Below are 123,903 nucleotides of genomic sequence, written 5' to 3' on the forward strand. Positions count from 1 at the left end.
CAGAACGAGGGGAAAAAACCATCTGTTTGTCTAGATGCTCAGCTGCCACGGTGATGACTGACCTTCTAAAGACCTATGTACATACATTCTGTGGCCTTTATCATTGCAATATCTGGTTGCCTTCTATTTGTCCCTCTCCCTGTTAGCTAAGGGCCAGGTCCTGCAAAGTGTTTCACATGGGCAGCATCTTGCACCTCACGCAGAGCCCTCTTTAAATCAGTGGGGCTCCAGGCAAGCCCCTGCAGCTCCATCTGCAGGATCAGGCTCTAAGAGGCCCGTCCTGTTTGCTCTGTGTGGCAATCAAAGTAAGGGGGGAACTCACAAAATCAATCAATTTTTCTTCATTTGTTTTGCTTGGTTTTTTTTTTCCTCCTTAGGAAATTAACACTGTGCTTTCAAAGGGAAAAAAAAACCACCATCACACCACCCTGGGAATGCCCCTGAGTGATGATATAAATGTGAATTCTGCAGCTTCTCTGCTGCCGATGACAATAACACTTGTATGTATGTGGATGTCTATCTATTTATCTAGTGCATGTATTTTTTCCAAGGGAGTCTATGTCTCTGGCCCTTGAGCGACAAGTGCCTAATATTTCCAGGCTGAATCTTGACTATCTTCAAACTTAACTATTTTGACACCAGAGAACTCTGGTTGTTTCCCCTCAGAAGGTAGAGCTGCGTTATTGCCAGAAGTACATCTCACCCACATGACTGGCCTTCAATGCTAATCCCAGTTGATGGTAGGGAGGGGCTGTCCTGGGAGGCAGCCATGTGGTTAACATTGTGCACAGTGTATTTTTTTCTCCTCTTCTCTCCTTTTCTTTTCAGACATGCAAAATTGTTCCATACAGCCATAGATGTCTCTCCCTGCTGCACTGCCTCTGTCTTTTCTCTTCCAGAAACTCAAGGGCCTGAATTAGCAGGCAGAGAGATCTAAAATCTGCTATCAAATCTGGATGGAAACTGGAAAGGGGATGAATAGCAGAAAGCAAGAAAGAGCAAAGTTGGTTATTTTTCTGGCACATGGATGCAATTACGCTGAGTGCATTCCAGAGGCGTTCCTTTGAATTCTGTGCAGGTCTGCCTACCATTCCTGGGAGAAAGGAAGAAAAAGGGAGGAAAAGTCTCTCTCTCTCCTGGAGACGGAATGTCTGCACTTTCCATCCTCTTTTTGGGTGAGTGGGGCTTTTTTTATGGAAATTAAACTTGCATATGCTTTCTCTGAGCAACAGAAAATGCCACAGGGACTAGCAAAGGAGAAGCTCTTGCAAAGAAAAAAACTTGTAGCAAAGTCTGTTGAGTTCAAAGACTTACTGGTTTAATTTTGTTGTTGGAGTTTTTGTTGTTCTTGTTTTAATTATTACCAGGTTGGGAAATGGGAGAATTTTTAAACCTGCTTTTGCTTTCGTATGTATCGATCGAACCTAGTCATTATAGTGTGAGTTATTTTTGTTTTTAAAAGGTGCAGCGGTTTTAAGCCGTGAACTACTTAGGGGTTTGGCTCTTCTTGACAAAATAAAGGTGAAGAAAGTGTCTTTGTTCCAGGGATGGTGTCAAATTTGTTTAACTTTATTTTGTTTCATCCAGGAATTTTAATTTCAGGTTAAAAAAATAAAAAGAGCTTATTGTTTCCAGTAGAGGCTGCAGACAGATTAGAAACAGATGTGTTAAAGTGCAAGTGGAAGGGAGGTGGGGGAGAGAGATGGGAAAGGGAGGAGAAAAAGAAGGTAGAGAAAGGGAGAGAGAAGGCGACAGAGGAGAGAGAAGAGGGGGAGTGAGACAAAGTAATAGGGGATGGAGAAAGAAGAGAGGGAGAAGAGAAAGGGGGTGACTGAAGGGTGGAAAGGGATGAGGGGTAAAAGAGAAACTGGGGAGAGAGGAGTGGATAAGAGGAATTAAAGTATGATAAGGAGTGAAAAGAAAGAGGGAGGCAGAAGACAGGAAGGGAAGATGAGAGAAAGAATGAATGGAGGAGGAAGGGGTAAGAAAAGGCAGACTGGAAGGAGGGATGTTTATTAAGGAGGAGACCTCTGGAGGAAGGGATTTGCAGCCCTGTAGTATTTGAGGGACCTCGCCTGAGTGACAGGCTCCGAAGCAGCTCCTGGTCTCCAGAGGCTCCACAGTGCAATGAGGTGAGTCTCTGCCTCCATTCCCCTGCCAGATTGCACTGACAGGCAGACAGCTCCACAAGAAATCTTGTGTCAGGGCCGGACGTGGGCTGTGGTGGCTGGATCCCTGCCAGCAGACTGAGGTTGGGTGTGAGGGCAAGGTCTCCTCCTCTCTGGGGAGCGCGAGGTGCCACAGACTCTGAGGGGCAGGTCAGAGAGCCACCACAGTGGCTTAAGACGGGAAGATGGAGATGCTGGAATGGAAGGTCTTGTCTGCTGAGGCTCATAGGTCTGAAAAACAGAGTCTAGTCAGCATTCTAAATAGGGCTCCAAGAGACACAGAACCATCAGTAGAGCTGGCTGAGTAATAATCACGACTCGTGTTCCATTCATTTTTCCCCGCTCCATCAGTTGTTACATACATTAATTATGAACAAAGGTTTTCGTCACTCGAGTGTATGGTTTTCTCTGCAGGGAGGTGGGCTGGAGTGCTAGAGACTGCTGGAGGCAGCTCAGAGACGCTGCAAAGTCTGCAGCAGAAGCACGAGTAGGAGCATGTCCCCTCTGCGCGTTAGCCTCTTCCCTTCTGTCTCCACCCGCTGAGGGTGTTTGAGAGACTCTGAAAGCACATGGCCTTCCAAAGGGACTGGGGTAAAGACCAACAGCTAGTCTCCTCTTAAAAGGGTCAGACCTGGGTCTGCCACACAACCACCACTATATTGGCACTACCTAGCCTAGTTTTATTAGTGGTTAAAGTTAATTCAGGTAGCAGGGGAGGTCAGTGCAGTAGATGAGAAGAAGGGGGAAGTGTGGAGAGCACTCCTTGCCCCAGCCAATGAGAGTAGTTTTTCCCCCACTTTAACCACTGAATCTTATTAAGATGGCTACATATGTGGGACAGACAGGAAGACAGAATTAAGCCTTAGCTGCATTTATACTTTGCATTGCTGTAGCAACCCTTATCCAAGAGTCCCAAATAACTGATGATTATTTGCGTTCTAATAGCCTCTAGACGCTCCCTGGTGCTAAGTGCTGTATGTATCCATAGTTAGAGCCCTGCATGGATACATTTGCATCTGCATCCAATCCGCGAACACTGGCCGTGAATATCCGCAGATTTGCAGGGCTCTACCTACAGTGAAAGATGGTCCCTGCCCTAAGAACTTATAGTTTATTTCAGGGGTCCCCAATGCAGTGCCCGCGGGTGCTATGGCGCCTGCCAGGGGTACTGGCCGGCGGACGAGCATCCGCTGAAATGCCGACGAAATTCGGCGGCATTTCAGCGGCGATGCCTCTGGATGATGCCATTTGTCAGCGGTATTTCAGCGGATGCCTGTCCGCCACCACAGTCCTCCGTGGCCCGTCATCTGGCGCCCGCCAGACAAAAAAGGTTGAGGACCACTGCTTTAAATAATCATGAATGAGTTAAGCCTTACCATCCCTTTGTGAATCTTAGAAGTATTGTTACCCTCATTCTGGCAGAGGGGTAAGTTAAGAGACTTCCCCATGATCATAGCAGAGATGGGACTAGAACCCAGTTCTCCTAGTCCTCTCATCTGAGCCGCAAAATTGTCCTGCACCTCCTTTGTCTCTTCTGCCCCCACTGTACCTGCTCTGTAGATAAATAGAGGAATTCAGTCTTCAGGAACTGTAAGTCCAGCACCATTCACTAATAATATGCTTCAGAGAAAAATAAGAAGGGACCACGGCTCCTCTTCTTGGGATCCGGACATCAGAGTCAGATATAGGAAGGCTTGGAGAGTCTCATTCAGCAGCCAAAAACAATCGACTTGCAACTGTGTTTTTGAAGCTCCAACAGCCCACTTCTCTTCTCACTGTTAAAACAAAGGGAATAGCCTTGGGATAGCATTTGAAAGACACAAGCAAGGGCTGGGAGGAGGGTAGTCGAGGGGAAGCGAAGCACAGCTTGGTTTTCATTGTTATTAAACATGTCTATGGCACTGCTAAGACATGCTGTGCTTTACGGACAGGATGAGGGATGGTCCCTGCCCCAAAACAGTCTAATGGAGATAAACCAGCAGTTCAGGTAAGGATGGGAGGGGAGTCAATGGTGAGAAACAGGAGCAAATGACTCTTGGAAGAAGGGAGGTAAGAAGGGAGGTTGTGCTCTTAAAAGATAAAGTAAGAGACTTTTCCAAGTATGGGGCAGAGCATGAGCAAAAGGCATGAATCAGAGAGTGGGTGGAGGGAACAGAAAAAAGAGAAGTAGAAGGAAAATGTGAAGTGTTTCTAGCTCTGGAGGCTTTGAATTCCAATCCCAATCACACTAGAGCTGGTAGAAAGTTTGCTTTCAAATTGTAGTAAAAACAAAAATGGCTTCTGGGTCGTCAAAATGCAAATATTTGTGGGAAATGTCCATTTTTTATGACTTTTCTTAAAAACCTAAATACTCATTTTTTTCACCTTTTTGGCAACTAAAAGCTGAAAACAATCATCCAGCTGAGCAAATATTTTCAATAAAACCAAAATGTTTTGCTTAAACGACTGCATTGTTTAGTGCCAAAAGTGAAAAAATCAGTTTTGAGATTTTGGTTTTTTTCCTGTGAAAAGCCTCCTCCCCCCAACTGTAGAAAATTTGAGGAAGATGAAAAATGTTTTTTTGCTAATTTTTCAGATTAAAAAAAATCATACCAGTTTCACATTGGTATAATTAGGCTGACTTCAGAAGACTTTGGATTTACAATAGTGTGAATAAAAACAGAATGAGACCCTTCAATGTACCCATCTGAAGGGAACCTGGTAGAAACATTTCACTAGAGCTGAATGGAAAAATTCTGCCAAAATGAAATTTCAGTGAAAAAGAGGGGAAGGGGGAAGGCTTTTTGCAAAAATTGTCTTCCATTTTCCAACCAGTTCCAGAACTGTCATCCCATTGAAAAATATCTCCATTAAAAAAAATTGCTTGTAAAAATATGCATCAGCACATGCAATTTTTAGACACTTTGGGTTAAATTCAGGACTGCTGTAAGTGGCTGCAACTACCTTAACTTACACTAGGGCTAAATTTGACCCCTTTATCTTGGGAAAGGTTTTGTGAATCACAAAGCTAAAAAATATTCCCAGGTTCTCCATACTAGATACATAACAGATGCTGGCAACCACACTGGCTGTGTCTAGCTTCAGAGATACTGCAGATGGGTTCTAGACCCAAAAGAACATAAGATTTGCCTGACCAGATCAGATAATTCATCCATCTAGTCTAGCATCCTGCCTTTTGCCGTGACTGAGACATGATGCTTCTGTAACCCACCCTAATATCCTAAGTGCTGCTGCAACGTTGTATGGTTTGGCAAGAGTACTTACAAATCAGTAGATAAACTGCCTCATAGATCTGCATAGTGGAGATAACCTCCCTCTCAGAACTACAGCAATTTATTACATGGAAAATTAATCTGAGGGAAGTATTCATAGCTTCTTTTAATGTGACTGACCAGCTGGAGGCAAAGAAGAGCCAGCACCATGTGACCAGTCTGCTCTCTCCTTGGGTCACAGCCTGAGAACAACTGCTGTATGTATCTTTTGGGGGTACATTGGGGGTGAGAGAGACAGGATTAGGTTGTAATGAATATAAAGAGAATTCTTTATTTGGCTGCTGGACACCAACAGATCCTGTGGTTCTCTCTAGCTCCGTGATCAACTGATACAGTTAGTGTTGCCTGAAGTTGCCACACAGGTTCTTCCCAAGGCCTGGCCTGAATCTTGACTCTGACTTCCAAATACTCACTATCCTTTAGCATCTTCAAAGCTTTTTATGAGTGCTAATTAATCCCCACAACATTCTCAGTAAGTATTGTTATCCCTATTGTACAGTTAGGGAAGCAGCCAGGAGGTAAGTAACTCAACCAAGGTTATGCAGGGAATCCTTTACAAAGACAAGTTAAAAATAAAGCTGGTCAAGAATTCCCCGCCCTCCCCCACCTGGCCCCCTCTCATGAAAAATATCAATGAAAATAAAGAGTTTTGTGAAAAAAATCTTAGTTTTTGTGTGTTTTTGTTGAAAACCCCCAAACTGTGCATGGGTGTTTGGTTTGTTTTCTGCAATCAGTCCCCCAAATATCTCCATTTAAAATCAGTTTCTGATGAAAACTTGAAAAAAAAATGGACAAAATCCCCTGGAAATATTTTGGGGAAGAAAAGGATCTAGTTAATACTCAGGAACTCCTGGCAGGAGCACAAGGCTGGGACATATTAGATCGCACTTCAGTTTCTAGAGGCAATGTATGCCACAAACTGACTGTGTGTAATAAAGAGAAGGTTTTCTGGTGTCTGGTCTAATTTTCATAGCACTATGTTGAGCTCTGTCCACTGAATCTCTGATATCAAGGAAGTATTTCAGTGTTGTCCCAAGGGTCCACGGTTAGTGAATCAAACTCCAAGACTACTATAGTCTCACTGTATGGGAAAAGGTTATGGTGAAAATCCCTCTAGTGCCAGTTGGCATGAGCACAGCTGTCCCAGAATGGAGTGATCAAGTCTGACAGAGGATGTGCAGTGTCTTATACACTCACCAGAGTGCCAGGATGCATCTTCTGGCATAAAGTGGAGGCTTTTCTGATGCATTTAGGAACTGCAAGCCTAATAATACTAAAGCAGATCAGGGGTCTGCCATAAAGGCTATTAATCCCGCTCCTAGTGGGGGAAGTTGTTACTAGTTTTAATGGACACAGGAAAGAGTGGTACATTAATTAAGAGAGAGGGAAGGGGACTTGGTATTAAGTAACCCCCAAACTCTGCGCTGGCTCTGTCATCTCTTTTTCTCAGCTACATACTGTGCCAGATGCTCAGCTAGTGTAAATTAGCATAGCCCCTATGATTTCAGCAAAACTATGCTAGCATACAGCAGCTTTGGATTTGGCTCATTACTTCGAAACTAAACTTAATCAGGATGGGGAATAGTTTTGGTCTGTGTTTTAGATCTGTTTGGTCTGTGCTTTAGATCTCTTCATCCCACACATTGCTAATGCTCCCATCATTGTAATATATGTGCGCTACATGGCAGGGTCATCGGTTCTTCTTAAAAAAAACAACTCCCTAGTTTATCTTATTTGCTGACATATTTTTCTTTCTTTAGAATCAAACCCAGTGATCTTTGCATGTTTGATAAATTAGGATTTGTTCGATATCCAACAGCACAGGCCTGAACCTACATCACGCTAGGTTGTGAGTTAGAAGATCTCATAAACTAGACTAGGTCAAAATTTGGATGGGATATCATCAAAGGAAAGCCTAGTCCAGGGATCAGCAACCTTTGGCCAGCGGCCCACCAGGGTAAGCACCCTGGTGGGCCAGGCCAGTTTGTTTACCTGCTGCGTCTGCAGGTTCGATCGATCGCGGCTCCCGCTGGCTGCAGTTCGCCACTCCAGGCTAATGGGGATTGCGGGAAGCAGTGTCCAGCACATCCCTTAGCCCGTGCAGCTTCCCGCAGCTCCCATTTGCCTGGAGCGGTGAACCACAGCCAGTGGGAACCGCAGTTGGCCGAACCTGAAACATACCGGCCCGGCCCAAAGGTTGCCGATCCCTGGCCTAGTGCTAGAGAAAGTGGTGTCGGAGATAGTACTGAACCAGCAGGGTGACCTGGCATGCTGAGGTCCTGGGGACAACATCTTTCAGAGAGAATATCAAATGACAGTTGTCATTATGTATTGTTAAAGATGCCACAGAACTTCTCACAAGGCTATAGTGTTGTTATTGTCAAATTCCAGCTGAGTACTTCCATTTTTCCTACCTACAATTTTCCCCAGAAGTTCCAATAGGATAAAATATTCTCTATGTCTCTTATATTGTTATGCTGATGTGTTTCACTCCAGCATGCTACTGCATTATGTGGTGGGGAAGTTATGCATCTTATATTTGTATATGTATTGTAAAATGCTTTGGGATCCTTCTGGATGAAAAGTGCTATAGAAATGTAAGATCAGTAGAGAAAATCATGTGATCTTAAATAGATCTGACTGCTGGGCCCTCATTAAAAAGTTCTTTTTTGTTTGTTATACTGTTCATCTCCTAGTTCATTAGTTAACTGACTAAAATATTTGGGTAACGTCGTGGTGCCACGAATATTCTATTTATTGAGTTCCTTTGAAAAGTTATAATTGGTAAGCATTAGTATTATTGACTCACTCTTTCCTCGTGCATCCACATCTGTCTGTCTTTATCTACCTGTTCTCTCTTGTCTTTTGCTTAGATGGTAATCTCTTTGAGGCAGGGGGAATCTTTTTATTCTGTGTTTATTCAATGCCTAGTGCAATGGGATGCTGGTCCATGACGGGAGCTGCTAAGCACTAGCACAATAATAAGAAGAATGAATCTGAAGTAGCCACAGATATATATTTATGTTACAGGAAAGAACCTGAAGGAAACAAGAAAACATTTACCAACTCATAGAATTGTTCCATGCACCAATGATGTGCGTTTACATTTAGAGTGAGGCCTGGAAGCTATGTAACAGTACACAGCAGTGCATGTGAACATGAGAAAAGTAAGTGAAGAAAAGCAACCTATCTATTTGAAACTGCTGGGGCAATTCAAAGTGGCTGATGTAATTAAAAACAACGAGGAGTCCTTGTGGCACCTTAGAGACTAACAAATTGATTTAGGCATAAGCTTTTGTGGGCTAGAACCCACTTCATCAGATGCATGGAGAGGAAAATACAGTAGTAGGTATAAAACACAGCAGACAAAAGGAGTTGCCTTATCAAGTGGGAGGTCAGTCTTACGAGACAATTCAATTAACAGTAGGATACCAAGGGAGGAAAAATCACTTTTGTAATGGTAATGAGAGTGGCCCATTTCCAGCGACGGCTCCAGGCACCAGCACTCCAAGTGTGTGCCTGGGGCAGCAAGCCGCAGGGGGCGCCCTGCTGGTCCCTGCAAAGGCAGCAGTCAGGCAGCCTTCGGCGTCTTGCCTGCAGGAGGTCTGCCAGTCCCGCGGGTTCGGTAGCAATTCAGCGGCAGGTACGCCGAAACCATGGGACCAGCAGACTTCCTGCAGGCAAGCCGCTGAATCCACGGGACCAGGGACCTCCTGCGGGCAAGTCGCCGAAGGCTGCCTGACTGCTGTGCTTAGGGCGGCAGAAAAGCTAGAGCCACCACTGCCCATTTCCAACAGATGATAAGAAGGTGTGAGTAACAATAGGGGGAAATTAGTATGGGGAAAATTAGGTTTAGGTTTTGTAATGACCAGCCACTCCCAGTCTTTATTGAGGCCTAATCTGATGGTGTCCAGTTTGCAAATCAGTTCCAGTTCTGCAGTTTCACATTGGAGTCTGTTTCTGAAGTTTTTTTTGTTGAAGAATTGCCACTTTTAGGTCTGGTTGAAATCTGGTTAGACATCAGTGTTAACACTCCTTGTGAAAGGCACCACAACTTTTTATAACTGGTCAGAAATCGAGTAGAACTGGTCCAAAAGTCTCCATTTATATATGTTTTACAGAAAATGTCCTTTGTGTTCTAAATGAAAATTTTTGTTTCATATGAAATTTTTCAGATTTTCAACAAAAAGAAATATTTAAAAAAATTGTCTTTTACCCTTTCTTTCTCTTTTATTTATTTATTTTCATTTTGCCACTGGAAAAGGAGGAAAAACTAAAATGCCAAATTATTTTTACTAGAAGTAAAAAAAAATCACAGGAAACTAAAAGGAAAAGAAAATAAAACTTTTCTAAATTGTCCATGGAAAAACAACTGGCATTTTCCCATCTCCCCCCCACCCTGCCCCCACAGGCCCTTGCTTGTATGTCTCCTTTGTGTAATCTGTCATCTGTTTGTGGGGTGTTGGCTCTGTTTGGAAAGAAGCCTTGTGAAATTGCAGTGCTGCTTCCCAGAAATGTCCCTCCTTGCACAACTGGCTCCTAAGGAAGGAGAGCTCTTTCTGTTTATCCTCATGATCGCAACAAATACCTCTGCTTCCCTCATGGCAAATACAGGGGTTTTACAAGGAGGACAGATAGCCTGGGAATTTGGGGATTGTTTGAATCTTTAGAAATTCCCTGGGGAAGAGAGAATGTAAACAAGCACCCGGATAAAGCTTTCAGTGTGTGTGGGAGGGACAAGATGTTAAAATTAACTGGAATTATGCATGAGTAAGGACTGCAGGATTGGCCCCAATCAGGGGTGGCTCCAGGCACTAGCGCAGCAAGCGTGTGCCTGGGGCGGCAAGCCGTGGGAGGCAGCCTGCTGGTTGCTCTGAGGGCGGCAGTCAGGCAGCCTTCGGCGACATTTTTGTGGGAGGGGTCCGCTGGTCCTGCGGTTTCAGCGGCAATTTGGCAGCAAGTACACCAAAGGCGCAGGACCGGCTGATCACCCGCAGAACCACCACCAAATCCTCCGCATGACTGGCGGACCCGCAGAAATGCCGCTGAAGGCTGCTGTGCTTGGGGCAGCAAAACACATAGAGCCGCTCCTGGGGTGGGTGGGTGGGTGGGTGTGTGTGTGTGTTCACGCGCGCTCATGTTCAGATTCTGCCTCTGTGCTTGATCCCCAGAGGAAAAGTGTCTGTTATAGCACTGGCAGTGGCCTTGTAGTTCAAGCTGCAGCAGTTAATGCTTTTAGTTGTGGAGGTCTCTGATTCAGTCCACAGTGTGTCAGCCAAGATGGTGGCCATTGCTATATCCTGTGCATGCAAGCAGGAATGACTGGTGTGTGTTTGAACTTATGCATAAGTGTCTGCGTATGTATTATGTGTGCGACTCCCTGTGTGTTTTGAGCGTGCTGGCACGTGTGTTATGAAGCAGCGGCATTCTGGCTGCAGTGTAAACTTGGCGCCCGTCCTGTCTCAAAGATGAATGGGTCTTTTTCAGACGGGTTCTTCGTCTATTTTTAGAAAATTGCTAGTTTCCAAGTGGCTCAGTGAAGAGGCTTGGGTGAAATCAGGTCACTAAGGGTACGTCTGCACTGCAATTAAATACCCGTGGCTGGCCCGTGCCAGCTGACTCGGGCTTGCGGAACTCGGGCTGCAAAACTCCAGTTTAGTTGTTCAGGCTCAGACAGGCTTATGGGTCTAGGGCTCTGGGACCCTCCCCGCACATGGTTATGAATAGATATTCGGAAGACTCAAAGGGAGGGGGATCAGGAAACGTAACATCATGAATAATGGCAAAGGTATAAATTGAAAGTGTCCCCTAAGGGCTTCTTGCCAGCAATGGGAATGGGAATTAGCAGAAAAAAGGAGAACACAGTGTATTATTTCTCTCATTTACCCTGGCTATCATCTCCTCCCTTTTATACCTATGGGCCCTAACAGTACTGGCTGGCATAGTAGCTGTGACAGAGCAGAGCTCTGGTGATAAGAGCACAAGACCCCAAGATAGGCATTTTAATGCTGGTTTGGATGCTTACTCTTCCTGGGAAAGTCACTTATTATTTGTATTATTGTAACACCTAAGAGCCCCAGTCATGGACCAGGATCCCATTATGCCAGGTGCTGTACAAACACTGAACAAAAAAAACGGTTCCTACCCCAACCAGCTTACAATTTAAGTATAAAACAAGAAATAACAGATGGATTCAGACAGATGGATGGGGGGAAGACAAGTAAACAATGAGACAGTATTGGTCAGCATAACAGGAAGTGGTCTCAGAATGCTAGCAGCCTAACCCTTCTCAGGTTTTTTGTAGGCTCTTAGCCTCACTGTGTCTCGGTTTCCCAATATGTAAAGAGAGGTCAGTTCTCCCTTACAGATGGGTTAATGTTTGGAAAGTATATTGCAGATGGTAATATGATGACTGGACAGCGGTATGAAACAAGTTCTCTTCTGAAAGCCTAATCTGCACCTTCCTCCTTTCCAGGAAAAGGCCGGGTTGTTTCTGGAACGCATATGTTCTTCTAGCTCATTATCTGTCCTAAACCGCAAAGGCTTCACTTGTGTATACCAGAATCCCTCTCCTGCAAGGATCATTGCACATTAACGGGTGCATTTCCAGCCTGGCTTCCTTTCTCTCAGATGTAGATTGTCCCCCCTTTTTTTGTGTGCCTACAAAATGAATTTGGGGCACAAATCAGAGTGTGTTTGGTTGCAGATGATTTGTCCCAACAATTGATTAGGGAGAGAGGTAGGAACTCAGGTCTGTGCCTGCAGTTTAATTGTCTGTGGAAAAAGGTCACTGCAAATTTTGTGGGCAGGCAAGCTGCATCTGCAGAGGGAGCCTGCCCTTCTCAGAATGAAAGGTGTGCATAGCTAAAAGAGAATAATGAGGAGGAGGAAAGGACGGGTTTTGTTCTAACAGCAGTGCCACACAACTGCTACTTTCCACTCCTATAGATCTTTCATAATAAGGAACTAATAGGACTTTTACAAGTGTACAAGCTAATTAATGTTGCCTCACAATTCTCTGTGGGGTGAAGAAGTGTTATTAGCCCTATTTTAGAGACGGCTAAGGTGAGGCACAAACCGTTGCCCAAGACCACACAGTGACTGAGCAGCACAGCTGAGAATGTAGAACCCAAGAGTCCTGACTCCCAAATCTTCTACTTCAACCACTGCTGTGTCCTGTTCTAATACCTCCTGAAATACACCCAGCTGCAGATAGCTGAATCAGTAAAGGCCAACAAATAAATGCACGGGGATCATTACAATAGGCAGAAAAGCTTTTCATACTGATGTGAATTAACTCTTATCTGGAGGGATGACTTCAAAGGGGAAGAGAAGTCTGATTTGGCCTTGCTTCCTGCTAAAATTGCTCAACAATTAATATAAAAAATGATGGTGGGGTTTATAACATGGACACATTGCCACTAGATACTGTTCTGACTACATGAATGACACAATAAAGTTTTATTAAGAGAATCCCCACAAGAAAATTAATTTGGGGCTCCATATGTTTGTTCCCTTTATTGTTTTGCTCCACATTTGGGCAGGGACTGTCTAAACACTCCATGTAGAGTACTTATAATGCTCCCTTTACTGTCGTATCTGAGCACCTCAAGTCTTCCTGTATTTATCCTCACAAACCCCCTGTGAGGTAGGGGAGTGCTATTATTCCCATGTTACAGATGAGGCACTGAGGCACAGAGAGATTGTGGCTACACTATGAGCCAGGGCTGTGATTCCCATATGTTGATATATATTTGCTGATCTGGTGTGCTAAAAATAGTAGTGTAACTGTAGCACTGTACTAACTACCTCAAGTACAAACCCACCTGAATCCTGTGGGTATATACTGGGAGCTGTTAGCCTGCATCACTACAGCGACAATACTATTTTATCATGTTAGCCTGATGACAGCTAGCACAAGTATGTCCACAGGACCTGGGAATCACACCTGTGGGTATGTTTCTGTAGCTGCTGGGAAGGTGTTCCCCAGCACAGATAGATAGACACACTAGTGGACTATAGGAAGACTGTGGTCAAACAGGGACTTGAAATGGGTGTTTTAACCACTGAAACATCCTTCTTCTTTGGATCAACCTGTAGTAAGGGGAAAGAGTGAGGCCTTTAATTAAAAAAAAAATGTACATCAGGAGAGATGGGTTCAGTTCCCAGCTCTCCTGCAGACCTTGGCCAACTCATATAGTGTCTCTTTTCCTCATCTGCTTGTGCACTGTACTCTTTTCTTGACTATTAAGGCTGTGCCTTTTTTGGGGCCGGGACTCTCTTTTTTACAATGTGTTTGTACAACATGCAGTACAATGGGGCCCCAATCTTGGTTGGGTCCTTCAGGCGCTACTTAATATAAATCAACATCATGATAAGAACCATTCAGTTCCCTTCCCCATTTGCTCTTTAGTAAAAATATCAGCAGGGGGTGGTTTTCCTGTACTCAGAATATTTATGAGATATGTGCTAGCTGGGTCTCACAGCTCAGCCTGTTGAGAAGAAACACACACAGAGACACACACACATATACATATATATATATAGAGAGAGAGACTAAATAAAATTTCAGCAGCTATGGAAATGTTTAATATAGAAATGAACTCTATCTGTTAGCACAGGAATGCAGAGCGCTAGGAAACCACGGAAGGCAGGAGGGATCTTCCATATACCAGACAGAGCTTGGCATATCAAACTAAAACACAGTCAGGCTTTTTTTTTTTTCCATTTCAGAAAAAAAAAATCATAGGGTTTTCAACCTTGAAGGCAAATCACTTTGTGACTTCATTGTTTAAATTTAGGTTTTGTTTTGCGGGGGGGATCATTAGACTTCAAGCAAAAGCCTCATAGCCCAGGGACTGTCACTTCTGATTACTTCCAGTGACACTTCCAATTATTTCCAATCACAATTCCAGGGACAAGAGGGAAACAAAGCCAGATTTTCCAACATCAAGCTTTCTGAACAAAGGACCATTTATTTATCAGACCACTGCAGAAAGGGAAGTACCAGGGTAGATTCTGAGTTCAGTTACATCAGAGTAAATCCAATAGAATTGGAGTCAAAGCCATTGCATCTTTGAATAACAGAAGAACACTGGGAATCAAGAGTTCTGTTCCTGATTCTGGCTCTGATATACTTAGTAACACAAGGCAAGTCGTTTTCCCTGTCTGTGCCTCAGTTTCCCCAGATGTAAAAGGGGGAAAGAATGCACTTCAGAGAGGCTGCACAAAGCTTATATGAAAGGGGCTGTGGAAATGCATAACTATTATCGTTTAGAAAGAGAGTGAAATGAGGGAGAATGTGCTGGAAACAGGAGACCAATGTCTCTGCTGGGGAAACGCCATTGACCTTAATGGAAATATGCCAGCAGAGAATTTGGCCCAACTGTAATTCAGGAGACACTTGCTATTGTATCATTTAATAGGCCTCCCCAATAACGGACGGAGAGAGAAAGAAAGAGGAATGACTGATGCATGTGTAACTGATTATAATTCCTCAGGGCTTGCGCCTCGCAGCCTTGAAACAGAAGGCAGCTGCTGCTCTCACCAGTGGCAGTGGCAGGCAACAATGCCTCCCAAATGTGTCCCAGTTCAACTCATTAAATTGTGGCTAGCACAAGTAACGGGTTCAGTGGCCAGGGATCATGTGGTCAGAGTGGAAGGAGCCACTACTGATCGGGGCCTGCCCAGGGGAAAATGAGATGGATGTTTTACTTCAGCCTGGTAATGCAACCGTCTCATCATTTTCTGACCTGTAATATCAGATGATGACAATGCAGCATTGGGTCAATGATGCGTTTAGGCACCTCTGGATTTAAAGGGCCAGATTCTCCACTTCCCTCCTCTGATTCCATTGCTATTCTTAATATACACCAGTTCAAGTAAGAGCAGAATCAAGGTCCAAGTGATAAAACCCCTTCTTCAGCTTTGGTGCACTAGATCTTTGCATAACATAAAACTGTTTTCACTTTTCTGACTTGACAGACATATTAATTAATTGTGACTTCAGAGTACCACAGGCCAATTCCCAGCAGAACTACGTCTCCGAGTTGGGGGATCAACAATGAAGCAGACTGTATTCCTGCTGCCTAGGTGTTTGGATCAGCTCTGTGGCAAGATGAGACCTGCCACTAGAGCTGGTAAAAAAGTTCCTTTTTGTTTTAGAATGTTTGTTAGTAATAGCACAGTGCCTCGGCCAAAGTCCAGTTCTGCTTATTACTTGCTAGTAACCTAAATGCCTACCAGAGATGGATGTGGCACCCCTCACTTTGTTTTCGGTCCTAGACTGCTGTGCGCTGTGAAGCAGCCATTTTTTCTACCTCAGAGGAAGGTGAAGTGATTTCAGTATCTGTGTCTATCTGATCAAATCTATTCTTCTGTAAAGTACCGTGGAATGGAAGTAGCTATATATAAATGCAAGATATTATTATTTGGCACACTGAGCACAAGCAGTGGAGTGCATAGATATTTTTGTCATCAAAGTTCAGAAATTCACTTTCAGATCAGTGGCTTTGCCATTATTATTCGTCCAAGGCCTTCAAAATCTAGCCAGACATCAGCACTGAAGCCTATGCTTTTTTTTTTTGCTTTTTTTTTTTTCCTCCTCGGCTTTCTCAGCTTCTATGCCTGCTGGAACAAGTCTAGTTTTCATTATAGGTGCACATCACTGGTGTTGCATTGAGGCGCTGCTCTCCTGAGAGCCCAGCATTAATAGCCTATGACTTTCAGCATTTCATATGAAGAATTAACAGCTTTATTGAACACTTCCTTTCTGGCTGGATATCTATACAGAACTGATTAGTCCTGTTCCAGTATGGACTGACCCTTGTGGAAAACCCATCCCTACTTTGGTTGTTCGAAACTCTTGTTTGGCAATACAAGGTGGATTTTCACAAGACATTGTGATGATCAATATCACATAATTCTGCATTCGGTGCAGCCCACTATTTTCCATATTTCTTTCCCAAAGTGGAATTTTAGGGAAGTGGGTGGATTTTCTGTTGGTTAAAGCAATAGGCTGGGAGTTGGGATATCTGGATTCTGGTTCTGGTTCTGCTACTTACTGTGTGACAAGAAATGTAGGCCTCAATTTTTAAAAGTACCCACTAATTTTGAGTGCCTCTATTTTCAGGTGGCCATCGTGAGTCATCTAGGGCCAGCACCTCTGAAAATGAAGCCCGAGGAGCAGATCCAAAGCCAATTGGAGAGACTCCCACTGACTTCAGTGGGCTTTAGATCAGGCCCTAGCTGTGTCAGCTAGTGGACACTATTGAAAGTGTAGGCTTCAGCCTCGGTATGCCTCAGCCTCCCACCTGTGAAATGAGAATAATATGCATTTGTCTGGGTGAAGCTTAAATCATGGTTTTAAAAATGCTTTGCAATCACCGTAGAAAAGGTGCTGCAGAAATGCAGGGTATTCTTATGTCAAAGTAAATGAACTGAAAGCCATAGAAGAAGTGATAATACTGCAGCTGTTAGTTATTTCAGATTCACAATGACCTCGTGCGAGAAAGGTTGAGGACTCTGAGGTCACTTGCTTTGGAACTAATGATCCTGTAATGCACAGTAGTACTTCCTCTAATTACTTACTTTTTCCCTATTTAGTAACGCCTTGGGCATGTTGCTTCCATTGCAGGGCTGTGGTGAATGCACACCCATTAGTAAGCAAAGCCACCTAAAGGGAGTGGTGGCTTCTCTTTCTTTCTCTATTGACTTCAAGTTCTTCTCAGCATCATTGTTGGATTTCCCTGCTCCCCATTTTGTGAGTGATGAGGGAGGGGGAAAGCAGCAAGCAAAATCTAAATAGAAGAAACTGGTGGATTGTGACACCAGATGGAAATACATGGAAGTATAATTTACACTGCAAACCCTTTCAGACAGGGGCCATCTTTTGTTCTGTGTTTGGACAACACCTGGAACAATGGTATCCTGCTCCATTACTGGGCTCCTAGGTGCTACAGTAACACAAATAATAATAATACTGTAATAATAATTAATATCAAGTACGGGGTATGGGGGTGCATGCATTGTGCACTTATAAGTTAGGAACAGGAGAAGATCTCAAGCCTAGCCTTGTGAGTACTCACCTCTCATCACCTTGACAGATAAAATGGGAACCAAGATGTACGGAGCCCACATATGATGGTGTTAATGGCACAAGGACATGTTCAGGTACCCTGCTGATGGTCATTGTAACAGGGTGGCTTACTCAGGGGCTGGAGAGCCTGGAGTTAATCCAGACCTGATTACAGGATGAGCCATGAATTGAATCAGAGGATTCCAAGATAAAAAGAGCAGGAAGCTGCAGGGATGGGGGAAGCCTAGGAGACTGTGGGTATATTTGCAGAGGCTCTCGGGAGCAAGATGGCTCTTGCAGGGTCAACAGGGGGAAAGCTCTTCAGGCAGCACGGCATGGCAGAGATCTCTGCCCAAACAGGGGAGGGGCTGTAAAGGCTTATTGGGATGAGGAATATGTGATGTTTATTTTGGGTTAATTAAACCAGAGTCACTGAATTGGGCTTGGGGTCTAGATGGTCTCTATGCACAGGAGCTCTCAATATATTGGAACCCAAGAGGGGACTGTCTGAACTATTTTTGACCTGAGTGAGTTCTTAAAAGGGCCCTCAAGGGGGGAAGGAACAGAGGCAAAGTACTGCTGAGGCACCGTTGGACACAAGGGAGTGCTTGAGGGACAGTCAGTCGCCACACTGCTACAGTCACCATTGTAAATGACTTGACAGACCGACTGTAAGGGCCTTATAGGAAAACCTGTAAAGCCTTAAGGCTATAGGTCAATGTTCTGATTTTTGAAGGTGCTGAGGAGGACGCTCAGCCCCCATTAACATCAATGAAAGAGGTTTGTTCTGATTGGAACAAAAAAGATATCCCTAATGCTAAACTAATTTTTAAGTGTACTTTTTTGCCAAAGCTCCCAGTTTCTGGCCAGTTCCAGACCCTGCAAAGAGCTCTTTCACACTGCTGGCTCTCAGCATCTCAAGAAACCTAACTGTAACTCACTTTGATCTGCATCCATCTCTGCGGACACCCCCCCTCCCCGGTACTTCCTGGGTACCCACAGTCATAGGAGTTCCGAAACTGGCTTGCAGCCAGAGTTCAGCAGGTCTCCATGGGGTAGCACGTAGACGTGGAGGGAACAGATCACTGGATCTGATAGCCTGTATATCGGAGGCCATAGAATTTCACTCAGCTACCCCTATATTGAACCCAATAATGGTGTCAGATTAAAGCATATATTCCAGAAAGACACCCAGTCTTCATTTGAAGATATCAAGACACAGAAAATCCACCATTCAGTAGTTTAGTCTTAGTGATTGATCATTCTCACTGTTTAAAAAAAAAAAAAAAAAGTGCCTTATTTCTAATTTGAGTTTGTCTGGGTTCCACTTCCAGCCGATTGGTTCTTCTTCTCACTTTCTCTGCTAGGCTGAAGAGCGCTTGAGTACCTGGAATATTCTTCCTGTGAAGGTACTTATACACCCTAATCAAGTTACCTCTCAGTCTTTCTGATGATAAACTACTCAGATTGAGCTGTTGAAGCTTTTCCCCTTCCTTCGTTTGCAGCGGTGGTTTTGCTAAAGCAGAGGGATTGCTGGAGCATGGAGCTCTGCTGAATTTTTGCTGCCAAGCCTCATACAATAAGGTGAACTTCACAATTGGCCAAGATTTTCAGAAGCAGCTAGTGATACAGGGATACAATTTGATATAATTTAAATGTGCTTGATTTCCAGAAGGCTGGTGCTCAGTGCTTTTGGAAAATCAGGCCCTTTAACATGTCTTAAGTTGAGGCCCTGAAGATCGAGCCCCCGCCCCCAAAATGCTTGTCACATTTTTGAAAACGTTTTTCAAATGCATGCTTACTCTGATCTCCACAACCCCACAGAGCAAGAACAGTACAGCTTTTTAAATTGAATTCAAGTAAATTTCAGCTGGATTCATATTCTTCTCTCTCTGCTTGGATATACTTCTCTCTCTAAGGCTCCAGTAGGAGAGAAACATGAGTGGGGAGAGGAGCTGATAACATTCATGCATGTGGAAGGATTTATTTAACTGGCCTGTTAAATAAATTACTCGAGATGCCAATATCATCTGTCTCCCCTATTAGAGCTCCTTCCTAGAGCAACTAAAGGCAATGGACTGTTCTAAGCCCTTTTTGACTTTTCCATAGCTGAAGCAACCACAGAACAGTGGTCCTGAGATGGACCCTCTGTAAGGGTATGGCTGTGCTGCAGTGAGTCAGGACATGCATTGCAGCATGTATAAGCATACCCAAGTTACACTGTGATCAAACTAGCTGACTAGCTATAGGAGCATTGGCAGGATGTCAGCACGGGCTAGCCACCCCAGAACAATCCCACCTGGGACCCTTGGTATGTAGCCGGGTGGCTAGCTCATGCCACTATGACTATCCTGCTATTTTTAGCAAGCTAGCTTGATCCAAGCTAGCTCAAGTTTGCCTACCCATGTTGTCCTGATTTCTGTCTCTGGAAACAAGTTTAATGGTAGGTTTCAGAGTAGCAGCCGTGTTAGTCTGTATACGCAAAAAGAACAGGAGTACTACTTGTGGCACCTTACAGACTAACAAACTTATTTGAGCATAAGCTTTCGTGGGCTACAGCCCACTTCTTTGGATGCATAGATTCAATGAAAAAAATCCACACACACACCTTATCACAAAGTACCTAGTAAGGTGTACGGTGAAGACTATTAAGCGAGCAGCAGAAACTAGTGGGTCATCACAGTGGGTTGTACTGGACACCCAAAAGGAAGCTTTAACGTCGACCCTTAGGAGCAGGGAATGCCGATGTGGGGTAGTTTTTATTTTTTAGTGACAGTCTCGCTGCATTTCCCAGGCAGTGGGATCCTTTGAATTCGAACTTGGTTAGCAGTGTCCAATGGAAGTCATCTGTGTGAGCTACCTACCTGTTTCTGACAAAGAAAAGCTCCTAGTGGGCTACGTTTTCCCTTCGGTTAAGCTACTGCTGCAACTCCACTGAAGTAAACCGGGTTTTGCTGACATAACAGAGAGGTGACCTGCTGTCTGTGTGGAAGATGAAAATGGGTGCTTATGAAAGGCCTGAGAATCACTGCACTTCTGCCTCCAGCCCTTCCTTGGCTGCACAGTGTGATGAGGTTCATCACCGTCATGGCATGGTGCATGATGTGCCCCCTCTAATAGCCTGCTGCTGCTTAAAAAAAGGTTGGGGCTTGTAGTCTTGGGAACAGATGTTCAAAGGTATTTGGGTGCCTACAGGTGCAGAGAGATGCCTAGTGGGGATTTCAAAGGCTCTTAAGCAGGCTAGATGCTTAACTCCTGTTGATTTGCTTCTAGTCATTTGTGTTTAAGGCCCTGTGACTAATCCCTGCTCTTGCTTGTGCATATTGCCTTGCTTGAGTCTTCAGTGGAAGACTGGAGAGCCGAGACCAGAAAACTCATTCAGCTAGTGTGAGATTCCCATTGGGTTTCCCCACATCGAGTGCTGGAGAAAACAGAACACTGTCTGCTCCTCTCTTCCTAAGAGCCCATGTCTAATGCCTAGGGCTGGCCTATTGGGTGGGGATGATATGGGTCCCCCTGTGAACACTGATAGATGAAACTTTGCACCGAACACAAGATTGTAAAAGTTACATTTACTTTAAACCCTGTTTCCATGAAGAGGCCCCACTTGCTAAGCGTAGCCTCTTTGGGGTAAGGATTGTTCTTTTGTTTGGTGTCTGTACAGAGCCTAATGGGGGTCCTGGTCCTTGACTAGGGCTCCTAAGTGCTGCCATGACAAATAATAATAATAACCTCCATCATCTTTTCAGCCAAACACCTTATGCATTACAAAACCTTTGCCTGCCCACTCCCTCTCCCACCCAGCCCAATCAGTCCTCTCAGTCACTTCCGATTCTCCAGCCATATGTACCGTAAAACTTGGTCTACATGGACAAGCAGTGGCTTATTCAGTAGCTGCTGGCTTCCTTCATTGTGATGAGACATGCTTCGGGCATGCCGAGGCTCTTTTCACTCAGCATACATGTCTCCTCTTGCGGTTTTGGCTGCATTAGGCCTCCTGGTTGAGTCCAGAATATTCCCTGCAGATGTTTGCCTCTCTGGACTCCAGCAGTATCATGTCAGTGGGATGGAAAATCTCTCCCCAACTGAAAGCACCTGGTGTGTTGAGGCTCTGGAGTATTAACATCCAGCTTTTGGGAACATAAAGAATTAGTGAACTTCTTTTGCTGAGAGTGGAGTTTGGCTGTTGTAAAAGAGCTTGCCACCAGTTTCCCTTGCTAGTTGCTGGCGTACAGACATCTTTTGGTTTAATTTTAATTGATGATCTGGCAGAGAGGAAGAACCTCTGTCAGGGACAGAACCATAACAAGGAATTTTTGCGTGTGAGGCAAGGGCCAGCTCCAGGCTCTTCGGCGGCAATTCGGCGGCGGGTCCCTGAGTCCCTGTCGGAGAGAAGGACCCACCGCCGAAGAATGAATGAAGCGGCGGTGGCAATTTGGCGGCAGGCCCTTCCCTCCAACAGGGACTCAGGGACCCGCCACTAAATTGCCGCCGAAGAAATGGCAGCGATAGAGCTTCCACCGAAGTGCCGCCAATTGCAGTAGAGCTGCGCCCCTCTGCTTTGCGCGCCCGAGGCAAGGGCTTCCCTTGCCTCGCCCTTGTTATGGCACTGGTCAGGGATCTTTATAAAATGGCAAATACGTCCTTTCAGGGTCTCTGCATGGGACAGATATGGAATTGAACCCACCCCAGATCAGTTCCTGAGTGGGGGGGTTGGGCATGAGGTGTAGACAGAAAATTATGCCCCACTGCAGTTCCCTGAATGGAGAGTTTTTGTTGTCATTACATGCAACACAGGTATGTTCCTGTCTGTGTTCTCTGAAAGGCATGACTTCAGGGTCACTTCTGGTCACCCCTTGGTGCTACTGTAATGTAAACATGAATTAAATCATAAGCATCCTTGCTTTCCCAGTGTCCGAGAGAGACAAGGACGTGGAATCTAACTTGCTTAGGCTCAGCCAGGATAAGGTAGAAAGTGGTTAATTGTTTTGGTTTATTGTAAAGATTTATTTTACATGTTGCTTGTTGAGCAGTAGCTTTGTGCTCAGTGCTGTACAGATAATGGACAAAGTCCTTGTGTGCCACAAGGGGCTCACAATCTAAGTTAGACAGATTTTTATAGTCCAGACAATCTCCTACATGAATCAAATGCATTGGAACACTGAGAACAACTGACACAGACTCATAGACTTTAAGGTCAGAAGGGACCATTATGATCTTCTAGTTTGACTTCCTGCACAATGCAGGCCACAGAATCTCACCCACCCACTCCTGTAACAAACCCCTGACCTATGTCTGAGCCATTGAAGTCCTCAACTTGAGGTTTAAAGACTTCAAGGTGCAGAGAATCCTCCAGCAAGTGATCCGTGCCCCACACAGCAGAGGAAGGCGAAAACCCCCAGGGGCCTTTGCCAATTTGCCCTGGAGGAAAATTCCTTCCCGACCCCAAATATGGCGATCAGCTAAACCCTGAGCATGTGCGCAAGACTCACCAGCCAGACACCCAGGAAAGAATTCTCTGTAGTAACTCAGATCCCACCCATCTAATATTCCATCACAGGCCATTGGGCATATTTACCCCTAATCGTCAAAGATTAATTAATTGCCAAAATTAGGCTATCCCATCATATCATCCCTTCCATAAACTTATCGAGCTTAGTCTTAAAGCCAGATATGTCTTTTGCCTCCACTGCTCCCCTTAGAAGGCTATTCCAGAACTTCACTCTCTAGAAGTGATGCTAAGAAAGGAGGTTAACATCTCAAAGAATGGTACAGGCCTGCAACTGTAACTTCTCTTGGAGCTGTATGTGAGTGTTTTACCCATATGGTTTACACTCTGCCGGTCATGTTAGATCCATTACTGCTCCTGATTTTTCAGAGATGCTGAGTGCTGGCAGCTTCCATTGACTTCAACTGGAGTGGCTGGTGCTGAGTACTTCTGAAAACCAGGCCCCTTGGTTCTTAGGAGATTTTGGTGGCATGCACAGACTCATTTCACCTGCCACTGGCCCTGAGGCTCTGCTTGTTCCTCTTTCATGTGAACCTCTTCACAATGATCTGTGCTTTTGCAACCTCCCAACAATGCGCTCTACTTCAAAAGCACTGAACTAGTACAGTAGGCAATGACTCACCTCTTGACAATAGTGTTCCACATTCTACGCTGGCTTCCAGTTTGCTTCCGAGAGACGCTGAAGATGTAGATTATTATGATGTAATATTTATATTGCATTAATAATAATAATGCCTAGCTTTTATATAGAGCTTTAGATCTCAAAGGGGATGTCTACGCTGCAACAAAACACCTGCAGCATAGCTATAGAACTGCATTATCACCATCCAGGTTCGGGGACCCTATGAGGAGGGAGGGGCCCAAAGTCCAGGCTCAAATCTGAGCCCAGACATCAACGCTGCAATTTTATAGCCCTGTAGCTCAGCTGACCAAGGTCAGCTACAGATGTTTTTATTGCAGTGTAGACATACCCAAAGTGCTTTACGAAAGAGTTCACTATCATTATGTCCATTTTACAAATGTGGAAACTGAGGCACAGGGTGAGAAGTGATTTGCCCTAGGTCACCCAACATGCCGGTAGCAGGAATTGAGCCAGGGTTTCCTGCAGTCTGGTCTGCTCCTCCATCCACTAGGCCACACTGCATTTAATATAGCCCCTCCCTAAGGAAGGCAGAATAACCTAGTGGGTAGCACCTGGACTGAGGGGCAGGAGGCTTGGGTTGCATTCCCAGCTGTATTCTCACGGACCTTGGTCAAGACACTTCACCTCTCTGTGCCCCAGCCCCATTTGTAAAATGTTCATGATGATCCTGAATCTCCTTTGGAAAGCATTTTGAGCTCCAAGAGGAAGACATGCTACATAAGATCCAATTGCTGCTGTTATTATTTATGGCTATAACAAGTTTTTAGATAAATAATTTAAAAGTGCAGACTCAATAAATGAAACAGTCAATCGGAGCATGAATTACTCCCACTTGCTGGAAGCCCCTGCGAGGGCAGGCCCAGAACGGATCAGTGCCATAAGAGGAAAGGAATCTATTAGCTGCACATTCCTGAACTTGAGGGACGAGCCCTCCTCATTGCTTTAAATCACTCTGGGTTTTATTCTTCTGTGTCAGCACTGTCAGTGCCTATAATCCTCAAGCAAAAGAGGCCATCTTAACCGAACAAGAGGGGGCTTAAAGTGAGGAATCCCTTTCAGCAAGGATGTGACAAGCAGACTGATAGCATAAAGGAAAAGAGAAAATACCCTGAGCTGAGATGCATAATATTGGGTCCTAATCCTGGGGGCAATGCTATGAGGTCTCAGCTCCGAATGAAGACAGCGCCTCTCCGGATTGGGCCTTAATTTCTCTCCCTGTCTAAACTACCTTCACTATTATAATTAGAAACTAGAAACAAACCCATGCATGATTCCTCTGCTGCAGGAGCCTCATGTGGTCCTGAAATGGGCCATGCTTACTGACCAGCCATGTGTTATAACCACTGTAATTGAGCAGGTAATTATTATACATGCCTTGTAAACACACACCATTGGTAATGTTCATGTTGTGCACACAGGAAGAATCCATGCAGCAGATAAATGTTACTTCTGCATTCATTATAAATAGCTGCCATGGTTCATGTTCCTCACTATGTGCATTATAAATCGACAAAGCAGGTAAAATGTAGTATGCAAGCAAAGTTTGTTAGGTACAGATTAGAAATTGAGGCATTTGAGAAACAGTGCAGGTCTCAGAACTCCATGCTGTTTGCAGTCACAATACACACCCAAAGGTGTTAATTGCCCGCTTCATTATAAGTGGCTTCTTGCAATCTGTGTTAACCCCTTATGCTTAACAGTCTGTCCCACCTTGTTTTTAGTTGTGTCTGTGTCACTAGCTACCTTTTCCAGCTCTGAAGAACAGCTCTGTGTAGCTCGAAAGCTTGTCTTTTCTACCAAGATAAGTTGGTCCAATAAAAGTTATTACGCTACCCTTCACCCACCTTGTCTCTCTAGGATGCATGGTGGCAGGGAGTGTGGCTTAGAGGATTGGGCACTGCCCTGGGATTTAGGAGACTTGTATTCAAGTCCTGACTCTGCCACTGGTTTGTTGGATGAACCTGGGCAAGTCACTTTCTCTCTACCTCAGTTTCCCATGCTGTAAAACAGGGATAATGATACTTTCCTCCTTTCTAAAGCACTGGTAGCTCCATGGATGAAAAGAGCTAGATATTGTCATTATAATATATTAGAGAAGGCAGAATTGTCTAGCTATTAGAACGAGAGGTGGAGTGTGTGTCAGAAACCAAGGGCTCCACTCTTAGCTCCTTTTGTGATTACGTGACCTTGGGCAAGTCATTCATTCTCTCTATGCCTCAATTTCTCCATCTGTCAAAGGGGAATAATTTACTCAACTTTGTTAAGTACTTTGAGGCCCTCAGATGAAAAGTGCTGTATAAATGCAAAGCACTGTATGCGTTGCTACTGTTTAATGTCCTTTGCAAAGAACTTGCAGTTCTTGCCTATCATTCTAATGTATAATACACCCATCAGCCTAGTAACTAGGCACATAATGTGTTCTGTTGATGGAGCCTGAGTATTGCTTCATTATTTAATAGGAAAAAAATTGAATTCTACAGAAGCTGCAAAGCTGTTTACTTCACCCTTCTGCACATTTTGCAAGAAATGTACTCTCAGCTGTCCTTCATAAAGGGAAAAAAAAACCTCTAGATCCCAGAATCTTGACTCCTTGGTGCAGAATAAACAGAATCCAGATGTTTTATTCTGGAAGGAAAACGTTGTTTTGAATTTAACAACCCTGAAAAAAACACATCAACAACCCACCCACCAACCCACACAAAAGCTGGCAGTTTCTAGCTTAGAGAAAAATAGAAGTGTCCTGGTGTCATGTCAGGTTAAGAGAACGGATGGGAAAAGTGGAATTGGTTTCATCACTAACTAAACAGGGCATCTCAAGCAAGATTTATAATCATGCCAACTCCTATAATTGTCCCAAGTGAGTCTTATGAAACAATCAGGATCCTGAAAGTGGGATATAAGTGGCAAATAGAGACACCAATTGTCTGGCCCAGATAATCACACTTTGGTATTGTTTTTAGATGCTAAAGAGGACCATACTTGGATATGAGTGCGGTCTGGTGCCAATGAGCCATTGCTGTCTCTGCCTCATAGAGATTTCTCCCCCATCCCACCATTTTTTAAAAAAGAATAATAGTGCCTAGCTTTTATAGAGTGCTTTTCTCTGGATGGCGTTTTAATTTACAGGCAAAGGGAACATAATTTTTGCAGCATGAATGAAGCCATTGTGATTTTTCTACTGCTCAGCTTGCTGGTCTGGAGACACAAGGAAGGTATAAACTGGGAGGGTAAATATGGAGTTGAAAATAAGGTGAGTAGGAGCAGAAGTCATGTCACCAGTATATACTGCCAGCAGGCACTACAGCCACAGAATAAGGCTCCAGCCTCACAAAGAGAAACTCACAGTGGGACTCTTGTATCCACATAAGCTATGTCTACACTGCACACTAAGACTGGGGTCTGACTTGAGTTTTGGCTCCCCCCCCAACTTCCATACATACACAAATCAGTCTCATTTGGATCAGCAAAGACTCAGCACTGAGGTCCTAGGACCCTGCTGGAGGATGAGTCAGAGCCTGAGTCTCACTGCAACTCAGGCCCAAGGCCTGTCATTTGGCAGTGTGGACACAGCTCAAGCAGCAGACGTGAGTCAGAAGGGCTGCGTAGCGCAGTATGGAGGCGTTAGCACGGCTGTGAGACCCGGGTCCAGCAACTGTAAAACCAGGTTTACAATACAATGCAGACACGCAAGTGCAGGCTTAGAAACATTAAATCCATAAGCTCAAGTCCCACAGACCCTGGTTCACAGTGCAGTGTCGAGATACCCAGAGAGTCGCATTGACTCCAATAAAAGCAGCAAAGAATCCTGTGGCACCTTATAGACTAACAGACGTTTTGGAGCATGAGCTTTTGTGGGTGAATACCACATCTGCTCTAACCCCTCAGACAGAGACCAACACCTACAAAATCTCCACCAAGCATTCTCAAAATTACAATACCCGCACGAGGAAATAAGGAAACAGATCAACAGAGCCAGACGTGTACCCAGAAGCCTCCTACTGCAAGACAAACCCAAGAAAGAAACCAACAGGACTCCACTGGCCATCACATACAGCCCCCAGCTAAAACCCCTCCAACGCATCATCAAGGATTTACAACCCATCCTGGACAATGATCCCACACTTTCACAGGCCTTGGGTGGCAGGCCAGTCCTCGCCCACAGACAACCTGCCAACCTGAAACATATTCTCACCAGTAACTGCACACCGCCCCATAGGAACTCTAGCTCAGGAACCAATCCATGCAACAAACCTCGATGCCAACTCTGCCCACATATCTACACCAGTGACACCATCACAGGACCTAACCAGATCAGCCACACCATCACCGGTTCATTCACCTGCACGCCCACCAATGTAATATACGCCATCATATGCCAGCAATGCCCCTCTGCTATGTACATCGGCCAAACTGGACAGTCGCTACGGAAAAGGATAAACGGACACAAATCAGATATTAGGAATGGCAATATACAAAAACCTGTAGGAGAACACTTCAACCTCTCTGGCCACTCAATAGCAGACCTTAAGGTGGCCATCCTGCAGCAAAAAAACTTCAGGACCAGACTTCAAAGAGAAACTGCTGAACTTCAGTTCATCTGCAAATTTGACACCATCAGCTCAGGATTAAACAAAGACTGTGAATGGCTTGCCAATTACAAAACCAGTTTCTCCTCCCTTGGTTTTCACACCTCAACTGCTAGAACAGGGCCTCATCCTCGATGATTGAACCACCTCATTATCTCTAGCTTGCCTGCATATATATACCTGCCCCTGGAAATTTCCACTACATGCAACTGACGAAGTGGGTATTCACCCACGAAAGCTCATGCTCCAAAACGTCTGTTAGTCTATAAGGTGCCACAGGATTCTTTGCTGCTTTTACAGATCCAGACTAACACAGCTACCCCTCTGATAATTGACTCCAATGAGCCTCTGGGATCTGCCTGTGCACATCTCATTGCAGGATCGGATGGATCCTAAGTGGATACATAAACCTTTCTGAACCTCTTCCTGTACAGAGACAGACAGTGAATGGGGCCAGTCTGAAAACTGCACACACGCTGTCCTGTTGATTGCCTTCTTCCTGCCTCTCTCCCTGTAACACACACACTCTGGACCTCTAACCTAGTCGAAGAGGAAGGATGCTCTTGTGTCTAAGGCACTGGACTGGGACTTGGGAGATCTGTGTCCAGTTGCTGCTTCTGCCATAGATTTCCAGGGTGACCTTGGGCAAGTCACGTCTGTGTCTTAGTTCACTATCTGTAATATAGGGACAGTCATACTCCTTTTCTCCCACCCTTTGTCTGTTTTATTTCTTTAGGCCTTGATCCTGGCTGAGCAGTACATGGGTGGATTGCTATACCTGCCCAGAACCCTAAAGTCGTCCATGGCTTATGCTCACATGCCACACAATGCAGGATTGGGACCTTAGACTGCAAGCTGTTCTGGGCAAGGACTGTCTCTTCCTTTGTGTACACCATTTAGCACAAAGGGGCCTCTAGACACTCCTGGACTCCATATAGCAACTTATATCCTGCCTGATGTTGTAACTAGCAGCCACACAGAGCCCAGGTGATTTCAGTGGAATTATACCCAGCTAAGTGAGGGTGCAGTTTGGCTCATTCTCATCACTGCCAGAGCTGCTGCACAGTTACTCAGCAAGCTCTAGCCGTGTGCCGTTAAAGGGCCTAATATCTGACCTAAAGCTCTCAGGAGTCGGGGGGATACTTTCCATTGACTGCAGTGGGCTTTGGATGAGGCCTGATGAAGAGCAAAAACACTGCCGTGAGAAACGCAGAGACACGCGCTGTTCCACAATTGTGCCCTGTATGTGGAGTTTCACAATCCATCGTATATTTGGTACAGAAAATGACAAATATGCCTTTTTAGCCTCCCTGCCTTTCTGGCACATACCACCCACATTCACCCATCCTCTAGACTCATCTCTACAGTGCTGTCAACGATTGCCTCGTGCCCTGTCTGACCAATGGCTTGGAATGCCAAGAGTAGCCCATAATTAAAAAGCATTTCACCCCCTCTCCTAGAATAAATTTAGTCAGTAAGTCAGTCTGCTTGCAGTCCTAAAACAAGTGTTTGTTTCATGGAAATAGGAAGTTAGGAATTGCCAGACCAGATTGGACTGATAGTCCACTATTCTGCCTCTGACAGTAGCCAGTACCAGATGAAGACGTGATAAACCCCATCAGAAGAAAGAATGGGGAACCCCATCATGACTTTTCATTGGGAATATCTCCTCCCAGCTCCATGGGGTCACTGGTTGCATTATGACCTGAAGCAAGAGTCTTGTGCCTTCTTCTTTTAAAAAAAATTCTATCCGGTGTAATTTTGGAATTTGAGCTCTATAAATGTGTAATCCCTCTCTGAAGCCTGCTAAACTCAAAATCTTTGATCTGCCATCCTGGAGCCAAACAGTCCATTTCCTTTGCATGTTCCTGAGCTAGTGGGGGTCTTTTGTCTTGCCTTGCCCATGCTGCTAAAATTCCAGTGGCCTACCATCACCAATCCTCTTCCCATGAGTGAAGAGCTGTTAACGCAGTGCCTATTACAGACACAGAACTCTCTCTGCATCTGGTTAGGAATCAGTCTTGCAAAAGGGATTGTTGTGAGTTCCTCAGCTCAAAGAATTATGGACCTATTTCTAAGGGTACCTCCACACTGAGATTAACAAACCCGGAGCCAGGGTCAGCTGATGCAGGCTTGAGGTGTGGAGCTACAAAATTGCAGTGTAGGCTTTTGGGCTTGGGCTGGAGCCTGGGCTCTGCGACTCTGTGTGACAGGAGGATCTCAGAGCCCAGGCTGAGTCTGAGCCTGAACGTCAGCACTACAATACCCATGAGCCCGAGTCAGCTGACCTAGGCCAGCCCTAGCCACGCTGTGGGTCTTTTATCACAGTGTAGCCATAATCTAAGGGATCTCTTTCAGGTGTACAGTGGAAGAGCTTTGTGTGGAGAGATGTCACAGAGTGGGGGACTCAATACCCCAGTGGTCACTAGAGAGGTGATTTCAAACTCTCCATGGAAGGGACAAATGTGGCACATAACAGGGTCAACGTATGAGTCTGTATAACAATACGTAACGTGCCAATTTTAATGATTTCAATGAAAGACAAGTTTTGAAACCAGCACCTGAATACTTTGTGATGGGCACACAAGAAAGGTGTCACTAGATGGCTGGGTATGTAAGTCAGTTGAACCTAGGCAAGCCTTCCAGATTTTTGGATGGATGGATATATGTGCTAGAGAAGACGGATGCAGGAGTTAGGCAGAAAGGCTGATGAACCTGTGGAGGAACTTAGTCTGGGTTTCAACTTTGTGTTGAGTTTCACGTAGCCTCAGGTTTCACTGGGATGGTTTGGTCTCCTGAATCCCCCTGAAGCCTAGTGATCATCTTGTTTTGCCTGACTCATGATGGCAAAACATACATAAACAAGCCCAGTGTGGTAAATGGTGTTTTGTTTTGGAGTTTGTGCCTGAAGAGAGTCTGGGTCAGAGTAAAGGTCCCTCCATTAAACCACTGGCGTGGCTACTTTTCGGCTTGTTTAAACAATGCAGCTGAGTGGAATTTAGCTTGAGGAAGGAATGCAAACTGTTTGGGATTGGGAGGCGACTCTGGGCTATACTAGCTGTCAGATGTATATAAAAGCTTCATCAGAATGTGCTGTCTCACGTCTCTTGGCAGCTCGCTATAGTTTACCTGATTGCCATTTATAGTAAATGTTTTTTAATAAGCACGGATGCGTCCAGGCCTGCACAGATGCAAGGAAGACATGACAGAGATTTCCCCAGATTGCAAGGTGCTGTGCAATGACTTGATTTATTAAAAGGAGGCTGAGAATTAAAAACAGCTCACCCAGTTATATAAACTCCCCCTAGTTTTGAATGAGTCTCAGATCTTGATATCAACTGACAGCTAGGCCAAGTCCATGACAAAGCTCTCCCCTTGCGAAAGAAGGGCAAGTTCAGGACAATCCCTGCCACCAGTGTAGGACGCAACAGGTGTTTAGCAGGGTATAATGTGCAAAGACATGAACCAATTGTCCTTGGTTTGTGTCATTGTGAGAAAAATAGGTTCAAATACTACAGTAAAAGTTTTTAAATCATCTGGGGTAATTAGATGTCTGGTGTCAGAGTCTCTAAGGTGCCACGAGTACTCCTGTTCCTTTTGATGTCAGAGAGTCTTTAATCAGCAGACAAAGTCACAATAACATCCCCTGGCTAGAAGGTCAACATTGACAAATTCAAACTGGAAATCAAGTTTTAAAATTTAACAGGGAGGGTAATTAACCATTGAAACATTTCATCAGAGGTGGTGGTGGATTCTCCATCACTTGAAATCCCTACATCAAAAATGAATGAATTATTAAAAGTGACACTTTCATTCAACCACGAGTTATTGGACTTGCTGCAAGAATCACTGGGTGATATTCTATGGCCTGTGTGATGCGGTGATCAGACTATGATCAAAATGGTCCATTCCTGCCTTAAAATCTATGAATTTTATTACCTTTCATTTGTTGTCCTTATTTTATTGATTGGGGCCCAGATTCAGCAAGACACTTATGCACATATGTAATAGTAAGTGTGAGTACTCACACTGATGTTGGTACTATTCACAGGCTTAACTGATTTTAAGCTCATTACTGAATCAGAAACATAGTTCTATGGAGGTACATAGTGCTTTACAGTAACTAATTAATGCTCAAATGGAGATAGATGTTCTTTACAAACCTAAGCTAGATAGATAAATTCACATAGAAAAATATAGATTGTTATTCAGTGTTTTAACTCAACTCATCTCTAATGGCTTCTTTGAGTGGGTGTTTGTGTGTGGAGTCCAGACTCACCCTTTTTCTGGGGTTTGGATATATTTAAAAAAGAAAAGAAACAAAGTTCCTCCCTCAAGACTACTCAGCCCACAGACTAGATCTTCTCTCTATAGTCCCACTCCCATCTCCATTATATCCAGGTGGGGTAATGTACTACAGGCCTCAATGGGTCAGCAGAACCTAATTAACCCTTTCCCAGCAGGATCAGAACCTGCAAACGAGTGTTCTAGGAAAACACTGCCAGCATATTACAGTCTCTTTTGTGCTTTCCTCATTCCCCTTAAGACCTTAACAGTTTGATTTTTAAAAAGAGACAAAGAGTCCCGTGGCACCTTATAGACTAACAGACGTACTGGAGCACAAGCTTTCGTGGGTGGCTTTTTACAGATCCAGACTAACATGGCTACCCCTCTGATGTTTGATTTTTGTTACTGTGTAGCTTTACTTTTGTATAGTAAAATCTGCAAATATTTCATATGCCTTTTCCTGTGTGCATCCTTGTTTTCTGTGAGCCATATCCAAAGTCCTTACTCAGGACCATATGCTGAAAGGTGCTGAACTCTCTTAAATCCCACTGACCTCCACTAGAGATGCAGATGCTCAGCACTTCCTAAGGATTTGGTCTAAATTTAGCTGCCCATGCTTCATGATGGCTCCTCCAATAAATAAATATTCAATAACAAAACAGCACGAGTCCATTTGAAATGTAAAAGAGGCAGGAATACCGAATTAGCGTTGCCAGGAAGAGAACTGAATTTCACATAGGACAATCGTTTCTCTTATCACCATCAAACAAAGCAAAGCAAGCAGCAAAGAAAATATAATGCAACAAAAGCCACAGTCTCTCTATAATTTGCAGTCAGCAAACTGCTCTGTTTATTTACATAGTGATGTATCCTTTGTGACTTTTCTACCACTAAACTAATCTTGCCCTTCCAGACTGTGGATTCATCAGGTCTGGTGCCCTGCAACCGGCAGTGGCTAATTCCTGATGCCTCTCTCTCTTCTTCTTTCTCTCTCTCTCTGTTTTTTCTCATTTTCTGTCTGGTTTTTTTTTCCTTTTTTTCTTTCTCTCAAATTTTTCTTTCTTTCTTTCTTTCTTTCTTTCTTTCTTTCTTTCTTTCTTTCTTTCTTTCTTTCTACCACACTGCACCTAGTCATCTAAGCAATGTTCTGCATTGGTGCAGAGGGAGTAAATGGTTCCCTCCTAATCCCTGTAGTGAGCTGCTTAAGCCTTAGCCTGAATAATTATGAATGTTGCTCATAAAATTATCCAGGCCTTTTAAAATTCCATCTACGCTGGCCCTGACCAACTCTGGCAGTCTATTCCATAGGCCACAGCCACACTGTGCAAGCTAAGTAGTTCCCTTTGTTTGTTCTGAATTTAAGGGCCATTTAATTTTCAGTGTCTCCTTGTTCTCCTGTTTTGATCCATTATGTCCCTGTCATATTCCTGTCAATTTCTTGCTTTCTTTTCCACATGATAGTTGATAGTGCAACACAGTTAGAGTTCAGGGCACTATAGTTCAGAGGAAATAAGAAAGGACATAACTTGTGTCAAACCTTTTTATGAGGGTTGGAAAAATTTGAATGATTATTTTTTATTCTTTTTTTTTAGGGATCTCGTAGGGTTTGAGGTTTTGTGAGCCTCTCGCACTATTTTTAAAATTTGCAAAATATGCTGGAGTAGGGTGATCAGATGTCCCGATTTTATAGGGACAGTCCTGATATTTGGGGCTTTGTCTTATATGGGCACCTATTAGCCCCCACCCCCGTCCCGATTTTTCACACTTGCAGTCTGGTCACCCTAGGCTGGAGTTCCTGAATTGCTTTTTCCTAACCTTTAAACCCATTACTTTGATTTTTCTAGGCTGAATCAATTGCTTTAAAATAATCATGATTTTCTGGCTGTAGAGTGGCCAGTCTAAAGCTATAGGGATAGAAGAGCCTGATTTTCCCCCACTCCCAATTTAGACTGGCATAAGCAAGTGCCATAAACACCTACATATAATAGGCTCTAACAAACATGTGGCTGCCTAAAAGTTCACGGTTGTTGCTGTGCTGCACATCAGTGCAACTAGAAACCTCATTGCAATAGCAGAGTTAAAAGTCAAGTCCTCCTGCTCCAAAGGCCACAGGCCTCTACTTGAGCTAAAGGACACTCAATTAACAATTATCCCTACAGGGCCTGAGACAGACAGGAGAGCACAGTCTGTTCTGTACAGGGAAGTGATGCACATACACACTAATTAGTCCATTAAAATACTGCATTTATATTTTCATTGGATTTTTTTCTCCTCTCTCTCCATCTCTGGTCTTTTCCCTCCCTCTCTGTGTATCTGTTTTGCAGTCTACCCATTCTTTGCTCCAATTCTCACTTCTTATTTTATTGTCTTTTTCAGTCTGCTCCTTTTCAGTCTCCGCCAAGTGGGATGAAAACCCCATAACATTTGAGCTCAAATCTAGTTTGCAAACCCACAATATTCAGGTGCAGTCAAAATTATGTGAAATGATTTTGCACCTCCCTGATTTCTTTATATTTTTACAATAACCTTTCACTGGTCAGCTCCTTCACTGCCCCCTCTACCATGTGCCTCACTTGTTTTTCCTACTGTATTTGTCTCCTAATACTCCAATATCCAGTGGACACTAAATCACATGCCCAGTACCTGATAATTCCCCCAATTTGAGAATCATCTCACCACTACTAGTTAGTATTGCTCACCCAGGTACTAAAGCCAACTGATTCTGCTTCACTGCCAGCACTGAAGCTTCCAATTGGGTGACACCTTCTTAACTGTATTGATCAACAGTTATTTAATATTTTGCCTTGTTGTCTAGCCATATTTATTTCAAATTTCTAATAAAAAGAATGAGAGTGATGAAGAAGCCATTGGGACTTAAGCATTTGCTTAAAGTTAGGCATAATCTCTAATGCTCTGCTAAGGAACTTGATTTTTAGTGACGTGTCAATTTTGTGTCCAGTATTGGGAATGCAAAATATTGTGCACAACTGCATTCATTGAAAAGTCTAACTCCCCACTCTGTGGGTATAGTTACATAGAGTTCTCTAACGGTACATCTCCACTACAAAAAAAATTCAGGGCACTGAGTCTTAAAACCTGGCTCAACTGACTTTGGTTCGGACTGCAGGGCTAAAAATAGCAATGTAGACATTCCCACTTGGGCTAGGTTTCTGAGCCCATGCTCCAGCCTGAGCTGGAATGTCTAAACTAGTATTTTTGGCCCTGCAGCCCTAGCCCCGCAAGCCCCATCCAATTGACCCGGGCTCTAAGACTTGGCACCACGGATTTATTGCACCGTGCAGTTGCAAGTGCTGTACAGCTCTGATCCTGTTCTAATTTAAACAGGGCCGCCGGGGGGGAGGGGGGGGAGAAGGGTAGGAATTTGCCCCAGGCCCCGCAGGGGCCCCCACGAGAGTTTTTTGGGGCCCCTGGAGCAGGATCCTTCACTTGCTCCAGAGGCCCTGGAAAACTCTCACGGGGCCCGGGCCCCCGGAGCTTCTTCCACTCTGGATCTTCGGCAGCAATTCGGCGGCAGGGGGGTCCTCCCGCCCCGGGACCCACCACCCAAGGGCCCGACGAAGACCCCAGGGCCCCTGAATCCTCTGGGCAGCCCTGAATTTAAAAGAGTGCCAAAACTCACTTTGACTTCAGTGGCACAGGATCTGATCCTAATTGTGCCATTTGGAAGCAGTTTTTGAAAATGAAGAAAAACAAATCTTGCCAAACTCTTCCTTGTGCTCTCCTGTCTGTCTCCACCTATTGTCTCTTGGCTTAGATTTAGATTGTAAGCTCCTTGGGGCATGGACAATCTTTTTTGTTCTGTTTGTACAGCACCTAGCACAATGAAGTCCTGGTCCATGGCTGGATCTCCTGGGCAATACCACAATATATAGAATAATTACTAGTACTGAGACACAGCTCTGTATTTAGCAGATAAACCATGTTCCAGCAGACAAATTAGTCCCATAGTCAGTAACAAGACATGGAAACATAGTTCACTAAGGAGTGATCTGACCCTAAACGCAATATCCTCAGATACAGTGCTTTAATCCTCCACAGCAACGCTCTTTGAAACACAGCCAGATTCACCATGTCAGGAGCCTTAGGACAGCAGAGAGGCATCAGGCCATTGTTTATGTATCTCTTTTATTTTTTTCTTTTAACCTAAAAATTCTGTGAGGGGAATTTATTACCAGCTACGAAACGTGGCTGCATCAGTGAATGAGAAGCAGTGACATTAAAAGTAATTGACATTAAAATGTTGTGACATTAAAATTAATCATATTTGATGGATGTTAGAGACTGAATCCACAAGGCTCCAGGGTTCAAATTTTAGCAAGTTCTAATATTCATTCCTACCCTCTTCTGCCTCTGTTATGTAACTTCTCTCCCACCCCACTGTCTCTAAGACCATCTGTAGGGAGGGGCTGGTGAAGAGTGAGGGCTATTTCAGGATGTAAGATGCCTTTCTATTTGGAATTGCAGCCAGGGCTTGGGCTAGACTGCTGGGTTACCTCTGCTGAGTGCATTTACGCTTTGTCTACACTGGCCAGTGAAATACAAAACTTTTGTCCTTCAGAGGTGCTAAAAAACACCCCCTGAAAGACAAATGTTTTGTCGCTGACAAGCGCTGGTGTGAGCGCTCTCCTGCTGACAACGCAAACGCTGTTCGCTGGGGGTGGTCATTTTTTGTTGGCAGGAGAGCACTTTCCTGCCAACAAACAGTGGCTACACTGCGCACCTTCTAGCGGCACAGCATAGCCTTAGCCTGAGACATGTTGGGGGAATCTGCTCACTGCTTCAAAGGGACTGTCATAGGCTCTTCTCATAATGCCTTTGACTGGGACGACCCATTGCTTCTGTGGGGAAAAACGGGTACAAGACACATGTCCCATGAGTCAGAAGGGTTAAAATAATCAGTTTGCTCTCCCCTCCTACTCATGAGCTGCCAGGGACGAACCTTTTCATTTTCAAAGAGTTACATAGGATTTATAAAAGCAGCAGAGAGTCATGTGGCACCTTATAGACTAACAGACGTATTGAAGCATGAGCTTTCGTGGGTGAATACCCACTTTGTTGGATGCATTCACCCACGAAAGCTCATGCTCCAAAACGTCTGTTAGTCTATAAGGTGCCACAGGACTCTTTGCTGCTTTTACAGATCCAGACTAACATGGCTACCCCTCTGATACTTGACATAGGATTTAGCCACTCCTATTGATTTACATGGAGGATTGCTTTCAGAAGGTTCAGACAAAGGAAATGGGAGTCAGGATTCCTGAGTTTTATTCCTGGCTCTGTCGCTGATTGACTATGTAACCTTGAGCATGTCACTTAACTTCTCAAGTTTTCCTATCTGTAAATAAGGATACTAGCTCACTCAGAGGCTGAGGACAAGTATATTATTAATGTACTTGTAAAATATCATCACCATTGCAGTTTTGAGATTTAATTAACTGGTGCCTGTAAAGAGCCTTGAAATCCTCAGCTAAACTATGTGTAACACAGGTGCCAAATAATGTGAACTTCTTTATTGCTGCCTGGTTTGCCAGGGTTTTGGGAAACAAACGCACTTCCCGCACTGCTTTATGTGAGTGAAACGCCCTTACTGAAGCACCTGACTCTTGAAAACATGCTGCCAAGCTGTGCCTGTGATACGCTAATTAAGGCTCCATAAACTCTAATCGCTTTCACTGACTTTAATGGGAAGCATGGAGCTAAATCGGGAGCAACGCTGAAAGTTTTCGGAGGTTCTGTTGAAACTGGATGTTTTAGTATAGGAGACCTACCCTCAGGTAGCCATTCTGCTCCAGACCAAGAGGGAGATGTTCAGTGAGCGTCGATTAACATAGCTTGGTCAATGGAGCTACACTGATTTATACCCACTAATAACCTGGCCTCATGTCATTAATGATGAAAGCTGGTTCCTATCTAACAGCTCTTTGGCGTTGTTGAAATGGGTGTGCTGATCTCAGTCCAGTTCCAGGTGGAGTGGCATCTGCATTGCAAAACCGTCATTTCAGGTGGGACTAATTGATCCCATAGGCCGTGGTCTCAGCAAGAAGATTATGGATTAAATGGATCATAGAGACACCTAGAGAGAGGTCTTGCAGGACAGGGCTGATGGGAGACAGCGTAGGTGAGTTTGCCATGCCACTACCTGTGCTCTGCCTGTTGTGTGCAGAAGCAGCTGTGCAACATTCTTCTCTTTCTGTGGAAGTAGCTTTCTTCCCTATTTTGACATGCTAGGAAAAATATGAGTGTGGTGTTGTCCTCATCATCCTGGTAAGGTCAGCCGTAAGCAGAGTGTATATCCGGGCTGCTTAGCTTTCGTAACAGTTGTGCAAGGTTAAGCCAGGGACATCACATCCTGGGCTGTTAATACAGCAAGAGCACAGAGTGCAAAAGAAACTGGCACCGTTTCTACCAAAGGGCCTGGATCTTCTCTAACAGCTGGAGGGGACAGAGCACAATGTGACACCTGCACTTCAGAGCCAAGTCATTTAATAGCAGCTAGGAGTACAGGGAATGTCAGGAGCGGCTTTTGGCAGGCCACCATGCACACTGTTTCCTTTGCAGAACGAGAGCCAGGTGGGAATGACGGCAGCTGGCTCCTCCTAGATTGGAGCCAGCCTTGAGGAAATGCTGCCTCTGAAAGGGGAGGAGAAGAGAGAGGCAGCATCTTCTGCTTTTGCATGTAACATTTCCCCACTTCCTTTTTTAGCAATATGAGGTTCCGTGCGGCCTCAGAAAAAACGAAATGATGCATTGGGCAAGAAGCCAGCCACCTTCTCACAGCCTCTGCTCCAGGCTGGCTTCACTTCCTGGCCTGTTTGCAAACCACATGAAGAAACACCATGCTGAGCTGTGCTGTTTCTCTTACTGTGGGTAGCATGGGCTGTGTGGGGTGCATCTCTTGTTTATTGGAAGAGCCGGCACAATGGGCACATAGCCTTTCACAGTGGCCTGTTCCCCAGCACTGGACAACTATTTGCTTTAGACGTTCCCTCGGCCTCTCTGGAAGCCATGCTAATGTAACTGCATTTTCACAGCTAAGCCCAGAGACCACCCTGCATGGTTATTTCAGTGGGTTAGAGGAAGCCTTGTCTAGCGGTTATAGCACAGGGATGACCACTCTCTTCTGCTTTTGCAGGTGACCAGGAACTCCCGCTGAAATCAGTGTATTTTGCAGAAAGAGAACTACACCCCAGGACTTTTGTGTTCTATTCCCAGCTCTAATATTGACTCACTGTGACTGTGGGCAAGTCCCACCATGTCTCTGGGCCTTGTTCATCCTGAGTTTAAGGGCACACAGGAGTTAAACTATGGATGCATTTGGCCCCACCCTCTGCAAGCTGGAAATAATGATACTTAACCAGCTTCATCGGGAGGTTGTGAAGCTCATTTAACTAATGGCTGTAAAAAGCACATTGAGACCCAGAATGGAAGGATCTAGGGAAGTGCCACGTTTTTCTCTTTTGAATTGTGCAACATGTACAAGTTTTACAGCAGAGGCACTGTATGGGGGAGGGTAATTTTAAGACAGCTTGAGCTGAGCAAGCCAGTTGAGTGGTTGTTCCTTTTCCTTATGCAACATGAGACTCTTGTTGGTTGGATGCCACTGCACAGATGTTGCTTCCTTAAATCTCTAGGCTAGGCCAATGATGAGAAGAATAAATAGGGCAGAAAAACTTTATTTTCTATTAAAGTTTTCAAAATGAAGCTCAATACAAATAAACTTTCTCCTGGTTTACACTTCTCTGGTGCTGCTTATTCAGAGATCTCAAAGCACCTCCCAACAGCCATGGAATAGATAATTTCTGATTATCCACATTTTGTGGGTGGATAAACTGAGGCACGGAGCAGTTAAAGTCCAGAGTTTGGCTCCTTAATTTGAAACACCTAGGTCCTGGTGTCCAGCAGTGCTGAGTACCCACAACTCAGGGCTGGTCTATACTGGCAATGCAAAAGCACTGCCGCGGTAGTGCTTTAACATGGCTTGTGTAGTCACGGCAGAGTGCGGGGGAGAGCTCTCCCAGTGCTCTAAAAAAACACCTCCACAAGGGCGTGCTCCCAGCACTGGTGCACTGTTTACACTGGCGCTTTACAGCGCTGAAACTTGCTGTGCTCAGGGGGTTGTTTTTTCACAGCCCTGAGCGAGAAAGTTGCAGCGCTGTAAAGTGCCAGTGTAGACAAGCCCTCAGACTGTAATCAATGGAGAAGATGTGAGTGCATAGGATCTCTGGGGGAAAAAAGCCCAAGGTGTTTCAATTTAGACAGTCAAAATTAGTGCGTGCTAGGGCTGTTTGGAAAAATTTCTATCCAACCTTGTTTTGACTGAAAATTATTTTTTCAGCTAAACAAAAACCTTTGCAGAAAAAATATCTGCTTCCTTTGAAAATATTCAATTTTTCATTGGAAAACAAAACTGAAAAAACAAATTTATTTTGGTTTTCAGACAAAAATGTTTTAGGTTTTGGCAATTTTGGACCAAAACATTTTTCGGTTTCCACAGGAAGTCATTGTTTTCCACTGAAAATTTCAACAATAATGAAAAATGTCCTTGTTTTCATTTTTTTTAAAATTGACCAACTCTAGTGGCCACTTCTTTAAACATATGGGCCTAAATGACTGCAACATCACATAGTGTATGTGGCAGAGCAAAAAATCTAACCAAAGAGTTCCAACACCTAAACCTATGCTCCATCTTCCTAGAGAGATGTTGAATAAGACAAAAATGTTCTGCAAATAATTTGTTTTATTTTAAATGAAATTTGCTGTGAGTGGGCTACTGCCCCGTTTGCGTCACTTCCTATGAACATTCCAGACACTGAGGTTTTATTCTGGCACCTTGAAAGTGAATTTCAATGTTACCTACGTTAATATGGGTGGCAAATTAATTTTAAATGCACATGCACGTTTGCTTGCTAGCTCATCCAATCAGGAAACAACACCAGATGATTCATCTGACCAGTCGAAACTAAGCACTATTTTTGGGTTTTTCATAATGACACACAGTAAAAAATTCAAAAAACTGTTTAGAAGAATGAATGAATTGGAGGAAATGGTGACCTGCTCACAGATATTCAGTCAGCAGCAAAAGAGGTTAAATTCATCAGATAAATTATTTGCTCAGCTCTTCACTAGACCACACATGCTGGAATAGCTGGGGTTTACTTTAGTGTAAATGTATCTGACAGATGGCTGCCAGACATTACAATGGACCCAATCACTTAAAAGAGTCTCCCTGTCTGGAAGCTGAGTGTGCATTTTTCATGTCACTGCAGCTGAGCCTCGAGAATCAAGCTGTGGGACCCTGGTAGTCTCAAGGAAAGTAACTGTACCAGGTGAGGGAACATCTCAGTGATAGGAGAGACACAGAAGCTCTTGCCAGATGTTACTGCAGTGAAGAAAGATGAGAGACGTGCTGCGGGGTTAAAGGGAGTGGAAATCAAGAAGTTGGCTCTGCTCTGTCCCTGATTCTAGTCTCTGCTCTGTCCCTGACTCACTGTATGACCTACCGCAGGGCATTGTTTTGCAATGAGAAAGAGCCATCGATGGAGACAAAATGACACTACGGGACCAATTCTGGACCTCATCACTTATATGCTCCTCTGTTGGGGCTGGCAAGGAGCCACAGAGGGTTGGAGGAGAATTCTCTTGATTCAGGAGCAGCATAGGGTCAATGTAAGCAGTCGCAGCAAAGGGGGCATGCCCGGGCAGGGAACAAATCATAGATCGGAGATAGCATGCTCATCCTGCTGAGTGCTGCTGGTATTCTGGGCTGTAGCAAAGCCCAGAGGCAGCCCTGGGGAGCCTGCAGTAAGTGAGAGCAGCCCCCAGTAGCTACAGTAACATGCAAGAGCCTGTTTTGACCTCCACAGCAGCCCAGGCCTCTCCTCCTGTTGGGTCGCACCTTCTGTGCTGTGTCTCTGAGAGGGTGCAGTATAGAATCTGCCCCTTGCTCTACTCGTGGTATTTCAGTTCCTTTGTGCTTGACATATTGCAGGGAGACATGAACGTGAACTTGGCCCAGAATAACTCCCCTGGGAGCCCTGGTTCCTTGAAGCAAAACCACACCAAGAAATAGACAAATACAGAGGCCCTGGAGTTTTCCTGCATCCAAAAGCCACTTGGATTTATTTGCATTCACCCAGGGCCAGAACACATAGCCCTTGTGTTCACTTACCCTCCAGGTCATACCCTGGCAGGAGAGTTTCAGCTATTCCCTGCAGGCCCATGTTTCTCTCCCCATGTGATAAGAGCTGAGCTTAAACTGTGCTCCTTGGGGATTTCAGGAATGCATTTTCGAACAGAGCTTTTCATTGCTCTGTAATCCCAGTGCAGCCCAGGTCAGTGTCACAGTGACAGATGAGGGAGATATTGAGTGACAGGGGTTCACCGCCTGCAAAGAGACTAATGCCTGGGGGAGAGGGGGGGTGTCTGGTGGTTGTCTCTGCATTTTGAGGGGTGTTGTTCAGTGGAATATCTGAAAACTTGTATCCTCTGGAAAATGATCTCTTCTTGGTTTGGAGCTGTGCAGGGTTGCAAAGAGCTCCTTCTGTGAAGAGATAGGTATCTATCTCTTACATTACTGAACCGAGGGAAAGGGCTCAGATGCAAGTTGCTTAAGAAAAGATGTTTTTCTGTGTGGTTAATAACACTTTTCACTCAAAGGTCTCCGAGCTCTTGCCAACTGTTCATTATTTAAGCCTTACGCCCTCACCCCTTAACACAGGTAAGTATTATCATCTGCTTTACAGCTGGGGAAAGTGTGGCACAGACTTGCCAAAAATCCATCCTTTGGGCCAGGTCCAGAAGTCTTTCATTCATAGTAGGGGTCTCAAACTCAATTTACCTTCGGGCCAGTGCCAGTCCTTAAATCCTCCCAGTGAGCCAACAATGTCACTGAAGATGGTATTTAGAAAAGAAAATGTTTATATTGTATTTTTTATTTCGAATTTCTTAGAAATAATAAAACTGTCATACAACTTTATACAATTCTTCGCCTGCCAGAGAGTTTTTAGTGTTTGCCAGAAACCTGGCAACACTTCAGTTCTGTCAGTTTGTTGTTGTTTGGCCTCAGTGACTGAGGAGTTGAAACCTTCAAGATTGCAGCAAGGTGTGCATCAGATAGTTGTGTTCGGTACTTTGACTTGTTTATATTCATTGTGGAAAAAAGTGACGCTGCCACCATGGCTGACCCGGCCCGACACCTAATAATGCAGCCTCCATGGCTGACTCTGCCCAGCAAATAGTGATGGTATCTCTGTCCCTCTCCCCCAGCCAATGGGAGCTGTGTGGGGCGGTTCCTGCAGCAGTCATTGCTGGCAGCGTGGCTGCATGCATCTCTCCTCCGTGGGCCTCAGTGGGGAGGTTCTCGGGCCACAGATGGCCTGCGGGCTGGGACTTTGAGACCCTTGATTCATAGATTAGAAGGCCAGAAGGGGCCACTGGGAGCATCTTGTTTGACCTCTTACATAATGCATGCAAGTCTTATAGCTAAGAGAATGCAAACCATTCCAACAGTAGATTAGACAGGAGTTGAACTTGCTGCTACAAACCGTTCCTCTTTTCACTGATCCATGAAGCTCTTCTTTAGGGCCAGACCCCTCCCTGCAAGCAGGGGCTAATCAGGAGAACACTCTGAGGCTCCCTCTCACAAAGTGTCACTCTGACTACTCTGCAGGGTTGGTCCCTCCCCCTCTGAACAGGTTACAGATCTGCCTCCAAACCACATGAATGATGAATCCATAGGGATCTGAATCTGCATGGAGGCACTTGCTCTGTTATCTCCTTGCTCAGGACATTCCCTGGGAGTTCCAGTGAATGTGAGCTACTAGGGTGCTAAAAGTGTTGCCAGTGAGCTGCCCCAAGAGCCGAGGAACAACGTAAAGGTAAAGTATGCAGACACTTCTCCCCAACTTCTTAGGTCCTGCACCAAGTACTGTTCTGCTGGACCCAATGACCAGTGTACTTAGAGCAACCAGTAGTGGGTTTAGGATATGTCAGAGAAAGTGCAGATTAAATACGAGTTCAATGTTCAATTTTAAATCCAGCAGATGCAAAAAGCAGGATAATAAATACAAATGTGTACAATAATTCATCACACAGAGCCTAATTAATAATGATCATCATTCTTCTCTTCCTTGCACAGTCACATCATTTTCTCATACCTCTCACTTGTGCCAGTAGCTGAAGCCACTCTTGATGCAAACAACTTGTGATGTGAGGGAGTTGGTTGGTCATGTTGCCGTAGGGGCTTCCCAGGGTCTGGATGAGGATAAGGGAAAAGTTCAATGACACTTTTATTTAAGCTGAAGCCTATATTGTGGTCAGCCCCCTTCAATACGATGAGGGGAAGGTGAGAATTCAGAGTCTCTGTGGCAGAGGTTAGCTGGACATGAACGAGAGTTACCCATTCCTCTTAGGCTTAGCTGTATAGACTCCACCTGACCTTTACAGTATGTTCCTTGATAACATGCCTGACCTTTTCAGATCCAATTAGCAAATACGCTCAATTGTTGCCCAAATGCCATATTTGTGTTTTTCCTCCTCTGTTCCGCATGTTGGAAACTCTGCTTGCTCACCAGAGCTCAATGATGTACCGTAGCTCTCAGTCAGAATTTCCTTACTCTCAGGACACTGATACCCACATGCACAGGGCTTTGCCTCTTTCTTCAGCCATACCTACAGTAGCCCTGACTGTGAAACATGCCTAACAGTGCTGCATTCCTCTTTTACGCAAAGGTCACAGGCATATTTGGCAGGCATGGCACTCGTATGTTCCCTCAGCAATGGCCTTAGGCTCATGAAGCTTTTGCTGTTGGACAGTGCCCTGTGGACTTCAGAACATGCCAAATAAGCAAACGCTTCAAAGGATGGCTTCAGAATCCTGCAGCATAGGCAGACGTGGCATAATCTGTCCCCCACATAGGTCTCTAATAGTCAGAAGAGGCTTAAGCCCTGAATCGCAAGGTTTAATATTCCTTCCAAAATGTGCTGCCATTTTGATAATTCTGGATATCCCTGGTATCCATACAAATATCCAGTTTTAGTTAGGTTCCCCTCACCGTCATCCTCACAACACCCATTAGACAGAGAAGTGCTGTTACCCCTCACTACACAGATGAAGAGCTGGGCCCAAGGTCACATAGTCTGTGCAACCCTGGGATGCTGAATCCCAGGTAAGCATGCCAATTACTGCACCGTTCCTCCTTTCAACGATGATGGCATAAGGACTGTGAATGAACCATTGTGTCTTGGACCTGGGCATTTAGACCTCACAAAAGGCCACAATGAGCTACTCAGGATGGAGAAGAAGATGCAGTTTCTGCCCTGAGGAGCTTACAATGGAAAGAGGCAGCAACAGAAAGCAAGATGGGAGCCAGAGAGCAAGGTTCTATTTACTGTTATTGTTTTATCAGTTGTGTGTGTGACCGGGTGGACGTGTTAATTGTGGGAGATGAATCGGAGGGTGGTTTTTTGTTGTTTTTTTTTTTTTTTTTTGCTGAGGCGGTTTAACCTTTGTGAGCTTCACAGAAAAAGTCTGTTTTAGTCTCCAAGAAAACAAACTCCAAACCAAGAAGCAGTCTCCTTCCGTTTTGGTTGAACAGGTGGGTGGGTTAACTAAGTGCTACACCATGTGCTTGAAATGATATCTTGACCCTCCTTCCCTGTCGCAATGGGATGGGGGAAGTTTTTGTTACAGAATATTCAGTTAATACTGTGCACAGTAAATAGAGGAAAAGGTAGGGTAATGAATTACATAGTTTCTATCTGTGGCACTATTGTCCTCTGCTGGATACAATCAGAACTGCTTTACTATATGACAGTTCCCCATACTGCTAGTAGATAATGCAGATTCTTTTTTCACTCAAGTGGTGCTTTTGGAGAAAGAGATTGAGTTTTTAACCTCTCCACCATCAGGATGTTCAAAACAGAGCTGCTTTGAAAATGGGGGAAAGATTTGGTGAAAAATTCAAAATTTCAAAGATGTTTCTATTCCACAGGGTTTGAAATGGATCCATTTTCATTTTTAAAAAAAATTTCAAGATATTTTAAACTAATTTTTTATTGAAATTGTTTTCAAACCATTTTCTTTACCAAAAACCCCCAGTTTTGAGTAAGAAAACATGTTATTTGGTAAATAACAAAAGCAATTAAAAATGATTTGATAAACATAGTTAAAAAGGTCATGGAATATTTCACTAAAACAGAAAATTTCAATGATGTCAACAGTTTTTTGTGAAAAGTTTTGTTTTTGAAGAAAGGCCATTTTTCAATGAAAAAATGTTTAGTGCAAAAAATTGTTAACATTATTTAGTTCCAACTAAGTGTGGTGTGCAGCACTGGGGTAACAAGTCCTAAGTGGTCATAGATTTGTTATAGTATTCATCTTGCATATTCAAGGAAACAATGTAGCAGTTTATATTCAGTGCAGGTGCACAGTCTATTCAATACCTTTAGTCCATTAGCATAGGGAGGAAGATGAGGATGTTTAAAAATAGAGATTAGAATAGGGTGACCAGATATCCCGATTTTATAAAGCCAATCCTGACATTTGGGGCTTTTTCTTATATAGCTGTCGATTATCGCCCACCCCATGTCCCATTTTTCACACTTGCTATCTGGTTACCCTAGATTAGAATTACCTTGTTCAAGTTCTAAAACAGTAGCTGATAACACATATTGCAGAAAACTTTCCTTGGCCCAAATATGATCACATCTCCTGGCACACTTACTGTCAGATCCTCAGCTGGCATAAACTGGCATAGTTCCACTGAAGTCAAGGCAGCCACATTCGTTTGTATTAGCCGAGGATTTGACCCTCAAATCATAAATTTCAATCTTGTTGGGGATAGAATCCTTTCCAGACCATTGCTGTGTGTGTGCTTGCGCGTGTGTGTGTGTAATATGTACTGTAGCTGTTCTTTCATGGCAGTTATTTCAAACTAAGAATATATCTAATCAGTAGCAAGCCAGTATGAAAAAAATTTGGCCAAGTCTGGCATTATTATATTTTTCATTTAGCACTTAGCAATACATTCTTCTTGTATTCTCTGATCCTGAATTTTCAGTCCCTTTATGAACTTCAAAGGCACTGGTAGCTATTGTGCCATGTTGCTACATGTCAGTTAAAACAGCTACTGTGTTCTGCCTCAGAGGTGGCTTCCCTTCCATGGTGGGAAAAGTCCTTCCAAACAGTGTATGCCTTTCTCCTATGAGTAGCTCTTTTGAAGTCAGTGGGATTGCTTGAATGAGCAAAGTGTGTAGGATTTGACCTTCAGTGTTTAAATCTGATTGTAAAGAGCCTTGGGATTCTTCTGGACACAGTGCCTTTTACAGAAATATGAGCTGAGTGTTTTTTCAGTGTAACACAAACTAGCATTCAGTACCTCAATGAGCCCGGGGGGACAGCAAAGATGCCCGCTTTCCAATATCCACATGCCTCCTGATCTTTCAATATATATATTCCAATACACTCCATGCTTTGCTTGGGCGGGTGATGTGACTCATGGAGTGTGATGCATGGAACTCTGCCTCTTGTCTTTTGAGAGACAGCGCTATGCATATAGAATTGTTTAAGTCCTCATGGTAGTGGAAAAAACATGGGAAAGGATGAAGAGAGCAGATAGTAGTCTCATTTCCAACCCAAATTCCTAAGGGATTGCTTGCAGCTGGCATTGTGCTAGGCCAAACCCTGGGAGGAATGCAGAGAATGGCATAAGACAATACTAATAAGTTTACTCACGGCTTGTTCCTCCTCTTACTTATAGTCTTGTAAATCAGGAGAAACTCCACTGAAGACAGTGGAATGACATTACTGAAAAACAAGAAGAGAATCAGACCCTTAGCATTTACATTCCATCTTCCAAAAGCTTTGCAAGCATAAACTAATTAATTAATTCTCACACTTTCCCTGTGTAGTGAGAGAGTATTATTAGACCCATTTTAAAGGTGAGGAAACTGAGACAGAGTAGGTTAGGTGATTGATACAAGGCTACAGAGGGAATCTAGTCCAATCTCAGATTAGACTTTAGTAGTTCCTGGTACCCAGTCCTGTACTTAGCCACAACCCCACACCTCTCATTCAAAAAATGATCCCTTGGAGCCACACAGAATTTAATGTATCTTTTTCACAAAACTAACAGGGAGGTTCTGCTGTTTGTTTTCTGCCCTAGAGTAAACTGTGGCTGCATGTTTGAGAGTGGGTGGGAATATGAAAAGTGACAGAGTGCTAATGTATTAGGTATTCATTTTGCATCATATTAGCAAAGCTTGTACTGGATAAGTGAAATGTCATACCCTGTTAACACACAATTATGGGAATATAACTGAGCATTTCACTAAGGTAACATGAAAGTATGAAGCTTGTACCTTGGAAGTGCATTAGTCTTCACTGTGGTTTATTGCTTCTGCAATAAAGAGATGCAATAAAGCACTTAGTTTACTTTGGAATAGCTTTTCTTTGTCTTTAAAAAATGAAATCCACCATCCTTTGAAGACAAACAGCAGAGGAAATGGAGCCATAGGCCAGCTCTTTTTGGAGAACTTTTGTCTTGCTTTGGAGCCTAAAACAACAACAAAAAATTGGCTTGATAGTGCTTTGTTCAGAAGCAACTCTTTTATTACCCTCCCAAATGTAACTTTCCAATCTTCCTTTGCCCTGAATTTTCAGAACTGAACATCTCAGTTGAGCCTCCACATTCCATCTTTGGACCCTCCAGTTGACGAAAGCACAGTCTTTGGCCACTCCACTGCCCTTTGAGCATGAGGTGGGCATGCAGTGGAGGTCTCTACATTTTGAAATAAGATTCCCTGTAAAGACTCCAGTCTGAGGTTTGCACAGCTACTCAGCTGCATCTCCACTGAAGTCAATAGACTTGTATTGGTGTAAACGAGTGGAGAATATGTACCCTGAGCCAGATCCTCAGCTGGTGTAAATCCACATAGTTCCATTGACTTGACATAGATTTACTCCTGTTAAAGATCCCTGAGACCCACCCTTTGTCTGTCTTCTCTGTTTGGACTGTACATTTTTTAAGGCAGTGGCTGTCTGATTATGGGTGAAAGGCTGATTCTATTGAATGGAAAAGCTTCCAATGACTTCAGTAGGGCCAGGATTTCACTCTATGTGTTTAGCACAATGGAACCCTATTGTCAGATGGCAGCCTCCAGGTGCTCCTGTAATACAAACAATATGTAATCGCAATAAATAATAATGAGAGGCAATATGTTCTCTAATGCTTAGCACAGGCTGCTGAGAGTCAGGTCACTTGGCATGAAATCCAGGCTCCACTGAAGCCAATGACAGTTTTGTCACTGACTTCAGTGGAGTCAGACTTTCACCCTTGGTTTCTATTCCTGCATCTGACACTGATTCACTCCATGGCTTTGGGCAAGTCACTTCACCTCTCTGTGACTCTGTTTTCCCATCTGTTAAATAAGTATAATAATATCTGCCTCACTGGCACGATGCTAAAGCTTAATACATTCATGCTTGTACAATTCTTTGTCTTCTTCAAATGGAAGAGCCTATAGAAATACAAAGTATCTTATCTCCTTCCTCATCCTCATCTTTCCTCTCATATTCTCAACCTTGCTTTAAATCGGGGGTATCTGATGAAGAAAAGCCAGCAAAATGTCTCATATTTTCATGGAGATCTGTCCCATTCTCTCTCTTCCTCAATGCACAGCTTTGTAGGGCACCCAGAGTGGCTGTGTGAATGTCTAGGGGACAGCCGTGGGTGTTTCAGCGCCCTAATGTATCTGGGATACGTAGTAACAGATTCTCTGCAAAAATCTGAAACTCACAGCCTGAAATAACCAGCTGAATTACTCAGCGGCTTAGCTGAACTATGTTACTGTAAAGGAGCAGACACCTTGACTCTTTTACCAATAAAACACCAGGACTTTTAGCTAGCAGGCTAAAGGACTTCATATCTTTCATTGTGTAAACATTCTAAAATGGGAAGATGAAGCTCTAGCATCTTGCTTCTGTTTGTTTTGGTCTCGAAGGCTATAAACCTGACACCTTTTACTAGCACTAAACATTAATTTGAAAGTTAAAACCAAAAAACGATCCTAGTGCCTAGACACTGTTTGCCTCCACAGAACCCGTACCCAAATCAGAGTCCAATTTCTTTCTTGTTTTCCACTATCCTGCCTCAAGAATCTAGATGAAATCCTGACTCTACTGAAGTCAATGGCAAAGCTTCATTAGGGCCAGGATTTCACCCTTTGTTTTCAGAAATTTGAATGTAAGATCTTTGGGACAGAGACTGTTTTCCGTGTTATGTTTGTAGACCCCCCAGCACAATGGGGTTCCAGTTCTGGTTGAGCTTCTGAGTACTACTGTTCTAGAAAGCACCATAATACTATGTTCCTTCGAGCCTTTGTAGAATATTGCATCATTCCTTGGACTACTATTTTTTTTTTTAATAAATTACTAGAACTATTTAGTATGGAAAAAAGAGTAACAGAGGATCTGATAGTGGTATATATGGTCAAAAGAAGTATAGAGAGTGTTTACCCACTCCATATTGTAGGAACAAGAGGCACCTGATGGAATTAAAAGTAAATGTAGAATTGTTAGCCCATGGAAGTTGCTGCAGCAGGATCTCATTGAAGTAAATACATCAGTACTAATAATAGTAATATAACAAAAGGATTAGACCCTTATGGAAATAAAGATAGCATCTGCAGTAATTTTAACCAGGAAAATATTAAAAGAGCTATCAACCCTTATGCTTTCAGGGCATAATTGGATCACTAATCAGGAAATGTCATCCATAACTCCCATTCATAGCATAGCATATTGATTGGTGCATTTTAAATGTGGAGGAGATTCTATATGATTCTATTCTAAATAGGTTCTGATATTTCCCTCATCACCATAGCATCTAAGCACCTTCCAGTTGGGCCTCAAGCAATGATACTAATATCTGTTGCGTGTGCTTCATTTTCTCCCTCATCCTCTCCCAGGGGGAGAACTGTGTGTGCCATGAAGTGTTTGGTTTTGGCACTTTGTTTGTTTTAATGAATTTACAGTTAGGAAGAGGCTACTAGACTAGATGGACCGTTGATCTGTTCTGGTTATGGCAGCTCCTATGTCCCCCACCTTTAGAAGAAACATTAGATGCTATACACTGTTCATATCAGATTACCTGCCTTTTTCTCATGCATTGCCCTCCATGACTTCCACTTGGCAGGACTGTCTATTCATTTCTAGCCAATCCACCCTGTCAGAGTCCTGTGTTTAGAAGGACTAAAACAGCAAAAAGAGCTACATGCAAAACCCACATGTTCTCTTCCCCATTGAAAAGTAGTAATAAAACCCAGAATCAAAGCAGATATATTCAACTAAAATAATAATAGTTTTGGTGATATTGGTACATAAAGAAAAGCAAAATGCCATCACCTTCTTATCCCCTAATGGTATTATGTATGTTTCTGAAATGGCTTCTGAATGATCCAGTAAAGATAGCCATTGGTGCAGTGATAATGCCCTGGACTTCACAATCCCATTGAATTCAGCAAGGGGCTAAGAGGCCCATGGTGTGGGAACCTTTTGCAAGGTAAAGACCTGAGTATGCATCTGCATTCCGACTTAGACAAGTACCCTGCACAATTGCACAGTCTAGCCCTACAAGAGACAAGAGAAGCTGAGCAGGAGCAGCACAAAGAGGCTGTAGTACCGCTGGACACATTTGCGTATGCATATGTGGACCAGGCCCTCCGTTGACATCTTCATCCCTCCCATCGTATAATGCCCCTCCCTGGCTCTTGTCACAGAGCGCCTGAGGAGTGGTTCCTCTGAAACATATTTGGAGGAGCTAGAACAAGGGAGGCCAACTCCCTCCGCACCAATTCCCACAGCTGGTGGTGTTTCTTTTGGTAGGAATCTGCATAGCACCAGCCAGATTTTAGCCCACCTGCCCTCCCTCTCAGTCCCTGTTAGCTTTTAAAAATGAATGTTTTCCTTCATTAAACTGTATTTTTCTGTTCTGCTGGGGCCTGATTAACTCCTCGGCAGCTTTGCTTCCAAAAGCCTCACATCATCACTTGGAAACACCGCAACACGCATGTTCCTTCAGTTTTATTTCATTGCTGTGCACGAATCCTGTTCTCAAGCCTCAGTCCCAAGCACATGTGATTTCAATCAGAGAGAGGACCTCTGCAGCGCTGCGTTTGTATGGGTGGGATCTGCTGACCTCTGTGTTTTGACATAGCTCAGCTGTCCCTGCGGGAGCTGACTGCAAGCTCACATTTTTTATTCGGGACGCTTTCGCCTCGCAACCAAATTCTTGAAATCAGAGAGAGGCCGAGTGGGGCAGGCGGCAGGCAGCATGCACTGACGGCTGGATCTTGCTCACTCGGCGCGTTCAAGCTCTTGGGAGAAGGTGACCCCTGACTCATATCCCGCTGCTGGCCAAGGAATACAAAAAGCAGTTGTCCCACAACATAATCTTGGCTAGGCTAATTTCCCTTAGGAGACTTCCATCCACCCCCAGCTCCTCCTCCACTTGTGGAAAAGAATGTCAAATAGCCATCTTTGTGTAAAAGGACACCACTTTACATTTCTTCGGACTTCAAATGCTGTGGAGGGTAGCGAAGTGTTAAGATTGGAATCATGAATGGCAATGGGAAACAACATAAAAGCAGGGGATAGGGTCTAATGGTTGATGTCAGGGCTACACAGAGGTTGTTAGGGGCCCTGGGCAAAATCTGAAACTGAGGGCCCCTCACCCTTCCAAAAAATTGTCTTTGCTGGAGAGCAAGCCCCCACCACACTCACCTCTGGGTGTTGCAACCTGGCTGTGGGGTTGCAGTGCCAATCAGGTTTGGCTTGTCCACCTCCTGCCTGAAGGATGGGCTGCTGAGTCAAATTTCAGTAAGTGGCACTGCAACTTCGCCTACTAGATAGCAACTTTACTCCATTTGGGAGCCTTCTCAAATGGGGGTGCAGGGCAAACTGGCCCTTTGGCCTCCCTATTTCTTTCCCCCACTCCCCTGGGCAGCCTTGGTTAGCACACAGGACTGGGAATCAAGAGTCCTGGCTTCTACTCATTGCTCTGGAACCAGTCATTTTAACTCCCAGTGCCTCATTTTACCCAAATGTAAAATTAAGGTGATGATATCTGTCCCACGCGGGTGTTGACACAATGTACATTTGTAAAGTGCTAACCTATTATTTTTAATTGCACAATATTTGTACTTAGAAATGACTGGGCTTGCAGCATAGATATTAATTGCAATGCCCAGTGGGTGGAATAATGGGATCATAGCTCTATAACGAAACAGTTCTCCTCGGCCTTTGCATCCTCATTGTATCATCCATGAAGTCACAGACAGTCCCCTTGGTAATCTGATCTATTTTGTCACCTAGGCAAGCTTGCTTTGGCAATAGAGAGTCACTTGCACCAAAAATCAAAACTTACTCCCAGTCTCAAAGGACCAGTCACTTACAACGGGTCTGTTACGCCTTAGATCTTACACGAAAGACAATAATTGTAGCCAATCCTCTAATAAACTATCTAAGGATGTATTAACTACGAAAGGGAAATGAGAATTATTCACAAGGTTAAAGCAGGTAACATACACACACAAATGAGTTACAGCCGTAAGTTTCAAAAGGCAATAGAAGCTTCTATAATAAGCAAGCTCTTTATGTCCCTTGGGGCTAACCCAGGCTACACACTGGGAATCTCTTGCTTATGGTTAGAAAATCTTGCCTTGTCCAGCATAAAGAAGCAGTTCTTCCTTGTTAAGGCATTTTTATTCCTTTTCCCGTTCTGCTTCCCGTTAAACTTAGCTGATGAGAGGAATTCACTTGCATGCCTCCTCTTCAAAGGGAGCGAGGGGGTGAGCAATCAACAAATTTGTTTTGTCATCTGGTGTTGATGGGCCTTCTCTGCTGGGCAGAGCCTAACACCTTTCATTGGAAGCCAGCATCTCACACTAGTTGTTGTCCCTTTGTCTTGTGATTTACATAGTTACAGAGTCTTAAAAAGCAAACCCTTAAATACTACCTTCCTGGGATACAGATCTTATATGTGAGATTAATGCATGCAGCAATTTACAAACATTCAGTAAAGACTAAACACTAAGCACATTTTTATAATTCTAATACCTATTTTAACAACACTAACACACACAAGACAGATTAATTCCAGCTACCTGTTTGTCAGTATCCAAGTGAGGCATGGGGACCTTGTGCCAGCATCACAGATGGATTTAAGCATGTGCTTAAGTGCCTTGTTGCTCTCCCAAATCATCCAACCAAGTTGATATCTGCCTGATACTAGCACAAGCTGCCTTTGTTTAGCTTCAGTCACTGGGAAATTGCAGGTTACCTGTCTACTTCACAGACTAACGTCAACCTTCTGGAAGAGACTTAGCAACCTATCCCACAGATTAAGCCACAATAAGGCTACATCCAGACTACCCGCCGTATCGACGGGTTAAAATCGATTGCTCGGGGATCGCTATATTGCGTCTCATCTAGACGTGATATATCGATCCCCGAGCGCGCTTATATCGATTCCGGAACTCCATCAACCCCAACGGAGTTGCGGAATCGACAGGGAGAGCCGCGAACATCGATCCCGCGCGGTGAGGACGGGTGAGTAATCCGATCTTAGATATTCGACTTCAGCTACGTTATTCACATAGCTGAAGTTGCGTATCTAAGATCGATTTCCCCCCCCCGTAGTGTGGACCAGCCCTAAGTGATAACAAGTGTAGTTGAAGAACATGCTTGTAAATTAAACAAAAAGGCCTCAAAATGACTTCAAGTTTTCAAAACCAATTTTAAGAATTCATTTTTCAAATGATCATGGATGGGATATTTTGGACCAGATTCTCAGTGTGTCACTAAGTGTTTCACATATCCAGAAGGCACTAAAATTTCTCTGGGCCATTCATTTTCTCTCCAGTAGTCCATAAATGATTGAAGCAAAACTTATTTTTTTAAATGTGTAATTTATATTTAATATTAGTCCCTGGTTCAACCTCTCCTCTGAAGCTAATAAAAGATTTAGGTCCAGAAGCGCTTTAGCTTTTAGTATTAGAATTTTCCTATAAATAGAAATGTTGACAAAATATGTTAGTTTCTAATCCCATTTTTTGTGTATGTATGCTGTGAGTGTGTTCATGCGTGATTATCTGATGATGTGTTCCTGCATGTGTGTTGAATGTGTGCATGCATTTATATATGTGTGCACCTGTTTCAGATGTATAAGTAAATGTGGTTTTGCATGTGTAACTTGTACATCTGTATGAAAGAATGCATGGAAATGTATGCTGGCTCATGTACATGGTATGTGCGTTTAAATACATCCATGTATGTATGTGTATATATATCTTTGGTGAAGGAGTTAAGGGCTTTCTCACACTGAGTAGTACCTTACTTCTTAAGGGCTTGTCTACATCACAAAGTTGCAGCGCTGGTGAGGGGGTTACAGCGCTGCAACTTAGGAGGTGTACACATCTGCAGGACATCACCAGCGCTGCAACTCCCTGTTTGCAGCGCTGGCCATACTCCCGTTTTGTCTCAGGTGTAGAGGATCCAGCGCTGGTGATCCAGCGCTGGTAATCAAATGTAGACACTTACCAGCGCTTTTCTTGACCTCCGTGGAATAAGCAGGTATCCCAGCATACCTGAGGAAGCGTCTGGTAATCAAGCAGGTCTCCTTCCCTGGTTTGCTCTCGCGTTCCCCGAACCCCGAGCAAGCAGGTCTCCTTCCCTGCGGTTTGCAGAGGGGTTCGGGGAACGCGAGAGCAAACCGCGGCAAAGCTGGTCTCCTTCCCCGGTTTGCTCTCGCGTTCCCCGAACCTCCGTGCAAGCAGGTCTCCTTCCCTGCGGTTTGCAGGGGGGTTCGGGGAACGCGAGAGCAAACCGCGGCGAAGCTGGTCTCCTTCCCCGGTTTGCTCTCGCGTTCCCCGAACCCCGAGCAAGCAGGTCTCCTTCCCTGCGGTTTGCAGGGGGGTTCGGGGAACGCGAGAGCAAACCGCGGCGAAGCTGGTCTCCTTCCCCGGTTTGCTTTCGTGTTCCCCGAACCCCCCTTGAAGCCGCCCAACAGCGCTGCAGTATGGCCACATCTAACACCACTTGCAGCGCTGGTTGCTGTAAGTGTGGCCACTCTGCAGCGCTGGCCCTATACAGCTGTACTAATACAGCTGTAACAACCAGCGCTGCAAAATTTTAGATGTAGACATACCCTAAGTAATCCCACTGATTTCAGTGCACATTGCAGTGGGGAGGGAATGGTACTCTGAGACACCTGACTTTCTGAAAATCATCCCCCTTTAAAGTGCCTCAAGCTGAGTACCAAAAATTGAGGCACTCAAAATCACTAGTCATTTTGAAATTAGAATCGAAGGGACTGCTTCAGGAGTGAGCATGATTTAGGGTTGCAGAATCTGGCCCCATATATTTTTAAAAAACATGTTGCTAAAGAGAACTGAAACTTCATTTTACACTGTCCACCATATACCATTTAGGTGTGCGAGCTTTTGCATTGCTTAAAACATTTCTGTAGTTTTAATACAAATATTAGACTGGGATTAAAAAGCAAAAGTCTCTTTTGTCTGCAGGGCCTGTGAGGTTGACCAAGTCCATTGTCTTTTAGCACGAAGATAAATGTTTAAATATTAAAACTGTTTCCCCAGAGTGTTCTGTTATATGATGTGCTGAGTGACACCTCAGCTAGCCTGAGGGCTAAGGAGGATGCTCATTTTTAAGGACTATGTGCCCAGAGTGAGCCAAAGCTTATGCAACCTAGGAATTGCTGTACAGGATCAGAATCATGGGCCTTGCGCAGAATAAAGCTCCCATTGTTGTCTGTGGGAGTTTGCTTGAGTAAGGAGTGAGTAAAGACTTGAACAATCTGAACACTATCGTAATTTTGAAATATATCACATGACGCTAAGGATCTATGGAGGACTGTGAGTCAGTGAGGGTGTTGCTGGGGTGAGGAGTCCAGGATGAGACTTAACGTAGCCATTCCATTATTAGTAGATGAAACTTAAGGAACTGACCTTTGGGGAAAATCATCTGTTGTGTACCTCCAGTAGAGGTCATAATGTCTTATTTGGGTGGATTCTGCCCTCTTGTGGCTGGAAGGTTTCCTAGAGATGAGTGGAAAGGTGCTCTAGTCCCGTGGTCTCCAAAGTGGAGTGTGTGCACCCCCGGAGGTGTGCAAGAGGATCCTTCAAGGTGCATGGCAGGAGGAGTGCCGCCGGAGCAGCACCACTGCTCTAGCCCATTGTGCACACATATTATGGCTCTATGATGCACAGAACCAGCTCTAGGGTACTCTATCTGTTGCTTCTGCAAACCAGCAAATGTCTATATCCCTACCAGCCCACAGATAACCACACAAACAATTATGGATGGTTTTGCTTCCTTAGGCAATTGCCCATAAGCAGAGCCAGCTGATTTTTATATCCATTAAGTGTTTTGTTTTGTTTTTTAATTCCTCTATTTAAAAAATTAGGAGCAACTCTGAGTTTTCTGGAGTGTTTCTTGATGTTTGCTCTTTCCCATGCCCTCTCTCCCAGCCCCAAACCAGAGAGGATAGAATATTGTTGCATTTTGGACAATGTGGTATCCCAGTGATCTCACCTAGATATTCCTGGCCAGGGCTTTGAGACACCCAAAGAAGATGCAGCCTCCCTAGGAAATCCAATCCAGGTTATGCATGAAGCCCAGTTTGATGGCAAAGAAAGGACTTGGGAAGTTTAGTCACTGCTGTGTGTGAACACTCCCTGCAGTGGCAGATTAATTAAGCTCATTGATTAATCACCTAGAACAGTGGCTCTCAACCTTTCCAGACTACTGTGCCCCTTTCAGGAGTCTGATTTGTCTTGCGTACCCCAAGCTTCACCTCACTTAAAAACTACTTGCTTGCAAAATTAAAAAAAAAATACAAAATACAAAAGTGTCAGAGCACACTGTTACTGAAAAATTGCTGACTTTCTCATTATTACTATATAATTATAAAATAAATCAACCGGAATATAAATATTGTACTTACATTTTAGTGTATAGTATATAGAGCAATATAAACAAGTCATTATATGAAATTTTAGTTAATACTGACTTTGCTAGTGCTTTTTATGTAGCCTGTTGTAAAAAGGCAGATAGCTAGATGAGTTGGGGTACCCCCTGGAAAACCCTCTGTGTACCACCAGGAGTACACGTACCCCTGGTTGAGAACCACTGACCTAGTCAGTGTCAGTGGCTTAATTTACGGAGGATTCAGCGATTTAGGCCATAATAGAAAACAAGCATTTATCTTTAGAAAGAATAACTAATTGCACTTGGTATATGAAAAAACTGATCTCAGTTGTGGTCACTAGAAGCTCTGGCATCAGTGAATCCAGCCAGAAATTAAATTAGCTTTCCCTTTAGAGAAACCAGCCAACGTGGCTGAGTGGGGCCTCATCCCAGGCCTGTTGATTCCTGTAGAGAGCAGGGTGGGGGAGATTAATTTATAGCAGGAATCCACCCATCTTAAACTCTGTGGCAGTAAAGGCTGAAGGAGTGCCAGGGTATAAAGGAGGGCGGAGTAGGCTCTGGCTGGGTGCCACCTTCAGTGTGGCTGTGAATGACTGATGTAATAATTTGTCATGGATGCTTTTGGCCATGTAAGAAAATTTTATTTGTAAGGAAAACAAGGTGGGGAACTGCAAAATGCAAATAAGGTGTGTGTGCGTGCAACTGGGCATACAAATCCTGATTCTTACCCAGGGAGCAGAGATTTTGTAGGCTATGCATGCTGTTAATTCAGAACACACATTAAACCATTCAGCCCCTTTCTTCCCATGTCATTATTGTATCACTATTACATTGTACAGATATCCTGAGCTGTGCCTTTTAATCGAAGCATGTGACAAATATCAGTTAAGCAACACAGACAGATAAACTGAGGCACAGGGAGTGAAGGTCAAACAGCAATTCAGGAGCAGAGCTAGGAACAGGACCCAGGTATGCTGGCTCCAGCATGCATGTTTCTGAGGGTAAAGTTTGTCCCAAAGGGAGGGAGAGAGCAAGCAAGAGAAGTCGAGGGAAGTGTCATTCTTGTTGTGTCTCTCTTGTCCTTACACAAATGTAAAGGAGAGGTTAAAGGTGGAGAAAACCTTTCAGCCTTTCTGAATGTAAATTCTGAGGCAGAGTCATTAGCGTGGAGAATACAGGTCCCGCAGCTTGCCAACTCTCGCGATTTTCTTCACAGTCTCACAACATTTGTTTTTTTAACTTAAAGCCCCAGCTCATGGAATCAAGAAATGACAGGAGCTTTCCTCTAATAATAATAAAAATAATTAATAAAAAACCTACCAGTCCTCATGTTTGCAGATGGAAGTTTGAAAATATGATCTGACTGCACTGTAAAGTCTCCATACCCAAAAAGAAGCCCACATATATTTTATTTGTTACAAATTTAATTATTTTAAGGCAATCTCACAATTTTAGGGTAGGGTGACCAGATGTCCTGATGTTATACAGACAGTCCTGATATTGTGGAGCTTTGTCTTATATAGGTGCCTATTATCCCCACCACCCCCATCCCCACCACCCTCCACCTCGTGTCCTGATTTTTCACACTTGTGATCTGGTCACCCTGTTTTAGGAACCTATCATTTTTGAATGTTTAGTTTGGCAATACTGTGTTCATGTCTGTCCACTTAAAGTGCCTTTAAACATGTGGCTACTTCGCAGCAACAATGACGGCTGTCCCTTGGGAACAAGGTGAAAGACTAAGACACCATGAAACTTGAATGTTTGCCTTCAGGTACGTGGCGATCCCACACATAACAGCACATCTTTTGCCATGCCTGAATTTTACTTTGAAAAACATGTTCAAACGAATCTCAAAACTCCTGTGAAAATTCAATCAAAACTGCCATTTTCCACTTGATTTCATGCCTGAACCAGAGATGACCCTGAGGCAAATGCTCAGAACTTTCCCAGTATCCCAGAACTTTGGAGCTGTTTGGATCAAGATCCAAATTAGCATTTCAGGGCTAATTTCTAATTAAAGCTGTGAGATGGGCATGGTTCAGTGCATAGCCTACTGTAGCCCAGATCTGTTTGGAACAGAGCCTGATTTAGTAACAGTTCCATGAAACTGGGCTTAATTTTGAGTTTGTAAGGAACCCTCAAAACAGGTGAATTTCGCAATGACTCACAGAGCCCTAATATTAACACAGTCCATGTAAATATAATGCTTTGCCTGGCATCACTCAGTCTTCCTTTTTCTTGATGTCAGATGCATGTAAGGATCTGATTCCCTCTAGTGGTCCAAATTAGGATTTTTTTTTGTAATGGTAAACTGTTCAGGCCACTCAGGGCCCAGGGCCAGTTCACTAACCTAATTATGCCATGCCTGCTTTACGGAATATCAGACTTTTATTTCCCGAACTTGACCTCTTACTTTCAGTGCTGCAATCACACTGAACTCATCCACTGGGGTTAGGGAGAGTCTCCCATTACATCAGTCATCAAGGACGAGTCTGGCTGCCAGAAGTGGCATTAATGTAAAGGCTGGAAGGCTACACACTGAAATGCAAGCTACTGGGTCATGGAAGTGTAAAAGAAGAAGGAAGTAAAGAAGGAGGCACTCTCAAGCCCGAGAGGGTGCACAGAGGACTGTGGTGGGCTCCAGAGGATGGAGCTTGGCTGTCCTCTGTGGTGGCAGATGACAGAACAAGAAGCAATGGTCTCAAGTTGCAGTGGGGGAGGTCTAGGTTGGATATTAGGAAACACTGTTTCACTAGGACGGTGGTGAAGCACTGGAGTGGGTTACCTAGGGAGGTGGTGGAATCTCCATCCTTAGAGGTTTGACAAAGCTCTGGCTGGGATGATTTAGTTGGTGTTGGTCCAGCTTTGAGCAGGGGGTTGGACTAGATGACCTCCTGAGGTCTCTTTCAACCCTGATATTCTATGATTCTACGTGGGGAACAAGCTTCATGTGAATTTAGCATGGACAGCTCAGTGGAGACCAAAGTAATCTGTTCTTTGTGCTCAGATACTGGGGTGAATCTAACCTGATGTCAATTTACGTGTCACTTTTAATCAGATACAAAGTGTCCAGTAAGCAGAAGTATTGCATTGTCTTTGCTACTATGAAGCAATCAGTTCCCAAAATCAGCCCCAGCTGAACCTGTCAGTTCACAGATATTTCCTTCCTCTTGGTCACCGACCACCGGTTTCTGTCTTTCAGCTTCCTGTTCAGTTTGGATGTCTGGGGCTCAAACAGAGTATAAGAGGGTGGCTGAGGAAAACGTCACTCTGCCCTGTCACCACCGTCTGGGCCTCCTGGAGCCAAGAAGCCTGGATATTGAGTGGCTGCTGCATGATTCCAAAGCCGACCAAAAAGTGGTAGGTCTCTGTTCAGCCACAATTAGCGTCCACCAAGAAGAAGCCATGTTTCCTTGTTGTATTGAGGGGGAGAACTTATTCATGTGGGTTGATATCAACACCAGCCTCTGAACTGGCAATCCTCCTAGTGGAAATGGGCACAGAGGAGGAAATGAGGAATGAATCTCTCATCTGCCAGTAGCTGCTTTGGCTACTTGTAACCTCTAACTGGAAAAAGAAAAAAACAGTCCAACACAGAGAAATAGTTAAAAAACATACGGGAAGCTGTGCTTATGGAAAAATTAACACACCAATTAGGTACCCACCAAAATGGATAGAGAACAGATAGAGACATAGAAAAGTGGTTATCTTTTATTCAGTACTCAGATAAAGTACATTCACCTGCCAGTAAAGCTAGCTGACCTTTCCAATTGTTTTAAACACTAACATAGACATGCTTGGTCAGGTAAATGTGTATATTGAGATTTCACTCAGCTTAATAAAATCACTAGAAATAACATAGGTGTTGTAATGATGATCACTCTGGAATAGGGTAAATCATGTTAAACTGAAAGATCTGATGACTCTATTCCTGAATAATGTTTCTGTAAACAAAAGCTAACTCTTACGATTGTCTTGTTTCTGATATTGACATGGCAAGGATTTGTAAAGGTATTAAAATTTCCCAAATAAAAAATAGTTTAAAAATACATTAAAATGGGGATGGTAACATTTCCCTATTTCACAGAGGATAAATATGTTAAAACTGTAATACTCCTGTAATTGGGGGGGGGAAGGGAGCGTATAAGTACCTACAGTAAATGGATGGAAGTGCAGTGCTGTTTGCACCAGTGAAAAGGGTAAGCAGCACCAATGTAAATCACACTACACCAGTATAAACTATGTCTACACTTGGGGTTTATACCAGTGCAACTAGACTGGTAATTGAAATCCCAGCATAGACAAGGGTTTTCTAAACTGAACCATGACAGAGTTTTTAGAGGGATTAAACTCTGGGTACAGGAAAAAATCTCAGTGCAACCATAACTGAATAACTACCAACATCTCCATAATTACTAATAACCAAAGTAATTGCTAGATAGAAATTCTATTTCGCAAGCTGACCTGGTTTCAAGTCTGAGTGTCCTGTGATTCGTTTGTTTGGTTGAGCTGTACAGTACAGTGATGGGTCCGATTGACTGATTGGTGGCTAACTCTGCCTTTTAGGTTATCACCTACTCTGGAGGCAATGTGTATAATGACCTGAATGAGGGGCAAAAAGGTCGTGTTTCCTTCACCTCCAATTTCCTAGCTGGAGACGCCTCCTTACACATTGTATCTCTGCAGCCAAGTGATGCGGGGCAGTACACGTGTAAAGTTAAAAATGCCGGGCAGTATGAGTGGTATCGCATTACCCTGATTGTTCTAGGTAAGGTCGTTTTGTTGTTTTTCAAAAGAAAACCCACTCAGTTCCTTGAGGCAGATTTTGCTTCAGCACAGTACCAATGCACCTGAATTGCTCCCAGTATTTCACGATCAGGTTTCACATTCAAGCTTCACAGTTGCCTTTGCATTTTCCAGTGAAGGACAGAGACTGGAAGAGGCCTAAAGTGCTGTTTGGAAGTTACTGCAGCCAACTGAAGGATAGCATAAAACATTCTTTCTGAATTGTATCTCTGATTTGATCACAAAAGCTAGCGTGCCATTGTGGCTGAGTTGGTGATAACCCCATACAGGGTTTGAGCAGAGAACTCTGGGTTCAGATCCCAGTACCAGGAACTGGCCAGATGTCTGATGGGAACAAGATGCTGGCATTGTTTCCTCCCTGACTGAAGACTTTCAGTTTGGGTTTTTGCTTAGTATACAGTTAATAAAATAAATAATAGGGATGCAGGGCCTCCAGCAGACAGTAGGGAAACGAAGGACAGACAGACAGAAGGAAGGAATCAGTGAAGGAGAAGAGGGTGGAACACAGGGCATTCAGGGAATGAAGAGCACTTAATGTGGAATGTGATACAGAGGTTTGCAATGTACTGAGCTGCTCCATGATGAAATTATGGGGAGTAAGCCAAGGCACCTTACCTTCTTTACTCTGCCAGGAGTGCCAGACATTCATATGGGTGGCAGACAGTATCTGATTCCCAAAGGGGACAAGGATGGTGCTTTGGCCTCCTTTACCCTAGTGCAAATCCCAAGGCGGGAACTGGCACTGATGGCATGTCATGTTACTTCTGGGCCCATAGGGGACACATTCAGTCCCTGTCCTCAGGCTGTGGTGAGAGTCATTGCTGTAAAAGGGTCAGAAGTGACACCAAGAAACAAGCAGCAGCAATATTCTGTGACACCCCCCAGAATGGCTAATTTGGAAAGGCAGCTTTCAGAAGCTGCTAGAAACAGTGTCCTCTTGCCCTCTGGCTATGAACAGCCATAGAAAGTGTTGCCACTTGATATCCAGCTGGCAGGTTCTGCCCTATTTCCCTGGGGAATGCTCAGCTCTTATTAAACGCAGTGGTTATTGTTGTTGGAGGTGAGGTTTCTAGCTTGCTTCCAAGGATGAAATCCTGGACCCACTGAAGTCTGTGGCAAAGCTCCCATTGACTTCAAAAAGGCCAGGATTTCACACCAGATTTTTAGTTAACTATTGATCCAAACCCCCAACCTGTTTCTTCCAGAGAAACCTTCCAAGCCCAAATGCTGGGTGGAAGGCGAGCTTTTTGAAGGAAAGGAACTCTCCTTACAGTGCAATTCTGCCTCCGGCACAGCACCCATCTCGTACCAGTGGCAGCGCATAAGTGACAAGGAAGGAAAACTCGGACACTTGCCACCCACGGCACGAGTCAGTAAGTCATCCCAGGCCCTGTCCTAGTTCTCATGGTGTTTCAACAAACGGAAGAGCCATCCCTAAGGAAAAAAAGGTCGCCCACCCTCTATTCCTCCCTACTCCCAGCTCTGTCACTGGATAATGATGATGTAATATTGGGCAAATCACTGAATTGCTCTCAGCATATTTCCCTGTCATTACAATAGAGGCTATTGAGTAGAAGTGGTGCAGTATTGACTAAGCGCGCCAGTCATGAGTCAGGGCCTCACTGTGGTAGGCCCTATAGGTATCCATAACAAAAGGACAGTCCCTGCCCCAAGGAGTTTACAATCTAAGTATTATTTACTTATTTATTTAAAGTATTATTTAGTATTATTTAAAGTATTACTTTATTATTTGTTGAATGTCAACAATATGATCAATGATAACAATACTTCTCAGGGGTGTTCTGAGGCCTAATTCGTTGCTTTTAATGTGGGTTGAGATCTTTGTATGATAGGTACCATTGAAATGCAAATTATTTATTGTTGGCATTATTTATTTGTATTAACGTAATACATAGAAACCCCACCCCAAGATTGGAGCCGTATTGTACAAACATAGTGAGAAACAGTCTCTGCCCCAACGAGCCCACAACTTAAATAGGTACAACAAACAAAGTGTTGGAGGGAAAAAGAGAGAGACACAGACGTCAAGCAACTTGCCCAAGCTTACCCAGAAAGTCAGTGGCAGGGCTGGAAATAGAATACAGCTCTTCTCTGTCCAAGTTCAGTGCTCTATCCACTGGATAACATTTCCTCTAATTTTTATGACTTATTTATTTGTTTTGCTTGTTTTTTGTTTCCATTTCAGACATTTCTAACCCTGGGCAAGTTATAATGAAGAATCTCACACAGATGGTTACAGGGTTATACCAATGCACTGCCTCCAATGAGGCTGGACAAGAGAACTGTGTTGTGCAGGTGACAGTGCAGTGTGAGTATCAGAGGGTGGCGAGTATCCAGGGTGCTTTAACAATGGCAATACCTCCAAGGGGTCTCCTGTGCTGATAAAAGCTCTGTTTCTGTGCAGGAGAAATGCCACACCTTTGGTTTAACCTGAATACTTGCATAATCTGAAGTAGCTCTTCCTTACTCATTATTGACTTTATGGGTTTGCATAACATTTACTGGTATAACCTAGGGTTGTAGAAAAATACTTCAGGTGCAGTCACCTGGTTTCCTTTGCCTCTGAGAAGGAAAGACTGGAAGAGCACTGGGAATAATACTGAATTACTGCGCTTCCAGAGCATTCAGGTGTACAGAAGTACATGTACTTACAGATTTACTGGCCGTATAATAGAGGACTATTAACTATACCATTCCAATCCAGAATTAAGCATCTGTCCAAATTAAGAGAGGAAGCTCTCTAAACACAGCCTGAAAAGACCTTCTGTGAAACAGAATAACATGCTGATTAAAAATGACATTTGCCGCATTTCATTTCTAATCCATGTTTGACAATTTCTGCATAAAGATCAGAGATTAGGATGTCAGAACTGGTTAACCACCTCAGCTGGAGTTGTGTGTGCACCTGGAACAGGGATGGGATACCAGGCTATGGCTAGCACACTGCATTGTGTGTCCCAAGATCTATGTTTAGAAATCAATCAATCCATAGAACACATTTTTCCTGGGTTTTCAAAACTCGGTGGGTCCAGTTCACAGGTGAGATCAGCAGCGAGGTTGGAGCTGGAACACCACTGGAATATACAAAAGTGGCCTGGTCTGAGCGTTTCCTGTGTTTTGCAATTTATCCCCATCCCAGTCTGAAATTGCCTGAATCTGATGATGCAAAGATCATCTTTTTCCCTGCACATTTGAAAATACAGGCGAGTCTCATCTTACGCGATTTAACATGCACAAATTCAGCTTTGTGTGATCGGCAAAAACAAAACCAAAAAAAGAGAAAAATAACAATTGAAATACTGTACCTGTAGTGCGGGCGATTCCGCCCGCCATTACACTCAATGTAATTTTGACTCTACGCGATTGTCACTTTACGTGCTGACAGCGGAACGTAACCCCAGTGTAAGATAAGGCTCACCTGTAGTGTGTGTGTGTGGGGGGGGGGAGCGCCGTGGGAAAAAGAGGCGATTTGTAAGGTGATGATTGTTCAAAGGAGAGAAGGGTTTGAGTTTTCAAGCTGTTTGGCTTACTGGTTATCATAAATTGTAATACTGCACCTAGGGTGTTTTTTAAGACAAATCAAGAATGCCCAGGGCATAGGGATAGGTGACATTTTTAGCATTTCTATAAATATAAGGGCTTTTTTATACAAGAAATTTTCAATGGCTTAATTTAAGGTGTGATTTTTTTAAACAAATCTAGTTATATCAGTAAACCCCCCTGTGTGGACATGCTGCAGTTTAAGAGTGGTGTATTTCGGTGTAGCTTAAACCTATACCTAATCAGTTTAAAATAATCCAAATTTAAACCTGGTTTAACTGAAAAAAGTGTGTCCACACAGCCTTTTGCGTCAATTTAATTAAACTGGTTTAAAATCTCACTTTAAGGCTATGTCTACACTATGAAAGTAGGTTGAATTTACAGAAGTATTTTTTTAGCAATCGTTTTTATACAGTCGATTGTGTGTCGTCGTCCCCCACAAAATGCTCTAAGTGCATTAAGTCAGCGGACTGCGTCCACAATACCAAGGCTAGCATCGACTTCCAGAGCGTTGCATGTGGGTAGCTGTGGGTAGCTATCCCACAGTTCCTGCAGTCTCCGCCACCCATTGGAATTCTGGGTTGAGATCCCAATGCCTGATGGGGCAAAAACAGTGTCGCGGGTGATTTGGGGTACATGTTGTCATCTGCCTCCTCCATAAAAGCAACGGCAATTGTTTGGCGCCTTTTTTCCTGGCTTACCTGTGCAGATGCCATACCACAGCATCACCTCACTGTCTCTGTATATCTCCTGGGTGCTGGCAGACATCGGACTGCATTGCTACACAGCAGCAGCTCACTGCCTTTTGGCAGCAGATAGTGCATTACAACTGGTAGCCATCATCGTCATACTCCTGGGTGCTCTTTTAGCTGACCTCGGTAAGGTCAGTCAGGAGTGCCTGGGCAGACATGGGAGTGACTCAGCCAGGTCACTCCCATCTTCTGCCAAGCACCCAGGAGATACAATGGCTAGCAGTCCTACTGCACCGTCTTCTGGCAAGCAGCCAGGAGATGATGATGGCTAGCAGTCAAACTGCACCATCTATTGCCAGCCTAAAGATGTAAAAGATGGAGTGGGTCAAAACAAGAAATAGACCCGATTTGTTTTGTATTCATTTGTTTCCTCCCTGGCCAGTGCATCTGAGTTGAGAGCGCGGTCCAGAGTGGTCACAATGGAGCACTCTGGGATAGCTCCTGGAGGCCAATACCGTCAAATTGCATCCACACTACCCCAAGTTCGACCCCGCAAGGCCAATTTCAGCGCTAATCCCCTCATCGGAGGTGGAGTAAAGAAATCGATTTAAAGAGCCCTTTAAGTCGTGTGGACGGGTTCAGGCTTAAATCGAGGCAACGCTACTAAATTCGACCTAAAATCATAGTATAGACCAGACCTAAGTTAAACCAGCAAACTCTGTGTGTAGGCAAGAGTAAAGGAACAGGTTTAAGCTCAACTAAAAATAAGAATGACCACTCAGGGGTTTGCACTGACTCAACTGAATTGGTTTAAAAACCACTGTAAATTAACTTGGTGCAACTCCTGCATGCAGGCAAGGCCTAAATAATTGGATTAATTAAATAAATTCTGTCCTGACTCACATCCCATAATGCTTACACATTGATTGTTCGATTTAATTAGATATTAGGAAAAACTTTCTAACTAGGATAGTTAAGTACTGGAACAGGCTTTCAAGGAGGTTGTGCAAGTCCCATCACTGGAGGATTTTAAGAACAGGTTGGACAATCACCTGCCAGAGATGGTCTAGGTTTACTTGGTCCTGCCTCAGCATAAGGGGGCTGGACTAGATGACCTCTCGAGACCCTTTCCAGCCCTACATTTCTATTTCTGTGATTCCGTGAAACCCGAGTGAAGTAAGAGAATAGGATGTGGGGTGGATTCTGGCTTTGTGACTCTGTGGAGAATCTATTAACACGCACATTTGCTTTCTGGGATAACAGATGCACGAAGTGTTGGCATGGTTGCCGGAGCAGTGTGTGGGGTGGTGGCGGGAATCTCCCTGGTCCTCCTGAGCGTGTGGCTGACAATAAGGAGGAAAGAAAAGAAGAGGTATGAAGAAGAGGAGGCCCCAAATGAAATCAGGTAACTCTCCTCTGCCTACACCCTCTTTAGGCTCACACATACCCAGCATGATCTAAGTTAACAGACAGTTTCATTGTCTGTTAAGTAACAAGCTAAAATCTCTATGAACCTTCTGTTAAGCAGCTTGACTTTACACCTACCAGCATGTAAATAGTCATTAAGAAGCTTCTAGACCACTTTGTGGAGATCTTGCAGTGAAAATAAAATACAGAGATATAAAAGGCTGTGTTCCAAGGGCAGATCTAAGATAAAGTACAACCCACTCACTCTCTGACTCATTCGCTCACACACAGTTTCCACCCCTCCCTAAACCTTTATTTATCCCTTTCCTAAACTGAATTCAGATGAAACTTCCTGTAAATTCTTATCTGTTCAAATGGTTTGTTTTCAACCCCAGTTCCTGTCTGTAGGACTGGGATGTTCTTGCAGTCTCTCTGGCTGTGATGAACAGCCTTTCTTGCTTCTGGCTTTACCACCGAGTGAAAGAATTCTCCCAGCATGAAAGTGGAGACTGAAGTTCTACCCAGTGCTGATGTAAAACCACTGCTGATACAGGTTTGATGTACTCATTCTGAGTGTAGGCCAGCAGAGGTTAGTACCTACTAGAACTTGCCCAAAGTTCTCAGTAGAGAAATTCCTGGAAAAGGAAATCTCCGGAAATGCATTTCAGCAAGCTGTGCCCTTGGAGAACACCTTACTTGCTTTGACCCTTAATTCTATTCATTAAGGAGTGCTTGCCCTCACTTGACATCCATTTAACAGTAGGCAGGGGTCTTTACAATCCATTCAGCAGTGGAGCTCTCTGCCCTTTGAGAGGTCAGGACAGCTAATAAAATGTCTGTATGATGGAAGTAAGCTGCTTATTTTGCTAAGCCACAGCCTAAAGACTGATTCCTGGCCTGTTTTCTCTGCGTCAGCCCCTCGCTTTCCATTTCCCTTCCACCTTTTGTTTCAGTCCCAGCTTCTAGCTCTTGCTAAATCATCTTTTTACCCATCTCTCTTCACTCTGCTTCATCTTCTTCCTTTTTTACATGTCTGACTGTGCACCCCTTACACCAGTAGCATCTACTAGCACTGCATGACTGGCCCCACTGGGTCCTGCTCACATCAGTAAGTACTTATTCATGTTGAGTGGGGATTGCAGAATCAGGCCATCGGTATCTGAACTCTTTGCACATAACCTCTGCACTAAGTCCAGAGATCTCAAAGCCCTTTACAGATAAAATTAAGTGATAAAACCTTGTGAAGTATGAGTTGTTAAATGCATTTTACAGATAGGTCAACTGATAAACAGAGAGTTTACGGTACCTGCCACGGTGTCATACAAGAAGTCAGATGTCAAATGGAATTGAATTCAGGAGTCCCTGCACCCTGCTCAAACCACTAGGCTATTTATCTCTTTTACAAATGATACAGACTCTTAAGAAGTCTCTCCTGATCTTAGTGACAACTCAATCTGGTATAATCTGTGGGCATGACTAGTCCTGTTCTCATGGTATTTTAATTCTGCCATCTCTCATGTTTGGTTGCAGAGAAGATGCAGAGGCTCCAAAAGCCCATCTAGTCAAACCGGGCTCCTCTTCCTCTGGCTCCAGAAGCTCACGTTCAGGCTCCTCCTCAACTAGATCGACAGCCAACAGTGCCTCTCGCAGCCAACGGACTTTGTCCACGGAAGCCACCCCTCATATAACTCCTCCGCAGTACAGCCGGGTGGAGACAGAGGGAAGGGAAATTGATCCAAAGAAAGTTAACCATGCCACCCTGGTGAAAATGGGAGCCACCCCAGTCATGCTGCCTGCTCAGAGCCGGGCTTTCCAAACCGTTTGACTGCTCACCTGCAGTTCTGAGACTCCAGCCATCCAGAACTACTGTACACGCCACCAGCCATATAAGAAGAATTAGATTAGCTTATCTTCCTGGGTAGTTTTTTTTTTTAACCATTTCTGATTATTCACTCCACAAGAAGCCCTTAACTTCATCTCTTTCTGCATATTCCTACACTGTGGGTCAGACACTGATTTTTTTTTTTAAAAGAGTTCTGAAGTTGGAGAAAAAAGGGCGCTTTATTTTGTAGTTAATATTAAAAAAGGGAATGTTGGGTACTCTGAAAATATAGCTGAAAATCTGGACAGCTGAGCACTGTGAAAATTAAGTGTCATGTTCTGGGGCCTGGAAACAAATCTCAGGATTTTTAAAAAAGGGATCATCAGAGGCACAAGACGTAAAATATTCCGGTGGGGTTTTGAAACAATCTTTCGTACAGGTTTTTGAGGAATTGATAAATGAGCCATTCTCTTGTCCTCCGAGGCAGTATCTTAGGTGCAGATAGTCCTCTGATCACCTTCAAAGGGAATTGTCAGCTGCTTCATATTTTTGCATTACACCTTTTAGCAAAATAACTGTAGGAGGCAAAAACTGAAACCAAATGGTAAATGATAACTCAAATCAGTATTGAGAAGCAGCAGTAATGTAACAGACAGAAGTAACCTTTGTGCTGAAGAAAGGACTTTCATTGTTAGGGGATGCAGGTACAGTAATTGCAAGAGGAAACTGAAGACTGAGTGAATATCGACATGGTCCCACTGTAAAGGAATCTGATCCTGCTCTTATTAACACCAGTATAAATCAGCAAAAGGTACTACAAAAAGGTAAAATCAGTCTATATGAGATCATAATCAGGCCCTGAATCCCAAATAAAGGAAGTCCCTTGTGAGGTGAGGGCTAGTGATTGAATAGCATAAGAAGCCCTGGAGGATGAACTTGGAGTGTGTCCTTCTTGGTATCAGAGATGATGATGCAGAAGTCTGGGATGAGCAGTATTGCAGAAGCCTTGTGAACTGTCCCACAGCTGAATGAATAATGTGGTGGAATTGTCTCGCATATTCCAAGTAAGGTCTGAGGTGCATTGGTGGAACATGCTGTGAGGCCACACAGGGAATAGACAAGCAAATTAAAACTAATTTGAAATCAAATACTTTTGTTATGCAATACTTAATTCACCTGTGGAACTCAATTTTCTTACCTCAATTACTGAGGTAAGAAAATAGCATGACTCCAAAAAGTATTAGACATTTACAAGAAACATACAAATTATATTAGATAGGATAAATATTTATAGGGGATATAAACTCTCATTCTTCAACTTGCAAACTTTAGGGATAAACTTCCCCTCCGGGTAGATTATTCCATAATTGCCCAGCATGATATTTATTGCATCTTCTTCGGAAGCACTTAGTACTGGCCACTGTCAGGCACAGGACACTGGACCAGATGGACCATTGGTCTGATCCAGCAAATCCTATGTTCCTGTATTCCTAAAATCAGGATTTAATAATTATGGTAACTGAGTTTTACTCTTACCAATGGGAGAGGGTTTTCTCCATCCCATGGAAGAAGTCCATTGGAAACATACTGGTACTGTACAGAGAACTGAGCAAGTATGAATCTGTAATTCTTTAATTTGAGGGATTAAAGTTAACCTCCTTTTCTGACAGAGGCAAAGTATTTTAGACTCATTGATAGAGACTTCAGAAAATAATGGCTTGTGATGTCCCCCAGAGGCACCAAAACCAGATCAAACACAAACCTCTGAATGTTTCTTCTATCAAGAGATAGAGTTTCATAGCCATTTGGGGGAATCCATGAGGACTTTTAGATGGCCTGTATTCTGGAGAACTTCACTTTCTAATAACAGCAACCAACCGCCTAATCTTCACATGCAAAAATATTCACTTCCCTCCCTTACCCAAACTACAATATTACCACTCTCAGAGGTTCAACGTATCAGCATTGTTGTGCAAGGGGAATAGTCTGGAGTCACACAGTCTAATCTTGAAAGCTCATTGCAAAAGCCTCAAATTATATCATCTTTTGGTTAGATCTTCTGCTTTCATGCTGCAGTGCATGGTGTTGGCCATGATATTGTTTTACTTATGATCTTTTCAATACTAGCCAAAATGCAAAGATGTTTCTCATTGACCTACCCCTTCATAACAGGTGGTTGAAATTAGGGGTTTGTCTACAAGTGAGGTTGCACCCATTTAACTAAGCACATGCTTTAAAATCAATGCAGTTAAACCAGTGCAAAAGACATAAATCAACATTACATCTAGTTTGTATTGATTTAGCTGAAGTTGATTAGGAGCAGGTAGAAGCTAAACTGAAATAAGCCAGTCTTAAACCAAAATGAGTGTTTATCCAGGGGTTTGCACCAGTTTAATTAACACTTAAATTCTTCCATCGACCTAGTGCAGTCTACACGGAGATTTAGGTCGGCTTAATTACTCCGCACACGGATAAAGATTTTTCACACCCCTGAGCGACATAGTTATGCCGATCTAATTGTCTCATGTAGACCAGGCCGAAGTTGGTAAAAAAAAATGATGTAAGTTAAACCAGTATGTAATGGGATAAGCAGGACTTTTTAAGTAGTGCATAGCTTTTGTGTTGGCCCTCTGCAGAGATGAATCTCACCAGTTGTTGTTTAAATGATGACAGAAGGCTAAAATTTTACCCAGCATACCCTAAGTAAATTCTAAGTCATTGCTGGGAACATGTATTTCATAAAAGTAATTATTGTACTAACTTCCTAATTACAGACATCTATAACTGAGCACCCAGAGGCTTATTACCAGGGCATGTAGGTTAAGGATTTGAAAAGTTGAGTTGGCTGAGCTGATCTAGATACAAGATACTGTATATTCTTTTTGAGCCTTTACTTGATACTCTAGATTCCCAGCCAAACTTGCCATTCTTTTATTGAAACTAGGAAAGTACAAGCCATGAAACTGCTGTTCAGACCAGATACCAATGATCTTACAGGTTTAAATGAAGTCAGCACTGAACTTCATTGCTAAATATGAAACCAAAAAGAAAAAAGCTAACTAAACAAAGGGAATGTGAGGAAGTGATTATTTCAAAGAATGATAAACATTTCATTTTCAAAGGGACATTTTCTGAGTTCATCATGGTACAATCAGGAGTTTTCGAAGGGAAACAATTCAGTTAACCCATAAGCCAAACTTTTTGTAAAATATTGTATTTAAAGCATTTACTGTTATGATGTATACCAATTATTGCTATAATGTGATTGCTTACATTCTTATGTAGTTTTATTTTGTTTCTCAGTGGCTAAACTGAGTTTACTTCTCTCTTCTAGTACCTGCTATAATTGGTGTACTGGTCCTGTGTCTGAGCAACACAGAGAAAAACAAATATTTATTATAGATTCCTTTGAATCAGCAATTTAATAAAACTGTTTGGGGTTTTTTGGTTTTGTTTTGTTTTTTAACAAAGATGCTGCACTGAAAAAGTCTGCGGCTGAATTAAACTAATAAAAATGCTCTAGTTTCTGAGCTTTATTATACTATACACAATCAAGCAAGACACCAAGCAAAAGCCTTGCATTGGTAAAAGAGTGACTTGAAACTCATAATTATTCTGTACTTACAGTGTTTGATACTTTAGAAATTCTGAGGAAATCACAGTTCCTGCCCCTGACCTTACAGTCTGAATTAAACACAGTACATAAATAGGGAATGAAATCCTGGCCCCATTGAAATCAATATGAATTTTGCGATTGATTTCAATGGAGGTAGGATTTCACTGATGATATTTAGGTTGAGGGTGTAAATTTCAAACTAATAAGGTAGGGTAGATATTGTGAGTAGGGACAGAGGACAAATACTGCTCACAATAAAGACAATCTCAGAAATTCACCCTTACACCTGAACATCACATTTCAGTGATATCTGCTAAACTGTATGCAGGATGACAATAAAACCCTCAAAAACTAACTGATTTCCATTGCAAAGATTCTGGCTTTTCCTGCTTGCTTGGATGTTTTATGCAAAGATATGCAGTTGGCATACTCTTAACCACAGTGAACAGGGTGTGGCATTTTTCACAGCTCTAAGTGACATAGCTAGGATAATCTAACTTTTAGGTGTGGACCAAGCCTTAGATCCTACCAAACTGCAAATGATAAAATTAAATGCAACAAGGACAATCCATTGCCATCAGTGAAGCTTCACAAAACTCTAGACACTAACAAAATAATTATATTTGGCCAAATCATGAGGTTCTTATTCAAGGCAAAATTCTGCACCATGTGCTGGAGGGGTTGCAATGTGGTTGGAGGCCTTAGCAGGAATGCCAGGCTCCTAGAGTATGTACCCAGAGAGGGTGAAGTATGCTCTCTACTCCACACTCAGCAAGCTCTATGGAGGTGAAGGATTCTGTCTCACTTTGCCTCTCCTCACCTTTTCAGACAGCTGAGTGAGGGGAGGGCGTCGGAGCTAGTATGGAGCAGAAAAAAATGCTATTAAACAGAATTCTGACCCTGCCCTTGTGCACATGGATGGAAAGCAGTTTGAACCCTCTCTCACTGCATATCCATGCAGGGACTGAAGAGAATCTAGACCTCTAGTTCCTACTCAGGCAGACTCCCATTGATTTTAATATGAGGATTTTTACTTCATTTAAAGAATCTAAACAATTCACAGTAATACTGAGCTTGCCTGACTCTAATTGGTTTATGATATTATGACATTTCGGGATGCAATCCAGATCAGTGAGGGGCTGCATCTCCCTTGCCTGGCAGCCTGGGGTGCCTGTTATATAGACAAAACTACAGAGGATCTTTTCAGGGGGCAAGACAAAGATGCCACATTTATTATGATAACAATTTGATTTATGACCAATAACTAATATCTTAATCCTTATACACACACATTATACCTAATACCTATACACACACACACCCATCAGATGTTCTGCAACTGCTGCATAGTTACCAGTCCTGGATATAGCTTGAGTTCATGGCTTGATTTTGCAGCTTGGGTTCATAGCTTGTGGCGGCCAACTGGCCAGGAAAGCTGGGCACAAGGACAAGCTGGGTCTCTGTTCGGCCTGCACCGATGCCCTTCCATGTTGACAGCAGAATGTTACCCTCCAAAGTCTTCCATCTCACCCATCCTTTTTTTAGGCTTTAGTTTGAATCCAGAGTCTATAGATCTTGCTGTGTCATGCTGCCTCTGGGTTTGGTGACTGATCACCCGTCAATTGCAGGCGTGACTTTCAGCCTGGGACCTGGCTTTGATCTTTCTTCTATTGTACCTTTTCTTTTTAGGGTGGACTCTTGTCTGCATCTTCAGCCGGTGGTGTTTGAACTCTATTTCATCAGGACAGGCTGGGGCTGGAGGTTGATTCCATCATCCATACATACCTCAGTCACACAACTAAACTAAACAAATAAGATTTCAGCAGGGTCTGCAAAAAGGAAGGTTGGAGGAAGCTTTTACAAAATGGAATGAGCGTTTTAAAATGGGGTTTGAATTACAATATGGCAAACAGTGAACAGATGTTACAATATAGACAAGCGTAATAAATGGTGAACAGAAGTTACAATACTGAAACAGTGCAAGTCTCAATGATTTAAGCAGGAACTGGATTGTCAGTGAAACTTACAAAGGCAACTGAGGGCTGGTCCACACTACAGGGGAGAAATCGATCTTAGATACGCAACTTCAGCTACGTGAATAACATAGCTGAAGTCGAATATCTAAGATCGGATTACTCACCCGTCCACACCGCGCGGGATCAATGTTCACAGCTCTCCCTGTCGATTCCGGAACTCCGTTGGGGTTGATGGAGTTCCGGAATCGATATAAGCATGCTCGGGGATCGATATATCGCGTCTAGATTAGATGCAATATATCGATCCCCGAGCAATCGATTTTAACCCGCCGATACGGCGGGTAGTCTGGACATAGCCTGACTGAACAGCTATGGTTCTTAACAAACATCTTTACTGTCAATTAGCCAGTTATTGGGGTAACCAGTTTGATGAATGAATGTTGTTTCATTCATAAAGCTTTACTTATGAAGTTACATTAATAAAGTGAACAATTAAAAACAATTTCATTCATCAGTTCTACATGCCTCACAATGCTCTGCTGCTGTAGGTTCCACTTGTGCTACTCACAAACAGCCTGCCAGCATGCAGATCACACCGTGTCTGTGTATAGCCACAACCCTAGTCCAGCATCACTTCTGACCCAGAAGCCTGCCAGCCAACAGCAGCCACACTCTGGCTTCCAGCAGCCTTGGTTACTATTTGCAACAAACTCCCAGTATCGAATTTCTCCCAAAAAATGTATACGCTGTCTGTCCATCTCCTGGACAGTTCAGAACATTTTAGGTTCTTTGCCTGCGCTAAAGGGATCAGTATCCAACAGTCTGCTACTTTAAATAGAGTTACCACAGCGCCCAGCTTAACCACAACACTGGATTAGTTTTGATTAAAGAATACAGCAAGTTTATTTAACTACCAAGAGATAGGTTTTAAGTGAGTGCACGTACAAGCAGTAAAGTCAGAAATGGAGAAATACAGATAAAACGCTTCCTACTACTAAATTGTAACAAACTAAATTTGGTTCAAGGTGAACTCCCTCTCCATATGACCAAATTCTTAGGCCAGAATCTGCTCCCAAAACCTTAAGTCAGTTTCTTTTGTCGTCTTAGGTGAATGAGAGAGAGCTGGATAAAGAGAGATACCTTGAGGTGTTTTTGTCCCCCACTTTTATAGTCCAGTCCCCTTTGAAATGCATTTTATTGAGAGTTACCCATTTAGTTCCGCTGTGAGGACGGAGATAAGGAATCTCGTGCCGAAAGAGGTTTCATGGTGTTTGCTACGATGCAGATCTGTTTGTTCCTGTCTCCTTTGTCTTTAAGAACTTGTTTACCCACACTTGTCTGGTAAACATATTTCAGATCTAATTTCAGCTTATGTTTATAACTTTGCACATATATAATGTTGTAAAACATATTTCATCATGTTATTGACCAGCGAGTTATTAGTTTTCAAATGATACCTCACAAGGCATATTTTGTACAACAATTATTACAATGGTGTGTAGGGTGTGACTATAGGGGTGCATTCGGTCACAGGTATCTGACAATCTTTTAGCCTCAGGTAGTATGACTGTTTAGGGTTTGTGATGGGCCATATGCTTGTTTTGTATCAAAGGTTCCTAAAGAAGCATATTATAGGCAAACAGATACAATTTTCCACAAATGTCCTTCCTAGCTGCTATTTTAAACGCACCCTCTTTGCTGGGACACTTCTTCTGCAACAACTCATTTTGATAGCATGAACTATGAGTGGCATGTGACCGTGGATTACTATATATATTTCCACTCAGATAAATAATGTGGAGATTGTTGCATTGTTATCCCTTGGTTTATTTCAGTACATTAGCACTGATTATGGGCAAGAGAAGCTTACAAAGGATTAAAAAGTGGGATTGAAAAGATACCATTGAGGCCAGATTTTCCTCAATGGAGAAAACTCTGCATCACCCTAAAGAAACCCCTTCTGACAAATATAGGGCCAGTGTTCCTCTGAGAGGTGAATTGATCTGATGCAGGGAATTAGGGCATGGGGGGAAATTGGAGGATCTTCACCTGCTCCCTCACCAAAGGATAAAAAGGAAGGCTGCAGGTTGACCCTCACTGCTAGAAAAATGTATTATATTGTGAGATGTTCCCTGAAGTAAACAGCTAAGTACATTTTTCAAAAGGCATTAGCTGACGTATTATAAATAAGAACAGCATTTGCAGTTGCTAGGATAAAAATTGCAAGTACTGTCAATTGTTTCAGGACATAAAATGATCACCAGCAGGTTTAGGAAACAATTACCATTATCCTCCGCGGTACTGTATTGCACTATGTTGTGGAGGCTTTTATGCCTTCCTCTGAATCATGTAGCACTGGCCACTGTTGGTGATAGAATACCTGATAGGCTCACTGACCTATTTTGCTATGGAAAATCCTATAGTATATTAGATAGTGAAGTATATTATGTAGGGGAACAGGATTACATCTTTCACCAAAGCATCCAGAATTGGCCACTGTCTGAGGCAGAATATCAGACAAAATAGACCTCAGAAAGTTCTGGTGTGGCACACTTTAATGTTCTATAATAGAAGATTTAATAAGTAGACACATTTGTTTTGCCCCCTCTGAAGCATTCAGCACTGCACACTATTGGAGATAGCCTAGCAGACAAAATGGACTATTAATCTATTCCAACACATTGTAGCAATAATAATGATAGTTAGATTATTTATAGTGCTTTTCATTAGATTGCAGAGTGCTTTACAAAAGAGGTCAATATCATTTCCCCCATTTTACAGATTGGGAAATTGAGGTATGAGATGCAGTGACTTGCCCGAGATCACCTGGCAGGCCTGTTGCAGAGCTAGACAGAAAAACCAGATCTCCTGAGCCCCAGTCTGGTGCTGTAACCACTGGACAACACTACCTCCCGTATGCTCTGGTATTACACAGTGAGATGCAAATAGTGCATGCTCTCCATTAAAATATCATACATTAGCCATTGTTGGAAATCAACCCGTGCTACTTAGACAGCTGAATTATCCCTTTATGGAGAAGCCTACGGTATGATATTACACAGTGGGATACACAGGAATTAAATAGCTGTGTCCTGGCCACTGGAGAAGACAGGATACTAGGTTAGATGAGTCAATGGCTGATCTGCCGTGTCAATACTTCTATTCTGATATGGTGTGCGAAATATGTGATGGAGAGGTGGAGCGGGTCACACTTTTCTGTGAAGCAGTGTTACTCAATCTCTTCACATTAGCAATCCCTTATTCAACGTGAAATTGTTTTGTGACTATTCCCTATTTAAAAGTAAAATAAACAAAACAAAAACAAACCAATGGTAATATATCTAATCTGAGCCTATACTTGTTTTCAAAGGTTGACAGGAAACACTTGACCTTGAAGAGTATTGAATGAGCAGGCAGTGGGAAAGGTTTTTTTTGCCTTTAATAATACATAGCTTATATACTAGTTTTTGTCAGCAGAGCTCAATACGCTTTACCAAGGAGCAACATTACCCCTATTTTAGGGATGGGGAAACTGCAGCACTGAGCAGTGATGTGGCTTGGCCAACACCCGAACGAGCACCTAGAGCTCCCCAATTCCAGCCCAGCGCCTTATTCACTAGGCCACATTACCCCACCCCATACGTGGTACTGCTTTGGATTGTAACGGGGGATGCTTAAAACTCAGGCCAACCTAGCTAAATCACTCAGAGAAGTGAGACCTTTAGCCCCCTCTCCCCCAAGACATGGCTATGCCAACCTATGCCCTGGTGTAGACAGGACTCTGTGACAGAAGAATTCTTCCCAGCTGCCTGCCTCTGGTGGGGTCAAAGGGTGCGGGAACCATTTGTATAGTGTGTGTGTGTGTGTGTGTGAACCATTTGTTTTGTGTGTGTGCGCGCGACCTTGATTGCGCCCCCTTTGGATTCCCCCCCTCCCCCAGCTAAACCGCCATTTTGTTTCCTTTCCCCGCTCTCCCTCCGCGCCCGCGACTACCGCATATGCAACGAGCTCCGTTAGTTCCGCGCTCGGATTGGTCTGTTCCCTCCCCACGCCCACTTTCGAAATATGCAAATACAGCCACTCTGTGATACGATTGGTTAAATTACCAGCTTTCCTTCCGACTTCTCCACCCCGGCCGGCGTCAAGTTGCCTTTATGCAAATAAAGCGGCAGCCTGGAGCTCTGATTGGATCCCGCCTTCCCTCAGCGCCACCCCGTCCGGCGACTGGCCCCTTCCCCAGCCGGGCCCCAGCATGAAGGTTCGAGAACGCCGGCCGGCAAGCCCGCCTCCTTCCTGTGTGCGTCACTGAGGGGGCGTGCTCCGCTCGCCGCGATTGGCTCTGGAGGGGGAGAGGCGCGGCAGGATTGGCCGGCTGGCGGGAAAGGGGCGCGTCAGTTCTGGAAGGTTCTGATAGGGGTATATAAAGGGTGTGTGGAGCCGGCAGTCGGTCTCATTCAGCATCACCACGCCGGCGTTACAGGTTTTTCCCGAGCCAGCTCGCTCTGCACAGGTACGAGGGGAGCCTGGAGTCGCGGTTAGCCAGCCAGGCATGCGGGGCGGGCTCGCCGCCTTTGGAGCGGGGGCGGCGTGATCCGTAGCCCGGCCGGGCTCGCGGGGAGGGGGATTGCGGCCTCGTTTCCACCCGGTTCGCTGTTTTCGGGGGGGGGGGTGGAGGAATTGGGGCCCGGAGCTTCTCAGCCAACTGGCGCGCTCGCGGCCCAGCCCCCCCCCTCCCAAGTGTTCGCGTGTCTGCTCTGGCAGCAGCTGCCGGCTCCCTGGGCCCGGGGAGCGGACTGGGCTGCGCCGCTCGGCTCCTTGCGGTGGGGGGGGGGGGGGGAGGCTGCCTGCGGCTTCCGGCTGGCGTAAGCCTTTGCCTGTCCCACGTGCCCAGCGCCGCGTTTAGCGGGTTTTTGGAGGGGGGGGGGCGGGGGGGAGAACTGTCCATGTGATACCGCTCCAGCGGCTGGTTCCGCAGGGGCTGGCGAGAGCGCAGGCGCTAGAGTTCGCTGCCTGCTTGCCACGTGGTGCGGCGGGGCATGCTGGGACATGTAGTCCGAGGGGCTGGCCCGCACGTGGGCTGCGTGAAGCGATGCGTGTTGGGGTCTTTCAGGCCCCCGCTCCATCCTCTCCCGCCCGCTCTCATTCCTCGCTGCGTTGCCTCGTGGCTGAAGGCTGCTGTGGTGCGCTATGGACACCACGTGCGCCTCCTTAAGCCACGTGGCCCGAATGAGCCTTTCCTACCCCGCATGGGGGGCATTTGCACTGCAAAATGGGATTAAGTTGCTGCCACGTTTTCCCATCCCGTCAGCTTTTGTTGGCCAAATAGCTCAAATTGCAATAAGTAATACAGGAATCTGTACCCCAGGCATGGACTGTAGCTTTGTCCACCCTACTAAAAGACCACGTGACCTTAAGGGTTAGCTGGAAATGTAGACTTCATGAGTCACTTAGCTACTAATTTGTAAGGGATTTTTCTCTCTTCCCGTAAATTACTTTTTGTTAGCTTCAATCTGAGTCCACATGGTATCCTGTGCCTTTGTTCTCATAGCTAGTCTGTGAGACTCCACTCCACACTTCTGTTTGTGGTTAAACAAATAGAAACATTAGCCACTAAACTCATGAAGTTTAAATCTTGCTACTGTTGATTTTAGTTTTTACAAGGAATACATGGGTTCTGATTTTTGTTTTATACCTGATTTAGAAGTTTTTGTTAAATATGGGCTAACACAAGTCTTTGCATGTGTAGTAAACAGGTTCTCATTTACAGGCAAAATGTCTAAGGGACCAGCAGTTGGAATTGATCTTGGCACCACATATTCCTGTGTTGGTGTCTTCCAACATGGTAAGGTGGAAATCATTGCCAATGATCAGGGTAACAGAACCACACCAAGTTACGTTGCTTTCACTGACACAGAGAGGTTGATTGGTGATGCTGCAAAGAACCAAGTTGCAATGAATCCTACTAACACTGTCTTTGGTAAGTAGACATAACCCTTTAAAACTGGGATGAGAACATTAAACTGAATAAAGTTGATGTATTGTTGCTTGGCTAGCATAAACTAGTGCTTTAGCTTTTTAGGTGGTATAGCCTTATGCCAAATTGGGCTCTCTAATTTGGAAGTAGATGGAAGGAGCTAGAGTCCTCACATCTCTATTGTTTGCATGTTGGCACCAGTTTAAGCAGCAATGCCTGGTTGCTTTCAATGAATATTTCTGGAACTGAAGGAACAAATGCCTTTTTTACAGCACATCCTGTGCTGTAGGTTGGTGCTCAAATTGGCATGAGGCATAAGTTATTTAGACTTCAGTTCCATTCATAGTTCTAAATGATCCTAGATAATTATACTAAGCTTATTGTGTTCATCTTTCATTGAGTTCAAGTGTTCCATTTTAATTAGTATACAGGTAAAGGCTCTAAATTAGTGGTTTTTCAACCTGTAGTCTGCAGACTGTCCAATGTATCCCAGGATGGTCTGCACATCCCAAGGTTGAAAACTACTGCTCTAAATCATGCAACCTCCATTTACCCCTAAAGCAGACTTTTTTTCACTTTTCCTGATACTAGATTGCAGCCATGGAATGAGCAGATTTAAGCCAATCTCCATAATTCCACTGACCAAAACAGCTAGATATTTGGGGAGGGGAGTTGCCTCATTTGGATTTAACATTTCAGTTATGTCCTGTATCTAATCTCAGCATGTTTTTGTAGAATGATGAATTACAAAGTGAATTAGAATTATTGACAATAGAAACTGTTTTCAGATGCAAAGCGGCTGATAGGTCGTAGATTTGATGATGCTGTTGTCCAGTCTGACATGAAACATTGGCCTTTCACTGTGGTGAATGATGCTGGCAGGCCAAAAGTCCAGGTTGAGTACAAAGGAGAGACCAAAAGCTTCTACCCAGAGGAAATATCTTCCATGGTATTGACCAAGATGAAGGAGATTGCAGAAGCATACCTTGGGAAGGTGAGACTTGAGTAAAGGGAGTAGCTCAGCTCTCCTAGAATTTAAGGGGTTAATGGTATCAAACCTTACTTGATCTTCATTTCATATACCATGTAGATGGTTTCAGCTGATTGACTTTTTTCTCCTGCCCACAGACTGTTACTAACGCTGTAGTCACAGTACCAGCCTATTTCAATGACTCCCAGCGCCAGGCCACAAAAGATGCTGGAACCATTGCAGGTCTCAATGTGCTCCGGATCATCAATGAACCAACAGCTGCTGCTATTGCTTATGGTTTGGACAAGAAGGTGAGCAAGCTGTAATATAGCACAGCTAAACAGCATACTAGATTGTTCCTAGTCAGCTCAGTACTGGTGAGATGTGACACATCCATAACAAAACACTCTCTATTCTTTCCAGGTTGGAGCTGAAAGGAATGTCCTTATCTTTGACCTTGGTGGTGGCACTTTTGATGTTTCAATCCTCACTATTGAGGATGGCATCTTTGAAGTAAAGTCAACTGCAGGTGATACCCACTTGGGTGGGGAGGACTTTGATAACCGTATGGTCAACCATTTCATTGCTGAATTCAAGCGTAAGCACAAGAAGGATATTACTGAGAACAAGAGAGCAGTTCGCCGTCTCCGCACAGCTTGTGAACGTGCAAAGCGTACTCTCTCCTCTAGCACTCAGGCCAGTATTGAGATTGACTCTCTCTATGAGGGCATTGATTTTTACACCTCAATTACCAGAGCTCGTTTTGAAGAGTTAAATGCTGATCTGTTCCGTGGCACCCTGGATCCTGTAGAGAAGGCCCTGCGGGATGCCAAACTAGACAAATCACAGATCCATGATATTGTACTGGTTGGTGGGTCCACCCGAATCCCCAAGATTCAGAAACTGCTGCAGGATTTTTTCAATGGCAAAGAGTTGAACAAGAGCATCAATCCTGATGAAGCTGTGGCTTATGGTGCAGGTAACTTAATTCCCCCCATAATTTTTTTGGCTTGTAATGCTGGGTTTTGGCTATATATATATGTCTGCAGAAGACTAACACAACATTCAAGCTATGGCTAGTAAGTCTCCCAAGCTTACGCTTAAATGTTGGTGATTTGTCACTGATGCTCTTGTGATCCACAGATCACATAGAAACAGCATTCACTAAATGTGTTTCTTAAATCCTATGGGATAACAGCTTTGCACTTGACTCGCATTGATGAATGTGTTTCCAAAGCCGTTCGTAGTTTCCACCAGAAGTTTACTGATGATGGCTAAAACCTTCCTTGGATGTCTGAGCGAGTTAAGATGCCTGTTGTCCAGTGACAGTATTTTTGTTGCAGTGTCTTGACTCCACTTCTCTCTTCAGCTGTTCAGGCTGCCATCTTGTCTGGGGACAAGTCTGAGAATGTACAAGATCTGCTGCTGTTGGATGTCACTCCTCTATCTCTTGGTATTGAAACAGCTGGAGGTGTCATGACAGTCCTGATCAAGCGAAACACTACAATCCCCACCAAGCAGACTCAGACATTCACCACTTACTCTGACAACCAGCCTGGTGTACTTATTCAGGTATGTATCTGGATTGGAGTAATCCATCTTCAGATGGTTAAGGGGCTGCTACTCATAGCATTTGCTGCCTCTCCTGCAGCAAAACCAGTGTAACTTCAGTTTAAACTTCCAACTCTTGTAAGTTAGTACTGTACTTACAGTGGAAGTTGATCTGCTGATGAGTTAGTGAGTAGACTATCAAGACATGGTGGGTTTGAAGAATTTCTTCCCTGTTTTGAGAGTTCCTTTCTGTGAAGGCAGCAAAGAATCCTGTGGCACCTTATAGACTAACAGACATTTTGGAGCATGAGCTTTTGTAGGTGAATACCATTTCCTCAGATGCATGTAGTGGAAATATCCAGGTGTGTGTGTGTATATATGTGTGTGTGTGTGTGTGTGTGTGTATATATGTGTGTGTGTGTGTATATATTATAATACTAGCAAGCAAGCTAGAGATAACACGGCTACCCCTCTGATACTTTCTGTGAAGGAGTAACTTATGGCCGCAATGATGAAAATGATTCCAATGCCATTCGTAGTTTCCTCCAGAGGTTGAAAGACCCATGCTGGCTCAAAGTACCTTCCTTGGATGTCTGAGCGACCATAAGACATATTTGACTTCCTGATCCTTAGGAAAATAAAGTTGAAAATACTAGCTCTAATGTAACACAGATAAAACCTCATATAGCAAAATGCTAATGCTTTTGTTGGCCCTTGTTTTCCTCCCCAACACCAGGTCTACGAAGGGGAGAGAGCCATGACAAAAGACAACAACTTGCTGGGCAAGTTTGAGCTGACTGGCATCCCTCCAGCTCCAAGGGGTGTACCTCAGATCGAAGTAACATTTGATATTGATGCCAATGGCATCCTTAATGTGTCTGCTGTGGACAAGAGCACTGGCAAGGAGAACAAGATCACAATTACCAATGACAAAGGTAGGCAGTGCATAGCCCTTTCGTGGGGTGTAAGGTGGCTGCAGTAGTTGCAGGACTGCATGATGTCCCCTGAAGTGGGTGGAGGTGCATATACCAGTGATTCATTGAATGAAATTGCAATCTTACTGCTCTAGTGGTACTAGAACCACCAACTCCAGCTCCTTTCCCATAATTACCACCATGCTGGGGTGTCCCAAGCTAAAGCAGCTGCCCAGTCACCAATTTGTCCTGATAGGAAATGTTAAAACTGTTGCATATTACAATGAATTCTGATGCAGTATTGGACTATACTTTTTGATTTGTTCTGCATACTGTACACTCCAAAAAAACCATGGCTTGATAGTTTGAACCCTAAAAATACTTGAGTGGAAAAGTTCTTTCAGTAATGTGGCTTACACACCAAGTGTAGTCCAACTAACTGCTTGTATCTTCCAGGTCGCTTAAGCAAGGAAGACATTGAACGCATGGTCCAGGAAGCAGAGAAATACAAAGCAGAAGATGAGAAACAGCGTGATAAGGTGTCTTCCAAGAATTCTCTAGAATCTTATGCTTTCAATATGAAGGCCACTGTTGAAGATGAGAAGCTCCAGGGCAAGATCAGTGATGAAGACAAACAGAAAATCCTGGACAAATGTAACGAAATTATCAACTGGCTGGACAAGAATCAGGTATGTTTAAAACTACAGCTCCATGAGAGGAATTTCATCAAAAAATTGAGGTAAAGCTCCAGTGAAGCTTCCTGACTCATTTTAACCTGAAAATGCACACACTTCATCAGTGTGCAGCAACAAACTGGCAAGTCACCTGCCACTAATTAGTGTTTGTTTTTTTTGTGTGTTGTAATGGCCTACAGAACAGTGCCAAAATCCAAGGTAGGGTCCTAGTTTTTACAGGGAAACTGTAGCTGTTGGCCTAGGTTGGGTGGCAGGAGGTCACTAATGGTCGCAATGATGAAAATGATTCCAATGCCATTCGTAGTTTCCACCAGAAGTCGAAAGACAAATGTTGGCTTAAGTACCTTCCTTGGATGTCTGAGCGACCAAAAGTCTTTCTAAAAGACTGCCTTAATGTGTTTCTCTTGGTGCTACAAGATGTCTCCCTCCCTTTTGAAGATAGTGTCAGATCAGACTAGTTGACAAATTGGCTAAAAGAAATGGTTTTGTGAATGGGTAAAGGGATTGCTCAGTGTTTTGGGCACTGGCCTGCTAAACCCTGGGTTGAGTCGAATATTTCCCTTTCTGAGTGCACTTCCTGCACTGGTAAACAACCAGCAATTCCTTGCCAAGACTGTTCTGACCATGTCTCTGGCTGCTCTGTAGGATATTAACACACATTACATGTGTCTCAAGCTCTTTAGCGGTGGTTTGTTAACCTATAGGTTTCCTTAATTTTTTTGTTTACACCTAGTTCTAGACTCCAAATCTCTTGGAAGTCATTTGACTGACTACATTAGCATACTCCCCCCCATCCTTTTCACCCAGGAAAGCAGAGATGGGCTGTAATAGTGCAAGCCTACCCATGCACAGGCCTTGCTTTAAGTACAGTCTGTCTTAAGGGGGCTTCTTACCCCGACCCTAGGTAAATTCTTGAGCTGACCCTCTAGGGCCACAGTTGCAGCAAGTGTACAAATTGCTCTCTGTTCCAGACTGCTGAGAAAGAAGAGTTTGAACATCAACAGAAGGAGCTGGAGAAGGTTTGCAACCCCATCATCAGCAAGCTGTACCAGAGTGCAGGAGGGATGCCTGGTGGCATGCCTGGTGGATTCCCTGGTGGTGGAGCTGCCCCATCTGGGGGGGCCTCATCTGGACCAACCATTGAGGAGGTGGATTAAATGTACTGGAAGCAGCATTCCACACCTGGATATTGCTTAGAATTGGAGGGACTCAAGGCTGGGTGCAGTGGCAGTCTAAAAAAATTCCATATTTGAGCTGCTGTGTAAATTGTTTCTGGGCATTTTAAGCATTCTAAATACTTGAACATGTGTACAGGAGCCAGAAGGTGAACACCATTGCACTTTATCAGTACTGTAAACAAGTGCAAATGCAATTCATGTCCTAAAGAATAAAACTTATTTAATTGGCATCATAAGGCTCTTGTTCTTGATTATCCCTCTTGATTAAAGAGAAGCACTTGTAGTTTATCATAAGAAATTGACTAACTGTAAAGCAATTACATGAGAAGGGCATTGCTTCTTCAAGTCTAGTTCTCAGACATAAGCTGCAAATTCCTTCAGCGCTTGACCTTGGCAAAAACCAACTAGACTGGTAGAGTTATTACAAATGATCAGTATTCTGGCCTCAAACATTTTTGGTCTGATTATGCTTTGAGCAGGGCTTCTCCAACTGAGGGTATAACCTGGGGGTAGCAAGATGTGAACCTCCACCCCAAGCCCAGATTGCCTCCAGTGTTTACAATGGTGTTAAATATATTAGTGTTTAATGGGGGGGGGCTCACACTCCAAGGCTTGCCTTGGGAAAGGGGTTGAGTTAAAAAGTTTGAGATCCACTGCTTTTGAGCATGGAATTTAGCTCTTATTGTTCTGTGTCTTGGGGGAGAAAGGAGTGAGGATGCAATTTCATGACACTAAGGCCATGTCTACATCTAAAATTTTGCAGCGCTGGTTGTTACAGCTGTATTAGTACAGCTGTATAGGGCCAGCGCTGCAGAGTGGCCACACTTACAGCAACCAGCGCTGCAAGTGGTGTTAGATGTGGCCACACTGCAGCGCTGTTGGGCGGCTTCAAGGGGGGTTCCGGGAACGCGAGAGCAAACCGGGGAAGGAGACCAGCTTTGCCGCAGTTTGCTCTCGCGTTCCCGGAGCCACCTTGCAAACCGCAGGGAAGGAGACCTGCTTGCTCGGGGTTCCGGGAACGAGAGAGCAAACCGGGAAAGGAGATCAGCTTGATTACCAGAGGCTTCCTCCTTCCACGGAGGTCAAGAAAAGCGCTGGTAAGTGTTTACATTGGATTACCAGCGCTGGATCACCAGCGCTGGATCCTCTACACCCGAGACAAAACGGGAGTACGGCCAGCGCTGCAAACAGGGAGTTGCAGTGCTGGTGATGCCCTGTAGATGTGTACACCTTCAAAGTTGCAGCACTGTAACTCCCTCACCAGCGCTGCAACTTTCTGATGTAGACAAGCCCTAAGTTGGCAGACCTGAATGTAACTTTATATATGTAGCTTGATGCAGGATGAAAATGTTAATATTGACTCCAACAAACTTCCGGAAGCAAACTGATAAGGCATAGCAGCTGGCTAGAGACTTTAGTCTGTTCTACCAAAAGCTAAAGCAAGGACTGTTTGGGCTAGATAACTTGTTTGCGTTTTAAAACAGTTAGTTATAGGTCAGCATTTCCTTAAAAGGCACTAAAATTACACACAAGGTGTCTTTAGACTCTAACTTTTAACCACACCTCAAAGGCATGCAAATGAGGGGGGGCAGAAAGTGACATGTAAGATGGCTCACTGTCTAATATTACAGTAAAACTAGTAATATGCCAAACTGCCTGGGTTGGGAGTATTGCCTTTTCCATAGAAGCTATAAAAAGTCATACCAAACCTCTTTGCTTTAAAGAAGCATCTTCAGAAAGCTATTGAAATGCACACTTCTATGCTGCAACTTAACTGAACTCTTAGCCAAAGGTGTCAAACTAATGGTTTCAATTACAGAGGTGATATCAACTTTGACAGCACATGCTTATTAAAGCTGAGAGCTTCCCTTAAAGCAACTAAGCCAAGGCCAAACCAAAAATCTTATAAAGGATTCCTACTTTCCTATGAAAGGAACTTCCCCGAATTGGGGAACTAACACTGTTAGTGAACATATCCTGCACTGTTCTAGGAAGCCCATATGAACTCTAAAATGGCATGAGCATAAGTGCAAACCCATGACTATATTTAGCCTACAGTCAAAATATTCCTCTGTGGATGCTGCGATGCAACCCTCACCCAAAGAGCAAATTTGTTTATGGCTCTGGAATGTCACTCCAACAGGACTTGTCTACAGGGAGATGCTTAGCAGCATGAGATGTAATGGTTACTTTAGCAAGCATTAAAGCTTTGTTTAAGTGGTGTTGGAATCAAAGTGGCCTGATCTTGCTGAAACTTAATATAGACAAAGGAGCCTGAATTTTAGAGCATCTAATCATGGCTTCAAATTTCTTCAACAGCTGGACTAAATGGGTATGACTAGCTCCCCATAATACAGAATCAAATTTAGCTTAGTTGTTTAGGGTTGCAGCATGAAAGGTGAAGAAATAGTGGGGTGGAGATCATCTCTACTTTGACAGCTGTATGTAGCCACGCTACAGCTACCAAAAGTATTGCTGTAGCTTTACCTACCTACCTACCTTCACTGTACCACTGTCTCTGATAGGATTGAGGTTGGCTTAACTGCATCATTCAGGTATGGATTTTTTTTTTTTTGCACCCTCCAGGGTTGTACAGCTGGATTGACTTAACATTCTTCAGTGCAGACCTGGTTTCAGTAGTTCCTCCAACCAGTTAACACATGGCGCTAAGGGGCAGTAATGCCCATTCTCAGTGTCAGCAGATGGGGAAATGGAGCAAAACATCTTGCTGTCTAGTCTTGCTAAAGTTGAGACGGGACTAGCCCCCCATTCTAACTTAAACTCTGCAAGTCCTGTTGCATGAATGCCCATTGGCACCTCCTTTCATGGGTGCTCTTGGGATTTACAAGACCTTTTTTGTTCCTGGTTTTCCATTGATGCTTCTGCCCAGAAGAGGTTTTGTTGCTAAGGAGTGAGTTGCTAGGCCATTAGACACAGATTTTCTTCACTTAAAATAACTCTAAAGCACCCAGCAGCCTTTTTCATAAAGGAGTAAGTGAGAGCACAGCAGGGAGGGAAGTGGTTCTATATAGCAGAACAGAATAAGTGGCTGAAGGTTGGCTTTGTAGGCTGCGTAATTTAACAATACATGGGCCAACTGGAATTAGTCTAAAATCATTGAGCAGATACGCATCCCAAGGTAGAGCAGATTTTACAATTTAGTTGCTAATCTGTGGGCAGGAATCAGTTTTCTGGAAGGTCAGTTAAACAAGGTAAGGATTCCTTAATCTCAAATTATGTAGTGCTCTAAAGAGAGGATTTGGAGCTAGGACCTTCTGAAATTCTAATCCAAGTTTTGATACCGATCTTCTGGGGCCTTAGGTGAATCACTTCTAAGAGTTTAGCTCCTGCCATTGCCAGGGGAGGGGAGGAGGTTGGTTTGTGAAGCATTTAGAAGACAAAGTTCTGCACAGGGTTACTGAAAAGGAACCAAAAATGCCAAGGAGCCTCTGAATTGGCCATATTTACAATTCCTCCTGTTGTGAGTTTTGCCAGACCGTAGGGATCAAATAAAAATTATACCTTCTGCTACAATTTCAGTGTATCCCTTTCTGGTGCCACCCACCCTGCTGCCATTGTGAACAGGCTGTTGGTTGAAGGAGGAAAAGTTTGCCTGTCATCCAAATGGACTCATGTTAGTGAGCTGGTATGAGTAATACTAGAAGGAAAGTAGATGAGTATTTTTAAGAGCATGTATGGGGATCTGGATGTATTGTCAGCACTCTGCAGGATATGGATTGTTTGGCTTAGGATAAGGGATGTGGGCAAGGCAGCAGGGAAAGCACCTACTTCTCACGATGTAACCCATGCTGAGGATTAACAGGGTCTCTGGATTTCAAGCAGCTGAGAAACAATGGCTTCTCTGGTTCACTGAAGTAGAGATGGCTGCATTTCTCAGAAGGATTGACTCTCTTTTGTCTTTGCCATAAACCAAGGTGTCATATGAAGATACATAACTGCATAGTTTCCTGGGCCTGTTCCAACAGTGTAACCTCCTAGATGAAATTTGGTTTCCAGCTGGCCTATGCTTTCCAGCTTTATTATTGTAAATTGACCTTTCCCCTTACGCACAACAGTGTAGGCTTTTGAGGCTATGACTGCGGGCTCCTCTCTGAGGTTGCTTTGTTCTACATACTATCCATTGAAAGGCAATATCTCAGTAATATTTCCAGCCCTAGACAAGGGACTCTCCTGGGTCATTTGAGTCTGGTGGCCCACTAATCTGGGCAACACAGTTGTGGAAAACACAGGTTCTTCAGGTATTGTTTGGGTGAATCCCCATTCAGGGTATGGATATGCACAGGTCTGGAAACTTGGTCCACCGGTATCTTTTGGGGGCACATGTGCCATCTATGTCCTCACAACATACACTCCTTGCCCAAGAACGAAGGGAGTGGCTGCACTCCCTTAAATGTGTTAGCCACAGTAGTGAAACAGAATTCAGCTTTGCTTACCTCACTCCCACCCTGTAATTCTCAGAAATAAAAAATAAACACCTTACCTTTGAGCCTGAAAATCTTTTCTTAACTACACTGGATTGTTTGACTTCTGTCGTCTTGAGCTCAGATTGAGAATAAAGTTAAATCATGCCAGGATTGGTTTTGGTGGTATTAGTGGTTGATTTGAGTTTCCATCCATAATAGTGGATTTCAATCAGTCATACTGATGATTGAAGAGTTCCTGTTGCATAGGCATAGTTAATTTTTCAGAGGGGTCACTTACTAGTCAAGAGTCAGTTTTTAGGTTCTAGGTATCAAAGTTAGACTCAGGACTCACAATTTGTCAGACCACTCTGTTTTATTAGCAAAGCACTCTGCTAATACCCAGATAATGTGAGCACCATGCAAGACACAAACTATCTTATTTATACAGATAAAAGGGCGAGCACTTAACAAGATAACAAAGGAAGCAGAATCTGATAAGTTTACCTGGGCTAGGCATGCATATCTTGTTTCCTTACTAACTATTACCGATCTTCTGTTAATGTTTTGCCATTAGCACCCTTGTTTATGCCTAATGTTTCTTTTCCTGGCACTTGTATTTCAACATTTATTTCTGCTTAAAGGTACATACAACATTTCTTTAATCCATTCTTATTTTTACAATATAATTCATTCTACTTTCACATAAGCAAGGGTTAGTATTGGCATAAGAGGAGGTCCAGCGATGGTATAAATTAAAGAGGGTTGAGTAGCATCCTGAGTACATGGGCAGATTTCCCGAGTGCTAATTCCAGGTCCACTACTGACTACTTGAACAAGTCACTTTACCTCTTTATTCCTCAATTTTTCCATCTATAAGATGGAGAAATTAACACCTACCCTTTGGAGAGGGTTAAAATACTACATAATGTTTGTTCTGTGCTTTGAACACAGAAAGTACTAATTATTTATACCCAAGCAGACACAACATGCTCCCGTGTCTAGGGCACTGAGTCAGAAGACCTGGGTTCTATTCCTAGCTCTGCTACTGGCCTGCTGGATGACCTCGGGCAAATCATTTCCCAGCCTTATGCCTCAGTTTCCTGATCTGTAAAACTGAGATAATGATAGTGACCTCTTTGGTAAAGCGCTTGGAGAGCTGAGGAAAGATGCTATGTAAAAGTTAGGTGAGCTATTATTATTGACAGGCTATGACCTTGAGCAAGTCACTTCATGTCTCTGTGCTTTGGTTTCCTTTCCCACCCTTTGTCTACTTAAAAATATAAGTTCTCAGTGGTAGAACTGTCTTTTAGGACAATGCCTAGCTCAGTGAATACCCTAAACATCATAAGACAAATAATTAACAGCAACATATTATTTTCTGCCTGGAGAGAAGTGAAATGAATTATGCTTGGCTATGAAATAAGACTAAGCAGTAAACCCTGCAAATAATATTAACTTTTAGCATTTAGATAGGAATTAGTAAAGCGGTTAGCTGTAGGATGCCAGCAGTAAATGCATCTCTGGCTCAGGACAGACACATTACTTGTGTTGTCCACCAGGTGTCAGCAGTTGTTAATTTATTAAATTGACTCAGAAACTCACTGACTGTTTTCTCATTTTTAGGAGTGTAGATTAAATCCAGCAGAAATATTTTATTCAGAGAGATCTCAGCACAAGAGTTGTAGCATTGCAGGGTTAGGGTAACCAGATGTCCTGATTTTATATGAACTGTCCCAGTATTTGGGGTTTTGTCTTATATAGGCACCTGTTGCCATTCAGCAGCATCCCGATTTTTCACACTTGCTATCTGGTCATCCTATGCAGACTGCACCTCACAGCAAACCAGATATTTAATTGTATGGGTGCAGATTAAGAGAAGCAGTGCTTCAGTTAATGGGGGACAGTTTTTCAGATTCTCAGTTAGGGCTAACACTGTTTTAGCGAGCAGGGCACAGCTGAAGATTAACAAGGCCAGGATACTATCCCAGGGTGTGATTTAACTGTGATCATTATTAAATATCTCTGTGAATGTAGCTCCTTGAGATCCCAGTCAGGATCAAAGCTCCATTGCACCAGACACCCTGCAAACACAGAATGTCCTTGCGCCATGATACTGTCCTGGCCCCAAAGAGTTTACAGGCCACAAATTTAAAACCAATAGTAACGAGAGAGGTGCATTTTAAGAGAGATGGGCTATTGGCTGGGTTAGAGGTCACATGAGCACTCAAACTAGAGTTTATACAGCTCTCAAGGACTAAAGTAACAGGTTAAGAATTTCAATCCCGTGTTTTTACAAGGACAAAAGGACATATTGAAAACCAGGCTTGGAGCCTTTGTCCTAAAAGGAACAGACTATAAGAGGATGTGTGGGTGACTGAAGAAGATATCAGAGAAGAAGTCAGAGACAAGGGAGATGCTAAGGAAGAATTACTGTTCTATTTCCATGGTATAGTGTTGCACAGTGTGATACAGCTTGTACAGTGGGGTGATACCCTTCTTTGAAGTATCTGGCATAGACTATTGTCACAGACAGCCTACCTGACTTGAAGGGCCATTCTGTTCCTTGATATCAATTTCTATGTTGTCAATTGGAAACCAGAGCTGTTGACCAGGTAGATCTCACATGGCCTAATGGTGCAGGAAGCTGGGGAAGAAATGCAGAGAGCAGCTAATGACATAAAACTCATGCATCTTGAAGGATCCTGTTTTTCTTGGGAAATGGGATGGTACAAACAAAACCAATAAATAAAAAGAGCACAGAAAACAGCAATATTTTGTTGTTCTGATTGAGAGTGAGACCAGTTGATGAAAAAGGCAAGAGGCCCCACAAGATAAATAGCATATTCAAGTGCTTTCCCCTTGTAACTGACAAATTTATGGCCAAGTGGTTATCACAATTGTTTGATCACTGGCTGTCCATCTTCTAGGACTTGTGAAATAACTATTTTCCCTTTGGCCAATTATGCCCCATCTCTAACTGCCTTGCAAGGAGAGCATGCCACATAAATCACAAGCTTCAATTACTGCCTGCTTAGAAAGGGCAGGAAGTTAATTCCTTGTTTATTTAAGAGTTAGAATAAACTATCTGGATTTCATCTCTCTGGAAAGCCTTGTAGGGTTTGTATCTCCTGAAGTCATTAGGCTGCATTAGTTGTATAATAATACTCATCAAACTCTGAACAATGTACAAATCTATGGTGACTCTGTCCCATTAAGATGCACATTGGACCAGCTTCCTACTGGAACATTCAGCACACAGCAAAAGGCTACTGCCAAAGTATCTTGGCTTGGTGGGTTGACTGCTGAGGGAAGAATTCTCATGTACAGTTATGCCTGATAGATTTGCACTGCAGCCTCATGCAAGACAAAAACCAGCAAGAGTAACAGTCTAGCAAAGGAAAGTGTGGGTCATGTCCTACTGTGGCTTTTTGGCAACTGGACCAGCTTTCCCTTAGGTATATCTTTATCTCATTGACTTGGGGTCATCCAGCTCAGTAACCTGTCTCTGAAAGTAGCCAGTACCAAGTGCTTCAGAGGAAGATGTAAGAAACCACATTTATGGGATAACCTGCCTGCGGGGAAAGTTTACTCCTGACCCCTCTTAGTTAGGAGCTGGCTTATCCATCTGAAATCCTGGTCTCATCTGAAAAAAACCCTCTCTTCCCCCTTGCATGTATATACTGACTATAAGATAGCATGCTGCAGTGATTAAGGTATAAGCCCATGGGTTTGCTATGAGGCTTTTGGCACATTACTTCTGTGAGCACATGGATTTGCCTGAGCAGATCCAGCTGCTGAATCAGGGGATAATGAAACTTACCTTCCTTTGCAACGTGTTTTGAGACCGACGGAGGAAAAGTGCTGGTTTGTTTTGTAGGGCATGGGGTGTCATTGCCTACAGACCAGCAAGGACTTATATTACTGCCTCGTAGTGTCTAGCTATTTGACATAACAGTTCTTGGGTGGTATCATACATGGTGTGCACTTTGTGTGTATTTATTATCAGTATCACTGATAATTGTATCACTGTATTTATTATTTATAATAGTATCACTGTGTATTTATTATCAGTATCACTGATAATAGTATCACTGATAATAGCCCATTGTGCTAGGGGCTGTAAGTCTTAGTCTCAATGAACTTACAATATAAATAAATAAGACAGCCAAAGGAAGTATTATTGTCCCCTCTTTACACATGGGGAAAGGAAGCACAGAGAGATTAAGTCTGGGATTTTCAAAGGAGCCTAAGGGAGTTAGACACCCAATTTGGATACCTAACTCCCTTAGCACCTTTGGAAACTCCAGCCTAACTGACTTACCCAGGACTACACAGGGTGTCTGACAGAACCAGGAATTGAACTCTGACTCTCTTGCCTTAACCACAGTGCCTCTTTGCTCTCTAATAGCTTTAAGCTCTTTAAACACTCCACTCAAACTCATCGAGCATCTCCTGCCAGTCCATACCAGAGAGAGAGAGGGAGAAACCTTTGTATGTGCTATGGGACTCCACAGAGTAGTGGTTGGTAGCCCCTAGAAGAAGAGGGATGGCAGTGGGGCATGTATTTTGTTGTAAGAAACTACTCATGATCAAATGGTGTCTTTCTGCTGAAAGCAGGGCAAAAGGACAGAAAGAGGGGGAGTTCTTTAGTGTTTAGAGCATGAGATTGGGAACCTGAGCACATGGGTCCTCTTCTGTGCTCTGCCTGTGGCTTGATGTTTGATTGTGAGGAAGTCGTTGGAGCACCAGGAGTTAGCTGTGAAGTTCAGCTGTGGATTTGACCTTCCCCATGATTCTGGCATCTGACCCTTTTCTATGTAGAACCAGCTTAAATTATGTGCACATACAGAGCCTTGGTTAAGGTGCCAAGCACCCTTCAGATTTCACTGTCATGGGTTTATCTGTGGAACTGAATCACCCCTTCTTAGAGGTTGATCTTACACTAACCCACCCCCTTACAGAACCCAGCCTTGTGGGCTGCTATGCCCGTAACTGTTACCCAGCTGTCCCAGAATTCCCTGCAATGGAGAAAAAAACTGCTGGCCCTTCCCAGCCCACTGTCCAGGTGCTGTTGTAAGTAAAGTGAGGTTCATGCAGTATCTAAACAGCAAAAGTCTCTGTGGAGATTTGAAAGGGAAGGAAAAGAGGAAGAAATCCTGGAGAAGGAAAGTATGAAAAAAGAAAGGAAGAGCAAGAGGTTTCTGCTTGGCATATGAAGTAAGTGGCAGCATAATCTGAGGATAGTGTATAGAACATGAGCCACAGCTCTGAGTTGAAATCAGCATTACTCAGTTTGTTATTTTAACAGAAGAAATGTAGCCAGATTAGGAGATACAAGCAACCAGTTTAGTGCTATGCCTCAACAAGAAGGGGAGTATTTGTGAGCTACCCCTTGCTGAGCAGGTATTATGCCAATAGAACAATTGCCTGCGTGATCATTTTGCTCCAGCTAAATCAGTTGGGAGTATTTGTTAATGGTGTGTGTTGCAACTTGACTGCAGTGCAGTGGCATTGGATGGTTCAGGAGGCTAGGATTAATGCTAGAATCTTTGCCTCCTAGTTCACCCTGTATACCTGGCCCAGGTCAATGACTTCTTGGGGGCCTGTGTGAAAATGAGTTTAGCGGTTTCTGTTAAGTTCCTGGTTGGCAAATGATAAAGGTCACTGTGCCCATCTCTGTGCAGAGGGCAAAGAGTCTGAATTTCTCCCCTATATACCAGCTTTAGTCTTGAGTTAGTAGCTGAATCGGCCCAGACAGTCTCCTATGTCCATGTGGAGCAGGAGCCCTATTGAAATCATTTTAGCTCTGTGTGGGGGCACGGGTCTGCCTGTGTCTATCCTAGTTACAGTTTCAAGGCCTGGGTGTATCTGGATGACCAGTAGCATACTCTAGGGATTGTACTACAGCAGGGCTTTGTTTTAGCTCCCATAGGATAGTCCAGTGTGGAAGTAGGTAATAAAGCGCAGACATCTTAGTCTTCTAGGAAGAGCAAGAGTCAGGCTAACTCTAATGGCTAAAACGGCGAGACTTCCAGGCAGGGCCTGGGCGAGTGGAAAAGAACTGTAAGAGAGAATGTTTTGACCTTGTGTTAGATAAGAACAGAACACAGACTATAGCAAGAACTGCTGAGAAAAGTAAGAAATCAGGAAGGAATATGTATAAACAAAATGCAGTTGTTGATCACTACTGTATGTAACAAAAGGTATAAATTTTGCTTTAATTGTTTATCTTTTGGGGAGACCGGCCGTTGTGCACTCTTCTCCCCCCCTTTGCAATATTGCTTGAGAATAAACTGCCTCTGACCTGTTGCAACCAACCTAAGAGCGAAGACTGTGTTATTCTTCCGCACCTGTGTTTTGGGAGCTGAAGGACCAGAGTTGTACTAGCCCTGCCTCTCCAGGTGTGTCTGTGTGACCTAGACAGTAACTGTGTCATCTGCAGCGCACTCATTTAATGCACAGCAGTGTCTGCACAGTGCTTCTGTCTGCAGCTTGTGGACTTACTAACCTCTCATCCTGGCAGCGTTTCCTGCTGATCAGGACTGAGGCACCTGGTGGGGCAGTGGTATTTTGCTGATGTTGCTCAACTTGTCCTTCTCTTTTGGGTCAATAGAGGAGTTCCGTTTCCAAGAGTCTTTCGCCAGCACAAAAGTCCTTTAAAAGGAAATGCAGAACTGCTGCAGATTTTCTCAAATGCGTCTATATTTTTAAAGATTATTTTTCTTAGACTCAGCAGAGGATAAAACCCTCACTAACCCACTGCATTTCACACAGCATGGTGGACTGTTTGCACTGGGGAGGCAGTTCTTAGAAACAACCACAGAGCAACTAACCCCTGCACCTGGAGCATAAACAAACAAGTCTCTGAATTCTAATTTCTGCTCCTTCAATGTGATTTATTAATAAGGCCTTTAATTGGCAGACAAATGGGTACTCAGCAGCTCTTTACCACTAAGGATGGGGGGAAAAACAGCAACCTTCCTCCAAGCTTGTTCTTATCCTTCTTTCTCCCCTGTCACCGTCCCTTCTTCATTGATTTCCCAACAATGCCTAATTCTATTATTCGGAATGATTTCCCACCGGGCGGTAGTTTATTTCTGTCATCAAATCTCTGATGAAATCTTTAGACATGAAATATTTAGCCCAATACCAACAAATCGCATATAGTGTTAACATGTCACAAGCTGCCTGGCGACGGCATTAGGGTGTAATTTGAAAGCGAGTGAAGTGATAATGCCACGCGTACCGCCTTTGTGAGCATGCATTAATGTTTCTTTGCCTGAGCTGGTCATTGACAGCAAATCGACTCGTGCTAATAGCGTCCGGGAGGGTGGTAAAATTGGGGGTGATGCAGAAAATAAAGAATATTGACTGGCCAACTGCAGTGCCTCAGTAGCTTTTAATCTATTATTGCCCTTGATGGGAATGTTTTAATGCGACTTTAGTGTCAATCGCATTTACAGTCACACACTCTGCCTGCTGGGGAGCACTGTGAAAATGGCAGAACTTGGAACATGCTGTTGCTTAGAGCTCATAGTTATTGATCGTTCCGGGGCTTGGGAGTGGGAGTTATAATTATTTCATTAAACCATTTAATGGTTATCAAATATGAACCCATCTATCACTCCAGTTAGGAAATGTAGTGAGTTTGAGGTTTATTATTAATCCATGTCGATTTTGCTTTCTTAAACTGTCTGATGCTTCTGAACAATCGCCCTTCCTCTGCCAAGGTTCTTGGTCAGTTTATTATGGGAGAAATGTGCAGAATGGTATTTGATTATTGCATGGGATGGGAACAATAGATAACACAGTTCAATTGTTGCTGACGTGTGGCAAGGCAAGCTCCTGCTCTAGGAGATTACCCTGAAGTATTACAGAGTGCACCTCGCCCAATTCTTCCCTCTCTTGGGCCATCGTTGCCTTCAATGGAGTTATTCTCTGGTTTCGCAGGGCCGAGTGAGAGCAGAATCAGTCTCTTTAAATGCAACCGTGATGATTATTTGTGTTGCTCTGAAGGCTAGGAGCCTCGGTGCTAGGTGCTGTGCAAACACAGAACAAACAGATGTCCCTGCCCCAGGGAGTTCACAGTTCTGCTTGGCCTGCATGCTAGAGTCTACCCACTTACTCATGTTTGATGGTATCATACATGATGGCCAGGTCTTTGCTAGGAGCACTTGGCCAGTACAGCTAAACCCCAACGTATTATACCAGCAAAGTTCTCCCCTCGTGGACTGTTTGTACTAGCAAAGCTTATTCCTGCCCCTCTCCCTCTCAAGTTCCTGAGCAAAATAAACAATACTAGTAAAACAGAGTCTTGCCAGTATAACTGTGTCTGCTCGAGGGGCTCTTGCTGGTCCAGCTATGCCAGTCAAGGTTCACACCCCTGACTGACACACCAGTGTTAGCAAACATTTGCAGGGCAGACCTAACCTGTGAGAAGACCCATTGATTTCAATGTGATGTAACAGTGGTCTCTCCCAGGTTAACTCCTTTCCCAAAGAGCATCTTAATGTTCCGTGTCTCAACCTCTGCCCACCTAGATTCTGTAGTTTGATCTGGGCAGACACTTAAGTCTGTGTGGAGACCCACTGGCTTCACTCCATAAGATTCTAGATCCAGGGATCAGATTGCCCAACTGGAGCCTTAGGTTGGAGGTCATCAATAGGTGAAGAGATTCATCCAGTCCCTCACCTGTTAAGTATTTAATTTAAACTTGTGGCTTTCTGGAGGGGAGGCAGCTTTGCACAGTGGCCATGGACCTGGGCTGGAAGCCAGGAGGCCTAGGTTCTATTCCCAGCCTTGATTCTGATTCTGTGTGCACTTGGGTGAGATACTTCTTTTCTCTGTGCCTCAGTTTCACTTATCTGGGAAATGGAGATACTGGCGACTCACCTTTGTTAAGCCAATAGAGATTTACAGATGCGAAGTGCTTATAATTATAAACCTACCTTGATCAATATAACACCCTCTCTAACTTGTTAATTTTATGTACATTTATAACAACTCATCCTAGGAGCCATCCATCCTGGGATCTAGATACTTGAAATAACTGCAGAGATAAGATATGTGGCATATTACCGTACTTTAGACGCTGGAATTGACTCTTTCCTGCCCTGTAATTTGTATCCACTTTGTCCCCCAGGGCAAAGTGGGTGTCAGTGGTACTGAATTAGAATGGTAGCATTTTACATCCACTCTGCATAGGTGTAAATGTCTGCACATGATTCAGGACAACAGGGAATCAAGCCAGAGAACAGCAGAGGAAAGAGGGTCTCTTGATGAAGGCACCAGAGTCATGAGACCCCAGTTATTTGCCATGAGCTACCTCTGTAACTTTGGGCATTTTTTTCCCATTGACTAGGCTCAGGCTCTCCATAAGTCCTATGTGTCTCCGCTTCCCCATCTGTAAAATGGGGATAAGGATCCTTCGCTGACCAAGGCTTAATTCTTGGACATTTGAGATCCCCAGATGGAAGGCAAACAGAGAAATGGAAGGTGCTATAAAAGTGCAAAGTATTATTATCAACTACATTCAGGGCCAAACTCTGCAGTCAGTTCCACCTCTGTAAATCCAAAGGAATTCCATTGCAGCTGGTGGATTTACCTGGAAGGGACAAAGCAAAATCTGGTCCACGGTATTATCAGATGGCAGACAGGATAAACCATCTTGGAGTGCATTTGTATTCAAGTTTTGTTGAAAACAAAAGTATTCATTTGCGTTTTTACATTAAAAACCCTGGACGCATTGAACAGACTATATCTTAATTTTAACAACATGATTCCTGTTTTCTGCGGGAAGGTAATACAGCTCTGTAGAGTCGTTTATCAGTATTCTCTACTGCCTTCAGACAGCTGCTCATTTTGTGCTGCCTCAACCTGCACTGACCTCATTTTCTATCACAGAGCAGCAAAGGACTTGGTAAAAATTAGTTATATTAGTGGCTCCTGATACAGCCAGCTTATTTGTGATATGACAAATATTTCAGCCATTAGGATCTTTCCATCTCTTATGAGCTTAAATGCACTCACTTATATTCCCAATCACTGCTTAATTTAAAAGCCTATTTGTCTAGATTGTCTCAGGCATGGAAAAAAATGCAGAACACTTACTCTTCAAATAGGGCTGTAGAAGAAGTGGAGTTTTGACTTTGATTGGCCCTCCCCCTCCATAACTTCACATTAAGCAAAGCCCCAGTCTAATCACTTAGTGCACAACAAAAGCACATCACTGCTATGCAAGGAGCATGGGCCGTGGGAGACTTGTCTCTGGACTCCTGGAGTTTTGTCTTTGACAAGATGCTGGGCCTGCTTGTGCCTCAGTTTCCCCGCCTGTACACTGGGAACGTGATAAATGTATTTACCTATTTTGTGGGAAGGGATAATTAACCGTTGGTTTGTAAAATGCTTTGAGATCATTAGATGAAAGGAACTACAGTGGGGACACCCAAACAAATTAATAACCATCTATGATTAGAGAGGGAAGGATGATCCAGTGGTTAGGGTACCTGGGCTAATTCTCTACTCTGCTACAGATATCCAGGGTGACACTGGACATCTCACTCGGTCTCTGTGTGCCTCTGTTCCCCATCTGCAAATAGCACTGACCTCCCTACCCAGAGTGTTGTGAGGATAAATACATTACAAATTGTGAGGGACTCAGCTGCAAAGGTAATGGAAGCTGTGTAAGTACCTTAGGCAGGTGAACAGGGTTGCCTGACAGCGGATTGGAGACTTTAATACCTGCTAGGCAAGTTACCCTGATTGTAGAGGCTTCTGGCTGGTTTCTTAAGGCCCAACCAGCTCCATAAGAGGTGGCAACCGCTGTATAATGAGTAGAGCAAAACAAGGAGGCACTGGCTGGGGAGTCATGGCTCAGCTCCCAGAGGGCAGAACTGAAGTTTTGTGAGCTGGCTTTCAGTTAACCAGGGCTATCTTAGATAAATGCAAAGTGCTACTCACATATTTTAAAATATGTCATTGCTTAATTGAGAAGAGAAGGCAGAAGATGAGTTGATTTCACATTCACAGAAGCATTAACTTTTGCTGGTGGCAAAGCACTTCCAAGAAAGTGGGTAGAGGGCTAATTAAGGATCAGATAAATTCAAGGCAAGATTTATTTTTCTCCCTCCCCACTCCTTATGCTTACATGGAAGTTCAAAGGGTGGAGGAAAAAGTGAAACTGCTGGAAAACTGCAAGATGGACAATGTCACTGCAATATCCTGGGGATATACCTTTCATAATTCCAGTATTGATAACAGCATATCAACCCCTTCCCCCAAATAATGAGATTTTAAAAAATAATACATTTTAGGTTCTTTTTTCATTGCCTTTATTTGAAACTTTATGTTCATTCAGGAAATATTTTCAAGCTTTTATCCACAACCTGGAGGGTACAAACTTCCTCTTCTTTGAAAGTTGAGATTTTCACCTAAACACGTGGCTCCAGGAGCAGACGCTTAAAAAAAGCATCATCTCTTGTGAGACACTCAATAACATCACAAGAGCTGGCAATGCAATAGTGCAAAGCAGGTCTTTGAACAGCCCGATTATTTTCCCCTTTGCTCCAAATTGTTTCCTTGTAATATGAACATTTGTTCACTATTTCCTTTGATTGTGGTGCTTGAATACCAGTGTAGTAACAGGACACACCCAGGATAGATTCCCTTAAGCAAGCATTGGAGTCATAGGACACACAATACAAGTAAGAACCCTAACCCCCAAGTGCTGTTACTATTGATCAAGGAGGAACTGGTGAAGTCACAGAGTCTAACAGAGCATACTAGCATAGAGATCTGTCCACAGCTGACAGCATTGAAATTACTGAATGCTTATGATTGCACTAGGACCCACATACTTTTAACTCAGGGATTCTCAGACTTTTGTACTGGTGACCCCTTTCACGCAGCAAGCCTCTGAGTGCAATCCCCCTTACACACTAAAAACACTTTTTAATATATTTAACACCATTTTAAATGCTGGAGGCAAAGCAGGGTTTAGGGTGGAGGGTGACAACCCACAACCCCCCATGTAATAACTTCGGGACCCATCAGTTTGAGAACCCCTGTTTTAACTAATCCTGGGGTAACTTGTGCCATAATCCAAGTTTGACTATAATCCATTGACTGCATGTACACAAATAACATAGTTGCTAGTTGAACAGCAAATTTGCGACATGTAGGGGATGGAATTGAAAGCTAAAGCTGTCTGAGTAATGGAAAAATATTATGATCTGATGATTGACAGAACTCGCTGCATAAATTATCCACACCATCTAATATTCACTCTCCTATGACTTTATCTGAATAAGGCAAAAACTAGGCAGGAATGAACTATTTGAAGAAAAATATTCTGAAGGCTGCCTGATAAATTAGTTGCAATGAATAAGTAGCCAGCTCTGCTTTGGGCTTTTGGTTTAAAAAACACTGATCTCTACCACTTTAGTTGAAAGAGAATCCTCCCATAGCAGTCACGCGGTATTAGGACATTTATTCTCCAGCCACTGCTGGGCGGATGTCTTTGGCACAGTTCTGATTCCACCAATAGAGGGCAGCATTGCTTGCTCACTCACAAGCCAATACATTTTAGGCAGCAACAGAGGGTTTCAAGTCTGAACTACAATCCCTACCATCACTATAAGCTTTTCTGGAGAATGCAGATACTGCTCATTGGATCTACATGCAGACTGAGGTGGACTGCAGTCAGAATGTCTTTCTGCCCTCTCCTCTGTTCCCCTGAGAGTTTGTCGTTTTCCTTTGACCCTTTCTCCCATAGTAAAGGGCTGGCTTTCCAATAAGCAGCAGTTGCATGTGATATCCTCCAGTGCTTGTAATACTCCTTCATTTGGCCACAGGGGGTGCTAGAGAGCAAGGTGGACCTCTACTCCCCACTTCTACCCAGCTAGGGGTGGAGCATGCTGGCTCCATAGCAAGTCAGCTGTCTGCTCTGCAGCAGTAGCCTGCCTCTGACACTGGCTGTTTGGTTGCTGCTCTAATGGACGTATTTACATTCATGGGCGGTGCAAGACAGAGCACAATCACAGCTGTAGGGTTTTTTGGTCAAATAGCTGAGTTTTAGTTTAACCATTCTGATAAATCCAAAGGGAGGTCATCAGTAACATTTAGGACCTTCTCTGCTGTACTCATCACATCAACAATGTGAAAGGATCGCTCGGAGGGTTAAGCATCAGGTTTGCAATCATTGTTTTGGTCTTATTTTGAAGTAGATAATTTATGCATTTCACTGGGGACCTGGGGTGGTGAGACCTAAACATCGAGGTTCCGTGTAGTACTTGCAAGTAAGTAGAGCATACCGGGTTTCAGTAGAAGACTTTTATTTATCTGTTGCATCAAAACGCAGTGGAAGAGACCGGACCCAGTGTCTCATAGAACTTCTATTCTCTGTCTCTATCTCTTTCTTGCTTACTTCCTGATAGATACCTGATGACTCTATGCCATCTCCTGCTGCTTTGCATGGAAATAGGGTCTGATTTTCAGAAATGTTGAGCACCCACCATTCTAACTGAAGTCAGTGGGAACTATGAGTGTTTAGCAACCCCGAAAGTCAGATCCCGAAGATCCTGTGGATAGTTTTGTTTGTTTGTTTTTAAGATAGGGATTTGCCCTGGAGTCCTTAGCTGGTTGTCCTATGGACCAATTGTCCAGCTGAATGCAGTTGTCTTTCTGCCCCCAGAGAAGGGTGCACTGCATGTGTTATTCTTCTGCAAGGAACTTAGAGATGAAAGCTGCTATTCTGATGCACTTGTTGCTTATGGTAGTATCAATTTGGACTCTCTAGTATCTTACTCTAATGTAAATTATCGCTCATATTCCTATTTATATTAGTAGGTTTCAGCCAAGGTTCTTTGTTCTGACTAAAACATAAACCCTCTATAGAATTTATTGGTAAAAATATGGTTTTGTCTTAACAAATTCTACCTCATATGAATCTTTTAAAAATACTTCTGTTGGGAATGTGTGTCTCTTGATGGCAAACAGTCATGACGGAATATATTTCATTACTTGTGAAGGTACTACAAAACTAGAACAAACTGTAGTTTTTGTTTAGTTTCAACATTCAACTTGCAAGACGCCAGGAGTTCAAATGCTGATGGAAATGTATTGATTTTTCCACCCATATTGAATGCTTAAAAAAAAAAGCAACCCATGATGCAACTCCCCTGGTTCCAATTAAAATCACCTGTTAACTTAAAAAGGTCCCTTTTTAAAAAGGCTTTAAAAGATTTTCATTTAATTGATTCAATGTAAAATGCCCTTTACAATTACCACTATAAACTAGTTGTTGCCTGCTGAGTAAGATCCAATTTGAGATGTTTATCAAGACTTTGCACTCTTTCCACTCTTCATACTGAGTTCTTAAATTCCTTATTGATAGCTTGCATCTGTCAGCAATGGATATTTTTAGTTTGTTTCAAGAAAGCTTTTAAAAGGTTGTAACAGCTTCATTTTGTTTCTGTGATCACAAGTGATAAATTGTCTTTGAATGGCCTCACATGTGTGGACTGTTGGGTACTCCTTAATTCATAGGACTGAAATTACGTGATTTATCAACTTTCTTTGCTTTCTTTCTCCTTCATTTACCTGTTTTCATGAAGGCAGCCTTGTTTCAATGATGGGGCCAAACTTGTTTGCATTTCTCCTACAATAATCTCACCCAAAACTAACAAACAGTGTCATACTGATTTGTTTCCACTCAATGGCTGTGGGTTGAGATGGTTGGACACATCTAGGACTGTGTCTTCAAAGGATTAAAATTAAAAGGTTTATGCTTTAACTCATAGGCTATATCTTCACTGACCAAAAGAAAAAAGAGATGTGTTTTTTACCCTGCAATAACTAATGTGCATTAGCTATCCCACTGTGAAAACATAGTGGAGACAAAGCATTGAAGTTTTACTGTGGGGTAAACTAGGCGAGAGCAACTGTGAGTGAGGGTATAATGCTGACCTCATGGTGTACACTACAAATACCATGTCTCCACTTAGGACCTTACTGTGCCATGATCATTGCATGATTGTTATCTTGGTGTTTAAAAAAAAATCACTGTGTCAGTGAAGACAACGTCTTAGTGTGAGTGAATTTGATGCTTTTATAAGGTGTCAGACTCTTTAAACCCTGGAATGGTAGGTAGAGCCCACTGGATGAACAAAAGGGCCACCCCCTTATCTGAGGGAGGGGTACCAGAACCCAACTGATTGTGGTGAAGAGAGAATGAAAAACACAGATGGGAGGTGTGGGGCAAAGCAAGGATCCAGAGGGGGCAGCAGCACGCTCTGCCCTCGGGAGCCCAAGGAGTCAGTGGATGCTTAATATTTTTTCATCCTTACAGCTGCATGAGGTAGGGAAGAACCTGTTTTACAGATGGGGAACTGAAGTACATTATGAGCTGTGGAGATTGAAGCCCTCTCATTAGCCACAGAACTGGCTCAGTACAGGACACAGTAATGCTTGTTTCCATGCCCTTCCTCATGCCTTATGCCTCATTCTTGAGCTAGAGAGGCTGCCTCTTAGACATAAGAAAATTTTTAGTGACTAGGGCCCACTGAGTCCTTGGCTTCCTCACTAGACAGACCCCAAGGGCACTGATTGTGGTAGAAGGATGATGTGGAGGCTCCTGTGAGAGCTAGACTGAGATCACTAAATTCATTTCAGATAGGCCAACAGTTGTTGTCAACTCTTGCTAGTCTCTCTGTGTTTAGGTGCTTAGGCTTCAAGAAAACCAACAGAGTCTTGTGATTAAATGTGAAACGCAGCTTTTTGTTTGTTTTTAATAAAAAGTCTCTAGACTTCATGTTTGTGGAGAGAATCCTGGAAATGTGACCCAATGAACACGGATGGCTTAGAAACCGAAAGGCAAAGACAAAGAATCTGACTTTTAAAAAGAAAAATAATGATTTTGGCCAATCACATGATTTTGACTCATGATATTTGAATGCTGGGGATTGGCAACACTGATTGCTGAGCAGCTATCTGGTGGTGGCAGTGTAGGTCACTATTCTGCCCCATAAGGCCTTGAGATGGAAGTCTCTGTCCCATTACCAAACCAACCTCTGGAGTTATCAATTCTTAGTGGGTAGGACGCTGGAATGGGAGTCAGGAAATCTATTCCCAGCTTTGCCATTGAGCTGCTGTGTGCCCTGAGCAAGTCACTACATCTTTCTGTGCCTCCATTTTCCCCTCTCACCCTATGTCTGTCTTGTAAGTTCTTGGTGGCAGGGTTGTCTCTATATGGTATATGTACAGCACCTACCACAATGGGACCCTGAGAGCAGCTAGACACTACTACCGTAGTAAACTTGGAGTGCCAAATACAAAAGACTTTGTGACTGACCTCTGTTCAGTTGCTATAAGGTGCAGAAATGTGTCACAACCAGAACCCTGGATTCAAAATCTGAATTAGAACTTTAGGGATCTAATTAGGCCAACTGAAGATCCCAGATCTGAATATCCCAAAGTTTGTAGGCTCCGCTTTGGATCTGAGCTTTCCCAGGGCTTGGATGAAGATGTTGATTGATGTGATTTTATTTTATTCATCCAGTGTGTGTGAGAGAGGGAGATGGGGAGAGATGTCCAAACTGTGGAAATGGTTCTGGATTTGGCATTCAGTTCTGGGATTTTGGTTTAGGGCTGTGTGTGTGTGTGTGTGTGTGTGTGTGTGTGTAAGGATAAATTAAGTATCTGTCTTTGAACCTTAATCAAAAAAATCTTTATTCCTTCTCAGTGATGGCTTCTTTACCTGCTTGGGTGAAATCCAAAGGTGAAATGCACTCTTGTGCAGAAGGCCAATGTGATATATCACTGGGACCTTGTTTCAAAGGGGCAAGTAGGTATTGTCAGTTATATGCATTTAAGTGGTACATAGGCCTCTGTACGGGGTGAGCTTCAGTTCATGAGGATTTGATTATTCAAAGTCAACATTTAGTTTTCAGTTGCTGTTCATTGTCAAGAAGATTTTCTGACAAAGCATCAGAGAGTAAGATATTCCCTCTTACTTACACCCAGCATATATTTTCTATTTCCTAAATGCTGGGCCCAATTCTGGAAGGTGCCAAATACCCTCAACCCTGACTGAAATCAAGCAATGGTTTAAAACTGCCACAAGATCTTATCAGAAGTGTTTAATGTTTAAAGTCTATGCAAAGTGCCTGCAGCATCTGCTGCATGAAATATACAAAGATGAACAAAGCCCCACATCCATTCTGGTTCCCATAACCTTTCTTTGTCTGTAGTTTGCACTCCCCGAGGTACACTCTGAAGTTCCAGATCCAAGATCTCAAAGCAAGATTTAGCTTAAAATCCCAAATTTTGCTTGGTTTCCCCCTCAAACCACAAATGGCCTTGGTTCACTGTGATCTTGGAGTGGGTCTTGCTCAGATGTGCAAAAAAATTCCCCTGGTTTTAGTTATTTCTAAGGAAGGAAGGTTCACACAGCTTTAGGGGTGTAGTCCCATCCCGCTTGTGTGCACAACCACCAGCACCCCACCCCTATAAACATAGGCATCTTGTTTGTCAGACCTCAGTGGTGTTGTTAAATGTAGTTGTGAGACCATGCTAAAGTTTTTTCCTTTAATGTATCTGTGTTGTCTGTATATCCCCATAGACATTTCAGTCAAAAGCAGTTCACTTTGCATTGGCAATACCATCCCCATGTCTCCTATATCAGTTGTATTCCTACCCCACAACATCTCCTGAAGTTTAAAGGTCTGGATTTCAGCATCCTCAAAGTCTGGGGGGGTTGGATGCTAAGGTTTAGTTCAACTTATTGTAAACATCTAGGTTTTGATTTCAAAAACCTCCCCAAATTTCAAGATATTTGGAACCAGGAGTTCAGTTAAAGCACCTCTCTAGTTTTTTCTGGGTGTATTATTTTGTTTCCTTTACTTAGAGGCCTTAGAGCCTATTTATAATGAGAAGGTCCAAATGGATGGTAACAAGTCCATTTCTGTGTGCACACGCTTCCTGACCTGTGTGGAACATTCCTGAGCTGTGGGAAAGGGCCCGTGCTTCTTGTTCACTTCAATGGGAGCAGGAGCAGGCTCAGTGGGGTCAGAGGGAATTGTGCGTGTTCAGCACTTCTTAGAATGAATAAAAATATACAGCTCTTAACTAGCACTTTTCATACATAGATGTCAAGTCACTTTACAAAAGAGGTCAGTATCATTAGTCCCATTTTACACATGGGGAAAAGGAGGCACAGAGCTATAACGTGACTTAGAATCATAGAATATCAGGGTTGGAAGGGACCTCAGGAGGTCATCTAGTCCAATCCCCTGCTCAAAGCAGGACCAACCCCAACTAAATCATCCCAGCCAGGGCTTTGTAAAGCCAGACCTTTAAAAAAAAAAAACAAAAAAAAAAACCCCAAGGAGATTCCACCACCTCCCTAGATAACCCATTCCAGGGCTTTACCTCCTTCCTAGTGAAACAGTTTTTTCCCCTAATATCCAACCTAAACCTCCCCGACTGCAACTTGAGACCATTACTGCTTGTTCTGATTCTTGCCCAAAGTCCCCCAGCAGGCCAGAAGCAGAGCCAGGAACAGAACCCAGGTTAAGCCCTAAATCTCCAAAATGACCATTCTTACTAAAAATGCTGCCACTTAACTGTTTGCTGCTGTTTATCTGCAAGAAAATATAGCTAGAGTCAACAAGTGGGTTAAAACGAAATCCAGCTTGTGTAATAGTTTTGTTACCATTCATTAGGGTGTTTCATAAATTACACCAATTATCACATAAAGTACTGAGGGTTTGTTGCCATACTTACAATCAAAGACTAGTAGCACCAAGAGCTAGGAGACATTAGGATAGGCTCACCAGATATACACATGCTAATTACAAACCACAACAGGTTAAAGTGTCCAACACAAAGGTAATAAATATGGCTGTAATTATGGGTTATTGTAAGAGTCTAATTAGGATAGAAGTAATTAACCTAATTTTCCCCCACTATCATTTAGCAGCTAGCAAAATAAAATGGAAAATATTTTAATTTTAAAGGGCCTCTTTGGCATAGGGTTACTTGAGGAAACTTAATTGCTCATTGATAAATACAAGGTGGAGAAATCATTTGTGATGTGTGGGCAACAATGAAAGGGAAGGACTCTGTTCAAGGACATGAGATATCCCCATTTAAATCTGTGGGGTATGAACAGCACCGAGGTTATGCTCTGAACTCTCTCTTTTTTCTACTCTGCGATTCTGAGGTATAGGGCTCTTGGGGTTCTAGGCCACCCAGGACCCAATCTACAAAGGGATTTAGGCACCTAACTTCACTGATTTCAATGGGATTGAGGCACCTTTGAGGATCTGGGTTTTGGAAATCTGAATGGCACACTGAGTGTGCAAGAAAAGAATATGGTCCTTCACACTGCAAATTTTCTACTTACCAATGTCTCAGTTTGACACTTTTCTTAGGAGGCAGGTGGGAAACTTGGAAGGAGTTGGCTGGAGAAAGGGATCTTGGAAACTGACAGATCAGGGAAGGAGGTTCTTTCAGGGAACATGATGTCAAATGACTGGCCATTTTGGTGAGTAGGGGGCTTGATCCAGGGTTAGAGATAAGGAGGACCAGAGATAGATAAGGGTCTAGAGGCAGCTAATAGGGAGGATGGAAATAATCCCCATTAGGCCAGATTAAAGACAGATTTACACACTGGCATTTTACTTCTTTTTAGGTAGATGGCTTTGGCATGGTGGATACATTTCAATGGTTTATTAACATTTATTAACTGTAATGTCTACAAACCAAATTCTGATCTCAGTTACGATGCTGTAATCTGGTAATCCCACTCAGTTATGAAGTTACACCAGCGTCACTGAGAGATCCTGAATTTCATTCTCATCTTGATAGAATGAAAGACAATCAGGCTAGACTAGACCATGTGGGTTGATTCCCTCCACTCTGCAATTGATTGAATATCCCTACTTTCTTCCCATTAATTCCTTCATCTAATGCCTCTTTTCTCTGCATGCGCCTCATTCTTCTTCCAGGTACTGCACCTGTTCCACACTCCCCTCTGATTGTCCTTCAGCCAACTAATGCTTTCCTTACTGCTTCATTGCTCAACATTTGCTCATTTCTTGCACGAAGGGGATGTGCTTCTAAACCTATTGTTCAGACCACTACTCTGGCTAATTCTGGGGCCATTAAAATATTTATGGAACCTCTTCTATGTATTATTGAAAATTATCAAAAGGAATACATAAATTGGAAACTTAGCAACTGAGTGAGATATTTTTGGTGGTGATGTAGGATTTCCAATGGATATGACCGTGTTCAGTAGTGGCACCATTATTATGTTATAATAAGCAGTGCTATCTTACGTGTCTAAATAGGCATTTATTCCACATTCCTTATCACAGTTATAGAGTCATAGAAATGTAGGACTAGAAGGGATCTTGAGAAGATATCAAGCCTAGTCCCCTGTGCTCAGACAGGACCAAGTAAACCTAGACCATCCCTGACAGGTGTTTATCCACCCTGTTCTTAAAAACCTCCAAGGATGGGGATTCCACAACCTCCCTTGGAAGCCTATTCCAGAACTAACTAGCCTCCCCTGGACTGTCCCTGGTATGTCCACATCTTTCCTGAAGTGTGGTGCCCAGAACTGGACAGACTTCTCCAACTGAGGTCTCACCAGTGCTTAGTAGAGCGTAACAATTACCTCCCATGTCTTACATACGACACCCCAGCGAATACATGCCGGTGTATTCGCCTTTTTCACAACTGCTTCACATTGTTGTCTCATTTGCAACCTGTGATCCACAATAACCCCTTGATCCTGGTATGAGAGTGCCTGTTCTACAAAGTCATTCTTCCATCCTCATTTGAAACACCTTGGCTCAGCACCTCAAAAGAATTTTGACATTTTGCCCCCACTGATTCCAATGGGAATTAAGTGCCTAATTCTCTTTGAGGACCTGGGCCCCTGGTCCTCAATGTAAATCAGAAGTAACACCACCAAAATCAATGGGGCTACATTGGTGTAGGTAAGAGGCAAATCAAGCCCCTTAATTCCAGCACAATTGCTTTATATTAATTTAACAATATCATTGCGATCACTGCGTTATGAGTTTTCTGGTCTCCAAATGAGGGAAAACTGCACCCTTCAGAAACCTCTGAATTTTCACAGCTCGCTTGATCTGAGCATAGATAAAATAGCCCATCTGATTATCTCCCCTGATCTGTGAACGGGGGACCATTCACATTTTTTACTATACTTTTTTTAAAAAAAAGAGAAGTCCCCTGCTAACATCCCGGTGGATTAGATTGCTCATTTATTGAGCTTGAAAACATTTGCCTGTTCACAAGCTAAACAGATGAGACTCTAAGATTCCTCTCTTTCTTGTGCATTTAGGGGTGAAAAATTACCAGCAAGAACTCAATTAGCATCATATCTGCTTAGCCCAGTCTGAACTGAGGGCCTTCCTAAGTCCATACTTTCACAACATCGTTTTCACAATAGCAGCATCTGCTTTATTATGAGTTGCCTAATTGATTCCAACGTGTGCAGTTATTATACATGAACAATGTCCTCTAGGGTGAATAGTTAAGGGGGGGAAGAAAGGGCTTATTCCAAAGATATTTCTCTTTTGTTTTTTGGTTTCCCTTTCAGAAATAAAGGCTGCAGCTAACAGATTGTATTAACTTGTTCACGAGGAAACCAGCCATGAGTTCTGGAAAGATTAAAAATTGAGGTGGTCAGCTTTTTTCCCCCGACGGAAACAGTTTTCCCTTGGAAAATGCCAATTTGACAAAATCAGTACATTTGATGGAAATGTATTCACTATGTCAAATTTTCTGTTAAGAAACTACTAAACTGTTTCATTTAAAAAAGGTTGAAACATTTCATTTTAATTTTATCATGTTGACTTATGTTACATTATAATATAATATATCACAAGCTAAAACAGTAAGGTCCAAATGAAACGTTTCATTTCTGTAAGTTTCATTTTGGTGTTTCCAAAACAAAATACTTGATCATTTTCATTTTGCAAGAAACTTAAATTTCAATTTTTCATTCTGATCTGAGATGAAGGCCGATTTCAAAATGTGGGAATTTCCCATGGAATGGAAATGCTGAGTTTTGCCCAGTTCTAGTTAAAAGTAATGTGAAGAGAATATTTTTGAAGCTCACAAAGGGATGTGGTAAAATGGGAGATGTGAGTTTTCAGTGCCCAAGTAGAGGATATCAGCCCTTAATGCTGGCAACCTAATGCTAAACATTTTGTGAAGACTCATGGCTAAGATGATGCAGAAAAAAAAATGTAGGTGAACTAGTTTGCAAAAAAATTCCATGAATTTTTTTTTGCCAAAAAAATGGGGGGCAGGTTGATGGGGGGCAGGTTGATGACAATGAAACTTTACATTAGAAAAATGTTATTTTTCATGACAATTGTAATGAAAAAACCTCAAAATTATTTATAAATGTTCTATTTGTTTAAAATGCCTTGAGGGAGTGGGGGTGTGATGAACTAGGAATGTTCTTAATGTTTCCTCTGAATACTGTGTTGGTGCCTCAGTGTCCCCTATGCAGTTCTTAAGTATCTAGGTGGTGGGATAAGGGCATGTGATTGCTGAAGAGCAAAGGGCCAGTGCACCTAAATACCTGGCACTCTGTCTCCTAGCAACTGATGGCCTGGGCCCCTTCCCTGCAAAGGTGCCAACTAAAGGTGTTGGAGACAAAGAGATCAGGTGACCTGCTGGCCCAGGAAAGGAGCCGAGTAGAGAGGAGGGGCTGGAAGGGGTAGTTAGTCTGGAGCTGGCTGGGGGAAGACGTGGGGGTCTGGCTCACTGACCCCCAGAATGGATCCTGCCGAGGGGTCCGGTTTGTGGTACCTACAAGCTTTGTTTTAGACCCTGTTCTTGTCATCGAATAAACCTCTGTTTTACTGGCTGGCTGAGAGTCACGTCTGACTGCAAAGTGGGGGTGCAGGACCCTGTGGCTTCCCCAGGACCCCGCTGGAGCGGGCTCGCTGTGGGAAGCGCACGTAGGGGCAGAGGATGCTGAATGCTCCAAGGAGAGACCCAGGAGGTGAAGACGTGTGAGCTTCTTGCCCTGAACAAGTCTGCTCCAAGGGAGAGGAGGCTCCCCAAAGTCCTGACTGGCTTGGTGGGGAGCAGTTCCAGAGCATCGCCCGGGGACTCCATGACAGGGGGTAATCTCACTCACTCCTCTTGCTTTCTCTTTTTTTCCCCCCACTGGAAAAAACAGAGAGCGTGAGAGGAAAAACCCACTTTTTCTCACTTTTTTTTACTTGTGAGAAAAGTTGAGGGGGATAAAAAGATAAGTAATTAACACAAATGTGGCAGTATGTTGCAGGGCAGGGGACAATGTGAAAATTTAAGCCATTTTTCAAACTGAGGCAAAAATTTCTATTTATACTTTCCCCATTCATTAAAAAACAACACTTTCAAAGAAAAGTTTTCACAGAAAAATTCAGCTAACGATTGTGAGCTAAATGCTCAACTAGTGCGAATCAGTGTAACACCATCAGATTTAGTAGAATTATGCAGCTCTACAGCAGCTGAGGATCTGTCTCACAGTATATAGGTATAACATATATGGCGCTTGCATCCCTCCTGTAATCAGCAACAAATGGATGAAATCCTTGCCCCATTTAAGTCAATGGAAGGTATTCCATTGAGTTCAACAGGGCCAGGATTTCACCCCAGGACCTTCCAGCCCTTTCTTTGGGATTTCTTATTTAATTAAATCTCAGTTAAGATGAATAATTGATTTAATAATCTTAACTTACTTAAATATCTGTTGTTTATTATATATTTGTACTGCACTAGCATCTAGAGTCTTACTCATGGATCAGAGCCCCACTATGCTAGGGCATGTCTGTTCTTTGAAGTTCCCAGCTCATGCCAGGTTTTATGCCAAAGGGCAAATAAGATCTGTTTATAAGTAAACTTGGCAGAATATGATTTTTATTTTTTAAATAATTTTTGATGGATAATATAAATATTTATTTTAAGCATTTTTAAAGATTTGTGTCCATTTGCATTTTCACCATTTTGGGAAATTAGTGTGTGTGTGTCCCAGGATAGTTATTTAATGACCGTAGATGTTGAGATTCAAAAAATTAAAGCTTTATAACCATTAAAACAATAATTGTCCACATCACGTCAAAATATGCTAATTAAATATCTTTAAATCAAGCTCTAAGAAGTTCTAAAGCAGCATTTTTCTTACATTGCTTATCCATAGGTTTCAATTATTATTGACGGAAGTCTTTCTGTCAGTTTGTGTGTTCATGGAGAAATCTACATTTACTGATAAAAATCGAAACCTTCCAAGCCTTTTTATAGGTTATATCTTCCAATAGTATTAGAAATGCTGATATTTAAGAAGTGAGAGCAAGGGTGACTCAGCATTTATATATGTCACTGGGAGAAGTATCAGCCCTGCAATTAGACAAATGAATTCTCATCTATGCAGTTACAAAAGATTTGCATGGTTGCAATGTCTATTGGTCAATCATTGCACTCTAGGTATTAAGCCATTTTATAATATCACCATATTTAATCAGACTCTACATTTCTAATTGGAGTTGGTATTCTTTGTGACTTGTATCATTTTTTCAAGCACGTATTTTATTCAACACCATATCAGCGGTGACACCCACACAACCTAATCCCAATTCAGACCAGGAATGTCTAAACTTTATTTTCTTTTAGTACCAATTAAAAGGTATTGTAAGGAAAACTCAAATTGTCCTTCTGGTTCTTGCTATGTGCTTGGGGATTGCTGCAGAAAATGAAAAGCTATTTTTGCTCATCATACTCTCCCACATGGTAGCTGTTGACATGGATGATGTATGTCTTAAAGGTTTGTGAACTGCACATCCATGGCCAGGGAGAGCTGGCAGCAGCACTGTGACAAGGCAGCTATGGAAGGCAAACAAAGTGTATGCTTGTTTGTTGGTTAGGGAAAACACACGGGTCCAAACTCTGGATCTTGCAAGATCCAGATCTCCTCTATAATTACTTCCATGGGTCTTCAAATGGGTGAAACAGAGGTGACCAACACAGTCTGTAGAGGATGTTTGCTTGTGGTTACAGCAATGAACTGGGAATTGGGACACTGGTTTTATGGCTGACTGTGACTTTGGGCAAGTAATGTAACCTCTCTGTTCGCCATCTGTAAGTGTCCTACTTCACAGAATGGTTGTGAAAGAGGCCTTGTTCACTTATGTGGTGTTATTTAAGGTATTTAATGGGAAGGTGATTACAGATGTGCAAGGTGTTATATTGTTGGAACCCTGCCTATGCCATACAATTTGTTGCATCCCTGATCACTAATAAGAATATGATTCCTCCCTTTGTGGAATAAACTCTGGAGCATGCAAAGCTTACTTGGCTGTGCCTGTTATGATAGTGTTGTGTAAAAGATCTGTACATATGTAAATAGTTGATGTAAACTATAGCCATAAGACTATGTAGTCATAGTTTTCATATGTTTGTAGGTTCAATAAAGTTGTTCTTATGCAATGCCAGTGGTTTCCAAGATCCAACTCTTGATCATGGTCATTGGCTGGGCAGAAGGCTTGCACTGGGGCAAATTCACCTCCAGTTAAGTGGACACAACACTATTGATGTCACTGGAGTTATGCCCACTAACTGGGCTATTGGCTTCTGAAATGAACCACGTTGATCCTATGGAGGAGCCTCTTAAATTTTGCTCATCTGCCACTGAACTAGGTATAGGATCTTCCCAAGTCACATCAGTTCTTCTTCGAGTGATTGCTCATATCCATTCCAGTTAGGTGTGCGCGCCGCGTGTGCACGTTTGCTGGAAACTTTTTACCCTAGCAACTCCAGTGGGCCGGCAGGTCGCCCCCTAGAGTGGCGCCGCCATGGCGCTTGATATATACCCCTGCCGGCCCGCCCGCTCCTCAGTTCCTTCTTACCGCCGTGTCGGTTGCTGGAACTGTGGAGTGCGGCTTGCTGTCCTCCACGTCCCTAGCTCTCCTTCGTTACTGTCAATAGTTGTAGTTGTAAATAGTTTAATAATACAGTTAGAGTTGTATAGTAATTAGTAGTTAGTGTATATAGTTTATAGAACTTATTCGCGGGTTGGGCCGTTGCCCTTCCCGGCGCCCGGCATCCTGTTATCCTCCTACATCATTTAGACCCAGATCCTCAAAGGAGTCAATGGGAGAGCTAGGAACTGATCTCAGAGTGCCTGAGAGTTAGTTGAGCATCCTAAGCACAAGACCATCCTTTCCATCTTTTAGTAGTCATTTCCTCTCCAGCATCAGGTTCCATAATGAGGTTGAGACAAGGGAAAAAAATAAATCTTTTAGCTGAGATTTGAAAACAGTTGGCAGGCCAGAGAAATAAAAGCAACCCGTTCAACCTGCGCAGCAGCCAGTGGGCTTTAGGGCACATTTTTAAAGTGTCCTAAATTTCCTGCTTTTTAATGTGATATACACAATAGAAAGAAATGTTTTTGCAGCCATCTTACCTGCAAGCTGTTTTAGAAACAAACATAATGGACGATTCTTTCAGGTATTTCTCATTTAAACTACAAGTAGCATTAGAGTTCAACTGTTCATTACAGGAAGTGCAAACTGATGTTTCTTATTGACCATGCCATTCACTTACTCTAGTGTAAAGTGTCTAGAATTTTGCCAGACTAACTTATTAGGGAACATTAATAAAACTTGTTACCCTAATTGAAACAAATACTTAAATAAAAATCGAGGCTTTCGGCCTTAATGGATGTGTATGTGGGAGAGAGGAAATGGCACACAAGGCTTCCTGTCCTTTTAGTATTAGATAGCAATAACCCTAGAATGATGACAGCTAAATTAGAGAAGATGGGTTTCCATAATTCCTCCAAACAATCACTTAATGGGTGCAGTATAATTCCACGAAATAGGTGAATGGAGTACTGATCCATTTTATGGAACCATCAATAAACCAAACCTTGCCTGCTTTTAAGATTAAGTCAAAAACAGACACAGCCAGGGAAGGGAGAAAGAAAGAGAATTTATCTTTATATACAAAATTTGTGTGCTAGTAAAGTGCAGGCAGTGACAGGAATTTCAATTATTTAATCAAAAAGAAAATGAAAGTGGCTTTAAGTGTTGTGATTTGAGCCAGTGAAATCTAATGTGGGCTCACATTGAATATGTGGAAAATGGGAAGAAAATTAAAGCTGCTTCTACTTAAATCATGTAGTTACAAATGGTAAATTAGTTTCTCAATGTTTTCATTTAAGTGTTTAAGTGGAAGGTTTTATTCTTAATGTAGTGTTGTGACACAGAATAAAAACCTTATCTGTCTCTGCAGTTTTTTCTTTCCTCATCCAGGCAGTTGCCTTGGAAGGAGAAAGGAAAAAAAGCTACAACATTAGGATGCTTTTGTTAAAATTGGTAGGCAATATGCTTTCAACACAAGCTCATTAAGGTAATAGATGAATAATGTCTATTAAAAATGCACTAGGCTAAATGAATTTAATGTGTGTGGGGGGAGGGAAATTACATTTACAAGAGGACATAAACTGGAAAATCCTCCATTCTCAGCTTATTTATTATGGAACACAGGGGTTGATCTCAGTTGGACACAAAGAAAATATCCTTTTTTTTTTTTTTTTAAATAGAGACCCAGTTAAAAATGTACATGGCTATGAAAATTCTGAAATATCTAAAGCTAAATTTCAGGCCACTGGTTCTGATATGTTTCTTACTATTTTACTGCTGTGTTCCTGCACGGATACCTATGGCTCTAGACCTGTGTGATTTTTGTATGGATAATCTTCATGTTAAAAAAACAGAGCAAACTAATTTGCAAAGATGGATACAGAGGCAAACCTGGTCCCCAGTGAAGTCAACAGCAAAAAGGAGCAGGATTTTGGAGATCATAGGTATGTCCATTATAATTTAGATCCTACTGTTACAGTAGGATGATTATAACATTTAACACTGTAAACTACATGGATAATCTATTTATAGAATAGGAAAATATATAATTAATGCTAAACACATACCAAGTAAGTGGAAAGTTAAAAAAAAACACAATCAAATTCACCCAGATATCCGATGTTTCTGGAGCCCTTATACGCTTTTATTATAGCCAGGTTTCTTCTAATGTTTCCTTTCTCTTAAAAAAAAACACAAAACAACAACAAAAACCACAACCTATTAGTTCAGTATATTCTGCATGTGTATTTTACAAGAGTTCTCCTGAATGGGAAAATCCTATAGCATTTTATAGAGATTGATTTCCTTTTTAAATAATTTGTTAAGCCAATGTATAGAATTCTATAGCAGGGAGGTAAGTACTAAGTAGTAAAATTTACCTGGAAATTAAAAAAAAAACATGCAGGAAAATTATAATATTCTTTCATTACATTTTGTAGTTTGTTTGAGAGAGTTTTTTTTTAATTAAACTAATTTTTATGGAACCCTACTCTGTCATTCTTATTAATTCTATAGGACTTTGCCATACTGCATATCTAATTTGTTTATAGGGTCTCCTTCACCATAATTAGGCATCATGATTTCCTTCCATATGTACAAGTTCTTTGTGAGCTGGGTAGGTGAACTTTCCAAGCAGTCTCGAGTTGGAGAAAAGAAATGTGTATTCAACTCAAATAGACAAAATAATAGTCTCTAATAAGGAGTAGTTCTGGTAACCTTGACTTCCCATTTACCCCATCACCATTTCTGTTGCGTGCTGTACATATCTGAAGTGTCTCTAATTAGTGTGCAAGCTTTACTCTTGTTGATTATATGCATGTACAGTGCCTAGCACACTTGGACTCTGATCTGGGACCTCTGGATGTTACCATAATTAAATAATAAATCATTGTCCCTGTTATAAAAATCTTTGACAATGATTTTTTGTTGTTCTCTTTTTGGTATATGGATCAACATAGTAGCTAAACACTGCTGTGGGAGGAAGAGGGCAAATTTTAGCAAGGTAGGGGCAAATGGGTGACTAACGTTTTTCTAGCTATTTCCACACACCTTCCAGCTTACACACCACTGCATGCTCTACAGTTGTTGCTACATATCAACCAATCTGTTTTTTTTTTCCATTCAGATATGCTATACGGCTGTATGGAAGCACTAAATTCATTTCCATGTTATGAGGTGCATTTGCTTCTTAAGACAATTGGGTTTAGCTCAGGCTTCACTTAGCTGAGAGAAAATATAACCACCACTATATTGCCTTCTTATGGATTAAATCTTAATAATCTTGCTCCTTTCACTTACTCACTGAAGTCAAAGGAAGTTTTACATGAATAAAGTGCACAGATCTTAACCCAAAATCAGAGGCTACTCCTGAAAAGTGCTGGGTTGGGTGTTGCCCCCAAAACCATACAACATGTGAGTGGTAGAATTGGAAATTGAACCCAGAAGTTCTTTCTGTCTGTTGTTCTAACTAACAGATACTGACTTTCATGGAACATCAACAAAACCGGATTCCTATCCCTTGCTTCAAATTTCAGACCACATTCCTTCATATATAGGGCTTAATCCAAAGTCAGTGGCAGTCTTTCTATCCACTTTGGATCAAACCCTAAAATTATAAGGGCAAATTCTGTCCTTTTTGGGTGTCCCACAGTAAATTAAAAAGGGAATTGGCACTATGAAAAACAGACAAATTGAACCAATTTTTCTATGCTCAATAATTTGAGGTTGTTTGATTTTTAATGTGTGGGGAAATCATGTAAATTTTACCTATTGTTTTACTATAACATATTATTTGTTTAGAATTCCTAGAATATTAAAATAGTCATAGTTTTTATTATAAGGATATCTGCCAAGATCACAGACTGTTTTTAATGTTAGGGAACATTATCTTACATCATTTCCCCATTTGAATACCTCATCTTCGGCAATATACAAAATGTCATTTCCAAACATAACTTCCACTAGAAAAGCAGTATCTGAAGATGCATTTGCTTGATGTCAGATACATTTTACCTTTCCCCCAGGATTGTCATCCACTTCTGGAGTGCTTAAAATAAAGTGCCCAGATACAGAGTAAGCTGAAACAGTCAAGAAGCAATATAATACAAAAATGTTATGAGTAAAGTGTGTTACTCAGATCTTTCTAAAATACATTTCTCCCTTTATTCTGAAGGCCATGGTACTGACAACTCAGACTAATGCAAGTAATGGAATCATTCTCTCCCTTTGATCATCAAAAAGGTTATCTTTTTGGTAAACTAGGTCCAACTAGTTTTACAGTCTGGTTGAAGCAGACATGAAAGAAAAAAAGTTTAATGATTTGCCCATAAATGATTTGCCATATAAGTTGAAATCTAAGACTGTATCAATTTGAGTTCTACACTCAATGAGTACACACATTGTACAAAATGGTATATAATAGGTGGTATTTGAATGTATGTATTATATACAATGCAAAGAAATGTAAAGCCATGTTAATGGGGACCATAGAGACAGAAATCAAAATTGAAGAAGAGAAACTAGAGAAGGTGGACAGTTCTATGTACCTTGGAAGTACCATCAGCCAAGATGTTACTAGTTCTGAGGAAATAAGAATCAGGAAGGCAAACGTTGCATTTGGAAATCTCAAAAACATCTGGTAACTCAAAACCATCTCCCTCAAGACAAAACTGAACATATACAAAGCAATTGTTCCCGCCATCACAACATACAGCAGTGAGATAAGGAAACTTACCAAGAAAGAGATGCAAAAGCTGGATGCTCTTCATTACAAATATCTGAGAAGAATATTGGGAATAACATAGAAAAAGATAGGAAGATGAATGAAGAAGTCAGAAAAATTACTGGACAAGGCACCCTCTCACAAATAATCTACAAAAGAAGACATCAATGGCTGGGATATGTGCTGAGAATGGAAAAAGAACACTTACCAAATACCGCCCTTGGGTGGAAGTCAGAAAACACAACAAGAAAGAGAGGAAGATTGCTAATAACATGGAACTGAACAGTTCTGAATGACATCAAGTACCTCCACATGAAATGGGAAGATTTGGAGAGGAGGACAGTTGACAGTCAAGGATGGCAAATGTGGGCAGCTGAATGTGCAGCGAAGCACAGGATGCACTAAGGTCTAAGATAATTATATAATCATGAAGATGATACAAGAGATGGTACATTTAAACTGTAGAGCAGAAAACTGAGCTTGTACACTGAGACTGGTTGCCTAGCTGCCTGTTTGACTAGAGGTGGTTATTATTTGTATTATTGTTGCATTTGCGAGCCTTAGCTATGGACCAGGATCACACTGTGCTAGAAGCTGTACAAACGCCGAACCAAAAGACTCTCTCGGCTGCAAAGAGCTTGCAATTAAAGACAAGAAGCAACAGATGGATACAGACAGACCAACAACGGAATACAAGGTAACAATGAGACTAAATTAGGGTTCAAACCTACAAACACATGCTAGGTTGTGTCCCGCTTCCTGCCATAAATAGTTCCATTCATTTCATTGGGACTACTCACAGTACAATAGTGTTTCCTGGAAACCTTGGGGATATTTAATGTGGTGGCATGTTGGAAATACTCCAAAGGGGAGCTGCTTTATCATCTGCCCCTACAAACATGCACATTTTCTATATCAATGGTTCTCAACCAGGGGTACAGGTACCCCTAGGGGTACTCAGAGGTCTTCCAGGGGGTACATCACCTCATCTAGCTATGGGCCTAGTTTTACAACAAGCTACATAAAAAGCACTAGCAGAGTCAGTACAAACAAAAATTTTGTACGACTTGTTAAT

At 43.1% G+C, this 123,903-nt stretch overlaps 2 protein-coding genes and 3 non-coding genes across 5 annotated transcripts; all 5 read left to right on the forward strand.

The window, feature by feature from the left end:
• Positions 1-806: 806 nt before the first annotated feature.
• CLMP (CXADR like membrane protein) lies at positions 807-74,347 on the forward strand. The gene is made up of 7 exons (XM_030538572.1): positions 807-1,175; positions 61,773-61,930; positions 63,137-63,338; positions 64,582-64,749; positions 65,583-65,705; positions 68,893-69,034; positions 70,567-74,347. The coding sequence occupies exons 1-7, from the start codon at positions 1,148-1,150 to the stop codon at positions 70,859-70,861; spliced, it is 1,116 nt and encodes a 371-aa protein (XP_030394432.1). The 5' UTR covers positions 807-1,147; the 3' UTR covers positions 70,862-74,347.
• Positions 74,348-80,865: 6,518 nt separating this feature from the next.
• On the forward strand, positions 80,866-87,962 carry HSPA8 (heat shock protein family A (Hsp70) member 8). Its single transcript, XM_030538214.1, has 9 exons — positions 80,866-80,960; positions 82,218-82,427; positions 83,213-83,418; positions 83,553-83,705; positions 83,818-84,373; positions 84,764-84,966; positions 85,682-85,880; positions 86,316-86,548; positions 87,526-87,962. Exons 2-9 carry the CDS (start codon positions 82,223-82,225, stop codon positions 87,709-87,711), a joined length of 1,941 nt encoding a protein of 646 aa, XP_030394074.1. The 5' UTR covers positions 80,866-80,960; positions 82,218-82,222; the 3' UTR covers positions 87,712-87,962.
• On the forward strand, positions 84,606-84,696 carry LOC115637430. The gene has a single exon (XR_003997261.1). It is a non-coding gene; the product is annotated as a small nucleolar RNA SNORD14 (small nucleolar RNA).
• LOC115637431 lies at positions 85,449-85,546 on the forward strand. Its single transcript, XR_003997262.1, has one exon. It is a non-coding gene; the product is annotated as a small nucleolar RNA SNORD14 (small nucleolar RNA).
• LOC115637429 lies at positions 86,823-86,919 on the forward strand. Its single transcript, XR_003997260.1, has one exon. It is a non-coding gene; the product is annotated as a small nucleolar RNA SNORD14 (small nucleolar RNA).
• Positions 87,963-123,903: the final 35,941 nt, after the last annotated feature.

Source organism: Gopherus evgoodei, chromosome 19, assembly GCF_007399415.2.
Source record: "Gopherus evgoodei ecotype Sinaloan lineage chromosome 19, rGopEvg1_v1.p, whole genome shotgun sequence".
In the NCBI taxonomy this organism is placed as follows: domain Eukaryota; kingdom Metazoa; phylum Chordata; order Testudines; family Testudinidae; genus Gopherus; species Gopherus evgoodei.

Bases quoted from the DNA above. Each gene is read 5' to 3' on its own strand.
- CLMP (XM_030538572.1), top strand. From the start codon at position 1,148: ATGTCTGCACTTTCCATCCTCTTTTTGG. The intron at 64,750-65,582 runs GTAAGTCATCCC...TTTCCATTTCAG, and splicing joins GCCACCCACGGCACGAGTCA to ACATTTCTAACCCTGGGCAA. The intron at 69,035-70,566 runs GTAACTCTCCTC...GTTTGGTTGCAG, and splicing joins GAGGCCCCAAATGAAATCAG to AGAAGATGCAGAGGCTCCAA.
- HSPA8 (XM_030538214.1), top strand. From the start codon at position 82,223: ATGTCTAAGGGACCAGCAGTTGGAATTGATCTTGGCACCACATATTCC. The intron at 83,706-83,817 runs GTGAGCAAGCTG...TATTCTTTCCAG, and splicing joins CTTATGGTTTGGACAAGAAG to GTTGGAGCTGAAAGGAATGT. The intron at 84,374-84,763 runs GTAACTTAATTC...TTCTCTCTTCAG, and splicing joins AGCTGTGGCTTATGGTGCAG to CTGTTCAGGCTGCCATCTTG.